The sequence below is a fragment of the Anolis sagrei genome, chromosome 4 (assembly GCF_037176765.1).
Source record: "Anolis sagrei isolate rAnoSag1 chromosome 4, rAnoSag1.mat, whole genome shotgun sequence".
In the NCBI taxonomy this organism is placed as follows: Eukaryota; Metazoa; Chordata; class Lepidosauria; order Squamata; family Dactyloidae; genus Anolis; species Anolis sagrei.
This window is the reverse complement of record NC_090024.1, coordinates 246,927,837-247,063,384: the sequence shown is the minus strand read 5'-3', so window position 1 is coordinate 247,063,384 and position 135,548 is coordinate 246,927,837. Positions and strand designations below refer to the sequence as shown.

Here is a 135,548-nt window from a genome sequence, read left to right as displayed (position 1 = left end):
CTCTTGAATTGCTCTGCCCAGAATTGGACCCAAGGTTATTCCAGATGAGGTCTGACCAAGGCAGAAGAGAGGGGCACCATGGCTTCCTGTGATCTGGACACTCTCCTTCTTTTGAAGCAGCCCAAAATCACTTTGGCTTTTTCAGTTGCTGCATCACATGTTGGGCTCATGCTTAATTTGTGGCCCACATATCCCTTCCCTGTGTCACTCCGTTGTGGAGCCAGGCACACCCCCCCCCCCCCCATCCTGTATCTCTGCATCTCATTTCTTCTGCAGATGGGCGAATGAAGGGTTGGGAAACGAAGGGCTGAAGCAACCAGAGCCATTTGGCAGCCTGGCTTCTGGCTTCCTTGTTCTCTTGCTGGCCCGCTGACTACGTTCTTCACAAGTGGTTGCATCAAATATCGGCAGAGCAATGATTCTGGCCGCAGATTGATTAGAGAGCACACGTGTGCGCCTTTGTGTGCTAACAGCTCTGAGGAAATCTTCAACCACTGAGTGATTTGAGTTTTACTTGCAACACGGTTCCCAGAAGGAGCCCCGAGTTTTAAGACGTGGCCACAGGGTTGGCGTGTGGCGTGTGGCCTGTCCTTCAGAGAGGTCCAGCTCTTCGGCAAAGCAGAAAGGGAAAGGCCAAGACAACGCCCAGTGCAATGGCCCTTCCTGGTGCCAAAGACTGACACACCTCACGGTTATGGCATGAGGTTTTCCCCATAATATTTTATTAAGAATAGGGGGTAGGGGGTGAGGGTAGGGGGGTTACAGAGTTCTGCATCTAACAAGCACTTTATTTTATGGTTCATATTTATTTATTTATTTATTTATTTACTATTCTTGTATCTCAAGCCCGAGGGCGACTCACAGCGGTTTCCAGAAAGCAAACAACAACGACAGTAAAAACAGCAGTAATCAATATATCATAACAGTTAAACTACACAATTCCATTTCTAACAGTAAACAAACATCAATACACAGTTATCACAAAAAACCCACCCCGGATCGCCTCATCATCCAAACGTGATCCAAAATTCGTCGTCCATTGTTCCTTTCCTATGTTCAATTTACCAGAGATTGCACTGAATTACTCAAACGCCTGCACAAACATCCAGGTCTTCAACTTTCTACGGAATGTCATGAGAGATGGTGCCAGCCTAACATCTACAGGAAGGGCGCTCCACAGCCGAGGAGCCACCACCGAGAAGGCCCTATCTCTCGTCCCCGCCAACCGTGCTTGAGAGGCCGGCGGGACCGAGAGCAGGGCCTCCCCGGAAGATCTCAAAGTTCGGGTGGGTTCATAGGCCGAGATGCGGTCAGATAGGTATCTTGGGCCGGAACCGTTTAGGGCTTTATAGGCCAGTACCAACACCTTGAATTGGGCCCGGTAGCAAATCGGCAGCCAGTGGAGCTGGTGCAACAGGGGGGTTGTGTGCTCCCTGCGATCCGCTCCCGTTAGAATCATGGCTGCCGCGCGTTGGACTAGTTGCAGCTTCCGGGCCGTCTTCAGGGGCAGCCCCACGTAGAGAGCGTTGCAGTAGTCTAGGCGGGATGTGACAAGAGCGTGTACCACCATGGCCAAGTCAAACTTCCCAAGATACGGGTGCAGCTGGCGCACGAGCCTGAGCTGTGCAAATGCTCCCCTGGTCACCGCCGAGACCTGGGGCTCCAGGCTCAGCGACGAATCCAGGGTCACACCCAAGCTGCGAACCTGTGTCTTCAGAGGGAGTGCGACCCCATCCAACACAGGCTGTAAGCAGTCAGTGTGGTTCATGCAGTTCAAGAGAGAGACTGAGAAGCTGGAATAAGTCCAGAGAAGAGCAACTAAAATGATCAAAGTCTGGAGACCATGAATCCCTATGAGGATTGTATGAAAGAGCTGGGAGATTTCACTGGAACGTGAGGCAGAATGTCCTGACCATAAGAAGAGCTGTTCAGCAGTGGAACTCTCTGCTCCAGAGTCTGGTGGAAGCACCTGTTGGGTGGGCGGGCTTATTAACAAAAGACCCTCCTCATAAATGCACAGCAGAGTAACTTATAAGCATCAGCTTGACCCAGCAACACATAGCCCAAAGTGATAAACACAACAAAAACAGACCTCACAACCTCTAACGATGCTTGCCATAGATGCAGGCAAAATGTCAGGAGAGAATGCTTCTAGAACATGGCCATACAGCCTGAAAAACCTACAACAACAAAGACCAACATCTAATACCCCAGAAGATAGGAGCAGGATTCAAAATGATCTTAACATCTTAGAGAGATGATTGGTCAAAACTAGCAAAATGAAGTTCAACAGGGACACATGCAAGAGACTCCACTTAGGCAGAAAAAAGGAAAGGCAAAGAGACAGAATGGGGGATGACGATGCCTGGCTCCTCAGCAGTCAGTGTGGAAAATATCTTGGGAGTCCTCATGAGCAGGAAGGGGAACATGAGCCAGGAATATGATGCGGCGGCAAAAAAAGCCAATGGGATGTTGGCCTGCATCAAGAGGAGCCTAGTGTCTAGATCTAGGGAAGTCCTGCTCCACATGCTCTATTCCGCCTTGGTTAGACCACATTACCTGGAATATTGTGTCCAATTCTGGGCGCCACAATTTAAGAGAGATATTGACAAGCTGGAATGTGTCCAGAGGAGGGCGACTAAAATGATCAAGGGTCTGGAGAACAAGCCCTATGAGGAGTGGCTTAAAGAGCTGGGCAAGTTTAGCCTGCAGAAGAGAAGGCTGAGAGGAGACAGGATGAGGGTCATGTATAAATTCTACATGGGGCTGCCAATGGGTTAAACCCGACACAAGGGTTTAACCCATTGTGCCACCGTGGCTCCCAGAGTATTGGCTTTCCCAGTTTGGTCCTGCCTGAAAATGTGATGATCCTGCCTTCTAACCCTTCATCTAAGCCAGTGTTTCTCAACCTTCCTAATGCCGAGACCCCTTAATACAGTTCCTCATTTTGTGGTGACCCCCAACCTTAAAATTATTTTCGTTCCTACTTCATAAATGTAATTTTGCTACTGTTATGAATCGTAATGTAAATGTCCGATATGCAGGATGTATTTTCATTTACTGGACCAAATTTGGTACATATACCCTATATGCCCAAATTTGAATATTGGTGGAGTTGGGGAGGAAATTATTTTGTCATTTGGAAGTTGTCGTTGCTGGGACTTATAGTTCACCTACAATAAAAGAGCATTCTGAAGTCCACCAATGATGGAATTGAACCAAGCTTGGCACACAGAACTCCCATGGCCAACAGAAAACACTGGAAGGGTTTGGTGGGCATTGACCTTGAGTTTTGGAGTTGTAGTTCACCTACATCCAGAGAGCACTGTGGACTCAAACAATAGATTTGGACTAAACTCTACAAGAATGTTCAATATTCCCAAATGTAAACACTGGTGGAGTTTGGGGAAAATAGATCTTGACATTTGGGAGCTATAGTTACTGGGATTTATAGTTCATCTAAATCAAAGAGCATTCTGAACCCCACCAACAATAGAATTGGGCCAGACTTCCCACACAGAATCCCCATGACCAACAGAAAATATTGTGTTTTCTGATGGTCTTTGGTGACCCCTCTGACACCCCATTGTGACCCCCCTCCCCGGGGTCCTGACCCCAGGTTGAGAAACACTGATCTAAGTCATTAATAGAATCATAGAATCATAGAATCATAGAATCAAAGAGTTGGAAGAGACCTCAAGGGCCATCCAGTCCAACCCCCTGCCAAGAAGCAGGAATATTGCATTCAAATCACCCCTGACAAATGGCCATCCAGCCTCTGCTTAAAAGCTTCCAAAGAAGGAGCCTCCACCACACTCCGGGGCAGAGAGTTCCACTGCTGAACGGCTCTCACAGTCAGGAAGTTCTTCCTAATGTTCAGATGGAATCTCCTCTCTTGTAGTTTGAGATACTGAGCATGACCTGGCCCAGGACGGAACCCTGCTGATGGCACTACACTCGCCCCTTCTTTCCAGGATGAAGAGGAGGAAGCATTGTGGAGAATCACCCTCTGGGTTTGTTCACTTAACCAATGACAGATCCACCTCACCGTAGTTTTGCCTAGCCCACATTTGCCTAGTTTCCTTGGCAGAAGGTCATGGGGACCTTGACAAAGGCTTTACTAATGGTTGAGAGAAGGGGACACGATTACTGATATGGGAAAGTTGGAGTAAAGCTTATTTTCTGCTGTTCCAAAGACCAGGACCCAATGGGTTCAAACTGCAGGGGAAAGGATTTCTGTGTACAAACCCACACAATCTCTTCGATCATCTGGAGAGGTCCTGCTCGCACTCCCACCTCCCTTGCAGGCACGATTGGTGGCGATGAGGGAGAGGGCCTTCCTGGTGGTGGCCCCCCAACTCTGGAACTCACTTCCCAAGGACATCAGGCATGCCCCAACATTGGCAGTCTTTAGGAGGAGCCTGAAAACGTGGCTGTTCCAGTGTGCCTTCCTGGAATAAGGAAAACATTCCCAGCAATATGCCCTCAGAATGCACTTTAATCTATTGGATTGGGTTGGACTGCGCTCCCCTCACTTCTTTGAAAACCCTGCTACCAGATGTATCCTACCTTATTCATGTCCAGTTTTTTTTTAATCTTTTTTAAAAATTTAAATTCTTACATTTGGCCCGGCAATAGGTTTTTACATCCTTGTGTGTTATTGTTTATATGTGATTTATATTGATTTTATTGCATTGTATTGTTTTTGTTTATTGCTTTCCTGTTTTTGACACGTTGTTGGGCTCGGCCTCATGTAAGCCGCTCTGAGTCCCTTGTGCTTTTTGATTGTTTGTTTGTTTGTTTGTTTTTTTGTCGTGTCTGGGCAACCAGTCAATTGTATTACATTTCTAACAGAACAAAACAAACAAACAGACAAAACACAAATTGGCAAAATTTCCCTTGACCAGTATCTGGCCCCTTGGAGTGCCTCTGCTGTTGCCGCAAAAAGGTCCTCCATTGCGCATGTGGCTGGGCTCAGGCTGCATTGCAGCAGGTGGTCAGTGGTTTGCTCCTCTCCACACTCGCATGTTGAGGATTCCACTTTGTGGCCCCGTTTCTTGAGGTTGGCTCTGCATCTCGTGGTGCCTGAGCGCAGTCTGTTCAGCACCTTCCAAGTCGCCCAGTCCTCTGTGTGCCCAGGGGGGAGTCTCTCATTTGGTATCAGCCATTGATTGAGGTGCTGGGTTTGAGCCTGCCACTTTTGGACTCTCGCTTGCTGAGGTGTTCCAGCGAGTGTCTCTGTAGATATTAGAAAATTATTTCTTGATTTAAGTCATTGATGTGCTGGCTGATACCCAAACAGGGGATGAGCTGGAGATGTCTCTGCCTTGGTCCTTTCACTATTGGCTGCTACTTCCCGGCGGATGTCAGGTGGTGCTATACCGGCTAAGCAGTGTAATTTCTCCAGTGGTGGAGGGCGCAGACACCCCGTGATAATGCGGCATGTCTCATTCAGAGCCACATCCACTGTTTTAGCGTGGTGAGATGTGTTCCACACTGGGCATGCATACTCAGCAGCAGAATAGCACAGCGCAAGGGCAGATGTCTTAACTGTATCTGATTGTGCTCCCCAGGTTGTGCCAGTCAGCTTTCGTATGATATTATTTCTATCACCCACTTTTTGCTTGATATTCAGGCAATGCTTCTTGTAGGTCAGAGCACAGTCCAGAGTGACTCCCTGGTATTTGGATGCACTGCAATGTTCCAGTAGGATTCCTTCCCAGGTCACCCTCAGAGGTCAGGATGCTTATCTGTTCTTGAGATGAAAAGCACATGTCTGTGTTTTAGATGGATTAGGGATCAGCTGGTTTTCCCTGAAATAGGCAGGAAGGGCACCTGGAGCTTTGGAAGGCTTCTGTTCTACCATCTCAAAGCTCCCTGCTTGAGCAGTAATGGCACGATCATCAGCATAGATGAAACTCTCTGTCCCTTCCGGCAGTGGCTGGTCATTTGTCTAGATCTTGAACATGGATGGAGCAAGCACGCTCCCCTGAGGCAGGCCGTTCTTCTGTTTCCGTGGGGTATAAATAAAGTATTCCACAGGGTATAAATAAAGTATTATTATTATTATTATTATTATTATTATTATTATTAAGGATTCTATCTAAACAGCTCACGTGCCACATGTCAGGCCCGTGGCCACTTCTTAAAACTCATGCGTTCCTTCTGTGAGCTGCGTTGCATCTAAACCCGAAATCGTTGGTGGTTGAAGATTTCCTCAGAGCGGTTAACACACAAAGGTACACACGTGTGCCCTCTAATCAATCTGTGGCCAGAACCCCCATCCCATGCAACCACCTTGTGCGCTGGACAGGACGATTGTCCGGCCATCACCTCAGCCGGCAAGCCAACAGGCAAGCCAGCGGTCAGGTTGCCAAACGGCCTGCTTACTTCAGCCTCCCTTTCCCAACTCTCTGACCAGTTGGGCCTATCCTGCTGGACGCCCCAGCCCTGCCTTTGCAAAGAAGACATGCAGAAAAAAATTCAGAATAATTTTAAAATTTGGGTTATTTTAACATATAAAACTAAACCACAACAACTAACAGTGTAAAACAATCATCCTACTAACTACAGCCCCATACTAATAAGGGTATCTTATTATTAGTCTATGCTATGCAGGTGACACACAACTCTACTAATATTTTCCACCTAATTCCAAGGAAGACCCCGAGCCTGGCCACTGTGGTGGGCTCGATGAGGGTCAACCACCTGAAGCTTAATCCTGACAAGGCAGGTCCTCCAGGTCAGTCTAAGATGGCAACATGTGCGTGGTGGGGTTACACTCCCACTGAGGACACAGGTCCCCTAAAGTAAGTCAATAAGTCAATTCCTCCCAAATCCTTCCAAATTTTCTGTTGGTCATGGTGGCCCTGTGTGGGGAGTGTGGCCTAATTCTATCCTCAGTGGGCTTCAAGGGGCTCGGGACCCCAGGGGGTGGGGGTCGCAAGGGGGGCTTTCAGTGGAGTTGCCAAAGACCATCAGAAAACACACATTCCTGATGGCCTTAGGAACCCCTTTGGCAGCAACTACAACTTCCAAATGACAAAATCAAACCTTCCAACACCACCAGTATTGAAATTTGGACATATCAGGTATTTGTGCCAAATCTGGTCCACATCCATAGTTGTTTGGGTTCAAAGTGCTTTCCAGAGGTAAGTGAACTCCATCTCCCCTAAATCACTATCAATTCCTCTCAAATCCTTCCAGGATTTTCTGTTGGTCATAGGGGTCCTATGAGGGGAGTGTGGCCCAATTCTATCCTTGGTGGGCTTCAAGGGGCTCTTTGATTGTGGTTGAACTATAAAACCCAGCAACTACAACTCCCAAATGTCAAGGTCTATTTTCCCCAAACTCCACCAGTGTTCACATTTGGGCATATTGAGTATTGATGCCCGGTTTAGTTCAGATCCATCATTGTTTGAGTCCACAGTGCTCTCTGGATGTAGGTGAACTACAACTCCGAAACTCAAGGTCAGTGCCCACCAAACCCTTCCAGTATTTTCTGTTGGTCATGGGGGTTCTGTGTGCCAAGTTTGGTTCAATTCCATTGTTGGTGGAGTCTGGAATGCTCTTTGATTATAGGTTAACTATAAATCCCAGCAACTACAACCCCCAAATGACAAAATCAACTCCACCAGTATTCAGATTTGGGCGTATGGGATATTTGTGCTAAGTTTGGTCCAGTGAATGGAAATCCATCCTGCATATCAGATATTTACATGATGATTCATAACAGGAGCAAAATGACAGCTATGAAGTAGCAATGAAAATAATGTTCTGGTTGGGGGTCACCACAACATGAGGAATGGGATTAAGGGGTCGCGACATTAGGAAGCTTGAGAACCACTGCTCTAAGTGATCTCTCCAGCATCCTCAACAAGTGGTTATTTTAGCTTTAACAATCCCTTCTAGCATCTTATGTATCTGAGTCCAGTCTTAAAAGTTCATAAAAGTTTATTAAAGTTCTGAAAAAGTCGTGGAATCCATGGGGACAGGTTGGGACAGATGCCCCAGAGTCCATTGAGTCATTGGGAAGCAGTTGCCAGCGCTGGAGTTTGAGGTCCATGTTGGAAAATGGAGAAAACTATAGATCCCATCTCATCAAGGACCAGGATGGCCCGTTGGCTTCCTGGAGGTCCCAAGGAATGGTCGCAGCAGATTTCCCAGGTCATCAGGCTCTCCAGGCATCAACGAGATGATGGCAGCGATGTTGTGGCAGCGGGGAGCCAGCTGGGCTCCATGTCGGGTTTTGGGGGCAAAAAGGGTTATTCCTAGGGCGGAGAGATTAGCGGAGCAAAAGTGAGATAGCCATTAGTCTTGAAATTATTCTAGGAGAAGAATGGCACCAATTTTGGGGTGATCCGTTGACCCATGGATACGGGGACCCGATGGGTATCCGTATCCACAGTTCAGAGGAACGCAGCTTCGGCCTCACTGGGATGCTGGAATTGCATCCTGGGCGGGCCGGCAGCCATCTGCAGCCCGGGAGGGAGAAACTTCATGCAAAGAATGATTGGAAGTAAAGGACACAAAGTAACATTATAGAGATGCAAAAGTTACAATTAATTGGATACTTTATTGGGTGGATTTGTTACAATGTTAGGAACGGGAAAGAAAGTAAATCAGAAGGAAAGTCTTGCAGTTGAAGCTGCTGCTGTGGCCACATTCCATGGAAACTGGCCCAAGCAGGCAAAGGTGAACTCTGGAACTCCCTGCTGCAGGTCAGATCAGCTTCAAGGCAGGGGCCCCTGGCTGGCTCGCCATTAGCACCACATAGGATACAACATCCTGGCATTTTTCTCCCATTTCCAGCATTTGCCAGAATTCCTTCACACATTGGAATGTGTCCAGAGGAGGGCAACTAAAATGATCCAGGGTCTAGAGAACAAGCCCTATGAGGAGCGGCTTAAGGAGCTGGGCATGTTTAGCCTGAAGAAGAGAAGGATGAGAGGAGATATGATAGCCATGTATAAATATGTGAGAGGAAGCCACAGGGAGGAGGAGGGAGCAAGCTTGTTTTCTGCTTCCTTGCAGACGAGGACGCAGAACAATGGCTTCAAGCTACAAGAACATGAGGAAGAACTTACTGACTGTGAGAGCCGTTCAGAAGTGGAACTCTCTGCCCTGGAGTGTGGTGGAGGCTCATTCTTTGGAAACTTTTAAACAGAGGCTGGATGGCCATCTGTCAGGGGTGATTTGAATGCAATATTCCTGCTTCTTGGCAGAATGGGGTTGGACTGGATGATGGCCCACCAGGTCTCTTCCAACTCTTTGATTCTATGATTGGGTTGTTGCAGGTTTTTTCAGGTTGTGTGGCCATGTTCTAGAAGCATCCTCTCCTTCACACATCGTAGGAAGTCTCTCTGTGGCCAGAGACCATCGATACGTGGTCTTGTGCAATGAGACCATCGATACGTGGTCTTGTGCAATGAGACACACCACCAGCCACATCATCCCCACTGGGAGCCTTGGGGGCTGGCTTTGGGCTGGGAGTGGGAAGGAGGGGGTGGACACTCCGCCCCTTTGGGACCCCATAAATGAGCCCTCCGCAGCCCTGAGGAGCACCTTCGCCCATCGCAGCCGCCGCCACAGATTCACTCTCTGCATAGGATTGGAGGACTCTTGGAGGAGCAGCAACATCATGACCGGTGAGTACCTGCCTGACTGCATGCAGTTGGTGGGACCAGTTGGCTTATTTTGACTATTTTTGTGGCCAAAACCCATCCATTCTTGGAGTGCAACACCCTGAAAGAAAGCAATGGGTAGATGGGAGTTCAAAGCGCATGAAACCCATACTACACTAAATCAAAGGGATGGAACTAGGTGAAAGCCAGGTGTCAGTCACAGTATCTGTCCTGTATGTAGACCAGTTGGAGAAAAGGAGCCCCCTTTCCACAAAGTTGTGTCTGTGGGTCAGTGGGAGGTAGCCCCTTGCCCAGCTCTGCCATGGCTAGACCAGATACCATAGTACCTGAGCTGTCCAGGGCTTGCAAAGCCAGCTCCCAGCCCCTCAGACTTGGTCAAGGAAGGACTGGCCAGTGGGCAGGGATCCTAATATTGGGTGTTCGAAGCGCATGAAACCTATACTAGACTAAAACAAAGGGATGGAACTAGGTGAAAGCCAGATGTCAGTCACAGTATCTGTCCTGTATTTATTTATTTATTATTTATTTATTATTTGCACTTGTTAACCGCCACTCTCAGCCCGAGGGCGACTCGTGGCGGTGTACAGAACATAGAAAAGACAACAATTTACAATAAATCAGGACCATAACACAACATCTAAAAATCCGCTTCGTCTAGTTTGGGGTCATAATCAGTCTCATAGTCATAGTCCATTCCGGTGGTCATTCCAAAAAGCATAGCACTTAGTTGAAGGCCTTTTCGAAGAGCCAAGTTTTCAGGCCCTTGCGGAAGGCCATGAGGGAAGGCGCCTGTCTGATTTCAGCCGGGAGGGAGTTCCATAGCCGGGGGGCCACCACCGAGAAGGCCCGCTCTCTCGTCCCCGCCAGGCGTGCCTGTGAGGCAGGCGGGATCGAGAGAAGGGCCTCCCCAGATGATCTCAAGGTCCTCGTGGGCTCGTAGGCCGAGACGCGGTTCGCAAGGTATTTTATGTAGACCAGTTGGAGAAAAGGAGCCCCCTTTCCACAAAGTGGGGTCTGTGGGTCAGCGGGAGGCATCCTCTCTTCTAGCACTGCCATGGCCAAACCAGATCCCATAGTACCTGAGCTGTCCAGAGCTTGCAAAGCTAGCTCCCAGCCCCTCAGACTTGGTCAAGGAAGGACTGGCAAGTGGGCAGAGGTCCTAGTGTTGGGCTTCTGGTGCCTGATGGTGGCTTCACAGCTCCATTTTGCCACCTGCCAGGCTTCCAATAGCCTTAAGGGCAAGATCCCATCTCATGCAGCAGGAAGGTCATAGCGTTCTCCACCCGCCCCCCATGGCTGTGGTCAGACAGGGGAGGGGGAAATGTCCACCAGGGTCCGGTTTCAGTGGAGAAGGCAGCAGCCACCACACCACCAGCAACTGCACATAAATAGGCCAGCAATGGTGTTGTGGGGGTGTGGGTGCACATCAGCCCAATGAAGCCAGATGCCACCCAAATGGCTGACTGACTGGCCCTTCACAATCGCCCTCCAGTAGTAGTAGTAACAATAATAATAATAATTGAAGAGAAACAACTAGGAAAGCTGACACAACACAAGGATTTAAAGATCAAACTGCAAAGACTGGCACAAGCCAGTCAAGGGGGTCCCAGTGGTGATCGGCACACTGGGTGCAGTGCCTCAAGACCTTGGCCTGCACTTAAAAACAATCGGTACTCACAAAATTACCATCTGTCAGCTGCAAAAGGCCACCTTACTTGGTTTTGCATGCATTATTTGCCGATACATCACACAGTCCTAGGCACTTGGAAAGTGTCCGATGTGTGATCCAATACAACAGCCAGCAGAATGATCTTGTTTCCTTTGGACTAAACTTGTGTTTCAAATAATAATAATAATAATAATAATAATAATAATAATCTATATAAATAAAAATGTAGTGTTCAATGTATTGTCAAAAGCTTTCATGGCTGGAATCACTGGGTTGTTGTAGGTTTTTTCGGGCTATATGGCCATGGTCTAGAAGAATTCTCTCCTGATGTTTCGCCTGCATCTGTGGCAAGCATCCTCAGAGGTAGTGAGGATGCTTGCCATAGATGCAGGCGAAACGTCAGGAGAGAATGCCTCTAGACCATGGCCATATAGCCCGAAAAAACCTACAACAACCCAATGTAATGTTTGTTTGTGGGATTAACAGAACTCAAAAACCACTGGATGAATTGACACCAAATTTGGACACAAGACACCTCTCAGGCCAACGAGTGACCATCACTCAAAAAAATTGATTTTGTCATTTGGGAGTTGTAGTTGTTGGGATTTATAGTTCACCTATATTCTGAACCCCACCAACGATGGAATTGAACCAAACTTGGCACACAGTTCTCCCATGACCAACAGAAAATACTGGAAGGGTTTGGTGGGCAGTGTCCTTTGGTTTTGGAGTTGTAGTTCACCTACATCCAGAGAGCACTGTGGACTCAAACAATGAGGGATCTGGACCAAACTCTACAGGAATACACAATATGTCCAAATATGAACACTGGTGGAGTTTGGGGAAAATAGAATCTTGACATTTGGGAGTTGTAGTTGCTGGGATTTGTAGTTCACCTACAATCAAAGAGCATTCAGAACCCCACCAACGATAGAATTGGGCCAAATCTCCCACACAGAACCCCCATGACCACCAGAGTGGGCCACAGCAATGCATGGCAGGGGATGGCTAGTAATAATAATAATAATAATAATGATTATTATAATAATAACAACAACTACAATAATATCCGCCCTATCTCCCCAAAGGGACTCAGGGCAGATTCCAATCTCAAACAAAAGGCAAACATTCAATGCCTGAACATAACAACTAATAGACACATCATAAGAAAAATTTAATTCCACAGCATATGAAAACAAATTATAACTAAGCAAATTAGAAAAAGATTTAAACGCAACCTATTATATGAGATATAAAACAAACATGAGACATAAAAACAGAAATGTCAATTTCCCAGAGACAACACAGAGTTCCTCGAGGACATATACATTGATCATTACTCAAGATGTCAACTGAGCTAGCCGGGCAGAAAGACCCGAGTATGGATTGCAGATGTCACTCAGAGGTATCATTCCAGTGTCATTATCTATTCCTCCTCCTCCTTGTAGGCTAGTGAGAAGAAGTATGTTTTCAGCTGTTCCTTAAAGGAGGAGGGAAGGGCCATGTTTAGTTCCTTGGGGAAGGGGTTCCAGAGGTGGGGGGCAACCACAAAGAAGGCCCCTTCTCTCGTTCCCACCATAGGCTAGTGATCAGAAGTGTACCTTCAGTTGTTCCTTAAAGGCGAGGAGGGAAGGGGTCATCTTTAGTTCCTTGGGGAGGGGGTTCCAGAGGTGGGGGGCGACCACAAAGAAGGCCCCTTCTCTCGTTCCCACCAGCCGCACTTGAGATGGGGCAGGACCCAGAGCAGTAAGAGTCCAGTAGGTCAGTGGCCGCTTTGGAGAAAGGAATGCCCAATGGAGGAGGGTCAGCCTTCATTATGCAGACCGGTCTGAAAGCCCAGTGCAGCCTCCCATGGCCTATGTCCACTCCTGAGGGCACTTCACCCCTCTCCTTCTCTGGCACCATTGCTGGTCAAGAGGCTGCGGTGGGACTCCTTGGGGCCTCCCTCTCTTCAGAAGTGGGTCAGTGGCTGCTTTGGAGAAAGGAATGTCCAATGGAGGAGGGTCAGCCTTCATTATGCAGACCGGTCTGAGAGCCTAGTGTGGCCTCCCCTGGCCTGTGTCCACTCCTGAGGGTGCTTCACCCCTCTCCTTCTCTGGCACCATTGCTGGTCAAAAAGCTGGTCAAGAGGTCTCCCTCTCTTCAGTGCTGCCTGCCCTTGGAGGAAGCAAGCCAGAAAGCCACAGGTTCCTCTTGAGTGGCCGCCTATTTCCTAGAAAGAAGGAGAGGAGGAGAAAAGGCAGGGCCACTCCCCATCACGTTCCCCGTAATGGCAGCAGTGTGTGTGTCTCACACTCGCGTGCCACCTGCATTGGAGCCCCCTTTTCCCTCCTTTGTGGAATGCGTGAAGTGGGCCTTCCAGGAGAGATCAGCTGAGGAGGAGCCTTGGATCTGAGCTCTGAGCAGAGAGGAGATGGAAGCTCCTGGGGAACCCCTTGAGGCAGGAAGAGCCCCCCCTTGGCTCACCATCTTCTCCCTTCCAGTGTCCAAGTGAGGAAAAGGAGAAAGCAGGACACTCCGTACACACTCAGGCCTGTAGCGAGGGGGTGGTTTTAGGGGTTCAACCCCCTCCCCCGAAATGTTTCAGATTTTTTTTTTTTTAAAAAAAACCTGGTTTACTCATGAATTTTAACTGGTTAACCAAATCCCCATGTTGCTAAGTCTATGAGATGCAAAAAATTAACAGTCCCTCCAGAACTGTAAGCACTATCTCAAGCAAATATTGACAATTTATTCACACTGTCATTACTTGCAGCAAGAGCCGATGTAGTGAAGCAACCAAGTTGTGTGTGTGTGTGTTGAATGCTCTCATTAAGGAGGCCAGACTTGGTGGAGGTGGTTGACAGGGGTGGAGCTGCAGGCTATGGAAGGTTGCTCTGTCCCCTGCTGTGCTCCTTGCTTCAGCGTGAGCTAGGAGGCAGGTTTAAACCCCCCTCCCGAAATTTTCAACCCTCCCCAAAATTTTCAACCCCTCCCCCCCGAAATTTTCAACCCCCCCCCCCCCGAATTTTTTTTCTGGCTACGGCCCTGACTCACTCATTCACTCACTCACTCCTCCAGAACCAGCTTCCCAATCCAAGAAGCAGTCCAGGAGGTCGCAAATCACCCACAGATAATGGGCTAGATAGGGCGGGGGGGGGGGGTCATTCGGCCTTTTGGGAAGCTAGACACACCAGACCCAAAGCTGAAATTTTAGTGGATTTGAAATAATGAGCTCTCAAGGACAAGGAGTGGTGGAAGCATTGTCCTACATGGCCCAGGTTCGACCCAGGACTACGCTTCTACCTACATGTCGAGAGTCTCCTTCTTTGAAGGCCTTCAAACAGAGGCAGGATGGCCATCTCTCAGGAAGACTTGGGTTGTCCCTTCCTCTCGGCAGAAGGGGGTTGGACAGGGTGGCCTTTGAGATGTTTCCCTCTCGCTCTCTCTCTCAGCCAAGATTGATTGGAAGCTGGCAGAGAATGGCATTGCCCACCACACTGACCAGTACAGCGGGAACGAGCTGGTGGTGCGTCGGGGGCAGCCCTTTGCCTTCTCCCTGACCTTCGATGGAGCCCCTCAAGAGGCACGCAGCCTGACCTTCACAGTGGACACCGGTAAGTCCCACCCCACTCCTATACTTCTCCTCCTCCAGGTCCTTTCTTCACTTCTCCTTCTTTGCTGAACTTCTCGGTGGTCCTCTGGGGAGCCAAGGTCAGAAGTCCCCATACAATGAAAGTGATAAAGAAAGTGGGGGGATCTTGTCTCTTCAGTGACCGCCCGGAATTCCTCCTTCTACACAGCCAGTCTCCTTCTACACAGTAAGTTGGCGCAGTGGGTTAAAGCGCTGAGCTGCTGAGCTTCTTGACCAAAAGGTCGCAGGTTCGATTCCGGGGAGCGGTGTGAGCGTCCGTTGTCAGCACTAGCTTCTGCCAACCTAGCAGTTCGAAAACATGCAAATGTGAGTAGATCAATAGGTACCGCTCCGGCGGGAAGGTAACGGCGCTCCATGCAGTCATGCTGGCCACTTGACCTTGGAGGTGTCTACGGACAACGCTGACTCTTCAGCTTAGAAATGGAGATGAGCACCACACCCCTGAGTCAGACATGACTGGACTTAATGTCAGAGGACAACCTTTACCTTTACCTATACAGTCAGTCATTAAAAAGGGCAGGAGCCCTCCATCTCCCTGTTGTGGTTCAGTCTGTGATTGTGCCAGTACCTGAGGTCTAACAGGAGTCTGGTTCTGTACCTGGTGTGGCTGGGAATTTGGGAATTACAGGTCAGCAATGGATTTGCAATCAGAGTTTTCTAGGCCTGAGCCAGGCTTCCCAAGAGTACCAAAGTCATTCTCTGATCAGAACGTGGTAATTGCAGATGAGTCTCCCCCTGGTTCTTCCCCTGTTTCTCCGGAGATAGATGGAAGGAGGACAATTTGTCAACAAAGGCAAGGAAGTGAAGGGAGGCGCTGCTCCCAGTGCCTGTTGATGAGAAGAGGCCCCGCAGAAAGTTCTCAGGGAAAACGCCACAGTTTCTTAGGTTTAAAGGAGGTCTGATTCTGTGTATTGTCGAAGGCTTTAATGGCTGGAATCACTAGGTTCTTGGGTTTTTTTTCGGGCTATAGGGCCATGTTCTAGAGGCATTTCTCCTGACGTTTCGCCTGCATCTATGGCAAGCATCCTCAGAGGTAGCCTGGGAAAATCTCTTGTTGAGAGGTGTTCAGATGTGCCTGGTTGTTTCCTCTCTGCTGTTTTGCTGATGTTTTGCAGAGAGGAAACAACCAGGCACATCTGAACACCTCTCAACAAGAGATTTTCCCATGCTCAGCCAGGCCTTCAAATGCTAATGAAGGTGGTCAGTTGAAACATTCACACCTAGCTCCAGCAGAGAAGAGCTCTTTGCCCCACCCCAGCCATTCCACAGATATATAAACCCATTGTCCTAATTCCAACAGACCTCACTACCTCTGAGGATGCTTGCCATAGATGCAGGCGAAACGTCAGGAGAGAATGCCTCTAGAACATGGCCCTATAGCCCGAAAAAACCCACAAGAACTTAGGTCTGATTCTGTTTTTAATCTCAGAGGAGTCAACATTTCATGCTTCAAGTGTCCTCTCTCAAGTTTCCTCTTGTGTTTGGTACTTATGGATTTGAGCCTCAAGTTTCCCATGTGTTTTTATTCATGGGCTCATGTTTCAAGCATCAAGATTGTTTCCTGGTCTCCTGTACGTTTGGAATTATGTCTTAGTTGCTGAGTTCTCTTGATCTCCTGCGTTTCTGTATTTAGATTATGACTCCAGTTTGAAGATTTTGTATGTATTCTTGGACTTATGTATTCTTGCTTTCAAGTTTCTTCAAGTGCGTTGTTTCTTAAGGACTATAGTTCACATTGACTCTTTGATCTTGGAGCATAGTGTCTAGATCTAAGGAAGTCATGCTCCCCATGCTCTATTCTGCTTTGGTTAGACCACATCTGGAATATTGTGTCCAATTCTGGGCACCACAATTCAAGAGAGATATTGACTCTAAGCTGGAATGTGTCCAGAGGAGGGCGACTAAAATGATCAAGGGTCTGGAGAACAAGCCCTATGAGGAGTGGCTTAAGGAGCTGGACATGTTTAGCCTGAAGAAGAGAAGGCTGAGAGGAGATATGATAGCCATGTATAAATATGTGAGAGGAAGCCACAGGGAGGAGGAGGGAGCAAGCTTGTTTTCTGCTTCCTTGGAGACTAGGACGCAATGGAACAATGGCTTCAAACTACAAGAGAGGAGATTCCATCTGAACATTAGGAAGAACTTCCTGACTGGGAGAGCCATTCAGCAGTGGAACTCTCTGCCCCGGAGTGTGATGGAGGCTCCTTCTTTGGAAGCTTTGAAACAGAGGCTGGATGGCCATCTGTCAGGGGTGATTTGAATGCAACATTCCTGCTTCTTGGCAGAATGGGGTTGGACTGGATGGCCCATGAGGTCTCTTCCAACTCTTTGATTCTATGATTCTATGATCTTTTACCATTTTTTGCTGAAGCTTTACATTTTCTCTTCAATAAACTGCTTTGCTTATGACTGAGTTCTGGAGTGTCAAGATTGGTTTTAAAGTGCCTTTCCAGCCCTGGTGTGCGACACCCCCATCCCCAGTATCCATGCTTGCAACCTCCTTCTCTCTGCCCGCAGGGTCGACGGATGCTCTTCAGAGCAGAACGCGAGTGGCTTTCGGTGTCTCGAGGGCCCTGGGCGGTAACTCCTGGGCTGCGGCCCAGACCTTCCCTACTCCTGGCACCATGACCTTCTTCATCACCAGCCCATCGAACGCGGCTATCGGGCGCTACCAACTATACGTCCGGACCAGCTCTGGGAGCAGCAGCGCCTCCTCTGTATACCTGGGCACCTTCGTGCTCCTCTTCAACCCCTGGCTCCAAGGTACGGACCGCCTCCTGGTCTATTTTCATTTATTTATTACTGGTGCTTTTACTCCGCCCTTCTCAACCCCCGGAGGGGGACTCAGGGCGGCTTACAAAAAAGGCAGAATTCGATGCCTATACATAATAATACATAGTATACAAAAATATAAAAGAACGATATACAAAATGTAATTAAAACGATTATCACAATAAAACATCAGCAACTGGTACCTAAGACATTGTATAACATCATATAAAAACATCATATAAAAGTCATTCTTATAATCAGCGTTTCGTTTCCAGAGTTCCACATAACCAATCCGTTAGTCATTTCCTAGCCATCAATGGAGTTCTTCTTTATTTACCCGCTTGTCCAAATGCCTGGTCCCAGATCCATGTTTTTAGTTTTTTCCTGAAAGAAAGGAGCGTAGTTGCAGATCTGATTTCCCCGGGGAGAGAATTCCATAGGCGGGGGGCCACCACCGAGAAGGCCCTGCTCCCCGTCCCCGCCAATCTCACCTGTGATAGAGGCGGGGTCGAGAGCAGGACCTCCCCAGAAGATCTTAGGCTCTGGGGTGGGACGTAGAGGGAGATCCGTTCGGACAGATACACTGGGCCGGAACCGTATAGGATTTTATAGGTCAAAACCAGCACCTTGAATTGTGCTCGGAACTGGATTGGCAGCCAGTGGAGCTGGCATAACAGGGGGGTGGTATGCTCCCTGTATGACGCCCCAGTGAGCAATCTGGCTGCCTCTCGCTGGACTAGTTGGAGTTTCCGAGCAGTCTTCAAAGGCAACCCCACGTAGAGTGCATTGCAGTAATCTAATCGGGATGTAACAAGAGCGTGGACCACCGTGGCCAAATCCGACTTCCCAAGGTCTAGTGGCCCAGAGAGAGGAAGGCGCATTCTTGTTTATGTGTTTCCATTATTCTGTAACCTGCCTCAAGCCACAAGGAGAGGCAGGTAAGAAATAATTACTGAGTTGGCCACGGTGGTCCACACTCTGGTTACATCCCGAATAGACTACTGCAACGCACTCTACGTGGGGTTGCCTCTAGTACAACGCTCGGCACCCAGGTTACTCACGGGAGTGGTACACAACTCCCTTGTTACACCAGCTCCATTGGCTGCTGATTAGCTTCCAAACACAATTCAAAGTGCTGGTTTTGACCTATAAAGCCCTAAACGGCTCTGGCCCAGCTTACCTGTCCGAACGTGTCTATGAACCATCAAGGATCTTAAGATCATCTGGGGAGGCCCTGCTCTCAGTCCCACCACCATCGCAGTCGCATTTGGTGGGGTCAAGAGACAGGGCCCTGTCCGTGGTGGCCCCCCAGCTGTGGAACTCCCTCGCTAAGGAGGTTAGATCTGCCCCCTTCCTCCTTACTTTTAGCAAGAAGCTTAAATCCTGGCTGTGGGAGCAAGCGTTCATAGAATAGACAGATTTTATTGGTGAAGTAGAGATTTTATGGACCGTAATTTGGTCTGATTTGGAGAATGTTTTAAACCCGGTTTTATTTTATTTATTTGTTGTGGCAGGGCAACCAGTCAACAATATTACATTTCTAACAGAACAAAACAAACAAACAGACAAAATACAAAATTTGTGAGTTTGGTAGCTGATTAAATGTCCTTTGAGCAGTCTCTGGCCACTTGGAGTGCCCCTGGTGTTGCCGCAAGAAGGTCCTCCATGGCGCATGTGGAAGGGCTCAGGGTGCATTGCAGCAGGTGGTCTCTGGTGTGCTCTTCTCCACACTCGCATGTTGTGGATTCCACTTTGTCGCCCCATTTCTGAAGGTTGGCTCTGCATCTTGTGGTGCCCGAGTGCAGTCTGTTCAGCGCCTTCCAAGTCGCCCCGTCTTCTGTGTGCCCAGGGGGGAGTCTCTCATTTGGTATCAGCCATTGGTTGGGGCTCTGGGTTTAAGCCTGCCACTTTTGGACTCTCGCTTGTTGAGGTGTTCCAGCGAGTGTCTCTGTAGATCTTAGAAAACTATTTCTTGATTTGCCGTTGACGTGCTGGCTGATACCCAAACAAGGGATTAGACGGAGATATCACTGTCTTGGTCCTTTCACTATTGGCTGCCACTTCCCGGCGGATGTCAGGTGGTGCAATACCGGCTAAACAGTGTCATTTCTCCAGTGGTGTAGGGCGCAGACACCCTGTGATAATGCGTCATGTCTCATTAAGAGCCACATCTACTGTTTTAGCGTGGTGAGATGTGTTCCACACTGGGCATGCGTACTCAGCAGCAGAGTACCATAACACAAGGGCAGATGTCTTCACTATGTCTGGTTGTGATCCCCAGGTTGTGCCAGTCAGCTTTCGTATATTGTTTCTAGCACCCATTTTTTGCTTGATATTCAGGCAGTGCTTCTTGTAGGTCAGAGTACGGTCCAGAGTGACTCCCAAGTATGTGGGTATGCTGCAATGCTCCAGTGGGATTCCTTCCTTCCCAGGTGTTCCTCAGAGTTCAGGATGCTTGTCTGTTCTTAAGGTGAAAGGCACATGCCTGTGTTTTAGATGGATTAGGGATCAGCTGGTTTTCCCTGAAATAGGCAGTTAGAGCACCTAGAGCTTCGGAGAGCTTCTACCATCTCAAAGCTCCCTGCTTGAGCAGTAATGGCACGATCACCAGCAGGGTGGGGTACAAATATAGGAAATGAATAAATAAATAAATCTGCAGAGGAACCTGAAAGTTGGGGTCCAGGGAGAGGCAGCAGTGCAATGTGAATGATGCCACCTGGATGAAGGGCCGGGGGAGGTCTGGGAGTCTGGGAAACTCATAGGTTTTCGAGGCCTCCCATGTCAAGAAGTCAGAGTCTGACCCCATCTCTCTGCCCCAGGCTGAGGAATGAGCAAGCACACACTTGCCTGCAGCCCTGAGGCACTAGAGGCACAGTAGCCCACTTTGCCCCCATTGAATGTTCACGCCCGAAGCAGGGTCTCACTGAGCCTTTGAAGGGGAGGGGGCTGCAGGGGGGAGGGGGCCTCTTCCCTTCCAGCATCAGCTCCTACCTTTGCCCCCCTTTCCCCCCGCAGGAGATGAGGTCTACATGCCAGACAACATAGACCTTGAGGAGTACGTCCTTTCCGAGTCCGGGGCGGTCTTCATGGGCAGCTACTACAGCATCTCCCGGATGGGATGGAACTTTGGCCAGGTAGGCCCAAGGAGAAGAGGGACTAGGGCACAAGGGAGCTGTGGATTCACTGGTCCCTTGGCAGCCAGAGCAGGACATCTTTGCAGACTGTGTTCCCTTGAAGTGCCTGGCTTGACTCTGAAGGAGCTGGGGGTGGTGACGGCCAACATGGAGCTCTGGCGTGGGCTGGTCCATGAGGTCACGAAAAGTCGGAAACAACTGAATGAATAAACAACAACCTGACACCTTCCTTTCCTGCAGTTTCAGGACGGCATCCTGGACATCTGCCTGTCCATCCTGGACCATAGCTTGGAATACCGCAATGACCCGGTTACCGACCTGCGCCACCGCAATGACCCCAAATACGTCGGGCGGGTGCTCAGCGCCATGGTAAGGCTCACTTCCATCTCAGTCACTGCTTTCCACTCATGGAGTCAAGACTTTCATGGGCATGGGGAGCCAATCTCCCTCCACCTGCCCAGGATGGCTTGGGGTCTGGATGAGTGGAGCTGAGAATCCAACTGCTTGTCCCTTCGAAAGGTGATCTTTGGGGGTGGAACTTGGTGCATGGGGAACCTTTCAGATGGGGCAGATGCAGGGATTGGCTTCTCTCAGCTGAGCACCCCCCTCTTGGCAGCCTCCCTCCCTCCTTCCTTCCATCCATCCATCCCATTGGCTGCGGATTAGCTTGATTGGGGTGTTGGACGGGGTTACACTCCCCCTGAAGTCACAGGTCTGCAGTTTGGGAGTCCTCTTGGATTCATCGCTTACGCTTGAGGCTCAGGCGTCGGCGGTGTCCGGGAGGGCTTTTGCAAAATTGAGACTCGTGCGCCAACTGCGACTGTACCTCACAAAGGCTGATCTGGCCGGGGTGGTCCATGCCTTGGTCACCTCTAGATTGGACTACTGTAATGTGCTCTACGTTTGGCTGCCCTTGAAAACAGCTCGGAAATTTCAGCTAGTCCAGCGGGCGACGGCCAGGATGTTAACTGGATGTTAACTGCCAATTCTGGGCACCACAATTCAAGAGAGATATTGACAAGCTGGAATGTGTCCAGAGGAGGGCGACTAAAATGATCAAGGGTCTGGAGAACAAGCCCTATGAGGAGCGGCTTAGGGAACTGGGCATGTTTAGCCTGAAGAAGAGAAGGCTGAGAGGAGATATGATAGCCATGTATAAATATGTGAGAGGAAGCCACAGGGAGGAGGAGGGAGCAAGCTTGTTTTCTGCTTCATAGAATCATAAAATCAAAGAGTTGGAAGAGACCTCCTGGGCCATCCAGTCCAACCCCATTCTGCCAAGAAGCAGGAATATTGCATTCAAATCACCCCTGACAGATGGCCATCCAGCCTCTGCTTAAAAGCTTCCAAAGAAGGAGCCTCCACCACACTCTGGGGCAGAGAGTTCCACTGCTGAACGGCTCTCACAGTCAGGAAGTTCTTCCTCGTGTTCAGATGGAATCTCCTCTCTTGTAGTTTGAAGCCATTGTCCCGTCTCCAAGGAAGCAGAAAACAAGCTTGCTCCCTCCTCCCTGTGAATTCCTCTCATATATACATGTCTATCATATCCCCTCTCAGCCTTCTCTTCTTCCGGCTAAACATGCCCAGTTCCCTAAGCCGCTCCTCATAGGGCTTGTTCTCCAGACCCTTGATCATTTTAGTCGCCCTCCTCTGGACACATTCCAGCTTAGAGTCAATATCTCTCTTGAATTGTGGTGCCCAGAATTGGACACAATATTCCAGGTGTGGTCTAACCAAAGCAGAATAGAGCATGGGGAGCATGACTTCCTTAGATCTAGACGCTATGCTCCTATTGATGCAGGCCAAAATCCCATATATATCACTCAGCACACTCGGCACTTTTTAATCTGTACCCATTACATTTGCCAGGCCTAGTTTTTATTGCGTCACGGTGTGTTGTTTTATTGTTTACTGTTATTGCTTTAATGTTTTTGATTTGCTTTGGTTTATATGTAATTGTTATATTGTTGTTTTGTTGTGGTCTTGGCCTTTGTAAGCCGCATCGAGTCCTACGGGAGATGCTAGCATTAACAAATAAAGTTAATAATAAAATAATAATAATTGATTCCCAGATCAACAGCAATGACGACAAGGGCGTGTTGATGGGAAACTGGAGCGGCAATTACTCTGGTGGACAGAGCCCTAGCAGCTGGACAGGAAGTGCCAAGATCCTGCAAAAATGGAAGTCCTCTGGATTTCAGCCAGTCCGCTATGGGCAGTGCTGGGTCTTCGCAGGAGTACTGACCACAGGTACGGTTTCAAGGGTGGTTGAAGGGGAAGAAGGGTCAGCCAGGGTCAGTGCTTCCCGTCCTCTCCAACCACTTTAACCCCTTCCTCCCTTCCTTCCAGTGCTCCGGTGCCTCGGTTTCCCCGCCCGCATGATCACCAACTTCAACTCAGCCCATGACACCAACGAAAACTTGAGGGTGGACATGTTCTACAGCCCAGATGGGAAATTTCTGGAAACGACTAATGACAGCGTCTGGTAGGAGGAGACCCCCCTCTTCCCCTTTCCTCCCTAAGAGTCTGTCATAAATGCTTTTCACACTTGTAGTTCACCTACATCCGGAGAGCACTGTGGACTCAATGATAGATCTGAATACTTAAAACGCCCAAATGTAAACACTAGTGGAGTTTGGGGAAAAGAGACCTTGACATTTGGGAGTTATAGTTGCTGAGATTTATAGTTTGCCTACAATCAAAGAGCATTCTGAACCCCAAACTCCATTCTGAAAGTAATTTCTTGCTGATGTTGTTCTAGTTGTTGTAAATGAGTGAGAGGTGTTTTCCAGTTAAAACCCGCTGAGTCCCATCAGTTCTGGGCAGATGTTGACTTTTCTTCTTAACTGAGAGTGGTTTTCCTTCTTAACCTAAGGAATCATTGTAAACACTTCTTAACTTTAAGGAGTCATTCCCTCTGGTAATGTAAACATGTTGTTTTCCACCAAGAGTTCAACAGTTAATCATTTGTTTCCGATCATCAGTGTCGGCAGTTCAGCAACTTTTAATGACAGTCCATCAGTTCACCTCCTTCTTGTAGTTTTCCAGGCCTCGTTTCTTAGGATAGCATCTCTAGCCTCTCTAGGTCCCAACCATACTCCTTCCATACAATTCCATTCAAACCATACATCGTAATTTCACACAAGTATGTCTGTGTGGCTTCCCACTTCTGGCCACTCTCTGCATAGAGGCTCCTTCCTGAACTTCCTTTTCCTCGCAGGAACTTCCACGTGTGGAATGAGGCCTGGTTCACTCGGTCTGACCTGGGCGCCAAGTACAACGGCTGGCAGATTTTGGATGCGACTCCACAAGAACTAAGCTATGGTATAAGAGCTCACAGGGCATTGGCTGGGGAGGGGTTGGGTTTTACTTCATCATAGAACGCTGGAGCTTTGGCCCTGATCTTGTGTACCTCCTCATCCCTTCCTCTCCCTACCTCTCCACTCTGCCCCCCCCCCCCCGCTTTATTGCAGGCATCTACCAGTGTGGCCCGGCTTCCCAGGTGGCCATCAAGGAGGGAGATGTGGACCTGGGCTACGACGGCCCCTTCATCTTCTCTGAGGTCAATGCTGACGAAGTTTCCTGGACCTTGGATAAAGCCAACCAGACGGTGAAGAAGGCTGCCTCGGACATCAAGACCGTGGGCAAGTTCATAAGCACCAAGGCTGTGGGCAGCTTTGCTCGCCATGATGTCACCGATGATTACAAGTACCCAGAAGGTGAGAGGAGCCAATGAGCAGAAAGGTATAAAGGAAGGGCGTGGACAACCTACTCAGCAGGTGGAAACATTGGGCTTGGGCCATGGCCAGAAGGTGCCTTCCACTGGACCAGCTGGGTGCACCCAGATCTCTTTGGAAGGGGGCCTTCCAGGTTATGGTGTGCATGGGAGGCCATCTGGAGAGAAGGACAGAAGGTGGGACTGAGGGAGGGGTGGAGATTGAGAGAGAAGGAAGACCTTGAGTAGACGTTACAAGAAATGTCTTGAGAATAAGAGTCATTTGGCAATGGGATCTTTGCCGAGAGAGTAGTGGGGGACACCTTCAAAAGGAGAAGGGAAGACACTGTTGCTGGAGATGTTCTGGCTGCAGGTCCTGCTTCTTCTTCTTTTCCTTTCTAAGCTATTTTCCCAATGGAGGGGTGAGCATCGTGACTGTCATTTCCACAGGGCTTTGTTTTGGGCATACTCAGGTCTCAGATTGGCAGCACGCATGTCTTTCTTAATGGTGTCCATCCATCTTTTCTTTGGCCTTTGTTGTCTACTAGGCATGGGCAATCCATGGTTCTAAATGGTTCTAAAGTACTTACAAAACTAGGGGGCACTGGTGCTTTGCTTCAAAAGTGTTTCTAAAGTTCTGGTGGTGAAAATTTCAGAACTCAAACAAAATGTTGTTATAAATAGCAGTTCCTAATTGGTTTTATCATTAAAATCGCCAAAAATGAAGTAATCATGAAATTTTGAAAGTTTTCTTAGATTTCTGAAATTTTCACCACCAGAACTTTCACAACACTGTAGAAGCAAAGCACCAGCTTTAGAAACACTTTAGAAGCAAAGAACCAGCACCCCCTAGTTTTGTAAGTACTTTAGAACCATGGATTGCCCATGTCTATTGTCTACATGGTCGCCATCCTGCAATCTCCAAATGGAGTCCTTTTTGTGCTCCTGATGTTGCTTCTCTTCTATGACGTGGTTGCCCCACCATAGTCTTGCTTTCTGCATTTTCTTGCTGGTCGCTTTTATTCCGAGACAGATGTCATGATTTGGCACAAGGTCAAGAAGGGTCAAGCCAAGTGTCCATCTCAGCCTTTTCATTTCCAGTGTGTTAAGGGCTTGTGTATGTTTCCTTGTTGCTGGCCAGCACTCTGTCCCATTGAGGGAGGGCTACTGGGTGAACAACTGCAATGCAAATCTTAGCCTTGAATTGTTCAGGCATTTTTTGAGTCACATACAATGCCAGTGCTTTGCCGCCATTTTAACCAGGCTGCATTTATTCATGGGTGTACATCTGGCATTGTGTTGCTATCTATGGGGACCAGTGACCCTAGGTTTTTAAACTGGGTGGCCTTCATTAGTGCCTTTCCATTGACTTGAATAGTTCTTCCAGTTTGAAGGACACATTCCAAGTACTCTGTTTTGGGTCTGTTCAAGGTGAAGTCCATTTTCACTGATTCTCTCACTCCATGTCTGCAGCTGTGGCCAAGTGCTATGTCATCTGCATATAGGAATGTCCAGGGATGCATAGTCTGCAAGACTTGAATAGTTCTTCCGGTTTGAAGGACACATTCCAAGTACTCTGTTTTGGGTCTGTTCAAGGTGAAGTCCATTTCCACTGAGTCTCTCACTCCGTGTCTGCAGCTGTGGCCAAGTGCTATGTCATCTGCATATAGGAATGTCCAGGGATGCATAGTCTGCAAGACTTGAATAGTTCTTCCAGTTTGAAGGATACATTCCAAGTACTCTGTTTTGGGTCTGTTCAAGCTGAAGTCCATTTTCACTGGGTCTCTCACTCCATGCCTGCAGCTGTGGACGAGTGCAATGTCATCTGCATATAGGAATGTCCAGGGATGCATAGTCTGCAAGACTTGAATAGTTCTTCCAGTTTGAAGGATACATTCCAAGTACTCTGTTTTGGGTCAGTTCAAGTTGAAGTCCATTTTCACTGAGTCTCTCACTCCGTGTCTGCAGCTGTGGCCAAGTGCTATGTCATCGGCATATAGGAATGTCCTGGGATGCATAGTCTGCAAGTCTGCCGTAGTAGCGTCCATGAGAGTGCTGATCCCTGATGCACACCAACAGTGATGTTGTAGCGGGGTGAAATCCCTGCAGGGCAGCTGACACTACTTGCTCTATTATTGTTGCTTTATCCATGTTGCAAAGCCTTCTGGTGTTCCTTGTGACCGTAGCGCTCTCCAGATCAGGTCATGGGGAACACGAACAAATGCTTTTCCAAATGCAAGGTGCAGTGTTTTCCTATTTTCTGGATGTTTTTCCATGAGTAACCGGACAGCATAGATTGCATCTATTGCACCAAACCATACTGACTTGACTGGAGGTCCTGCATTGAGTAGAATGGGGCTGGGGGCTCCTTCCAATTCCTCTTTGAGGCTTCGCTGTGCCCTGCCCACTCCCCTGACTCAAGTATAGAAACGGATGTCCCATGGCCCTCCTCTGCACCATTTGGGTGGTGGTCCTGATGTGCACTGACCCCTGGCTCTCCCCCTTTCAGGCACCAACGAGGAACGGGAGACCTTCCACAAGGCCCGGGCCAAGCTGAACCTGGAACCAACGGCCAGTCCTGCCATGGCCAGACCCACGTTGATTAGTTTGGCCATGATCCGTCCTGCAATGGACAGTACTGCCATGGAGAGTCCTGCCATAGCCAGGCCCGCCACAGCCAGGCCTGCCATGGCCAGGCCTGTCCTGACCATGCCTGCCCTGTTTCCGGATGCTCCCCAGCCGAGAGTGACCGGGAAGTTCGAGGTCAAGAGCCACCTCGAGGTTGGCCAGGATGTGGAGCTGGTCCTGCAACTGACCAACCTTGTCCCTGAGGCCAGTACCCTGACGGTCAACATGAATGCCTGGACCATCATCTACACCGGGAAGGCCATCCATGAGGTCTGGAAGGACTCCCTCGCCCTGACATTGGGCCCAAAAGAAGGTAAACACCTATTCGTCCATTTCTTTTCTTTTTTGCACCCCCAGGCATTGATTGCTTGTCCTGCCAGAATCGTGACCCAATGCCAAAACCCGATCTGGGAACTGAGGGGTCTCAACCTTCCTAATGCCGCGACCCCTTGATACAGTTCCTCCTGTTGTGGTGACCCCCAACCAGAACATTATTTTCATTGCCACTTCAGAACTGTAATTATGCCACTCTTATGAATCATCATGTAAATATCTGATAGGCAGGATGTATTTTCATTCATTGAACCCAATTTGGCACAAATACCCGATAGGCCAACATTTGAATACTGGTGTGTTTGGGGGGGTTGGGGAGAATTGATTTTGTCATTTGGGAGTTGTTGTTTCTGGGATTTATAGTTCGCCTACAATCAAAGAGCATTCTGAACTCCACCAGTGATGGAATTGAACCATACTTGGCACACAGAACTCCCATGACCAAGAGAAAATACTGAGAGAGTTTGGTGGGCATTGACCTTGACTTTGGGAGTTGTAGTTCACCTACATTCAGAGTGCACTGTGGACTCAAACAATGATGGATCTGGACCAAACTTGGCACGAATACTCAATATGCCCAAATGTGAACATTGGTGGAGTTTGGGGAAAAATAGAGCTTGATGTTTGGGAGTTGTAGTGGATGGGATTTATAGTTCACCTACAATCAAAGAGCATTCTGAACCTCACCGAGATAATTGGGCCAAACCTCCCACACAGAACCCCCATGACCACCAGGGGACCACCACTACAGGACGGCTAGTGTGTGTGTATATATATATATATATATATATATATATATATATATGGAGACCCTGGTGGCACAGTGAGTTAAACCGCTGAGCTGCTGAACTTGTGGTCCAAAAGTTCGCCAGTTCAAATCCGGGGATGGGGTGAGCTCCTGCTGTTAGCCCCAGCTTCTACCAACCTAGCAGTTCAAAAACATGCTAATGTGGGTAGAGGAATAGGTATCGCTCCAGCCAGAAGATAACAGTGCTCCATGCAGTCAATGCGACCACATGACCTTGGTCAGCGAGTGTGACTGGGCCTGACCACCTGTTCTGTCCTTCCCCCTGTCCCTTGCAGAGAAAGCCTTTCCCATCAAGATCTCCTACGCGGCATACCAACAGCACCTGACGACGGACAATATGATCCGGGTGACAGCCTTGTGCCAGGTCCAGAAGGGATCCGACACAGTGGTGTTGCGCAACATCTCCCTGGAGAACCCCACCGTCACCTTGAAGGCAAGCTGAGAAATCCCCTGGAGACCACTCATCCTGAACCTGGGGGTTGTATGGTCACCTGTCCCATCCAGGGAGGTCCACAAGGGCCCCTGCCCCACTGTGCTTCCTCGGGGACCACGGTTTGGGGGTGGCTGTGGGGCGGGACGGATGAACGGTGGTGGTCCTGCTTAACCTAAGGCTTTTTCCCTTCTGCTGTTGCTTCGCACTCAGGTTCCGAGCCACGCAAAGGTGGGCGAAGCGCTGAAGGTCGAGATGGTCTTCACCAACCCACTGGAAAAAGAGATCTCCTCTTGTGTGCTCGTGGCTGAGGGGAACGACCTGCTGGAGGACGAGATCAGGAAGGAGTGAGTGGCCAGGGAGGGGAGGGGGGCATGACGTGGTGCCCAAATGGCACATACTTGGAAAGAGACAGACTGCCACGCAGGCTCTGCTTAAGACCTCTCGAGAAGGAGACTCTCTACTCAACTGTCGAACCATCCTTACTAAGCATGGGCAATCCATGGATCTAAAGGGTTCTAAAGTACTTACATAACTAGGGGGTGCTGGTGCTTTGCTTCTAAAGTGTTTCTAAAGCTGATGCTTTGCTTCTAAAGTGTTGCAAAAATTCTGGTGGTGAAAATTTCAGAAATCTAAGAAAACTTTCAAAATTTCATTATTACTTCGTTATTGGCGGTTTTTAAGACAGAAACAATTAGGAACTGCTATTTATAACAACATTTTGCATGTTTTGTTTGAGTTCTGGAATTTTCACCACCAGAATCATAGAATCAAAGAGTTGGAAGAGACCTCATGGGCCATCCAGTCCAACCCCATTCTGCCAAGAAGCAGGAACATTGCATTCAAAGCACCCCTGACAGATGGCCATCCAGCCTCTGATTAAAAGCTTCCAAAGAAGGAGCCTCCACCACACTCCGGGGCAGAGAGTTCCACTGCTGAATGGCTCTCACAGTCAGGAAGTTCTCCCTCATGTTCAGGTGGAATCTCCTCTCTTGTAGTTTGAAGCCATTGCTCCTTTGCGTCCTAGTCTCCAAGGAAGCAGAAAACAAGCTTGCTCCCTCCTCCTCCCTGTGGCTTCCTCTCACATATTTATACATGGCTCTAATCATATCTCCTCTCATCCTTCTCTTCTTCAGGCTAAACATGCCCAGCTCCTTAAGCCACTCCTCATAGGGCTTGTTCTCCAGACCCTTCATCATTTTAGTCACCCTCCTCTGGATACATTCCAGCTTGTCAATATCTCTCTTGAATTGTGGTGCCCAGAATTGGACACTATATTCCAGGTGTGGAACTTTAGAAACACTTTAGAAGCAAAGCACCAGCGCCCCCTAGTTTTGTAAGTACCATGTGTTGCCCATGCCCAATCCTCACCATCAGGAAGGTTGTCCTAATGTTTAGGTGAAATCTTCCTTTCCTGCAATGTGACTCCATTGCCCAATTATAGTCTAGTCATGCGTAGTTCACGTTTTGCCAGTCCACACACTGTCTTGCTAGAGAAAAGATCTGCCATGCAGACGATCAGTACAGAACAGAAAGTTTACTCTTTAAAATGCAGAGCTACATATATACGGTTGTGTGAACAGTTGCATTGACTCACACAATGTCCTTCTGAGGGAGATTCAAATGGTCTTTAGGTGTCCGTGTGGAAGACCTTCTTTCAGTAGCTCATGAAGCAAGAACTGTTTTTCCCTCTCTGAGTTACTGCACTGCTAAAGCCTAAACATGTAACTGTTGCCAAAACTCCCAGGCTCAGCTAGCCTCTTGGGCATGGCTCAACCAATCAGGTTTATTTATTTATTTACTGTATTTGTATACCGCCAATTGGCGATTGAAGGCGGTCTCCAACCAATCAGTATACATAAAACATAATAGATAAAAAACATGAAACAGTATAAGACATCCAAAAGTAATAAAAGCAACCTCATCAGCATCTCATTATTCTCAAGCCTTGTCCAGTTCCATTGTCAGGTCGTTCGATTTCCTATATTAGCTACTCTGTATTTGTAAACGCTTACTCGAATAGCCACGTTTTAACTTGCCTCCGAAACGTCAAGAGGGAGGGAGCAGATCTGATCTGCCTAGGGAAGGGCGTTCCATAGCCGAGGAGCCACCACTGAGAAGGCCCTGTCTGTCGTCCCCGCCAAACGTGCTTGTGATGAAGGCAGGACCGAGAGCAGGGCCTCCCCAGATGATCTTAAAGTCCTCAGTGATTCGTAAGGGGAGATACGTTCGGACAGGTAAGTTGGGCCAGAACCGTTTATGCTTTGCCTTTTCAGTTAATACACTCACCAACTGTTTTTTACCTGCCTTAACACTTTCCCCAGGCATTGGTCCTCAAGGGCTCAGCAGTGTCTCTCCCGCAGTAGTCTTCCTCCGCTAACCCCACTCCTTTGCCTCCCTCAGGGTCCCACCAGTGAAGGGCAAAGAGACTGTCTGTGTCTCCTTCGAGGTCACCCCCAAGAAGAAGGGCACCAAGCAGCTGATGACCCTCTTCTCCTGTGACAAATTCAAGGATGTCAAGGCCTTCGAGCTCATCAAGGTGGTCCACTGATCCTGGATGCCAGAGAGACCCCTCCCCAAAGAGAGGCTCCCCCAAAAGGGGTGGAGGAGATCCCAATGCAAGAGATTGGGTGGCTGGGGGGGGGGGGAGTATGCTTTCCAGGCATCCCCAATGTCTGTATGGCCTTGCATTAATAAAGGTTTTCCTGCTGCAAGTTGTGTGGACTCTAGTTTTCTTGTCTCTCTTGAACAAAATCACCCACCTCCATTTTGTGGGTGTCTTAGTATTCGTAAAGCCCTTCCTTGGCTGCCTGCCTGGGTATCCCTGTGTGGGCCCCTCCTGCAATGGGGTGCTGCAGAGCTGGGGTGGGCAGAAGGGAGCTGTCCAAATGGGCTCAAGGGACCCAAGTGTAGTGATTTCAGCTAGGACTGCGGTTAGAGGGTGTGTGCCCGGTGAGCTTCCACTAATCCCGATCGGCCAGAACATAGAGCAAAGCATTCCGAGTTGGAAGGCAAACTACAGAGGTTGATTTGGCCAAAAGGGATGCAAGTACCAAGTCGCCACTTGGAAATGCAGAAGCACACCTTTACAGTAAAACACAAGGCATTTTATACATTTTGACAGCTATTCCGACATCCTATGCCTTGTTTATTTTTTTATTTGTTTACTGTATTTGTATGCCGCCTTTCTCAGCCTGTCGGCGACTCAAAGCATCAGTACACATAATATCATAATACAAATTAAAACATTAAAAGCAATATAAAATCACAACAGAAGCAATAATAACATCTCGTTGTTAAAAAACATTGTCCAATTCCATCGTCTAGTCATTCGGTTTCCTATGTTGGTTATTCTGCATTTGTAAACGCTTGCTCAAATAACCATGTTTTAATTTTTCGCTGAAACGTTAAGAGGGAGCGGGCCGATCTGATATCCCTAGGGAGGGCGTTCCATAGCTGAGGGGCCACCACCGAGAAGGCTCAGTCTCTCGTCCCCGCCAACCCCACTTGTGATCAAGAGCAGGGCTTCCCCGGACGATCTTAAGGTTCTAGATGTTTCATAAGGGGAGATGTGTTCTGACAGGTAAATTGGGCCAGAACCATTTGCCTTCCCTTAGAATCATAGAATCCTAGAGTTGGAAGGGACCTCCTGGGCTATCCAGTCCAACCCCATTCTGCCAAGAAGCAGGAATATTACATTCAAAGCACCCCTGACAGATGGCCATCCAGCCTCTGTTTAAAAGCTTCCAAAGAAGGAGCCTCCACCACACTCCAGGGCAGAGAGTTCCACTGCTGAATGGCTCTCACAGTCAGGAAGTTCTTCCTCATGTTCAGATGGAATCTCCTCTCTTGTAGTTTGAAACCATTGTTCCATTGCGTCCTAGTCTCCAGGGAAGCAGAAAACAAGCTCACTCCCTCCTCCCTGTGGCATCCTCTCACATATTTATACATGGCTATCATATCCCCTCTCAGCCTTCTCTTCTTCAGGCTAAACATGCCCAGCTCCTTAAGCCGCTCCTCATAGGGCTTGTCCTCCAGACCCTTGATCATTTTAGTCGCCCTCCTCTGGACACATTCCAGCTTGTCAACATCTCCCTTCAATTGTGGTGCCCGAAATTGGACACAGTGTGATTCCAAGTGTGGTCTAACGAAGGCAGAATAGAGCATGGGGAGCATGACTTCCCCAGATCTAGACACTATGCTCCTCTTGATGCAGGCCAAAATCCCATAGGCTTTTTTTGCCGCCACATCACATTCCTGGCTCATGTTCTCCTTCCTGTCCACGAGGACTCCAAGATCTTTTTCACACGTACTGCTCTCGAGCCAGGCCTCATCGTCCCCCATTCTGTATCTTTGCATTTCGTTTTTCAAACGATTGGCTGAGAACCATACCAGCTAGGATCCATCTCAGACAAACGGGGTGGGGTGTCCCTGTCACAGTGAGAAGAACACCTGATCATTTGAGTGTTTAAATATCCAGTCCATTGTAGAGACGTTCACGTGGAGGGCGTGAAACAGAAGAGAACGATGACATGGGTATGCAGATGATTCCATGATTGATGCAAGTATCCAGTCCTTAGAAGATGCAAGACATGGAAAACCAAAGGTGGTAATGCTGGATATCCAGAGGTTTGGCTGTCCTTTCAAAAGGGCTAATTTATGCATCTTTGTCTTAGCCTTCTCTTCCATGGGAACGATAAGCCTCTGGACATATCTGGTCAAGTAAACAGTATACACAACATGTTGTCGAAGGCTTTCATAGCTGGAATCACTGGGCTGCCCGGAAAACTCACACCAACCCAGTATAAATAATTAGGCATGGCCAATCCATGGTTTTAAAGTACTTACAAAATTAGGGGGCGCTGGTGTTTTGCTTCTCAAGTGTTTCTAAAGTTCTGGTGGTGAAAATTTCAGAACTCAAACAAGACTTTCAAAATTTTGTTATAAATAGCACTTCCTAATTGGTTCTGTCATAAAAATCGCCAATAACGAAGTAATAATGAAATTTTGAAAGTTTTCTTAGATTTCTGAAATTTTCATCACCAGAACTTTCACAACACTTTAGAAGCAAAGCACCAGCTTTAGAAACACTTTAGAAGCAAAGCACCAGTACCCTCTACGTGGGGTTGCCTTTGAAGACGGCCCGGAAGCTCCAATTAGTCCAACGGGCGGCAGCCATGGTATTAACAGGAGCAGGGCGCAGGGAGCATACAACTCCTCTGCTGTACCAGCTCCACTGGCTACCGATTAGCTACCGAGCCCAATTCAAAGTGCTGGTTTTGACCTTTAAAGCCCTAAACGGTTCTGGCCCTACATACCTATCCGAACGTATCTCGGCCTATCAGCCCACCAGGACCCTAAGATCTTCAGGAGAAGCCCTTCTCTCCATCCCACCTGCTTCACAAGTGCGGCTTGCGGGAACGAGAGATAGGGCCTTTTCTGTGGTGGCCCCCCGGCTTTGGAATGCCCTCCCTACTGAAATAAGATCAGCCACCTCGCTAATGGCATTTCGGAAAAAACTAAAAACTTGGACGTTCGAGCAAGTTTTCAACTAATTCTGATGTGATGATGTTTTGATCATGGACTAGCAATCAAGGATAACGAATTGGATTACGACTTTAACTATGAGATGTTCCGGTCTGTATTGGTGGCCCAATACTATGTATGTATATGTATGTATTTTTATATTCTATTTTTATTTTTAAAGTGAATATTGTATTTTTAAATATGTTGTAAACTGCAATGATTCGCCGCACAGGCTGAGATATTAGCGGTATACAAGTGTACCAAATAAATAAAAATAAATAAATAATAAATAAATAGTAACCATGGATTGCCCATGCCTATAAATAATCCTGGTGATAAAGGGATTATCTGCTCTTCACATGTATATACAAAAGAGATGATGCTATCAAGTCTGGGAGATCTCTGGAGGGATGTTTCTTAATGTCTCCGTGATATCCATTCTACTGGAGGTCACTGGGGGAAATGATGCCTTCACAGTTCATTTGATTTTAACTTTATATACTTCGGAATTAATATAACACACAATCCAAGTTATATTTATTTATCGTGTCAGGAGCAAACCAAACAGTTGCATTGCATTTTTAACAAACAAACACAAACAAAACACAAAGTTTGCAAGCTTTGTAGTTGATTAAATGTCCTTTGACCAGTAGCTGGCCCCTTGGAGTGCCTCTGGTGTTACTATAAGGTCCTCCATTGTGGTCTGTGGTTTGCTCTTCTCCACACTCACATGTCGTGGATTCCACTTTGTATTCCCATTTCTTAAGATTGGCTCTGCATCTCGTGGTGCCAGAGCGCAGTCTGTTCAGCGCCTTCCAAGTCGCCCAGTCCTCTGTGTGCCCAGGGGGAGTCTCTCATCTGGTATCAGCCATGGATTGAGGTTCTGGGTTTGAGCCTGCCACTTTTGGACTCTTGCTTGCTGAGGTGTTCCAGCGGGTGTCTCTGTAGATCTTAGAAAACTATTTCTTGATTTAAATCGTTGACGTGCTGGCTGATACCCAAACTAGAGATGAGCTAGAGATGTCACTGCCAAGTTATACATAAACATTCAATACATTCATTAAAGGGTTCGGTTCAGTTCCCTCACTTATTGCAGGTGTTACGTTCCAAGACGACCCGCGAAAATTGAAAAGCCACAAAATAAGGACACTATATATATATATATAGAGAGAGAGAGAGAGAGAGAGAGAGAGAGTGTTCTGAGGGTGAGGCAGAATCAAGGGGAAATTTAAAGGCATCATGCACCTTTTGTTTTGCTAGCTATCTCCGCTTTCCTTTGCAATCTCTCTTGATTGGCTGCCTCTCTCCCGAGGGGGACGGGGAGACCCTCTTCCACACTCCATCGTTGCCAGGAGGCGGGATCAGAATGCCGCTCTGGGCTACGGCAACCATTCATAAACTGGGAAGCCACTGGGAAGCAAAAACCCGCGAAACAGCGAGTCTGCGAAAAGCAAACCACAAAGTAGCAAGGGAACACTGTACTTATTTGTTTATTTAGTTCATGCATTTCTACCCTGCCGTTCTCCCCACTAAGGGGGATTCACACAAGCATCATTTATTTATTTATCATGTCAGGGGCAACCAGACCATTGTATTACATTTCTAACAGAACAAAACAAACAAACAGATTAAAAAAACCACAAAGTTTACAAGCTTGTTATTGTATTCAATGTCCTTTGACCAGTATCTGGCCCCTTGGAGTGCCTCTGGTGTTGCCACAAGAAGGTCCTCCATGGTGCATCATGTGGCAGGGCTCAGGTTGCATTGCAGCAGGTGGTCAGTGGTTTGCTCCTCTCCGCACTCGCATGTCGTGGATTCCACTTTGTGGCCCCATTTCTGAAGGTTGGCTCTGCATCTCGTGGTGCCAGAGCACAGTCTGTTCAGCACCTTCCAAGTCGCCCAGTCTTCCGTGTGCCCAGGGGGGAGTCTCTCATTGGGTATCAGCCATGGATTGAGGTTCTGGGTTTGAGCCTGCCACTTTTGGACTCTCGCTTGCTGAGGTGTTCCAGTGAGTGTCTCTGTAGATCTTAGAAAACTATTTCTTGATTTAAGTCGTTGATGTGCTGGCTGATACTCAAACAAGGGATGAGCTGGAGATGTCTCTGCCTTGGTCCTTTCACTATTGGCTGCTACTTCCCGGCGGATGTCAGGTGGTGCAATTTCTCCAGTGGTGTGGGGCGCAGACACCCCGTGATAATGCGGCATGTCTCATTAAGAGCCACATCCACTGTTTTAGTGTGGTGAGATGTGTTCCACAGTGGGCATGCATACTTAGCAGCAGAGTAGCACAACTCAAGAGCAGATGCCTTCACTGTGTCTGGTTGTGATCCCCAGGTTGTGCCAGTCAGGATGCAATGCAGTTGTTCTTGCAATCCTGCGGATGTCTTGCCATCCTGCGAGGAGGCTTCTCTCATGTCCCCCAAATATATAATTATAATATCATATTATCAGTAGTATTACATTACATTACAGTATATTATAAATATTTGTATATACAATATATTATACTGCATTATATTGATCATAATAATAAAACTAATACATTATATTATAACGGTTCTGGCCCCGCTTACCTCTCCGAACGCATCTCCGCCTATGAACCGACTAGAACATTAAGATCGTCTGGGGAGGCCCTGCTCTCGATCCCGCCTGCGTCACAGGTGCGCTTGGCGGGGACGAGAGACAGGGCCTTCTCAGTGGTGGCCCCTCGGCTATGGAATGCCTTGCCAGCAGACATCAGACAGGCACCTTCGTTGCTGGCGTTTCGGAGAATGGTCAAGACCTGGCTTTACGAACAAGCGTTTGGCTAAGCAATGCAACTAACTAAGGAAGACGGTAACTGAACATAGGAACGGCACAATGGCTATGAGAATGGATCTGACTTTAACGGAGGCGTTATATATGTTGTTTGTTGATTTGTCTGTCTGATGTTAATTGTTGTGGAGCGACGTTGTCGTCCCGGTTGTTGTATTGCTGTATTTTAATTACACTGTAAACCGCATTGAGTCGCCTGTCAAGGGCTGAAATATGCGGTATAAAAGTGAAGCAAATAAATAAATAAATAAATAAAATATTACATTCATCATAATTAAAAAAACTAATCATAACAATGCCCATAACTGTAATAACAATATTAGTATTAATAGTAACAGGAATAACAACCTCTGAGGATGCTTGCCATAGGTACAGGCGAAACGTCAGGAGAGAATGCTTCTGGAACATGGCTACACAGCTCGGAAAACACACAGCAACCCAAGAATAACAATGTTCAATATATTGGGGAGAAGGAGGCCCCATGGAGGGTGAGAGAAGGCCTGTTTTCCCGCCTGAAAGGAGCTGCTTCCTGAAGCAGGCGATACTCCAACACGCCCTCCGTTTCCGTTGCTGGGAATTGTAGTCCTCCTGGACTAGTAGCGGAGGTACTTGGATGGCAGAGAGCGCGGCGTGGAACTCGCTTTCCCAGCGTGCTTTGCGGGGAGGGAGGAAAAATTGCTGAGAGCTCGTGTGCGCATGCGTCTATGCTAGCCTCGTTTCCCGCCTAGGAGAAGCAGGCGGAACGAAGCGAGGAGGGAAAAATTGCTGGAGCTCATGTGCGCATGCGTCCAGGCTAGCCTCATTTCCCGCCTAGAAAGCGAAAGGAAAGCGAAAGGAAGCGAAGCCGCTACTGTTACTGGGAGTTGTAGTCCTACTAGCGGGCGGAGGCGACGCGCTTGGATGAGAGAGAGCGCAACAAAGGACTCATCCCCCAGCGTGCTTCGCGGGGGAAAAAAAATGGCTAAGGGAGTCTGAGTACGCATGCGCGCTCATTTCCCGCCTAGGAGAAGCAGGTGCTGAGGGGAGACTGAAGGAAGCGAGGCCGCTCCCCTTGCTGGGAGTTGTAGTCCTATTAGCGGGCGGAGGCGACGCGCTTGGATGAGAGAGAGCGCAAGGAAGAACTCATCCCCCAGCGTGCTTCGCGTGGGAAAAATTGCTAAAGGAGTCTGAGTGCGCATGCGTGCTCGCATTTTGGCCTAGTTTCCCGCCTAGAAGCAGGCGGGCGTGCTGAGGGGAAGGAGTAAAGAAGGAAGGCCTCTCTCTCTGTGTCTCCAGCCGGCCATGGCGCCTCCCTCGTCGCCCTCCTCGTCCTCCTCTCCGTCCTCCACGTCGCCCTTCTCTTCCCCGTCAGCGCCCCCGAGGAGCCGCAACCTCCGCCAGGCTTTGCGGCCTACTCCATCCCCGGCCTCGATTGGGCCTCCAGGCGGCCTGGCTTCCTCCTCCGACGGGGAGGACGACTCCGGGAGCGACTTCGAGGCCACGCTGCGCCTCAGGCCCAAGAAGAGGGCGCCCCGCTCCACCGCCAACGCCGCCCCGGTAAAAAGCAAGGCCCAAGGGATATTTATTTGTATCGTCGAAGGCTTAGATGTGCCTGGTTAACACCTCTCAACAAAAGATTCCCCCAGGCTCAGCCAGGCCTTCTATTGCTAACGAAAGTGGTCAGTTGAAACATTCACACCTAGCTCCAGCAGACAAGAGTCCTTTGTCCCACCCTGGTCATCATTCCACAGATATATAAACCCTTTTTCCTACTACCAACAGACCTCACGACCTCTGAGGATGCTTCCCATAGATGCAGGCGAAACGTCAGGAGAAAATGCCTCTAGAACATGGCCATATAGCCTGAAAAAACCTACAACAATCCATTCCCACCTAGCTCCAGCAGACAAGAGTCCTTTGTCCCACCCTGGTCATTATTCCACAGATATATAAACCCTTTTTCCAAGTTCCAACAGACCTCACGACCTCTGAGGATGCTTGCCATAGATGCAAGTGAAACGTCAGGAGAAAATGCCTCTAGAACATGGCCATATAGCCTGAAAAAAACCCCACAAGAACTTAGGATATTTATTTATTTATCGTGTTTATCTCTCAACAAAAAAATTATTTATCTCTCAACAAAATTTTCCCCCAGGCTCAGCCAGGCCTTCTATTGCTAATGAAGGTGGTCAGTTAAAACATTCCCACCTAGCTCCAGCAGACAAGAGTCCTTTGCCCCACCCTGGTCATTCCACATATATATAAACCCTTTTTCCAAGTTCCAACAGACCTCACTACCTCTGAGGATGCTTGCCATAGATGCAGGCGAAACGTCAGGAGAAAATGCCTCTAGAACATGGCCATATAGCCCGAAAAAACCCCCACAAGAACCTAGGATATTTATTTATTTATCGTGTCAGGGGCAACCAGACAATTAGAATCCAAGAGTTGGAAGAGACCTGGGCCATAATCCAGTCCAACCCCATTCTGCCAAGAAGCAGGAATATTGCATTCAAATCACCCCTGACAGATGGCCATCCAGCCTCTGTTTAAAAGCCTCCAAAGAAGGAGCCTCCACCATACTCCCTCCTGGGCAGAGAGTTCCACTGCTGAACGGCTCTCACAGTCAGGAAGTCCTTCCTCATGTTCAGATGGAATCTCCTCTCTTGTAGTTTGAAGCCATTGTTCCATTGCGTCCTAGTCTCCAAGGAAGCAGAAAGGAAGCTTGCTCCCTCCTCCTCCTCCCTGTGGCTTCCTCTCACATATTTAGACATGGCCCTCATCATGTCTCCTCTCATCCTTCTCTTCTTCAGGCTAAACATGCCCAGCTCCTTAAGCCGCTTCTCATAGGGCTTGTTCTCCAGACCCTTCATCATTTTAGTTGCCCTCCTCTGGACACATTCCAGCTTGTCAACATCTCTCTTGAATTGTGGTGCCCAGAATTGGACGCAATATTCCAGGTGTGGTCTAACCAAAGCAGAATAGAGGGGTAGCATGACTTCCTTAGATCTAGACACTAGGCTCCTCTTGATGCAGGCCAAAATCCCATTGGCTTTTTTTGCCGCCACATCACATTGTTGGCTCATGTTTAACTTGTTCTCCACGAGGACTCCAAGATATCTATAAATGATTGTAAACATGTAATTGTCGTATTATAATGTGCCTCAGTATAGATAACAGTTTAAGTAACTCTCATAGTACATACAGGACACACTTTAATAGTGCAACAAACACAATATATAAGATTTACAAAATAATTACATAGGTCAAATAGACCAATTTCGGTATGCCCATAAAGTTTTCAACAAATATTCACAAGGTGTTCCACAAACTTGGGAATATAGTTCACTTTGAATACAGTTTGTGTTGTGTTCAGCAAACTTGGGAATACACCATAGTGTTCCAAACTTAGGAATACACACACACTTGGGAATAAAGTTCACGTTAAATACATCAAACTTGGAAACAATTCGCATTGTGTTCAGCAAACTTAGGAATACACAACAAGGTTCCCCGGGTGTTTTGTGTTTTTGTTTCCACAGTAGATTCTTCATCAGGTTTCTTGGGGGTTGTTTCATTCAATCAAATGTAATAGTCACTTCTGTGGTTTTTTACAAACTAAAAGAGGACAATGGAGTGTATATATCTCTGGAATGTCCAGAGTGGGAGAAAGAACTCTTTGTCTGTTGGAGATAGGTGTAAATGTTCCAATTGGCCATCTTGATTAGCATGTAATGGCCTCGCAGCTTCAAGATCTGTCTTCTTACTCCCTGGGGAAATCTTTTGTTGGGTAGTGTTAGCTGGCCCTGATTGATTCTTGTCTGGAATACCCCTGTTTTGAGTGTTCTTCATTTACTTGTCGTGATTTTAGAGTTTTTAAATACTAGAGCCCCTGTGACGCAGTGGATTAAACCGCTGAGCTTCTGATCAAAAGGTCGCAGGTTAGAATCCGGGGAGCGGTGTGATCTCCCACTGATACCCCCTACTTCTGCCAACCTAGCAGTTTGAAAACATGCAAATGTGAGTAGATTAATAGGTACCGCCTTGGTGGGAAGGTAGTGACACTTCATGCAGTCATGCTGGCCACATGACTTTGAAGGTGTCTATGGACAACGCTGGCTCTTCAGCTTAGAAAATGAGCACCACCCCCCAGAGTCGGACACAACTAGACTTAATGTCAGGGGAAAACCTTTATGTTTACCTAATACTGGCAGCCAGATTTTGTTCATTTTCATGGATTTTCCCTTTCTGTTGGAATTCTCCACATGCTGTTGGATTTCAGTGGCTTCTCTGTGTAGTTGTGACATGGTAGTTGTGGTCCAGCATTTCTGTGTTCTCCAATAATATGCTTCGTACTTTGCCTGGAAACTCATGGGCATCTAATGAAGTGACTAGTATTGGGGGAGGGAAATATGCTCATTCCTGGATGTTCCTCTGACCAGTATGACTGCCATTTTTTAATATTTTTTTATTTGTTTTAAGTAAACATACATTTCAAAGTGTTTGTTGCATACAGTGCAATACTTTCTATCAATGTTCCATAATCATTTATCTGATAATATATTTCCATTAAGGGGTCACAGTCTACTATCTAAATCTATATAAATAAAAATGTAATGTACGTTTGTGGGATTAACAGAACTCAAAAACCACTGGGGGAATTGACACCAAATTTGGACCCAAGACACCTAACAACCCAATGTATGTTCTTCACTCATAAAAACACTGAAAAACACAGCAGAAGGGACTTAAAAAGTCCCAAAAAGCTAAATGATGAAAACCTAAATGACAATACAGAAAAAAGAGAATGAAGAGGGAGGGAAGGGGAGAAAGAAAGGAAAGAAAGAGGGAGGGAAAGAAAGAAGGAAAGGGAGAAGGAAGGAAGGAAAGAGGTAGAGAAGGAAGAAAGGACAGAAAGGGAGGGAAAGAAAAAGGGGGCAGGAAGGAAAGTTAGAGAAGGAAGGAGAGAAGGAAAAAATGAAGGAAAGAGGGAGCAAAGGAAGGGGGGAAGATGTAGAGAAAGAGGGAGAAAAGGAAAGAGAGACAGCAGGAGAGAAAGAAAAAGGGAGAAGGAAGGAAAGAGATAGAGAAGGAAGGAAAAAGAAGGAAATTTAGGAAAGGGAGTGAAGGAAGGAGAGAAAGAGGGAAGGTTGGTCACAGCAATGCTTGGCGGTTACAGCTAGTAATACACATAAAAATATCATAGATTCTTACTTTACATCCGCTTCTTCCTTGTCTACAATCTTATAGGATCCTCTATATACGTTTTCAGTTTAATTTTACATTAAGGTGTTGAATCATTGGTTGCCATTCATTAACAAAGTTATCTAATAGTTCTCCTCGTAATAATACAGTTATTTTGTCCATTATCAGCATATCTATAATATATTTTTCCCATTCTTCTAAAGGAGGTATCTCTAGGGTTTTCCAATATGTAGCATATACTATTCGAGCTGCCACTGTTGTATAAAACAAAAAATTTCCAAATTTTCTTTCTAATTCTTCCTCGGGCATAATCAAAAGGTACATTTGAGGTGTCATTTTGAAATTTGTGTTTAACATTTTTTCAAGATATACATGGATCTGTTTCCAGTATTTTTTTACTTTGCTGCAAGTCCACCATGTGTGGTAGAATGTACCCTTTTCTTTCCCACTCAATGTACGGCATCACATATCAGGATTCCATCCTGAGGTGACCAGTGCCCCACCATCTTTAGGTTCTCTGATTCTAGGAAGGAGCAGGCACAGTTGGTGCATCAGTATAAGGCAAGGGGAAATATGTAGGGGAGGGGACCCCAGGAGTGAGAAACTAATCTCCCTCCACCCCTCAGGCGGCAAAGAGACCCCGGAGAAGAAGGACTGCCCCAGAGGAGGAGGATAAGGGTTCTCGGAAGCACCCCAAAGGAGGAGCAAGAGGAGAAGAAGAGGCAACAGGAGGGAGCCTCTTCCAGGCGGTATCCTCAGGGAAGAGTGCTGCAGAGGTGAGCAGGTGCAGACAGAATGGGGGTCCTGTGGGGCCTTTCCCTTCTGGAGGCTTTAGGGTGAAGAAGGGCCCTTGGCAGAGATCCGTGGAGCTCAAGGGGTCCTACTACTTGTCCACATGAAGGGGTCACTTTAGTGCGCCTTTACTGTTGCTTTGGTTCTCTGTTTTGGAGGGAAGAAGCAGAGTACAAATAACGACAGCAACAACCCTTTGTGAAGGGCACCGGGATTGTGGCGCAGCTGGCTGAGTGTTAGCTGCATTAAGATCATTCCGACCAAAAGGTCATGAGTTCGAAGCCAGCCCGGGTTGGTGTGGGTTTCCAACCAGTTGTGTAGCCTGTTGTCGACCTTTGCAACCCAAAAGACAGTTGCATCTGTCAAGTAGGAAAATAAGGTACCACCTTAAAGTGTGGGGAGGCTAAATTAACTAATTTATGAGGCCATAAAAAAAGACTCCAGCAAAAGCATGCGGGGAATGCAGAAGTACTTCATCAGTGTCGCAGATGGATGATGAAAGTGACAGCTCCCCTGGCGGCCAGAAAAAGTTAAATAGTCTCTGTTTATGTCTGTATATGTTGTATACAGGAGGCTGGGGAATGGCCAAATGGGGTCAGGTGGGGGCCAGAGCCCTTGCCTTGCTCCTTTCTGGCGAGTCATATCTGCACCTCGCTCACCCCTTCCGTCCCTTCTTTCCCAGTCTGTGGTGGATGACTGGTTGGATGGCTACAAGCAAGACAAGGAGGCTGGGTTCCTGGAGCTGGTCAACTTCTTGGTGCAGTCATGTGGCTGCAAAGGTGGGTTTCTGGAGGAGCGTGGGTGCATGTCCCCTCGACCACCGCAGGCTGCCTAGCTATGGGTTTGCAGCCTCCAAAGGGTTTGCATGGTGGGTTGTGTTTCTCTCAAGATGCCTCTGACACTGGGAAGAGCTTCCCGACATCAAAGGGCTGTTCAGATACATTGGAATTGGCCGCTGCCTGGGAGTCCATTGAAGTTTCCTTCTCTGGAGGCATTTAAGGGGGGGCATTGGTTTAGAGCAGATTGTGTGGGTTGGAGTGGATGGCCTTTGGGGTCCCTTCCACCTTTGTGGTTCTGTGGACTGGCATTTGCCCTTCCCTCCCTCCCTCATTGTCAGGTACGGTGACTTTGGAGATGCTCAGAGGCCTTCAGAATTCGGAGATCATCCAGCGGCTGACGGAATCCTTTGATGAGGTAAGAGGTTTGATGTAGAGTCCGGCGAGATCCCATCAGGGCAACTTAGCTGTGTTTCTGAGGAGAGACGCAGAGGTACTCGCTGGACTCCTTATCTGGACCTTCTCCTTCCTTGGCAGGAGTCGGCTGAGTACCCGCTGTCCCTGAACAGCCCTGCCTGGCGGCGCTTCCGGGTGGGCTTCTGTGAGCTGATCGCAGTCCTGGTGCGCCGGGCCCAGCATGGCGTGATCTACGACGAGTACCTGATGGACAGCCTTGTGGCCCTGCTGACTGGCATGTCTGATTCACAAGTGCGCGCTTTCCGCCACACCAGCACCTTGGCAGGTGAGGAAGCGGGTGGGTAGTTGGATGAGGGAAGGGGATGGGACTCTCCTGGAAGAGATGTGCAAGGGCACCTTGACCTTTCCTCCAGCCATGAAGCTAATGACAGCCCTGGTGCACGTGGCCCTGAGCGTCAGCGTGCAGAAAGACAACCGTCAGCGGCAGTACGAGGCTGAGCGGGCCAAGGGACTCAACCGCAGGGCCACAGAGAAAATGGAAGAGCTGCTGGAGCAGCGCAGAGAGGTGAGTTCGCCTCGTTCTGCACCTGGGGGAGGAAATTACACAGAACATTAGGGAGAGAGACATCATCCCATGTTGAATCAGAATCACAGAAGGGAAACCCCCATGATTTCATGGGCAAAAGATTTAGGGAGAAGCATAGATTTTGACATCTGGGAAAACCTGTGGAACAATGGATTTAAATTTACAGTGGCAGCTTCAATTAGAGATAACGTATACAAAATGTTCTACAGATGCTACATAACTCCAGACCTCCTAGCCAAAATGGACAACTCACAAACAGGTTCCTGTTGGAGGTGCAAAAGAAAGAAAGGGACTTTCTTTCACGTATGGTGGTTGTGCGAACTGGTGCAGATCTATTGGAAAAGAATAATAAAGGAAACAAAATGATTTACAACAAAGTAAAAAAAGAACCCAGGGATGTGCCTATTAGGGATATTCAGAGATAGCTTAGAACAGCCAGAGAGAGAAATTTGTTTGTACAGCTTTGCGGCTGCACGCATTACAATTGCCAAAGATTGGAAAGGGGAGAAAACATTAAGCATCAAAGATTGGAAGGATAAACTGTGGGATTATGCACAGATGGCTAAGATTTCTAGCAATTTGAAATATGAAAATAATGAAATATTTGAAAGAAACTGGAAGCTGGCCTTAGCATACTTGACGGGAGAGCTAAAGAAATAAAAACAAGAGGAATTTATTGTATTAGTATAGAGGGTTAAATAAGTTGCGCATAAATCCTGCATGGATTAGTGACGGAAGTCAAGGTGGTGGGTAGCACTGGGGTGGGTGGAGGGGTAACTGCTTGGAGGGCTGTTTGTGTATGGGCGTCTGTTTGTGTAGGTGTATATTTTTGCAACATATATGGTTGGTGTATTATTTCTTTGAAATAAAAATTATAATAAAAAAAAACAGAAGGGAAACCCAAGGGCCATCCAGTCCAACCCCATTCTTCCAGGAAGGAAAAACACAATCAAAGCACCTCTGACAGATGGCTATCCAGCCTCTGTTTATAAGCTCTGAGGCAGAGTGTTCCACTCTTCTTCTGCTCATGAAGTTCTTCCTAATGTTCAGATGGAATATTCTTTACAGACTTTGAACCCGTGGATCGATTGATTCCCAGTCTCTAGGGCAAAAAGAAAGGAAGCCTGCACCCTCTTCTGTATGACATCCTTTCAGATAATTAAACATGCCTCTCATGTCTCCTCTTAGAATCATAGAATCATAGAATCAAAGAGTTGGAAGAGACCTCATGGGCCATCCAGTCCAACCCCATTCTGCCAAGAAGCAGGAATATTGCATTCAAATCATCCCTGACAGATGGCCATCCATCTGCTTAAAAGCTTCCAAAGAAGGAGCTTCCACCACACTCCGGGGCAGAGAGTTCCACTGCTGAACGGCTCTCACAGTCAGGAAGTTCTTCCTAATGTTCAGATGGAATCTCCTCTCTTGTAGTTTGAAGCCATTGTTCCATTGCGTCCTAGTCTCCAAGGAAGCAGAAAACAAGCTTGCTCCCTCCTCCTCCCTGTGGCTTCCTCTCACATATTTATACATGGCTATCATATCTCCTCTCATAGCCATGTATAAATACAGCCTCCTGTTCTGTAGGATAAACAGTCTCCCGGGGCAGTTTGCTCTGCTTCCAGGAATCCCTTGTCCTGTTTCTTTGTGGCACCTTGTGTTTTGGGGCTTCTTTCTCCAGGGACTTTACCCAACTACCTAAGGGATGGTGGGCGGATCCCTTGCCCCTGTCTATCTCTGGGACGTGCTTCTGTTGGTGTGCTAGTAGCACGAGGGGCATAACCTGCAACCATACCTCGTGAAGTTGGATCTGGCCAGGATGGTCCATGCCTTAGTCACCTCCAGATTGGATTACTGCAATGCACTCTATGTGGGGCTGCCCTTGAAGACGGCCCAGAAATTTCAGTTGGTCCAACGGGCGGCAGCCAGGTTACTAACTGGAGCGACTTACAGGGAGTGGTCTACCCCCTGTTTAAGGAGCACCATTGGCTGTCATTCATTTTCCAGTCCCATTTCAAAGCCCTGAACAGTTTGGGACCCGCCTACCTGCGTGACTGCATTTCTGTGTACGAACCCACATGATCTCTTCGATCATCTGGAGAGGCCCTGCTCTCACTCCCGCCCCCTTCGCAGGCGCGATTGGTGGGGACGAGGGAGAGGGCCTTCTCTATGGGCCTTCTCACTCCCTAAAGATATCAGGCAAGCACCCACTTTGGCATTCCTTAGGAGGAGCTTGAAAACGTGGCTGTTCCAGTGTTCCTTCCCTGAATGAAGGAAATAATGCCCGATCTGACCCATTTCCTTCTATACGTCCTCTGAAGCACTTTATCTATCCGTTGGATTGATCCCCCATATCACTCTTTAAAACCCCCATGCCTAGACATACCCTACTCTGTACACGCCCAGGGTTTTTAAATTTTAATCTAATTCTGGCCCTGCCATAATGTTTTTAAATATTTTGTGTGTTATTGCAATTCTATTATTTGTATTGTTTTATCATTATCACATTATCGCATTATCACATTATCACGGGGTGCCTGCGCCCTACACCACTGGAGAAATTACACTGTTTAGCCAGTATTGCACCACCTGACATCCGCTGGGAAGTTGCAGCCAATAGTGAAAGGACCAAGGCAGAGGCATCTCCAGCTCATCCCCTGTTTGGGTATCAGCCAGCACGTCAACGACTTAAATCTAGAAATAGTTTTCTAAGATCTACAGAGACACTCACTGGAACACCTCAGCAAGCGAGAGTCCAAAAGTGGCAGGCTTAAACCCAGAACCTCAACCAATGGCTGATACCAAATGAGAGACTCCCCCCGGGCACACAGAAAACTGGGCGACTTGGAAGGCATCCAGTCCAGACTGCGCTCTGGCACTACGAGATGCAGAGCCAACCTCAAGAAATGGGGCCACAAAGTGGAATCCACGACATGTGAGTGTGGAGAGGAGCAAACCACTGACCACCTGCTGCAATGCACCCTGAGCCCTGCCACATGCACAATAGAGGACCTTCTTGCAGCAACACCAGAGGCACTCCAAGGGGACAGATACTGGTCAAAGGACATTTAATCCACTACCAAGCTTGCAAACTTTGTGTTTTGTCTGTTTGTTTGTTTCTGTTTAAAATGTAATACAAATGTCTGGTTGCTGATGACACGATAAATAAATAAATAAATATTGTTGTATTTGCTTGCTTGCTTGTGGTTGTATTGTTGCGTTGTATTTGATGGGATTGGCCTCATGTAAACCGCCCCGAATCCCTTTGGGGAGATGGTGGTGGGGTTTAAATAACGTTTTTTAAAATTATTATTATTATTATTACCTCTTTCCCATCATGTTTTCCCAGTTCCAACAAAAACAGGAAGAGCTTGAGAGCTTGATGAACGCCATCTTCAAGGGAGTCTTTGTCCATCGCTACCGGTGAGCAGGCCGAGGGCAAAGTGCGGGTAGAGAAGGGGGCAAAGCCATAACCTCCCCCACCACTTTTTTTTAGCATTCTTACTATTGTTAGTAGCATAAATGCAAAGAAAGAAAATGGGATTAGAAAATCTGTGCTTATACCTCAATGTAAGTTAACCATGTATCTTAGAAGGCATTTATTTGAAGTAGAAACCTTTTAGCCACCCTAGTTGGCTGTAAAACTCCATATGGCAGTGACATTATGTAATACTGTTCGTGTATTTACCTATAGTAAAGTACTTCTAACCAAGAAGGAGCGACCACTGAGTATCCCTATCTAGTGCATATATTACCGTATATACTCGAGTATAAGCTGACCTGAATATAAGCTGAGGCACCTAATTTTACCACAAAAACTGGGAAAATGTATTGACTCGAGTGTAAGTCGAGGGTGGGAAATGTAGCAGCTACTGGTAGATTTCAAAGTAAAAATAGATACCAATAAAATTACATTAATTGAGGCATCAGTAGCTTGAATGTTTTTGAATATTTACATAAAACTGTAATTTAAGGTAAGACTGCCCAACTCTGATTCAGCCATTATTCTAACATTCAGAGTAAATGTGCTTACGTATCCTTCCAATAATAATAGAGTAAAATAATAAATGTAATAAAAATAATAATGAGTAAAATAATGTAAAAGTAATAATAATAAAGTAACATGATAAATATAATAATAATAATAGGGTAAAATAATAAATGCAATAAAAGTAACAATAACAGAGACATTATTAATGTATCCCAATAATAATAATAATAATAATAATAATAATAATAATAATAGAGTAAAATAATAATGAGTAAAATAATGTAAATGTAATAATAATAAAGTAACATAATAAATATAATAATAATAATAAGGTAAAATAATAAATGCAATAAAAGTAATAATAACAGAGACATTATTAATGTATCCCAATAATAATAATAATAATAATAATAATAGAGTAAAATAATAAATGTAATAAAAATAATAATGAGTAAAATAATGTAAATGTAATAATAATAAAGTAACATAATAAATATAATAATAATAATAAGGTAAAATAATAAATGCAATAAAAGTAAGAATAACAGAGACATTATTAATGTATCCCAATAATAATAATAATAATAATAATAATAATAGAGTAAAATAATAATGAGTAAAATAATGTAAATGTAATAATAATAAAGTAACATAATAAATATAATAATAATAATAAGGTAAAATAATAAATGCAATAAAAGTAATAATAACAGAGACATTATTAATGTATCCCAATAATAATAATAATAATAATAATAATAATAATAATAATAGAGTAAAATAATAAATGAAATAAAAATAATAATGAATAAAATAATGTAAATGTAATAATAATAAAGTAACATAATAAATATAATAATAATAATAGGGTAAAATAATAAATGCAATAAAAGTAACAATAACAGAGACATTATTAATGTATCCCAATAATAATAATAATAATAATAATAATAATAATAGAGTAAAATAATAAATGTAATAAAAATAATAAGTAAAATAATGTAAATGTAATAATAATAAAGTAACAATAAATATAATAATAATAGGGTAAAATACTAAATGCAATAAAAATAATAATAGCAGAGTAAAATAATAAATAACTTTGACTCAAGTATAAGCCGAGGGTGGGAAATGCAGCAGCTCCTGGTAAATTTCAAAGTAAAAAATAGATAGCAGTAAAATTACATTAATTGAGGCGTCAGTAGGTTGAATGTTTTTGAATATTTACATAAAACTATAATTTAAGGCAAGACTGCCCAACTCTGATTCAACCATTATAACATTATTCAGTGTAAATGTGCTTATGTATCTTTCCAATAGTAATAAAATAATAAATGTAATAAAAATAATAATGAGTAAAATAATGTAAAAGTAATAATAATAAAGTAACATAATAAATATAATAATAGGGTAAAATAATAAATGCAATAAAAGTAATAATAACAGGCGCATTATTAATGTATCCCAATAATAATAATAATAATAATAATGTATAATAAATGTAATAAAATAATAATGAGTAAAATAATGTAAATGTAATAATAAAGTAACATAATAAATACAATAATAATAGGGTAAAATAATAAATGCAATAAAAGTAATAATAACAGAGACATTATTCGTGTATCCCAATAATAATAATAATAATAATAATAATAATAGAGTAAAATAATAAATGTAATAAAAATAATAATGAGTAAAATAATGTAAATGTAATAATAATAAAGTAACATGATAAATATAATAATAATAATAGGGTAAAATAATACATGCAATAAAAGTAATAATAAAAGACATTATTCATGTATCCCAATAATAATAATAATAATAATAATAATAATAGAGTAAAATAATAAATGTAATAAAAATAATAATGAGTAAAATAATGTAAATGTAATAATAATAAAGTAACAATAAATATAATAATAATAGGGTAAAATAATAAATGCAATAAAAGTAATAACAGAGATATTATTCATGTATCCCAATAATAATAATAATAATAATAATAATAATAATAATAATAGAGTAAAATAATAAATGGAATAAAAATGAGTAAAATAATGTAAATGTAATAATAATAAAGTAACATAATAAATATAATAATAATAGGGTAAAATAATAACTGCAATAAAATTAATAATAACAGAGTAAAATAATAAATAACTTTGACTCAAGTATAAGCCGAAGGTGGGAAATGCAGCAGCTACTGGTAAATTTCAAAGTAAAAATAGATACCAATAAAATAGGGTAAAATAATAAATGCAATAAAAGTAATAACAGAGATATTATTCATGTATCCCAATAATAATAATAATAATAATAATAATAATAATAGAGTAAAATAATAAATGGAATAAAAATGAGTAAAATAATGTAAATGTAATAATAATAAAGTAACATAATAAATATAATAATAATAGGGTAAAATAATAACTGCAATAAAATTAATAATAACAGAGTAAAATAATAAATAACTTTGACTCAAGTATAAGCTGAAGGTGGGAAATGCAGCAGCTACTGGTAAATTTCAAAGTAAAAATAGATACCAATAAAATTACATTAGTTGAGGTATCAGTAGGTTCAATGTTTTTGAATATTTACATAAAACTATAAGGTAAGACTGCTCAACTCTGATTCAACCATTATTCTAACTTTCAGTGTAAATGTGCTTATGTATCCTTCCAATAATAATAGTAAAATAATAAATGTTATAAAAAGAATGAGTAAAATAATTTAATATAATAATAACAATAGACTAAAATAATAAATGTAATAATAATAATAACAGAGTAAAATAGTAAATGTAATAATAATAAAGTAAAATAATATATGCAATAAAAGTAATAATAACAGAGTAAAATAATAAATAACTTTTGACTCAAGTATAAGCCGAGGGTGGGAAATGCAGCCGCTACTGGTAAATTTCAAAGTAAAAATAGATACCAATAAAATTACATTAGTTGAGGTATCAGTAGGTTCAGTGTTTTTGAATATTTACATAAAACTATAATTTAAGGTAAGCCTGCCCAACTCTGATTCAATATAATAAATGTAATAAAAATAATGAGTAAAATAACTTAATGTAACAACAATAATAAAGTAAAATAATAAATGTAATAATAATAATAATAATAATAATGAGTAAAATACTGTAAATGTAATAACAATAGACTAAAATAATAAATGTAACAATAATAAAAAAGTAAAATAATAAATGTAATAAGAATAATAATGAGTAAAATAATTTAATGTAATAGTAACAATAGACTAAAATAATAAATGTAATAATAATAAAAAAGGAAAATAATAAATGTAATGATAATAATACAGTAAAATAATAAATGTAATAATAATAATAACAGAGTCAAATAATAAATAACTTTGACGAGTATAAGCTGAGGGGGGCTTATTCATCCTTAAAAAAAAGGCTGAAAAATTCGGCTTATACTCAAGTATATACGGTACATCAGCCCACTCTGCGTTGAAGTATCCGGGGCTTCCTATGATTAGGTGTTGCTCAATACACATGAAATAACAGGGTTCTTTCAGCAGAAGAAAGCATCTTTTTAGATCTAGGATATTTTAGACAGCAAGTTTAGGGCAGTGTGCCATTGGTTGGCTTCCAAAAGATCCTCCAACTCTGTATCCCACTCAGTTCTGCCCTCACCAGCATCGTATCCAGTGTTTCAGACATAAAAGTTATAAGCTATACTTCTTGGGTGTTGTACTTAAGTGTGAGAAAGGAAAATCTGGCCCATGTTGAGATGCCTGAGGGGAACTGGTATGCTTGGCCTAATCCCTCCTTGTTATTTGCTGGCGAAGCGACCTGGTCCCTGAAATCCGTGCCATTTGCATTGAGGAGATGGGCCAGTGGATGCAGCACTACAGCACCTCCTTCCTGACGGATGGCTACCTCAAGTACATTGGCTGGACGCTGCATGACAAGGTGGGGAGCAGGTGGGAGAGGGGGGTGGCGGCAGTGGGGTCGTTCCACATCACAGAGGCTCTGCTCACAGATGAGAAGCAGCTCAGGGCCCCCAGGATAGGCTGGGGCTTCTTGTGTTCAACCCCCCTGGATGGACAAGACTCTGGCCCCTTCAAGCCTAGTGTGGATGACTTACTCTGAGGCGATGTTGGGGCTCTTTCTCTCTTGCCAAATGGGCAAGAGGGGATGATTTTGGGGGGGGGGGGCAAAACAGACAGGCCACAACAGCTGGACTTCCCTCTGTGCAGCAGGATATGCTTCTGATTCCTTGGAGCATGCTCCCTGACATTTTGCTGGTCATGTTTGTGGTTTTGCTACCAAGTAACCCCAGGGCCATTTTGGAAAGAGGGATTAGGATGCAAAATGGGAAATTAGGAAATTTGGGCTCCTGAGCTGCAGGCCTGATCTGCGAAGTGAAGTAAACTGATAGGGGAGTGAGGCCCTTTTGATTCTAGCCCCTGTGAAACTCCTCTTTCAGAGCAGTTACAGAACAGGTCCCAGTCCTGAGCTATGAGCAAGTTGGCTGGGGCTCTTTCCCATCTTTGGCCTTGCTCATCCCTTCAGAAGGTGCTCTGGGAACGAGCAGCGACTGTCTGCAGGTCTCTCCTTTCCCAGGCTCTCCCTATTATTCCTTGCAGCAAGGGGAGGTCCGCCTCAAGTGCCTGCTGGCTCTGCAAGGGCTCTACCGCAGCCAGGAGACAGCGGCCGGGATGGAGCTCTTCACCAGTCGCTTCAAGGTGAGAGGCATTGGATGAGCACTGGGCTTCTCGTGCATTTTGCTCAGAATAAATGTGGTGAGGGGCTTGTGAAGTGACTTCGTGGAGGTAGGCCACCCTATTCCTATTGCCACAGCCTTTTGTGGCATCCTCCTGCTCACAAGGGTTTCCTGGTCCATCCAGAGGGCCATACTGGTCTGGCTATTGCCCAAAGGTAAAGATAAAAGGTTTCCCCTGATATGAATGACTTAAAGCATAGGTTTTTTAAATTACAAGGACATCAGACAAACCCCAACATTGGCAGTCTTTAGGAAGAGCCTGAAGAACTGGCTGTTCCAGTGTGCCTTCCCAGAATAGGAAACTCATAGCATCATGTCCCAATTGCACCTTGTTAGAGATTTAGGATTGTCTGCACATTGCACCTACCTCCAAAAACCTCTACGTTTCACCTGTCATGTCCAGCACTTTTTAAATTTGTCCATTACATTTGGCTCTGCCTTGGGTTTTAAATGCGTCATGGTGTCATTGTTTTTAGTGTTTTATTGTTTGCTTGATGTTTTATTATTTGCTTTATGAGTTTTACTGTTGTATTCTTATGCTGTTGTTTTGTTGGTGGCCTTGGTATAAATAATAATAATAATAATAATAATAATAATAATAATAATAATAATAATGATTTCCAGTGTGAGAGGGTATATCAGATTACAGAAAAACATTTAGACAAAGAATGGCATTAGACATACAGATTCCATGCATCTACATTAGATTCACAATTGCATGGCTAACAAACAAAGGAGAATTACATTTTCAATCACCATTCACACACATGTACATACATTAATCGTCATGCATCCAAATATTACCATATCATTTTCTCCCTCCTTGGAGAAGCACCTCTTAGGCCAGGCCCTGCTCTGCAGCCTGCCAACGCATAGTTCCAAAATTTCCATAACACCAAAACTTCAAAACGCCAAGATGCCAAAACTTCTTTCCCTAAGAACAATGACAAGGACCAGATCTCTGTTTTCCATACAGCAGAACCTGACTCCCTGCACAAAATCTAAGACTCCAAAAGCACACTTCTTCCTCTTCCCTTGAGAAAGAAGCCCCAAAGTGTCCAGAATCATGCTTTCCCAGAGCATATCTGCCACTCTCCGAATACACCATCTCTCTCCTTCCCATGGAGCAGAGCATGGCGGGTGGAACAGACTCCTCAGGTCTGCCATCTGAGCATTATTAGAGTCTTTTATAGGAATATTCTGTTGATGTCATCCCAAAGTTGTAAATTAATGATAGACGTCTACCATCCTGGCTCCATCTCAGTTTCCTGGTCAGATGTTGGCTCTTCTTGATTGGTGTTGACAAACACAAGGCTTGTATTGATTTCCTTCTTAATGTAAGGAGTGTTGCAAACATTTCCTTAACTTGAAAGAACCATTGTCACAGTTCTTATCAGAGTTTACTTTTCCGTTCTTATTAGCAACTTTTAATTACAGTCCAGCAAGCAGGAAGTTATTGCAGGCCTTAATATTTTCCTGGTGTTTCCAAAATTATTAACTCCATCCATACACCCTTCCATTCATGCCATATATCATATTAAATTCACATTTATCACATCTGCATATTGAATTTCTTGTGACAACATTAAATCTAGTTGAGTCTGATTCTGTGGGGTGGGGCCGATCTCCATTTCTAAGCCGAAGAACCAGCGTTGTCCGTAGACACCTCGAAGGTCATGTGGCCACCCTGACTGCATGGGGTGCTGTTACCTTCCTGAAGAAGCAGTACCTATTGATCTACTCACATTTGCATGTTTTTGAACTGCTAGGTTGGCAGAATCTGGGGCTAATAGTGGGAGCTCACCCCACTCCCTGGATTCAAACTGCCAACCTTTCGGTCAGCAAGTTCAGCATCTCAGTGGTTTAACCCGCTGTACTACCAGGGGTTGCCGAAAGCCTAGTCAAAAGAAATCCAGGAGGGAATGCTGTGTGGGAGATGGAGGCAGGGAGCTTGCCAACCTGATCTTGTGGGGAGAAGGGCGGGGTAGAAATGTAATAAATAAATACATAAATCTTGGGACCAAAGGCAAAAGGAAAGCCATAAAGCTTTGTGGGGCCTGTCAGGATGTGGCCTGGCCTCATAAAGAGCCCTTCAGCCTCAGGATGTGGGACCCGGGAGACCATTAACGGACAGGCAGAGTCATGTAGAAAGAGGCCTTTTCCCTTTTGTGTTACACCTTTTTCTGGTGTCAAAACTTGGCCACGCTTGGGTGGGAGCTCAGATGCACACACGCAGAGCCAGCCTGCTCTTCTGGTCCCTCTGCTGTTTCCTCCTCAGGAGCGGATGGTGTCCATGGTGCTGGACAAGGAGCTCCAGGTGGCAGTGGAGGCGGTCAGGCTGCTCACCCTCATCCTCCAGTGAGTGGGGCCCTGGGACAATGCTGCTGGGGAGGGGGGGGGGTCTTCTGTGAATAGAAATGACCTTCTCCTGCGCCCTCTCCTTTGGCGCCATCTGCACTGCCTGTCAGCAGAGACCCTCTGACAGTGGCGTCTCCTCCACTTGAACCTGGGGACAGAGAGAGGGAGATTTTGTGCCTGTTGCCCCTGCCTTTTGCCCCTGAGGCCTGGTCTCTCTGCACAGGAACATGGAGGATGTGCTGACCGACTCAGACTGCGAAAGTGTCTTCCCGCTAGTCTACGCTTCTGGCCGCCCCTTGGCCGCTGCCGCAGGGGAATTCTTATACAGGAAGTGAGTGCTGCCCCAACTCCAGGGTCTGGCCTTTTCTGTCCCCAGCCTTTCCTTTCCCTGCTGACTCTCTGATGGGAATGCTTTGTGCTTCAGGCTGCTGGCACCTGCAGCGCATGCCAGCGGAGAGGCCGAGGGACGCACTGAGGACTCCCGCACCTTCCTTCAGTCGCTACTCCACTTTTTCATCGAAAGTGAGGTGAGCCAGGCATCCTGGTGGAGTTTGCTGAGTGGTGGTGACAGCCTTCGGGAGAGAGAGCCCCAGACTGCTGCTGAGTGGCCTTCACTGTGGCCCCTGTGCGGTTGGGGGAGGGCTGGGGAGCATGTCAGCCCTGGCCTCCCTCCCTCCCTTCATATGAGGAGCGGCTGAATGAGTTTGGAGTGGGAAAATGTGTTCAACTTTAATATTGTATATAAAGGAGCAAAAAAAAAAAAGAGGTGGTGGGATGCATTTTGAGAGTTGAGTATCCTTTGTTGCGCAGCAAGCGGATCTCAGCCACGTCCCATGCACAAGACACACAGACAAGAGTAGAAATGGACAGAAAAATCTTTACTCTTAATAGCAGAGATGAAACACAAACTTGCAATGTTGCATACAAAAAACAAACTTCAAGAAACTGACATAGTATTTGTAAGTAACTCGAAATAAGGCATCTTCATCTTAAATCCAACGAGAGAGCAAAACATAAACCTTGAGTAAACAACGATTCCGCCATAGCCTCCTTTAGAGCAGTGTAACAGCTTCTCTCCAACCTGCTCCTCAGAGCAGAGCCTTTGAGCATAGATCTCCTCAGAGGAAAAGCTCTCCAGAACTGTATTCTAAAAATCCAGACAGTTATACCCTATCGGGTGAGGTCCAAGACTGCTGGTTGACCTACATTACCAGCTGCACATAACAATTACCATCATAAGTTTTTTCTTCAACACACACACACAAACACTTGGTACTGCTACACCTTACTGTAACATCCTAGAATCCTAGAGTTGGAAGAGACCTTGTGGGTCATCATCCAGTCCATCCCCATTCTGCCAAGAAGCAGGACAATCACATTCAAATTACCCCTGACAGATGGCCATCCAGCACTGTTTAAAAGCCCCCAATGAAGGAGCCTCTACCACACTCCAGGGCAGAGAGTTCCACTGCTGAACAGATCTCACAGTCAGGGAGTTCTTTCTAATGTTCAGGTGGAATCTCCTTTCTTGTAGTAGAGCTGGAAGGGACCACAAGGGCTGTGCATCAAACCCCATTCTGTCAGGCAGAAACACACAATCCAAGCACATCATGGCTCTCAGGCTATACACTGGAGAGACAGGAGCATATCCCAGGGGTGTGAGCTCTTTTGCAGGGGGGAACAGCAAGACTGGATCCATTCAGCAACAAGACCTTCCCTCAGCAGAATTTTGCAGAAGCAGCATTGTTCACAGTCTTCCCTGCCTCCCTGGCTATTGTTTGGCATATTTGTTTGTGTCTTCCTACCTGGCATAAGGGGGTTGGACTGCATCGTTTTGGGGGTACCTTCGAACTCTAGGATTCTATGACTGAACTCAAAAGCAAGCAAGCAGACTGTATCAGGTGACCATGTACCCCAGGGTATTTGTGATTGCTCTTTCCTTGCAACCCATTCAGAAGTTTTAAGTTACTTTCAGAAGGGAGCCTGCCGTTTCCTCTGGGCCCCCACAGCCTGAGCAAAGGTGATCTTTGTGGCTCTCCCTTCTGGTGGTTGGCCACCCATTGGGGCCCTCCCTGGCAGCTCTCCCTCCTTTGCCTCCTCAGTTCCACGATCACGCAGCCTATTTGGTGGACAGCCTGTGGGACTGCGCAGCTCCGCTCCTGAAGGACTGGCCAGTGCTGACCGGGCTCCTGCTGGAGGAGCCCCCCCTGGAAGGTGAGCTAGGAGCCGGGAGGGGGCTTTGGCAGGGATTGCCGCTCTGGATATGATGCTCTTGCTCTGCTGAAACATCCTGGTCCTCCTCCTGGAGCTCAGCTGGGATAAAGACCAAGGAGAGGGACAGCATCAGGAGAGGAAGAACCCCAGTGGAGGACCACTCAAGACCACCCAGCCCTCCTTCATATGTGTTTGTCTGTGGGGGAAGGATGAAGTCTTGAAGTCAATACGGACTTTAGGAGGGTCTCCCCAGTAAGCGAAACCCCTAGGACCGCACCAAAGAGGGTCCATCACCTTGGCGAGCCGTCAGAGAAGCCTGATTCCAGCAATTTTATTGATATTAATAATTGAAATGAGACTCTTGCCAAGGCGAAGAAGTGGCACCGAGGTTTATTAGCGATTCAGCTGAAGCGGATGCAATTGCAGTGATCATTCACATGCAAGCATAAAGAAATACATTTGATACAGCCATTTATATAGTTTTCAAAGTTGCAGAGTTCAAACTTCCCACCCCAGCCTCCCTGCCGCCCTCCACTGTGATTGGACAATGGGCGAACAGCTGGGAGGTGGCCCTCCCGCCCCCAGCACCTCCGGACCAATCAGGAAGCTCCAGTGGTCCCCAGGGTCCAATGGGGAGGCTTCTGCCATCTAGCGGCGATAGCAAATCAGAAAAGAGGGAGGCGGGATGAAAGGACACAAAGGAATCTATGAATGAATGTGGAAAAAATAATGCCATGTGGCCGGCGAGACAAAGGGGAAATCTCAAGCCAGCCTGATCTATTGTGCTTTGAGTGGAATGGATCAACATGTGTAGACTGGAGTGATTGTTTCTTGGTGGAGATAGCTGAGTTAATCAGAGCAAAGGCAAAAGGTCTTTCGAAGACCTTTTGTCCTTCAGGAGGAAATATGATTAAGATTTTTGCCAAAGGGGCAAGCTGAGGGCTGGGCAATTCCTCCAAGGGCCACCAGCTGCCCAGGCTATTGTTCATGCAAAGGGAAGTTGTGGATAAAAAATATCCTGGAATGTTTGGGGCTTTGTAGTCCCTTTGGTGGAGTTTCTTCATGTATATAGGGGAAACAAAGGTCAGGAGAAAAGGGGAAAGGTTTCTGCCACACAAAGAAATCAGAAAACACATTTCATATATCTAAAGTTCATAAAAGGCAAGATTTCATAAGGTTTGTCCATGTGCGGGGAAAGAGTGTCCATAGGGGATGGCTAAAACGCAAGGGTGTTGCACAAAGGTCCTGGCAGGAGTTCTTGAGTGGCCCAAATGGACCTGGTGTCTCTGGAAACAAGCTTTGCTCCCCGTCCTTGGAGAACTACAGCTCCCGAGAGAGGCAGAGACCCCAAGGTCTAGCTATTCCCGAAGTTTCATGGGGTCCTCATTGTTGTTAAGGCCTTGGCAAATTGACCAAGACTTAACCCCTATTGTGCAGTCTGGTACCTTTGTCCTTTGCAGAACTATAAGTCACCATCCCTTGTTAAGGGGTGGGGGGCATGCTCGACGTCAGTCTTTATAGGGGGCCTCACACACCTTCCCAGCCCCCCGCCCCCGCCCCGGTTTGCCCACAATGTGCCAAGGGGTGTTGGTCCAGGTTTGTAGCTGACTCTTCCTTTCTCCCCAGGACTGGGCGACAGGCAGGAGGGTGCTCTCATCATGATCTTAGTGGCCAGTATGCGCCAGGCCACAGAGGGGCAGCCGCCTGTCGGCCGGGCCTCTGGGAAGAAGGTATTTAGCAGGGTGGCAGGGAAGGGAAAAGGAGAGAGTCCAGGTGGATGAGTCATCTCCTAGCCATGTACTCTGGGGGTCTCCTTCCCTCCTCTGTTCTCCTGCTCTGCCAGGTCGTCTCTGCCCGGGAGCGCAAGGTGCAGGCGGAGGACCGCCGGAGGCTCACCCAGCACCTCATCCCGCTGCTGCCTCAACTGATCGCCAAGGTGAGACGGGACCCATGTATGGCGCTCCACGCACAACCCCTTCCCTTTCGAAGGAGCTTTCATTCTGTGCCTCTGAGCACTCTGTTCACAGGTGGCCACTGGCGCAGGAAGCGTAGGGGTCACTTTCCCCTGGGAGGGGACAGATTTCCCCCTTGAGGGTTTAACGTCTCCCTGTTTTCTTGGCAGTTCTCTGCTGACGCTGAGAAGGTGGTCTCCCTGCTGGAGGCTCCTGGCTACTTTGACCTGGCCCTTTACAGCACGGGGCGCCTGGAGAAAGTAAGCAAGGAGATTAAGATCTATTGTCGAAGGCCAGGCCATCAAATGCTAATCAAAATTGTATGTGTTTTTATGGTTGGAAACCGGTCTGAGTCCCTCAAAAGAGGTGAGAAGGTCGGTATATAAAACTTTGAAATAAATAATAATAAATAATAAATAAAATGGTAAGGTGAAACATTCCCACCTGGCTCCAACAGACAAGAGTTCTTTGTCCCGCCCTGGTCATTCCACAGAGGCTCCTTCTTTGGAAGCTTTTAAACAGGCTGGATGGCCATCTGTCAGGGGTGATTTGAATGCAACATTCCTGCTTCTTGGCAGAATGGGGTTGGACTGGATGGCCCATAAGGTCTCTTGGATTCTATATATAAACCATTTTCCTAGTTCCAACCTCCGAGGATGCTTGCCATAGATGCAGGCGAAACATCAGGAGAGAATGCCTCTAGAACATGGCCACATAGCCTGAAAAAACTAAAACAACCCAGAGATTAAGATCTGCCAGGAAGGCCCTGCTCTTGCTCCCGCCCCCTTCGCAGGCACAGTTGGCAGGGATGAGAGACAGGGCCTTCTCAGTGGTGGCCCTTCGGCTATAGAATTCCCTCCTGAGTGAAATTAGGTCAGCACTCTCCCTCCTGACCTTTAGAAGGCTAAAAATGTGGATGCTTGACCAAGCATTCAATGAGTAATCTAGCAGTGCAATAAGAAAAGATGAAATTGGGACTGCCATGGACCATGATATTGGATTGCGTGGTTTTAAATAATTGGATTTAAGGTTTTATTATGTTTTAATGATCGTTTCAATACTTACTTATTTTATTATGTATGTTTTTGATGTCTAACTGTTGCATATATTTGTAAGCTGCCTTAGGGCTGAGAAAGACAGTATTAATACAGTAAATAAGTAAATGGTTTAGCTGTTTGGTTAAGTCTGTCCAGCCCTGATTTTCTGGTTGGATCCCCAGCACTTTATTCCCAGTCCCGACCCCACAGTTTGTGTTTGCACAAGCCCTTGTCTTGCGCTATTAGTCCCAAATCTGCACTTGCCCACTTCTCTTGGCTACTGGTTGGTTGACGTTTGGTTTGGTTCATGTTTTATGATATCTTATATTTTATTTATTTATTTACGACATTTATATGCCGCCCTTCTCACCCCAAAGGGGACTCAGAGCGGCTTACAAGATATATATACATACTATATATTATATTATTGGCATAGTACAATATCAGTATTAAATATTACTATTTTGTATTTTTTTTTGTCGTGTCTGGAGTGACTGCAAGTCACTTCTGGTGTGAGAGAATTAGCTGTCTACAAAGACGTTGCCCAGGGCACACCTGGATGATTTGATGTTTTTATCATCCTTGTGGGAGGCTTCTCTCATGTCCCCGTATGAGGAGCTGGAGCTGATAGAGGGAGCTCATCCGCCTCTCCCCGGATTTGAACCTGCGACCTGTCAGTCTTCAGTCCTGCCGGCACAGGGGTTTAATCCACTATTTTGTGCTATACCATTATATTGTAATATTATTAGTAATATTACATGTAATATAAATATATAATTATAATATCATATTATTACTATATTATAATATATTATTATATACATACAATATATTAAAATATTAGCATAGTACAATATCAGTATTATATATTATTATATTGTATTACGGAGCCCCCGGTGGCGCAGTGGGTTAAAGCACTGAGCCGCTGAGCTTGTTGATCGAAAGGTCGCAGGTTCGATTCCGGGGAGCGGCGTGAGCTTCCGCTGTCAGCCCTAGCTTCTGCCAACCTAGCAGTTCGAAAACATGCAAATGTGAGTAGATCAATAGATACCGCTCTGGCGGGAAGGTAACGGCGCTCCATGCAGTCATGCCGGCCACATGACCTTGGAGGTGTCTACGGACAACGCTGGCTCTTCGGCTTAGAAATGGAGAGGAGCACCACACCCCAGAGTCAGACATGACTGGACTTAATGTCAGGGGATTACTTTTACCTTTACTATATTGTATTACACCATTACAGTGTAATATTATTAGTAATATTACATGTAATATAAAATATATAATTATAATATTGTATTATTATTATTAGTAGTAGTATTATATTGTATTACATTATAATATTATAAATATTATATGTATATACAATATATTATATTACATTATATTATATTATATTATATTATATTAGTAAAGCACAGGAGACAAGATGGAACTGTCTTCACCTGTAATAATAATAAATAATAAATAATAATAGCCCCCTCTCCATTCACCTTGGCCAGAGCAGCAGCACTGTGTCACCGGGGGCTCCGGATATAAAAATAAAGTTATTATTATTATTCTTAAATAAATAAATAAGGGCCTTCCTGCCACTGCCCAAGTCCCACAGAGGGGCTGCAGTTTGGGCCTGAAGGGCACCTGGTGTGAGTTCTGGGCCCCACTTGGTCTTGAGCTCCCTTCTCTCCCAGAGGGGAGGGCAGAAAGGCATTAGGGCCCTATAGTTTCCCTCGCAGCCCTCCCTCTTAACACTTCAGTCCCATGTCTCCTCCCTCTCTCTCTCTCTGTGCCCCCCAAGTACCTAGAGCTGCTCCTGGTGCAGTTGCGGGAGGTGGTGGAGAAGCACTCAGATCCAGAGGTGCTGGGAGCCGCCTCCCGCGCTCTTCACCTGCTCTGCCGCCCGGAGCTGCCCTTCTTCAGCCGCGCAGACTTTGCCCGCAGCCGCCTGGTGGACCACCTGGCAGACAAGTTCCAGCACAAAGCCAAAGAGCTGCTCCAGGTACCAAGGCTTGGGTGAGGAATGGGGTGGGAGGAAGTGTGGGCCCACCATGCAAGAGGGACAGAATGAAAAGAATGCACACAAGACACCTAACAACCCAATGTATGTCCTTCACTAAAAAAAAAATGGATTTTGTCATTTGGGAGTTGTAGTTGCTGGGATTTATAGTTCATCTACACTCACAGAGGATTCTGAACCCCACCAACGATGGAATTGAACCAAACTTGCCACGCAGTTCTCCCATGACCCACAGAAAAACTGGAAGGGTTTGGTGGGCAGTGAGTGTCCTTTGGTTTTGGAGTTGTAGTTCACCTACATCCAGAGATCACTGTGGGCTCAAACAATGATGGATCTGGACCAAACTCTACACGAATATTCAGTATGCCCAAATGTGAACACTGGTGGAGTTTGTGGAAAATAGACCTTGACCGTTGGGAGTTGTAGTTGCTGGGATTTATAGTTCACCTACAATCAAATAGCATTTTGAATCTCACCAACGATAGAATTGGGCCAAACTTCCCACACAGAACCCCCATGACAACATGTTTTCTGATGATCTTTGGCAACCCCTCTGACAACCCCTCACGACCCCCTCAGGGGTCCTGACTCCCAGGTTGAGAAATGCTGATATAGACATTCATACAGGTGGGGAATATAGGGTCAAAAATGGTTGAGGGGGAGCCACATGTGTTTATGATAGGTTGGCTACTCTCCAAAAGCGCATCAAAAAAGCCAGGCTTTGAAATCCCTCTTGAAAGTTTCTAATCTCACCGGGCAATGAGTTCCAGAGTCGGGGGGCCACAGAGGAGAAGGCTCTCTCCCTTGTGCTTACAAGACGAACCTGCGATAATGGCAAGGGCGAAAGGAGAGCCTCCCCCGAGGTCTAAGAGCTCGGGCAGGTTATGAAGTAGCAGTGAAAATAATATTATGGTTGGGGGGGGGGGGCAGAACAACATGAGGAACTGTATTAAGGGGATGTGTTATCAGGAAAGTTGATAAATGCTGCTTTATTCTTAAAGGTGGGAAGAAGAGGAGGAGGAGGGTGACAGGTGTGGTTTGGGTGGGGGTCTCCTTGCAAGGAGGAGCAAGGAGTGATCCCCTCCTCTCCTTCCTTGTCTCAGACTTCCTTCTTGGAAGAAGAGGATGCTTACAGCATGGCTGCCACTCTGAAGCGCATTGCCATCCTCTACAGGTGAGTTAATGAGGCGCCGGTGCCACTCTGTTCCACTTGGGAGCCCACCTGCCTTTGTTTTTGGAGGGGTGTTCAGAAGAGGTTGTGGAGGAGATTGGATTGGCCTTGTCATATTTATGGCTTCTGAATGGTGGGTTAAAGGGAGGAGCCACATCTGTCGTTGGGCCATCAGATAATAAATAAATTGTATTATTTTATTGTCGAAGGCTTTCATGGCCGGAATCACTGGGTTGTTATAGGTTTTTTGGGCTATATGGCCATGTTTTAGAGGCATTTCTCCTGACGTTTCGCCTGCATCTATGGCAAGCATCCTCAGAGGTAGTGAGGTCTGTTGGAACTAGGAAAAAGGGTTTATATATCTGAGGAATGACCAGGGTGGGACAAAGGACTCTTGTCTGCTGGAGCTAGGTGTGAATGTTTCAAATGCTAATTAAGGTGGTCAGTTGAAACATTCACACCTAGCTCCAGCAGTGGAACTCTCTCTACAGTTATATGTTATTGATTTAGATATGTGAGATACATATATATTAGGTTTGGGCGTTTTCATTCGTTAATTTCGTAATTCGTTATTAATTCGCATTTAAATTAGCTTACGATCCAACATTGAGCCATGCAGGAATAGTGTGAGGAGTAAATTAGATTCGAAACAATTTTTTCAATTTATTTCGTAATTATTTCGTAATTATTTTCGCATGTCTGGTGCAAGTTTTATAGTTGTTGTTTGTTTTATCACACCAACAGTCAACAACAGAGGGAGAGGGAAGCTTCAGAAGTCCCCCCTGTCCCATTTGGAGGGTTTATTAGCATATTGCGCAATCGCGTCCGCCATTAATGAATCGATTTGTAATTATACAAAATTTCGTATATTTCGAAATTTTTAAAAGGAAAATTTTGGAATTATTAATAAAAACAAAATGCAAGGGCCCCCTAAAAACAAAACGAGTTTAGAACCAAATTTTTCCGTGGTATATTATATGTGTGTGTGTGTGTGTGTGTGTGTGAGGGGCATTGAATTTGCCATTTATTATGCTTAGTTTTAAAATAATTTTAAGCAGAGACTGGATGGCCATCTGTTGGGAGTGTTTTGAATGTCATTTTCCTGCTTCTTGGCATAGAATCCTAGAGTTGGAAGAGACCTCCTGGGCCATCCAGTCCAACCCCATTCTGCCAAGAAGCAGGAGTATTGCATTCAAAGCACCCCTGACAGATGGCCATCCAGCCTCTGTTTAAAAGCTTCTAAAGAAGGAGCCTCCACCACACTCCGGGGCAGAGAGTTCCACTGCTGAACGGCTCTCACAGTCAGGAAGTTCTTCCTCATGTTCAGATGGAATCTCCTCTCTTGTAGTTTGAAGCCATTGTTCCATTGCGTCCTAGTCTCCAAGGAAGCAGAAAACAAGCTCCCTCCCTCCTCCTCCCTGTGGCTTCCTCTCGCATATTTATACATGGCTATCATATCTCCTCTCAGCCTTCTCTTCTTCAGGCTAAACATGCCCAGCTCCTTAAGCCGCTCCTCATAGGGCTTGTTCTCCAGACCCTTGATCATTTGAGTCGCCCTCTTCCTCTGGACACATTCCAGATTGTCAATATCTCTCTTGAGTTGTGAAGTTGGACTGGATGGCCCACCAGGTCTCTTCCAACTCTAGAATTCTCTGATTCTCTTGTTGTTGTTATTATTTTGCTGTCTTGCCCACAGTGCTCACGATCTGACTCCGTGGGGTTTCTTTGATCCCTGCATGCGCCTCCTCCACCATGCAGTGGACACAAGAGAGGTCCCCCAGGAGGTAGAGTGACGAAGGGTGAAGGGTCTTCACTCACTTGGGCACTGATGGAGGGAGGGGGAGATGCAGGCACTCCATCTGCACCCCACTTTCACCCCGTCCACACCCCATTGTTGGGCTTCCCCAGAGAGAAAAGGTGAAGTGGACTGTCCCCTGCCTGCCTCCTTCCTTCTCTCCTCGCAGGTGGTGACCTCGGCCTTGACCTGCTCCCACTTCTCCCTGCTCTGGGAACTGGCCCATCTCTCAGGTTCGGCCGCTGAGCTTCCTCCCAGCCAGGTGAATGAGCGTGGCTGTGCCAGGTGTCCCTTTTGTCATATCGCTCCCCCCCCCGACTTTGCTGACACCCCTTTCTGCTCCCCCTTCCCTCCCAAGGAGCAGTTGCTGAACCTCAAAGAGAAAGTGGAGTCCTTCTGCTCTCTTTGCCAGAATTGCCTCATGGATGTGGATTCCAAGGTCCAGGAGCAGGTGAGTGACAGGCAGGGCCAAGACTTGCCCCATGCTGGAGAGGGAGGAGGGAGGATGGCTACTGGGCCTCTGCTGGCCTTGCCCACAAAAGCAGGGAGGCTCCAAACATCACCGTTTTGCTTCTTGCACTTCTGCCGTGATAGAAGCCTTCAGTGTCTTAAGTCACATAATAATAATAATAATAATAATAATAATAATAATAATAATAATAATAAAGATCAGGCAGCAGTTTAACCTGCTGCACCATCAGAATGCCCAATCACATAATAGTAATAATTATAATTATTAATAATAATAATAATAATAATAAAGATCAGGCGACAGATAGGGAGAGCATCATAATAAGGGTTGATTATTAGACAGCTAGAGAGAGAAAGAGATATTGGTCACATAATTAAAAGTAAAGGTTTCCTCTGACACTAAGTCTAGATGTGTCTGATTTGGGTGTGTGTGTGCGCTCAGTTTCTAAGCCAAAGAGCCAGCATTGTCCATAGACACCTCCAAGTTCATGTGGCCAGCATGACTGCATGGAGCGCTACTCCCTTCCTGCCAAGGTGGTACCTACTGATCTACTCGAATGTGCATGTTTTTGAATTGCTAGGTTGGCAGAAGCTGCGACTAAAAGCAGGAGCTCCCCCTGCTCCCCCGGGTTCAAACAACCAGCCTTTTGGTTCGCAAGTTCAGAAGCTCAGCGGTTTAACCCGTTGCGCCACCAGAGGGCCCAATCACATAATAGCCATTAATAATAATAATAATAATAATAATAATAATATAGATCAGGCAGCGGTTTAACCCGCTGCGCCATCAGAGGGCCCAATCACATAATAGTCATAATAATAATAATAATAATGATTAATAATAATAAAGATCAGGCAGCAGTTTAACCCGCTGCGCCACCAGAGGGCCCAATCACATAATAGTCATAATAATAATAAATAATAAAGATCAGGCAGCAGTTTAACCCGCTGCGCCATCAGAGGGCCCAATCACATAATAGTCATAATAATTAATAAAGATCAGGCAGCAGTTTAACCCGCTGCGCCATCAGAGGGCCCAATCACATAATAGTCATAATAATAATAAATAATAAAGATCAGGCAGTGGTTTAACCCGCTGCGCCACCAGAGGGTCCAATCACATAATAGTCATAATAATAATAAATAATAAAGATCAGGCAGCGGTTTAACCCGCTGTGCCACCAGAGGGCCCAATCACATAATAGTCATAATAATAATAAATAATAAAGATCAGGCAGTGGTTTAACCCGCTGCGCCACCAGAGGGCCCAATCACATAATAGTCATAATAATAATAATAAATAAAGATCAGGCAGCGGTTTAACCCACTGCACCATCAAAGAGCCCAATCACATAATATTAATAATAATAATACTAATAAAGATCAGGCAGCGGTTTAACCTGCTGCACCATCAGAGGGCCCAATCACATAATAGCCATAATGATACTAATAAAGATCAGGCAGCGGTTTAACCCGCTGCACCATCAGAGGGCCCAATCACATAATAGTCATAATAATAATAAAGATCAGGCAGCAGTTTAACCCGCTGCGCCACCAGAGGGCCCAATCCATAGTAGTAGTAGTAATAATAATAATAATAATAATAATAATAATATAATAATAATAAAGATCAAACTGCAAGACTCTGGCACAAGCCAGTCAAGGGGGTGCAGTGCCTCAAGGCCTTGGTCTACACTTAAAAACAATCGGCGCAGACCAAATCCCCACCTGTCAGCTGCAGAAGGCCACCCTACTCAGATCCGCATGTATTATTTGCTCATACATCAGAGAGCCCTAGACACTTGGGAAGTCTCCAATGTGGGATTGAATACAAAAGCCAGCGTCGTGATCTTGTTTGCTGTGTACTAATCTTGTCTGTCAAATTATTATTATTATTTATTGGTGGCCACTGCTGTCCCTGGCTTCCTTGTCTCCCTCCCAGGCGTTTGTGCTCCTCAGCGACCTCCTCCTCATCTTCAGCCCACAGTCGACCCAAAGAGGAGGAGGAGGAGGAAGCAATGAGGGCCTGGCGTCTCTGACCTATCAAGCGGACCCGGCTCTGCACTCTCAGATGTCGGGGTTCCTGGTAGACCACGTCTTCAACCACTGCCAGGATCAAGGTCAGGGAGGGGTAGCCCTGCTTTTTTTTTGGGGGGGGGGGGGTGTGGAGCCTGGGATGAGCGGGGATGGACACGACCACACTCTCTTCCCCCCTCTTTCCACTTTTGGGCTTCAGACAGCATTGTGGGCGAAGAGGAGGACAGCGAGGCGCTCCACATTGAGCGCCTGCACCAGCGCCGCAACCTCCTGGCTGGGTTCTGCAAGCTGGTCATCTATGGGGTGCTGGAGCTGAGCGCTGCCTCGGATGTCTTCAAGTACTACGCCAAGGTGTGTGTGAGCAGGAGGGAGGGATGCCCATCTGGGCCAATCCTGGAGCCTGCCATGGGCGGTATGTCTCTATGTGGGGGCTGTTCCCTGTCTGAGGCCCCTCCAGTGCCTCCTGGCTTGCTTTCTTGCCTGCAAAGGGTCCTCTGGAAGGGGTCAGCTCCTCTACTGGCCACAAAGAACACAGCCGATGGGAACTGGGGTCTGCATCCCACCCATAATGCCCCTTCCCAGCTTTTCCCAAGAAGTTTCCAGTGTTGTTGTTCTTCCCGGTCACTTCTAGAGAATCCTAACCTCCCCCTCTCCCTGCTTGTCTTCTTCTCTTTCTGCCCTTTGCTTTCTGTGGAAGAGAAAAAAAGAATCCTTCAGTTCCAGAGGCCTGGTGGACAGGTGGACAGATCTTTCTATAGCCCACTGTCCGAGAGGCCTGCTTCCCCAACCTCCCCTCTTCGATAGATCCGTAAATGCTAGATATGTGGAAGGGTTCGACTGTTTGACCAGAGACAAACTAACCCGTTTGGAAAGTTTTGGCCATCCTTTTTAGCAGAAGACTAGCTGTCCACGTTGCTGTGGTCAGCCTTCCCTCCCTCTTTCTCTCCTCCTTTCTTTCTCTCCTTCCCTTTTTTCTTTCCTTCTCTCTTTCCATCCTCTCCCTTTCTTTCCCTTCCTCTTCCTCTTCTTTCTTTCTCTCCTTCCTTCTCTTCCTCTTACCTTCCTTCCTTCCCCTCCCTTTCTTTCCCTTCCTCTTTCTCTCCTCCTTTCTATCACTCCTTCCCTTTTTTTTCTTTCCTTCTCTTCCTCCTCCCTTTCTTCCTTCCCCTCCCTTTCTTTCCCTTCCTCTTTCTCTCCTTTCTTCCTTCCTTCCCTTTTTTCTTTCCTTCTCTCCTTCTCTTCCTCTTCCCTTCCTTCCTTCCCCTCCCTTTCTTTCCCTTCCTCTTTCTCTCCTTTCTTCCTTCCTTCCCTTTTTTCTTTCCTTCTCTCCTTCTCTTCCTCTTCCCTTCCTTCCTTACCCTCCCTTTCTTTCCCTTCCTCTTTCTCTCCTTTCTTCCTTCCTTCCCTTTTTTCTTTCCTTCTCTCCTTCTCTTCCTCTTCCCTTCCTTCCTTACCCTCCCTTTCTTTCCCTTCCTCTTTCTCTCCTAATTTCTTTCTCTCCTTCCCTTTTTTCTTTCCTTCTCTCCTTCTTTCTCTTCCCTTCCTTCCTTCCCCTCCCTTTCTTTCCCTTCCTCTTTCTCTCCTCCTTTCTATCACTCCTTCCCTTTTTTTCTTTCCTTCTCTTCCTCCTCCCTTCCTTCCTTCCCCTCCCTTTCTTTCCCTTCCTCTTTCTCTCCTAATTTCTTTCTCTCCTTCCCTTTTTTCTTTCCTTCTCTCCTTCCTTCTCTTCCCTTCCTTCCTTCCCCTCCCTTTCTTTCCCTTCCTCTTTCTCTCCTAATTTCTTTCTCTCCTTCCCTTTTTTCTTCTCTCCTTCCTTCTCTTCCCTTCCTTCCTTCCCCTCCCTTTCTTTCCCTTCCTCTTTCTCTCCTCCTTTCTATCTCTCCTTCCCTTTTTTCTTTCCTTCTCTTCCTCCTCCCTTCCCCTCCCTTTCTTTCCCTTCCTCTTTCTCTCCTTTCTTCCTTCCTTCCCTTTTTTCTTTCCTTCTCTCCTTCTCTTCCTTTTCCCTTCCTTCCTTCCCCTCCCTTTCTTTCCCTTCCTCTTTCTCTCCTCCTTTCTTTTTCTCCTTCCCTTTTTTCTTTCCTTCTCTCCTTCCTTCCTTCTCTTCCTCTCTCCTTCCTTCCTTCCTTCCTTCCTTCCCCTGCTTTTCTTTTCCTTCCTCTTTCTCCCTTTTCTTCCTTCTCTAACTATTCTTGGACTGCAACTCCCAGCAGTCCTCCTGATCAATCTACCTACTTGTCTATCTCAATCTAATCTATCTATCTGGAGGATTGCTGGGAGTTGCAGTCCAGGAACAGGAAATTGGAAATATGCCGGGATTGGGATGCTCTCAAATAAATCCAAGGAGAAGAAAGTTTGCATCTTGGAAGCAGTGCATTTGGATCATCTTCCTCTCCTAAAAGGCCTGGTCTAGGGGATGCTGGGAGCTATAGTTCCAACAGACTTCACTACCTCTGAGGATGCTTGCCATAGATGCAGGCGAAACGTCAGGAGAGAATGCCTCTAGAACCGTGATGGTGAACCTATGACATGCGTGTCAGCACTGACACACATGGCTATTTTTGATGACATGCGGCCACATGTGGCCGCATACAGAGAGGTACACCTTATAAGAGCCAATCTAATTCCATCCTTAAATTTGTAAAAGGCTCTACAAATTTAACATCTGCACATTTGAGCATTGTTCACTCTATAACTCCGCATGGAATATACATTTTTCTTATTTAAACTATAAATATTGCAAAATTACGATTATTTTTTCTCAAAGTTGACACCCCACCCAAGGCAAATTCTGACACACCGAGCTCAAAAGGTTGCCCATCACTGCTCTAGAACATGGCCATATAGCCCAAAAAACCTACAACAACCCAAACACGCAATACTTCGTAAGATTTACGCATTAAAACATACATCCATAAAATGTGTATCAAATTACACACACAGTTTAAAATCCACCATTAAAACTGTCTGCGTAGGCAAACAGCCCTCCAGGTTCCATAGTGTTCAGGTCACAAGAGCCCCGCAAAACTCACTTATTTCCAGGCTTAGAGAGGCACCCCTTTTGTCAGTCTGGGCCTGTTGCCATTAAAGTCTTCTCACACTGAGGGCTCTCTCAGGCTGCCATCTTTCTCACACTGAGGCCCTCCTCCCACAGAGACCACTCCCAGGCTGAGTGCAACTAAGCTACAGGTACACCTGCTTATATAGAACTGCAGCTTTTGCTGAATCATTGCATCCATTTAACCCTTTCTGTGCTTGACTCACATTTTTGCAACTAGTCAATCTATATCTATATCTATATCTATATATATAATAAAGAAGAGTGTTTGTATCGGACAGAGGAATTGTGGAGGGCGGAGGGCGGACGGCGGATGTGCCAGCGTTCTGATTGGCCAGCCAGAAAGTTCCAACATTCCGATTGGCTGGGCAGCGGTGCTATTTGCATATGGTCTCTGATTGGCCAGCTTCAAGAGGAGCCCCTGGTGGAGAAAAGAGTTCATGACAGAAACGGAGTCATGAGAAGGAAATTTGCATATGGTCTCTGATTGGCCAGCCTCAAATCCAACATTCCGAGATGAGAAAGAGAGGAAAGGAAAGGCCGGGGGCTGGGTCAGAACACTACCAATACAGACCGAAATAGGCACACAGAGCCCCCATCACCCACTCTACATCCTACTGCAGTTTGGAGGACTATGAACCATGGATGATGGGACTTGCAGTACCACCACTCACATTCTGAGACCGCTGTTAACCTTATCCAATGACTGATCAGGACCAAATTTCACACAGAGACCTCTCATGACCCACTTTACGTCCTGGTGTGGTTTGGCCGAGATGGACCGTGGATTATGGGACTTGCAGTACCACTGCTCAATTCTTCAGACCACTGCAACCCTCATCCAATTACCGATAAATACCAAACTTGGCACACTGAGTCTCCATGACGCACTCTACATCCAGGTGCAGTTTGAGGGAGGATGCACCATGGATGATGGAACTTGCATTACCTGCACTCCCTTCCTAAGACCATTACAACTGCCAACGATGATGGATCAGGACCACAATTTACACAGAGAGCCTGCATAACTCACTCTACATCCTGGTGCGGTTTGGAAGAATTTGACAATGGATGATGGGACTTGCAGTCACTTCACTCACTTCCTGAGACCACTGAGACCCTCGCCAATGACTCATCAAGACTAAACTTGGCACATGGAGCTTCAATGACCCACTCTACATCCTGGAGCAGTTTGGAGGATGACAGACCATGGATGATGGGACCTCAAGTACCTCCACTATCCAAGACTACTGCAAAACTCATCTAATGACCAATCAAGACCAAAGTTGGCACACAGAGCCCCCATGACCCACTCTACATCCTGCTGCAGTTTTGGAGAAGGGTGGACCATGGATGATGGAACTTCCAGTACCTTCACTCACATTCTGAGACCTCTGCAAACCTCATCCAATGACGGATCAACACCAAACTTGGCACATAGACCTCTCATGACCCACTTTACGTCCTGGTGTTATTTGGAAAACTTTGGAGATGGATGATGGGACTTGCAGTACCGTTGCTCACCTCCTGAGACCACTGAGACCCTCGCCAATGACTAATCAAGACTAAACTTGCCACATGGAGCTCCAATGACCCACTCTACATCCTGGTGCAGTTTGGAGGAGGACAGACCATGGATGATGGGACTTCAAGTACCTCCACTCCCTTCCAAAATTGCTGCAACCCCCTTCTAATGACCAATCAAGACCACACTTGGCACACAGAGTCCCCATGATCCACTCTACATCCTGCTGCAATTTGAAAGGGGATGGACTTTGGATGATGGGACTTGCAATACCTTCACTCACTTACTGACACCACTGCCACCCTCATCTAATGACTGATAAAGTCCAAACTTGGCACACAAAGCCCCCATGACCCACTCTATATCCTGCTGCTGTTTGTAGGAGGATGGCCCATGGATGATGGGACTTCAAGTACCTTCACTCACTTCCTGAAAATAATGCTGCCATTATCCAAAGACCAATAAAGACCAAACTTGGCATACAGAACCGCCATTACCCACTTTCTCTAATAACCCGGGCAACGCCGGGTCCCCAAGCTAGTTTTAAATATTTCTTGACAGCTCCAGGCTGCCTCTGCTGCCTTGCCTGCTTCTGTGGAGACCCCAAACCAGGCTGAACTGGGGGGACTGGCTGGCATTTGGGAGGAGGGCTCCCTTGCCCCATTGCTAAGAGATCCCGTGCCCCTTTCCCCCCTCCTCTGAGACCCTAGGCCAGTGATGGGCAACCTTTTGAGCGTGGTGTGTCAAAATTGGCCAAAAAACTGAGCATAATTCAGGTGGTGTGTCACTTCAAGAAAAAAAACCATAATTTCGCAATATTTAGTTTAAATTAACAAAAAATATATAATTGTAATTCCCACTTTCTCTCTTATCATGTTGTTCTACCTCTCTTTATGTAAATAATACCCTTTTTGGAGTGTTTAATAAAAATATAATTTTAAAAACCCAACAAAATATTATTTATTTTTAATTTAATTTAAATGTATTTCTAGCATTTAATATGCTATTTAATGTATTTCTAATAATAATAATAATGCAATAACAATAAAGTAACATTGCAAAATAATATTTTGTTATTTAATTTACCATTTCATTTAAGGCATGTATATATCTATATATATATAGGCATATATTTAAAAATATTTAAAATGCATTAAATTAAATGTCAAATTAAAATTCAATTTACCATTTCATGTAAGGCATTCTGAAATATTTGAGTAATCTAGCAAAGTATTATTTATCATTTAATTTAATTTAAATACGTAACTCCTTAATATTTAGGGAACAATGCAAAATAATATTCGTTTCCTTAATAATTAAATAAACCAATATTATTTTGCAATGTTACCTAAATATTAATAATAATTAAATATTTTTAAATTTGACATTTAACTGAATGCATTTTAATATTTGAATAATATAGCAAAGTAATAATATTTATCATTCAGTTTAAATATGAAACTCCTTAATATTTAGGTAACATTGCAAAATAATAATTTCTTTCCTATTTCTTTTTTATTTTTTTTATTTTTTTATTATTTTTTATTTTTTTAAATGGCATAAAATAAATAAACAAATAATATCCGGCAGGCGCGTGTCAGTAGAAATGGCTACGCGTGTCAGTAGTGACACGCGTGTCATAGGTTCGCCATCACGGCCCTAGGCATCAGAGCCCCATGTGGCTTCAGGCTGCAAAGGAGGAGGAGGTTAGACCATACCTGGAATATTGTGTCCAATTCTGGGCCCCACAATTGAAGAGAGATATTGACAAGCTGGAATGTGTCCAGAGGAGAGCGACTAAAATGATCAAGGGTCTGGAGAACAAGCCCTATGAGGAGCGGCTTAAGGAGCTGGGCATGTTTAGCCTGAAGAAGAGAAGGCTGAGAGGAGACATGATGATAGCCATGTATAAATATGTGAGAGGAAGCCACAGGGAGGAGGAGGGAGCAAGCTTGTTTTCTGCTTCCCTGGAGACTAGGACGCAAGGGAACAATGGCTTCAAACTACAAGAGAGGAGATTCCATCTGAACATGAGGAAGAACTTCCTGACTGTGACAGCCGTTCAGCAGTGGAACTCTCTGCCCCGGAGTGTGGTGGAGGCTCCTTCTTTGGAAGCTTTGAAACAGAGGCTGGATGGCCATCTGTTGGGGGTGATTTGAATGCGATGTTCCTGCTTCTTGGCAGAATGGGGTTGGACTGGATGACCCATGAGGTCTCTTCCAACTCTGATTCTATGATTCTATGAAGTGGCGGCAGCCTCCAAGATAGGCGCGGACCTCTGCCTGATTCTCGGCTCTTTTGCTGTTCCAGTACTACAATGACTACGGGGACATCATCAAGGAGACGCTGAACCGGGCCCGCCAGATCGACCGGACAGAGTGGGCCCAGACCCTGCTCCTCAGCCTGCAGCAGGTATTTGGGACGGAATCGGCATGGGGCGAGGGAGGGGTGCCTGGCTGGCGGCCAGTGAGGAACCCACTTTCTCCTCTTCTCTCAGCTGCTGACCGAGCTGCTTCTGGAACAAGGGCCCGCAGGCATGGAGTCGGAGGCCTTCCAGGAGATCCGGGAATTGGCGCGGCGCTTCTCCCTGCTCTTTGGGCTGCACCAGCTCCAGAACCGCTCGGCCCTTGTGGCTCTGCACAAGTGAGGAAGCCATTACAATCTATATGTATATATATTTACCGTATATTCCGACATATAAGACGACTGGGCGTATAAGACGACCCAAACTTTTCCAGTTAAAATATAGAGTTTGGGATATACTCGCTGTATAAGACTATCCCTCTTCCAACGCACACCAAATAAAAATTTAAGAGCACCACATTTGATTTCAATATGGTAATTTTCCTATTACTTTACTTCCTTCTGTGCCTCTCAGATCTCGCACCTGCACCACTTCACTGCAGTCTTCAGGAGCAAGATCTGAGAGGCAGAGGAGAAGGTGCAGTAATAGGATACACGGGCAGGCCAGACAGGTAAAAGAGGTGTGTTTTTCTGGGCTCAGAGCCACTCTTTTTTCCATACTCCGCCCTTCACTTATATCTCCCCTTCACCCCACCATCATAGAATCATAGAATCAAAGAGTTGGAAGAGACCTCATGGGCCATCCAGTCCAACCCCATTCTGCCAAGAAGCAGGAATATTGCATTCAAATCACCCCTGAGAAATGGCCATCCAGCCTCTGCTTAAAAGCTTCCAAAGAAGGAGCCTCCACCACACTCTGGGGCAGAGAGTTCCACTGCTGAACGGCTCTCACAGTCAGGAAGTTCTTCCTCATGTTCAGATGGAATCTCCTCTCTTGTAGTTTGAAGCCATTGTTCCATTGCGTCCTAGTCTCCAGGGAAGCAGAAAACAAGCTTGCTCCCTCCTCCTCCCTGTGGCTTCCTCTCACATATTTATACATGGCTATCATATCTCCTCTCAGCCTTCTCTTCTTCAGGCTAAACATGCCCAGTTCCCTAAGCCGCTCCTCATAGGGCTTGTTCTTCAGACCCTTGATCTGCTCCCTCCTCCCTGTGGCTTCTTCTCACATATTTATACATGGCTATCATATCTCCTCTCAGCCTTCTCTTCTTCAGGCTAAACATGCCCAGTTCCCTAAGCCGCTCCTCATAGGGCTTGTTCTCAGGACTGCACTACATCCACGAATCCTGATGAATTGATTTTCTTCTATCATATTTGTACACCGTCGCCCTTAATGCTTTCATACAGTCGGCACTGCCAATTTTGAGTTCCCCCCACAATATGCAGCATCCACAGATTCTCCAATCCGGATTGGAAGTTTCAGCACCCACTCTATAAGACGACTCCTGGCGTATAAGACTACCCCTGCATATAAGACGACCCCTGACTTTTGAGAAGATTTTCGTGGGTTAAAAAGTAGTCTTATATGCCAGAATATACAGTAAATGCTCTGTGCATAATGAATACCTTAAAAACAAAAGAACCAATGAACAAAATCACACTAAATTTGGCAACAAAATGTCTCACAACACAAGGAGTGACCATCGCCCAAAAAATTATGATTTTGTCATTTGGGAGTTGTAGTTGCTGGGATTTATAGTTCATCTACAATCAAAGAGCATTCTGAACTCTATCAATGATGGAATTGAACCAAACTTGGCATACAGAACTCCCATGACCAACAGAAAACACTGGAAGGGTTTGGTGGGCATTGACCTTGAGTTTGGGAGTTGTAGTTCACCTACATCCAGAGAGCACTGGACAATGATGGATCTGGACCAAACTTGGCACAAACACTCAATACGCCCAAATATGAACACAGATGGAGTTTGGGGGAAATAGACCTTGACATTTGGGAGTTGTAGTCACTGGCATTCACAGTTCACCTACAATCAAAGAGCATTCTGAACCCCACAAATGACAGAATCGGGGCAAACTTCCCACACAGAACCCCCATGACCAACAGAAAATACTTAAGACCATCCAGTCCAACTCCCTTCACCAGGGCAAGAAAACGTAATCAAAGCCCTCCTGACAAAGAGCCATCCAGCCAGAGATATAGATAGATATGATTCACACACACACAGATATAGTATCATAGATTTGAAAGGGACCCCTAAAGAAGGACAGTGATATCTTGCATGTTCCAGAGTAGGCAAACTAGACACTGTCCACATCAACACTGACAAACAGGAAGAAATACTCAGTTCTTTTGGGTTTTTTCGGGCTGTATGGCCATGTTCTAGAGGCATTTCTCCTGACGTTTCGCCTGCATCTATGGCAAGCATCCTCAGAGGTGACCTCTGAGAATGCTTGCCATAGATGCAGGCGAAACGTCAGGAGAAATGCCTCTAGAACATGGCCATACAGCCCGAAAAAACCCAAAAGAACTGAGTGATTCCAGCCATGAAAGCCTTCGACAATACAAGGAAGAAATACTGTTTACCCACAAGCAGAAAGACATTAAATGTATTAGAAACCAACACTTTCTCATTACTTTATTTGCCAGATCAACAGACTGGGCCACAGCAACGCGTGGCAGGGGACAGCTAGTTTGTATATAAGTTAAACATATTCATGATTCCTTGTGAAGTCAGGATGACTTAGACAAGTTTCCGTGGCTGATAAAACTATCAGAGAATTCATAATCTGATACAACTATTTAAAAAATCCCAAACAGCAGGAATGAATTAACGCAATAGTTGATTTGTTAATATTTATATAACTTGGGGTAGCAAATATAAAACTATGTGGGTTGGTTTTGTTGCTGTTTTGTTGGAGAGTGAGGTATATTGAAAAAATCATTGTGAATAAAGAGGAGAGATCTTGTTTTATACAGTTTGTGATTTATATTGCTAAACAAGGGATAAAAAGCTTTCCTGGTTTTAAAAACATGCTTCTCTTTGCCTGTCTGCTCTTCAAATCAGACAAGCTCCAGAGTTGCTCAGATAACTAGAGTTCCTCATACACAGACGTGACGCTAAGACAAAAATACGTAACCGAAGAGTTTGCTTTCCCTAATTCTTCCAGCTTAGTATACTCAGGAATTGAAGTTTTGGGTTGTTGTGGTTTTTTTCAGGCTATATTGCCATGGTCTAGAGGCATTCTCTCCTGACGTTTCTCCTGCATCTATGGCAGCATCCTCAGAGGTAGTGAGGTCTGTTGGAACTAGGAAAATGGGTTTATATATCTGTGGAATGACAAGGGTGAGACAAAGGACTCTTTTCTGCTGGAGCTAGGTGTGAATGTTTCAACTGACCACCGTGATTAGCATTTGATGGCCTGGCAGTGCCTAGAGCAAACTTTTGTTGAGAGGTGATTAAATGTCCTTGTTTGTTTCCTCTCTGTTTTTGTGCTGTTCTAATTTTAGAGTTTTTTAATACTGGCAGCCAGATTTTGTTCATTTTCATGGTTTCCTCCTTTCTGTTGAAATTGTCCACATGCTTCTTCTGGATTTCAATGGCTTCTCTGCGTAGTCTGACATGGTGGTTGTTGGAGTGGTCCAGCATTTCTGTGTTCTCAAATCATAGGCTGTGTCCAGGTTGGTTCCTCGGTGCTCTGCTATGGCTGACTTCTCTGGCTGAATCAGTCTGCAGTGCCTTTCATGTTCCTTGATGCGTGTCTGGGCGCTGTGTTTAGTGGTCCCTCTGTAGACTTGTCCACAGCTGCATGGTATACAATGGTAGACTCCTGCAGAGGTGAGAGGATCCCTCTTGTCCTTTGCTGAACGGAGCATTTGTTGGATTTTCTTGGTGGGTCTGTAGATTGTTTGTATGTTGTGTTTCCTCATCAGCTTCCCTTTGCGGTCAGTGGTTCCCTTGATGTATGGCAAGAACACTTTTTCTCTGGGTGGAAGGAGAGAATGCTTCTAGACCATGGCCATATAGCCCGAAAAAACCTACAACAACCCAGTGATTCTGGCCATGAAAGCCTTCGACAACATGTTCTAGAGGCATTCTCTCTTGACTTTCCGCCTGCATCTATGGCAAGCATCCTCAGAGGTAGTGACGTCTGTTGGAACAAGGAAAAAGGGGTTTATATATCTGTGGAATGACCAGGGTGGGACAAAGAGCTCCTGCCTGTTGGAGCTAAGTGTGAATGTTTCAACTGACCACCTTGATTGGCATTTGATGGCCTGGCAGTGCCTGGGGCAATCTTTTGTTGAGAGGTGATTAGATGTCCTTGTTTGTTTCCTCTCTGTTGTTTTGCTGTTGTAATTTTAGAGTGTTTAAAATACTGGTAGCCAGATTTTGTTCCTCTGGGTGGATCTTTGTCTTTACTCTCGTGGCTTGTTCTTGGTCAGACTACACAGAAAAGCCATTGAAATCCACAAGAAGCAGGTGGACGATTTCAACAGAAAGGAGGAAACCATGAAAATGAACAAAATCTGGCTACTAGTATTTTAAAAAACTCTAAAATTACAACAGCACAACAACAGAGAGGAAACAATCAGGGACATCTAATCACCTCTCAACAAAAGATTGCCCCAGGCACTAACAAGCCACACCAAAAAACTGCCAGGCCATCAAATGCTCATCAAGGTGGTCAATTGAAACATTCACACCTAGCTCCAACAGACAAGAGTCCTTTGTCCCACCCTGGTCATTCCACAGATATATAAACCCTTTTCCCTAGTTTCCAACAGACCTCACTACCTCTGAGGATGCTTGCCATAGATGCAGGCGAAACGTCAGGAAAGAATGCCTCTAGAACAGGGCCATATAGCTCAAAAAAACCTACAACAACGCAGTGATTTCGGCCTTTGACAATAAATGGAAGTTTTGTCTCTTTTGCAGTAAGTCTACACATTTGTGTGGGGTGGAAGCGAGGGGTGGGTGGTCAGCTGCTGAGAGTTGAGACACCTTTCCTGCTGCTGCTGCCACTCCACCTCCATCTCCTCTTTCTCCTTCCTTCTCAGGGCAGGGATCAAGTTTGCCTTCCAGGAGGCGGCTTCCCCGAGCGCCCAGCTGGGCCTGGTCCACCTGCCCTTCCTGGAGCTGCTGAGCGAGTTCTCCCCACGACTGATGCATCCCGACAAGGCCCTCCTGTGAGTGCCCTTCAAGTGAGACCTATTTTGGGGGGCAGCGGTCAAGCTTTCCTCATTTCCTTTCCATGACAGTTAATGCCTGGATGTCCCCCACCATGCCCCCTCCCTCTCCCTTGCAGCTTGTCCTACCTGAAGAGGTTCTGCCCGGCTGCTCAGCCTGAGGAGCCCCACTGGACCTCCTTCCTGGTCTACCAGCGTTCCCTGAGCCCCCAGGCAGAGGAGCGGCCCAAGTCAGCCGCCAAGAGGAGCCGCCTGGACGGTGGGTGGAGGGATGTGTGCCCCCCCCCCCCATGGAGTTGCCCCTGTGGCTTGGGAGGGAGTGGTGCGCAGGGTCTTCTGGTGGGTAACCATCTCCCTTGCCACTCTTTGCCAGGGTCTTCCTCCTCTGAGCTGCAGGCTATTGATGCCAGCCTCCCCTCCAGCAGAATCAGCAGCCGCATGCAGACCCCACTGCTGACCTCCACGGCCCTCAGGGTCAAGGGCCAGGCAAAGGGGGGCCTCCAGCCGAAGGGGCAGGTGGACTCCGAGGGCTCCGAGTCAGACTTTGTGCTCAGGTGAGGGGCCCTGCCTGGCTTGGGGGGGGTGGGGGGAGGGAAGCGCTCGCTTTCCTTTGATCACACACAGAGGAGGCCAGGCTGACTGCTTTGCTTGTGATCTTTCCTTCAGCAGCAGCCACACTCCGCTGCCCTCCCAGGGGAGGCCCCCACGCAGACACCACCTGCAGCCACAGCTGCCCATGAAGAGGGACCACAGTGGGCTCCTTCTGGGCCGGAGACCAGACCGGTAAGAACTGCAGCATACCTTTACATTTTAGGTCTGCTCGTATGTTTTCCACAAACGCCCCATCTCTTTTTCACCCATGTTCCAGCATTACTTTCCATTTTAGGTTCTTGTGGGTTTTTTCGGGCTATAGGGCCATGTTCTAGAGGCATTTCTCCTGATGTTTCGCCTGCATCTATGGCAAGCATCCTCAGAGGTGGTGAGGTCTGTTGGAATTAGGACAATGGGTTTATATATCTGTGGAAAGGCTGGGGTGGGGCAAGGAGCTCTTCCCTGCTGCAGCTAGGTGTGAATGTTTCAACTGATCACCTTCATTAGCATTTGAAGGCCTGTCTGAGTCTGGGAAAATCTCTTGCTGGGAAGTGTTAATCTGTGCCTGGTTGTTTCCTCTCTGTTGTTTTGCTGTTGTAATTTTAGAGTTTTTTAATACTGGTAGCCAGATTTTGTTCATTTTCATGGTCTCTTCCTTGAAATCCACAAGCAAATAACATCACAATAAAATAATAGACCAATCAAGTAAAATAAACAGTACAAAATAACATAATGGAAAATAAAATACAGTGGGCGGGCCAATTGCACGAAATAAAATGATAAAAACCCTGAATGAGATGGCAATGAAAAGGTATTGTGGGGGAGTCATATTATTATATATCATTATTGTTATTTATATTATTATTATTACTATTTTGTTATAACTACTAATCCCACTGGGGTGACATATAAGTGGGGAGGTTGGCCCCAATACTGGTTAGCCCTTCTCCTTCTGTATTGATGGGTCAATAACCCTCATGCACTTGAACAAGTAGGCAATTAGAGACAAAATCTTTGAGATGGATGCAGCTGACAATAGGTGGGCTAGTAAACACCACTGGTATCCTCGACTAAAGAGTGACCAATATTGCCAACAATATCTGCAAATAAGTGCACCTACAACAACCCAGTGATTCCGGCCATGAAAGCCTTCGACAATTAAGTGTAATTATTGCTGAACTTGCTGACTGAAAGGTCAGTGGTCCAAATTTGGGGAGCAGGGTGAGTTTCCGCTATTAGCCCCAGCTCCTGAGAACCTAGCAGTTCAAAAACATGCAAATGTGAGTAGATCAATAATAGGGAAGATAACGGGGCTCTATGCAGTCATGCCGGTCACATGACCTTGGAGGCGTCTATGGACAACGCTGGCTCTTCGGATGTGAAATGGAGATGAGCACCAACCCTCAGAGTCAGACACAACTATAGACTTAATGTCAGGGGAAACTTTTACCTTTTTTATTGTATTTTAATCCACTTTACCACATTGTTCCTAATGAATTTTGTATTGTGCATTGAAAACTTGACTAAGTGTGGGATTCTTAGCTGCCTCGAGTCCCCAAGGGAGAAAAGTGGGGTATAAATAAAGCTAATAATAATACTGCTGGGGAGATGGAGGCAGAGACAACCCCCCTTCCCCATTTATGCCCCACAGGCAGCAGCTGATGGAAGCTGAAGAGGTCCTGATCGAGAGCCTGGAAAGCAGCGAGTTCGAGGAGGAAAAAGATGACGGCTTTGCCTCTGGACAGGTGAGGGGGGGGGGTGCTCAATGGTTGTGGATATGGGGGACATATGGACCCAGGCGGCCCTTTTCCTGCAGCTCCTCTGTTAGGACTTCCTCTCCAGGAGGAGTTTTGGATCATCAGGGAGCTCTTGCTTTTGGGTGTGTGGGGAGAGGTGTATGCTTTTCTCTTGCTTTTCCCCTTCCTTTGGCAATCCTTGCCTGATCACACCAGGATTTCCCCCCAAAAAGGAGTGCCCAGAGAGTGTGGGCTTTGTGCCAGTGACAGGGATGATAGGCTCCCCCCCCCCCCTATAGGCTAGCTGTACAGTGTTCTCTTGCTATTTGCGGCTCGCTTTTAGCGGATTTGCTGTTTCGCAGGTTTTTGAAAATATTAATATAAAATATTTACGTCCAGTGAAGGCCAGAGACCCCGGAAGTGCGGTGGGGAAGTCCTGCCTCCCTGGCCTGCTGCTGCCTGCAAAACTCTGGAGGCTTTGCAGGGGTCCGTGGAGGCCAGGGAGGCAGGCAGGCGCCTTTGGCACTGAGATTGTGGCGCAGCTGGCTGAGTGTCAGCTGCATTAAGATCACTCTGACCAAAGGTCATGAGTTCGAAGCCAGCCCAGGTTGGAGTGGGCTTCCAACCAATTGTGTAGCGTGTTGTCGACCTTTGCAACCCAAAAGACAGTTGCATCTGTCAAGTAGGAAAATTAGGTACCACCTTATGTGGGGAGGCTAAATTAACTAATTTATGAGGCCATAAAAAAGACTCCAGTGGGAAGCATGCGGGGAATGCGGAAGTACTTCATCAGTGTCGCAGATGGACGATGAAAGCGACAGTTCCCCTGGCGGCCAGAAAAAGTTAAATAGCCTCTGTGTATGTCTGTATACGTTGTATGTCAAATTGGCATTGAATGTTTGCCATATATGTGTACACTATAATCCGCCCTGAGTCCCCACCGGGGTGAGAAGGGCGGAATATAAATACTATAAATAAATAAATATATTTGGGATAGGCCGGGAGGTGGGTAAGGAAGCGCGGGTAAGAAAATAATATATAAAATAATGTATAAATATTAAAATTAACCCTATTTCATGGATTTTCCCTTATTGTGGGGGGGGGGGGGGGTCCTGGAATGCTTTCTTGTTTTTATTGATGTGTTGTTGGGCTTGGCCTCATGTAAGCCGCTCCGAGTCCCTTGGGGAGATGGTGGCGGGGTATAAATAAAGTATTATTATTATTATTATTATTAGGTCTTCCTGGTCAGTCGCAAGGCCGAACAGGGCATAGGGTTACAGCCTGTGTTGGATGGGGTCATACTCCCCCTGAAGACGCAGGTTCGCAGCTTGGGTGTGATCCTGGACTCAGCGCTGAGCCTGGAACCCCAGGTTTCAGCGGTGACCAGGGGAGCATTCGCACAGTTAAAACTGGTGCGCCAGCTGCGCCTGTACCTTGGGAAGTCTGACTTGGCCACAGTAGTCCACGCTCTGGTCACATCCCATATAGACTACTGCAACGCTCTCTACGTGGGGTTGCCTTTGAAGACTGCTTGGAAGCTTCAAATGGTCCAACGATCAGCAGCCAGGATGTTAACAGGAGCGGCACCCAGGGAGCATACAACTCCTCTGTTGCGCCAGCTCCACTGGCTGCCAATTTGCTACTGGGCACAATTCAAAATGCTGGCTTTAGCCTTTAAAGCCCTTAACGGTTCTGGCCCGACTTACCTGTCCGAACGCATCTCCTCCTATGAACCAGTTAGGACACTAAGATCGTCTGGGGAGGCCCTGCTCTCGATCCCGCCAGCTTCACAAGCACGCCTGGCGGGGAAGAGAGACAGGGCCTTCTCAGTGGTGGCCCCTCGGCTGTGGAACGCCCTTCCTACGGACATTAGATCGGCCCCCTCCCTACTGGCATTCCGGAGGAGAGTGAAGACCTGGCTGTTCGAACAGGCATTCAACTAGGCAGTGCAATTGAATTGATTATTGGAACACGGAAAATGGATATGGAGACTGGATTCTGATTTTATTAGTGAGACGTGATGGATTGTTAAATTGATGTATTGATGTTTGATGTTTACTCACTTGCATATGTTAATGATTTTCTACTGTGTATATTGGAATTTGTTGTTAACCGCTCTGAGTCGCCTAAGGGCTGAGAAGAGCGGTATACAAGCGAAGTAAATAAATAAATATTATTACCCCCCCCCCCCCCCCGGACTAAGTGAGGGAACACTGTACACAGGAAGCCTGTGTTAGCAGATTTCTTGCTAAGGCTGGGAAAGGGCATTGCCTCCATTGAGGTCTCTCTCTCTTCTTTGCAGAACGACTGAGGCTGTGCCCCCCCCACCTCTACCTCCACCTGCCCCCACCGGTCAGTGCCTTGTGCCTCAGGGCCAGTTTGTGGGGCTGAAGTTGAGCGCCGATTGCTCTTTCTCCCCGGCCCCTTCCCTCAGAAGGAAGGTTGGAGGGGGCCACCATGGGACTGTTTCCGTTGCACTTATTTGCAGAGTTCTGGGCTGTCTTCCTGGCTCTGCTTGTTGACTCTCGTTGGGATAAAGTTGTTTTGTGCCAAGCACCTGCGGGCTTGTCCTTCTCTGTCCCGGTGGCTGCTATGACCCCGCGTTGAGGCGTATGGCGTAGGCATCGCTGTGGGTCACGTAGCGCACCCAGCGGTGGGGGAGGCTGCTCTGCGGCCCCACGAAGCGCAGGAAGCGGATCTGCAGCCCCGAGCAGGCAAAGGCCGGCACCTCGAAGGACAGGTTGGCCGGGCCCAGCTCCCGCAGGCCTCCGCGGCTCAGGCCGGGCACTTCCAGCTGCGGAAAGGAGGCAGGAAGGCCGTTAGAGAACAAGAGGCATCTCTAACTGACCTCGACCAGCCTCCCTTGTCCCACACTCACCTTAAAGAGGGCAGAGAGCTGGGAGCCCCCCTGGATGCGGGGCACGACCCACTCGACGGACTTGGTGCTGGTCTGCAGGGCGGCCGTCTGCTCAGGGCTGCTCAGTTCCTGGGAGAGGCTGGGTGGGAGGGAGGAGCAGCGGTCAAGGTCATCCCCCTTCCCCAATGGGGTGACCCCTCCTCGGCCTGAAAGGCAGAGACCGGACGCTGCCCAGAGTGGTGCCAGGATTACCTCAGCACTGCTTTGGGGACCGGGAGGTGGACACGGACGTTGACGGCGTGGCTGAGAGAGAGAGAGAGAAAGGGAGATGAGGGTCTCTCTGTATTTTGGGGTGCTCACATGTTGGGCAAGTGGGCTTATTAGCAAATACCCTCCTCATAAATGTACATCAGCAACTTAGCAGGAGCAGTGTGACCCAAACCAGAAGCCCAGAGTAATCGAAAAGAACAAAAACACACAGACCAATGTTGTTATCCTTTCCATAGGAGGCTTTTCTTTGTAGCCAAATAATATAGTAAAAGATGTAAACAAATACACAATAGCTTTACACACAGCAGCCTTTACACTGGAGCTTTCTGACATGAGGCTTCTCTCACACAGAGGTTTACCTCACACTCCTCAGGACAACACTAGCTTTGGCCTACTGATTCTTAACAGGCTTCGGCCTACTTGCTCTCCTCAGAACGACACTAGCTTTGGCCTGTTACTCTCCTTGGAACAACACTAGCTTTGGCCCACTGACTCTTAACAGGCTTCAGCCTACACACACTCTTCAGTACGACACTAGCTTTAGCCTGTTACTCTCCTCAGGGTGACACTAGCTTTGGCCCACTGACTCCAACAGGCTTCGGCCTACTCACTCTCCTCAGAACGATACTAGCTTTGGCCCACTAACTCTTAACAGGCTTCTGCCTACTTGCTCTCCTCAGAACGACACTAGCTTTGGCCTGTTACTCTCTTCAGAATGACACTAGCTTTGGCCCACTGACTCTTAGCAGGCATTGGCCTACTCACTCTCCTCGGAACTACACTAGCTTTGGCCCACTAACTCTTTAACAGGCTTTGGCCTACTCACTCTCCTCGGAACTACACTAGCTTTGGCCCACTGACTCTTAACAGGCTTCGGCCTACTCCCTCTCCTCAGAACGATACTAGCTTTGGCCCACTAACTCTTAACAGGCTTCTGCCTACCCGCTCTCCTCAGAAGGACACTAGCTTTGGCCCACTGACTTTTAACAGGCTTTGGCCTACTCCCTCTCCTCAGGACGACACTAGCTTTGGCCCACTGACTTTTAACAGGCTTTGGCCTACTCCCTCTCCTCAGGACGACACTAGCTTTGGCCCACTGACTCTTAACAGGCTTCAGCCTACTCACTCTCCTCAGGACGACACTAGCTTTGGCCCACTGATTCTTAACAGACTTCAGGCTACTCACTCTCCTCAGAACAACACTAGCTTTGGCCCACTAACTCTTAACAGGCTTCTGCCTACTCGCTCTCTTCAGGACGACACTAGCTTTGTATCACTGACTCTTAACAAGCTTTGGTCTACTCACTCTCTTCAGAACGACACTATCTTTGGCCCACTCACTCTTAAGAGGCTTTGGCCTACTCGCTCTCCTCAGAACGACACTAGCTTTGGCCTGTTACTCTCCTCGGAACAACACTAGCTTTGGCCCACTCACTCTTAACAGGCTTCAGCCTACTCGCTCTCCTCAGAATGACACTAGCTTTGGCCTGTTACTGTCCTCAGAAGGACACTAGCTTTGGCTCACTGACTCTTAATAGGCTTCTGCCTACACACACTCTTCAGAACGACACTAACTTTGGCCTACTAACTCTTAACAGGCTTTGGCCTACTTGCTCTCCTCAGAACAACACTAGCTTTGGCCTGTTACTCTCCTTGGAACGACACTAGCTTTGGCCCACTAACTCTTAACAGGCTTCGGCCTACTCGTTCTCTTCAGAACGACCCTAGCTTTGGCTCACTGATTCTTAACAGGCTTCGGCCTACTCACTCTCTTCAGAACAACACTAGCTTTGGCCCACTGACTCTTTAACAGGCTTTGGCCTACTCACTCTCCTCAAAACGACACTAGCTTTGGCCCACTAACTCTTAACAGTCTTCCGCCTACTTACTTTCAGTGCTTGACTCGCTTTTATAATTAAAAAAACCCAGTTAATTATTAATGTTAATCTCTGACACACATATCTGCCCTCTCTGAAGGTGGCTTACCTCTTAGGTGGCAGGTCACAGCGGAGCTTGAGGTAGACTTGCACCCTACAGAAGGAGGAAAGCACGGGCAGAAGTGAGGGCACACCTGGCCTTTCCCACCTGCCCTGCAGCAATGGCAGCCAAGCGCCCCCACAATGCCTATTGAGGCCACAAAACCCCTCCAAAGAGCTGAGGGAGGGGGCAATTTGGACCCAGCGCCCTCCCCTCTCCCCAAACAAAAGCCCACTCACCGGCCACTGGGAAGGTCGTGGTGGACGGTGGGGAAGAGGTGGAAGGGCAGGGCGGTGGGGCAGTGGTCGGCCAGCTGGTACTGCATCAGGGTCAGCTGCTCAAAAAGAGGGGTGGGGGGATCAGGATCCTCAATTGGACACCCACCCACCCTCTTGTGGTCCCCTCTTCCTCCCCACATGCCTTTACCTCCCCTTGGCTGGGGGTCACCCTCAGGACGCGGCTGCGCTCAAACTCATCCAGCCTCACGGAGCTGTGGAAGGAGCACTCGTCCACTCGGACCGCCGTGCCATAGCCTGGGAAGAAGAGAAGGGGGGCAGTTTTTTTGGGGGGGGGAGCCCAAGGGGAGGGGATGTTCAAGGGAAGGGGCTGGCACTCACCACGGAGCTCCATTTTGCCCACGCAGAACTCCTCCGAGAGGCCCACCCGCATCTCTGCAAGGGAAGCCATGGAGCTCGTCACAAACGCTTTGCCTCCTTGCGTTGGAAGGGGCTCTTGGGTCAGTTTGTCAATGTCAATTTTGAAGCTGTCAATCATGGGGTAAAGTAGGGCCCCCTACCTCTCAGGGGCACGTGGTGGTGGGGAGGGGCAGAATTCCTCAAAGAAGAGCATGCCCTGCCTGCATAGGAGGAGCAGGAGAAGTGAAAGGAGATTCCATCTGAACATGAGGAAGAACTTCCTGACTGTGAGAGCTGTTCAGCAGTGGAACTCTCTGCCCCGGAGTGTGGTGGAGGCTCCTTCTTTGGGGGCTTTGAAACAGAGGCTGGATGACCATCTGTCGGGGGTGATTTGAAAGCAATATTCCTGCTTCTTGGCAGAATGGGGTTGGACTGGATGATGGCCCATGAGGTCTCTTCCAACTCTAGGATTCTAGGATTCTATGACTGTGAGAGCTGTTCAGCAGTGGAACTCTCTGCCCCAGAGTGTGATGGAGGCTTCTTCTTTGGGGGCTTTTAAACAAAGGCTGGATGGCCATCTGTCAGGGGTGCTTTGAATGCAATTTTCTTGCTTCTTGGCAGAATGGGGGTGGACTGGATGACCCATGAGGTCTCTTCCAATTTTTTGATTCTAAGTGGAAGCAAATTCTTGATCCCGAACCTGGGAATCAAGGGCTAGGCCTGCTTCCTGAAATTGGTCCATTCTTGTTAGAAATATTAAATATCAATAAGGTATTTTTAATTACAAAAATGTGAGTCAAGTACTGAAAGGGTTACATGGATGCAATGACTCAGAAAAAGCTGCAGTTCCATATAAGGTGTGCCTGTAGCTTAATAGCTCTCAGTCTGAGAGAGCCCTCAGTGGGAGAAAGCCTCAGTGGGAGAAGCCTCAGTGGGAGAAGCTTCGGTGAGAGAAGCCCCAGGTTGAAGGCCATCGTGTGTGAAGGCTGCTGTGTGTGAAGCTCCAGTATGAAGGTTGAACTTTGTGTTACGGAAACCTTGTTGTAAACAGTGCAACTACCTCTGAGGATGCTTGCCATAGATGCAGGCGAAACGTCAGGAGAGAATGCCTCTAGACCATGGCCATATAGCCCGAAAAAACCTACAACAACCCAGTGCAACCATATTTTGCTATCAAGAAAAGCCTCCTAAGGAAGATATAAAATTGGTTGTGTAGATATAGAATTGGAAGATATAAAATGGATGACACTTTCACCATTTGGAGCCATGGAGAAGAAGAACTCAACAGGTTCCTGGACCATCTCAACAGCAAACATCCAATTCACCATGGAAAAAGAAAATGAAGACTGCCTTTTCTAGATGTCCTAGTCATCCGCAAACCAGATCCACAATTGGGTCACACCGTCTACAGAAAATCCACACAGATAGATATCTACATAAAAACTCCAACCATCACCCAAGTAAAAAAAGAAGCCCCATTCAAGCCTTGGCAGACCGTGCAAAAAGAATCTGCGAAGCCCACCTCCTCCAAGATGAACGGAACCCCCTCAACTGGGCTCTCCAGGCCAAGGGAGACTCCACCTCAGACATCAGAAGAGCTGCAAGACCACCGAGAAGAAGCCACGAGAGACAAGACCAAGACCCACCCAGAGGGAAAGGGTTCCTGCCAGACATCAAGGGAACCACTGACCGCAAAAGGAAGCTGATGAGGAAACACAACATACAAACTATCTCCAGACCCACCAAGAAAATCCAACCAATGCTACTTTCAGCAAAGGACGAGGGATCCTCTCACTTCTGCGGGAGTCTACCGTGTACCATGCAGCTGTGGACAAGAAGTCTACAGAGGGACCACCAAACGCAGCAGCATTGCCCAGACACGCATCAAGGAACATGAAAAGCACTGCAGACTCCTTCAACCAGAGAAGTCAGCCATAGCAGAGCACCTGAGGAACCAACCTGGACATAGCATTTTATTGGAGAACACAGAAATGCTGGACCACTCTCACAACCACCATGTCAGGCTACACAGAGAAACCATTGAAATCCACAAGAAGCATGTGGACAATTTCAACAGAAAGGAGGAAACCATGAAAATGAACAAAATCTGGCTACCAGTATTAAAAAACTCAAAAATTACAACAGCACAACAACAGAGAGGAAACAAACAAGGACATCTAATCACCTCTCAACATAAGATTGCCCCAGGCACTGCCAGGCCATCAAATGCTAATCAAGGTGGTCAGTTGAAACATTCACACCTAGCTCCAGCAGACAAGAGTCCTTTCTCCCACCCTGGACATTATTCCACAGATATATAAACCCTTTTTCCTAGTCCCAACAGACCTCACTAGAATCATAGAATCAAAGAGTTGGAAGAGACCTCATGGGCCATCCAGTCCAACCCCATTCTGCCAAGAAGCAGGAATATTGCATTCAAATCACCCCTGACAGATGGCCATCCAGCCTCTGCTTAAAAGCTTCCAAAGAAGGAGCCTCCACCACACTCCGGGGCAGAGAGTTCCACTGCTGAACGGCTCTCACAGTCAGGAAGTTCTTCCTCATGTTCAGATGGAATCTCCTCTCTTGTAGTCTGAAGCCATTGTTCCGCGTCCTAGTCTCCAGGGAAGCAGAAAACAAGCTTGCTCCCTCCTCCCTGTGGCTTCCTCTCACATATTTATACCTCTGAGGATGCTTGCCATAGATGCAGGCGAAATGTCAGGAGAGAATGCCTCTATACACCATGGCCATATAGCCCGAAAAAACCTACAACAACCCAGACTCAGCAAAAAGCTGCAGTTCCATATAAAGTGTGCCTGTAGCTTAATAGCTATCAGTCTGAGAGAGCCCTCAGTGGGAGAAAGGCCTCAGTGGGAGAAGCTTCAGTGAGAGAAGCCCATCGTGTGTGAAGCTCCAGTGTGAAGGTTGAACTTTGTGTTGTGGAAACCTTGTTGTAAACAGTGCAACAATATTGTTTTGCTATCAAGGAAAGCCTCCTAAGGAAGATATAAAATTGGTCTCTGCTTTTGTTCTTTTCATCACTTTGATGCTGGGTCACGCTACTGCGAAGAAGTACATTTATAGGAAGGGTCTTTAGTTAATAAGCCCACTCGCCCAACAATACTTGCATGATTTACTCACCGGAACAATTTGGGAAGAAACTCTTGAGCCGGATCTCTCCTTGGATGTCGACTTTCATGGGTGTTCCCTGGGGAGGGAAGGAGGGGTGGCCAGAAGGCTCAGTTCCACCCAACCAATTCAATGGAGGCTAGGGCCCTATCTCCCCAAATAAACTGCCCCCCCTAACAAACTCACATTGGCTGCAATGATCACCGTGAGGCGCTCCACCAGGTCCAGGAAGACCTCTGGCCGGGAACCCTGGGACAGAGAAAGACACCAGTTGGACCAATGGTTCTGGATGAACCCAGATTGAGGAATATGAGGTGTGTCTTCTGACCTGTTCCCCGCGCAGGGAGAGGGCTGGCCGGGCCGCGGCAGAGCTGGGGGCCACCTTGCTCTGCTGAGTGTCCGCTCCAAACTTCAAACACAAAAAAAGGACCACGGTTAGAAACAGGCCCAAGCTGCGAGGGTTGCAAAACACCCCCTTCCTGGAACAAGGCTGTCAATGGGTCTGTTTTGTTTTCCCAGAGGAAGGAAGCACTGCTCCAAATAGAGGGAAGGTCTAACCCAGTGGTTCTCAACCTGGAGGTCGGGACCCCCGGGGGGGGGGGGGGCGTGAGAGGGCGTCAGGGGAGTCACCAAAGACCATCAGAAAACACAGTATTTTCTATTGGTCATGGGGGTTTTGTGTGGAAAATTTGGCCCAATTCTACCGTTGGTGGGATTCAGAATGCTCCTTGATTGTAGGTGAACTATAAATTCAAACAACTACAACTCCCAAATGTCAAGCTCTATTTTCCCCCAACTCCAGCAATGTTCACATTTGGTTATATTGAGTATTCATGCCAAGTTTGGTCCAGATCCATCCTTGTTTGAGTCCACAGTGTTCTCTGGATGTAGGTGAACTACAACTCTCGTACTCAAGGTCAATGCCCACCAAACCCTGTTGGTCATGGGAGTTCTGTGTGCCAAGGTTGGTTCAATTCCATGGTTGGTGGAGTTCAGAATGCTCTTTGATTGTAGGTGAACTATAAATCCCAACAACTACAACTCCCAAATGTCAAGTTCTATTTCTCCTAAATTCCACCAGCGTTCACATTTGGGCATATTGAGTATTGAGTCCACAGTGCTTACTGGATATAGGTAAACTACAACTCCAAAAATCAAGATCAATGCCCACCAAACCCTTCCAGTATTTTGTGTTGGTCATGGGAGTTCTGCGTGCCAAGTTTGGTTCAATTCCATTGTCGGTGGAGTTCAGAATGCTCTTTGTAGGTGAACTATAAATCCCAGCAACTATAACTCAGAAATGATAAAATCAAGCCCCCCCCCCCCCCAAGTCAAATTTGGGCATAGCAGATAGTTGTGCCAGATTTGGTCTATTGAATGGAAATACATCTTGTATATCAGATATTTACATTACAATTTGTAACAGTAGCAAAATTAAAGTTATGAAGTAGCAACAAAAATAATTTTAGGGTTGAGGGTCACCACAACATGAGGAACTGTATTAAGGGGTCCTAGCATTAGGAAGGTTGAGAGCCACGGGGAAATCAAGTCATCCAGTACTTTGCTATAGTGTCCCCAGTGAATGGGTCTGGATGCGCCAGAAAAAAGGAGCCATTCTCCTGTGTGCTGTTTCCCCAGAGCCGGCAGCTTTCACCTGGAGTCCCAAGAAGCCATCCCTATGCCATTTTTTGCAAGGGGTCAGGTGCACATCGAGTGAGACACCATTTAAAGTCTCACCATTTAAAGCTGAGCCATGTCCAGCTTATGTAGTCTACTGAAATACCTAGATTTCTCCAACAGGTATGCACTGCAGGAGGGCGACAAATGACCAAGGGTCTGAAGAACAAGCCCTATGAGGAGTGGTTGAAAGAGCTGGGCATGCTTAGCCTGCAGAAGAGAAGGCTGAAAGGAGACAGGACGATGGCCATATGTAATGATGTGACGGGAAGCCATAGGGAGGAGGGAGCAGGCTTCCTTTCAGCTGCCCTGGAGACTAAGACACCCCAAAAAGGTGAGCATTAGATTTGAGTCAATACGGGTAGTTTCCCCCCTTTTGCGGGGCTCTTGTGAGCTGAATGCTATGGAACCTGGAGGGCTGTTTGCCTACGCAGACAGTTTTAATGGTGGATTTTAAACTCAACATAGTGAATCACAGCACTCTCTGGACCATCCTCCAAAAAATCAGGTGCCCTAACAAGCTTGTGACTATCCTGCGGCTCCTCCACGATGACATGATGGCAACAGTCCTGGACAGCAATGGCTCCCAAAGTGACCCATTTAAGGTGGAATCGGGTGTCAAACAGGGATGTGTTGTTATTGCCCCAACTTTATTCTCCATCTTCATCGCTATGATACTTCGCCTTGTTGATGGGAAGCTTCCTACCAGAGTGGAAATCATCTATTGGACAGGTGGCAAGCTATTCAACTTCAGCAGACTGAAGGCCAAAACCAAGGTCTGTTATAGAACTCCAGTATGCTGATGACAACGTCATCTGTGCACATTCAGAAGAAGACCCACAAACCACTCTAAACATCTTTGCTGAAGCATACGAGAAGCTCGGCCTCTCATTGAACATCAAGAAAACCAAAGTGCTCTTCCAGCAGTCACTGGCCAATCCCTCTCCAATGCCAGTGATACAGCTTAATGGTGGAACATTAGAGGATGTTGACCATTTCCACTCCCTTGCCAGCCACTTCTCCACCAAAGTCAACACTGACACTGAAATACGACACTGCCTGAGCTCTCTGGGAGTGTTTGAGGACCGGGACATCCGTAGGGAGACCAAGGTGCTTGTTTATAAAGCTATTCCCCTCCCAACCCTGCTCAACGCCTGCGAAACGTGGACTGTCTACAGACGTCACATGCAACTCCTGGAATGATTCCAGCAGCGATGCCTCCGGAAAATCCTGCAAATATTTTGGGAAGGCAAGCGGACAAATATTTTGGGAAGACAAGCTGGAAGAAGCAAAGACGACCAGCTCTGAAGCGATGGTCCTCCGCCATCAACTCTGCTGGACCAGCCACATTGTCAGGATGGCCAACCACTGCCTCCCAAAGCAGTTGCTCTACTCCGAACTCAAGAACAGAAAACAATGTTGGAGGACAGGAAAAGAGATTTAAAGATGGGCTCAAAGCCAACTTTAAAAACTCTGGCATAGACACTGAGAACTGGGAAGCCCTGTCCCTTGAGCGCTCCAGCTGGAGGTCAGTTGTGACCAGCAGTGCTGCAGAATTTGAAGAGGAACGAATGGAGGGTGGAAGAGAGAAACATGCCAAGAGGAAGGCACGTCAAGCCAACCCTGACCGGGGCCACCTTCCACCTGGAAACCGATGCCCTCACTGTGGGAGAAGATGCAGGTCAAGAATAGGGCTCGACGGTCATCTACAGACCCACTGCCAGGACACTGATCTTGGAGGACCATCATCCTCGTACAACGAGGGATTGCCTAAGTAAGTAAGTAAAACTCCACTGTGTGCCCTGTTTTTGTTTTGTGTATTTTGATGCACATTTTATGGATGTATGTTTTAATATGTGCATCTTACGAAGTATTCTAAAATGATTACGTGTTTGTTTATGTTTTACTGATGCGGTAACCCATCTCAAGCCATTAGGCGAGGCGGGCAAGAAATAAAAATGACTCTCTCTCGTTTCCGTTGGCTGCAGGTTCCCTCGAGTCCTGTCCTGCAGCCAGAGAACAAGCCAAGGAAGCCTGCAATGGGCTCTCTCTCCCACCCGCACCCCTCCACCAGTAGGCACCACGGGCTCACCAGCCCCACGGAGCTGAGGTCCAGGAGGCTGAAGCGCGGGCCCAGGACCGGCTCCACTTGCAGGAAGTTCCGCAGCACCTCGGGGGCCGTGCTCTGGACGTAGCCGTAGTCCTGGAAGGAAGGGAAGGAGCCAGTGAAAGAGTGTGTGTGTGTGTGGGGGGGGGGGGTTCCACCTGCCACTTTAGTGAGGCCCCGGCCCTTTGATCTAGGTCCTGTCTTGAGGCAGGTCACTACATCTGCCTGCCACCTCAGAAGAAGGAGGAGGAAATCCTGCTGCTACTCTCCCCCCATCCAAGCCAGCTAAGGGGAGAAAGGGGACTGAGGAAGAGACTTTAAAAACACCTGTCTCCTGGTTGTTGCTTACTACATCTGCCTGCCACCTCAGGAGGAGAAGGAGGAAGTCCTCCTGCTACTCTCCCCCTCCCAAGCCAGCTAAGAGGAGGAAGGGGGCTGAGGAAGAGTCTTTAAAAATGCCTGTCTCCTGACTCTTGCTTACTACATCTGCCTGCCACCTCAGGAGGAGAAGGAGGAAGTCCTGCTGCTACTCTCCCCCTCCCAAGACAGCTAAGAGGAGGAAGGGGGTTGAGGAAGAGTCTTTAAAAAGCCTGTCTCCTGACTCTTGCTTACTACATCTGCCTGCCACCTCAGGAGGAGAAGGAGGAAGTCCTGCTGCTACTCTCCCCCTCCCAAGACAGCTAAGAGGAGGAAGGGAACTGAGGAAGAGACTTTAAAAACACCTGTCTCCTGGCTGTTGCTTACTACATCTGCCTGCCACCTCAGGAGGAGAAGGAGGAAGTCCTGCTGCTACTCTCCCCCTCCCAAGACAGCTAACAGGAAGGGGACTGAGGAAGATACTTTAAAAACACCTGTCTCCTGTCTGTTGCTTACTACATCTGCCTGCCACCTCAGAAGGAGAAGGAGGAAATCCTACTGCTATTCTCCCCCTCCCAAGCCAGCTAAGAGGAGAAAAGGAACTGAGGAAGAGACTTTAAAAACACCTGTCTCCTGGCTGTTGCTTAATACATCTGCCTGCCACCTCAGAAGGAGAAGGAGGAAATCCTACTGCTATTCTCCCCCTCCCAAGCCAGCTAAGAGGAGAAAAGGAACTGAGGAAGAGACTTTAAAAACACCTGTCTCCTGGCTGTTGCTTAATACATCTGCCTGCCACCTCAGGAGGAGAAGGAGAAAATCCTGCTGCTTCTTGTCCCCCCCCCACCCCTCAAGCCAGCTAAGAGGAGGAAGGGGACTGGGGAAGAGACTTTAAAAACACCTGTCTCCTGGCTGTTGCTTACTACATCTGCCTGCCACCTCAGGAGGAGAAGGAGGAAGTCCTGCTGCTACTCTCCCCCTCCCAAGACAGCTAACAGGAAGGGGACTGAGGAAGAGACTTTAAAAACACCTGTCTCCTGTCTGTTGCTTACTACATCTGCCTGCCACCTCAGGAGGAGAAGGAGGAAGTCCTGCTGCTACTCTCCCCCTCCCAAGACAGCTAAGAGGAGGAAGGGGACTGAGGAAGAGACTTTAAAAACACCTGTCTCCTGACTCTTGCTTACTACATCTGCCTGCCACCTCAGGAGGAGAAGGAGGAAGTCCTGCTGCTACTCTCCCCCTCCCAAGACAGCTAAGAGGAGGAAGGGAACTGAGGAAGAGACTTTAAAAACACCTGTCTCCTGGCTGTTGCTTACTACATCTGCCTGCCACCTCAGGAGGAGAAGGAGGAAGTCCTGCTGCTACTCTCCCCCTCCCAAGACAGCTAACAGGAAGGGGACTGAGGAAGAGACTTTAAAAACACCTGTCTCCTGTCTGTTGCTTACTACATCTGCCTGCCACCTCAGAAGGAGAAGGAGGAAATCCTACTGCTATTCTCCCCCTCCCAAGCCAGCTAAGAGGAGAAAAGGAACTGAGGAAGAGACTTTAAAAACACCTGTCTCCTGGCTGTTGCTTAATACATCTGCCTGCCACCTCAGAAGGAGAAGGAGGAAATCCTACTGCTATTCTCCCCCTCCCAAGCCAGCTAAGAGGAGAAAAGGAACTGAGGAAGAGACTTTAAAAACACCTGTCTCCTGGCTGTTGCTTAATACATCTGCCTGCCACCTCAGGAGGAGAAGGAGAAAATCCTGCTGCTTCTTGTCCCCCCCCCCCACCCCTCAAGCCAGCTAAGAGGAGGAAGGGGACTGGGGAAGAGACTTTAAAAACACCTGTCTCCTGGCTGTTGCTTACTACATCTGCCTGCCACCTCAGGAGGAGAAGGAGGAAGTCCTGCTGCTTCTCCCCCTCCCAAGACAGCTAACAGGAGGAAGGGGACTGAGGAAGATACTTTAAAAACACCTGTCTCCTGTCTGTTGCTTACTACATCTACCTGCCACCTCAGGAGGAGAAGGAGGAAATCCTGCTGCTACTCTCCTCCTCCCAAGCCAGCTAAGAGGAGGAAGGGGACTGAGGAAGATACTTTAAAAACATCTGTCTCCTGGCTGTTGCTTACTACATCTGCCAGCCACCTCAGAAGGAGAAGGAGAAAATCCTGCTGCTTCTTGTCCCCCCCCCCCCACCCCTCAAGCCAGCTAAGAGGAGGAAGGGGACTGGGGAAGAGACTTTAAAAACACCTGTCTCCTGACTCTTGCTTACTACATCTGCCTGCCACCTCAGGAGGAGAAGGAGAAAATCCTGCTGCTTCTTGTCCCCCCCACCCCACCCCTCAAGCCAGCTAAGAGGAGGAAGGGGACTGGGGAAGAGACTTTAAAAACACCTGTCTCCTGGCTGTTGCTTACTACATCTGCCAGCCACCTCAGAAGGAGAAGGAGGAAATCCTACTGCTATTCTCCCCCTCCCAAGCCAGCTAAGAGGAGAAAAGGAACTGAGGAAGAGACTTTAAAAACACCTGTCTCCTGGCTGTTGCTTAATACATCTGCCTGCCACCTCAGAAGGAGAAGGAGGAAATCCTACTGCTATTCTCCCCCTCCCAAGCCAGCTAAGAGGAGAAAAGGAACTGAGGAAGAGACTTTAAAAACACCTGTCTCCTGGCTGTTGCTTAATACATCTGCCTGCCACCTCAGGAGGAGAAGGAGAAAATCCTGCTGCTTCTTGTCCCCCCCCCCCCCCACCCCTCAAGCCAGCTAAGAGGAGGAAGGGGACTGGGGAAGAGACTTTAAAAACACCTGTCTCCTGGCTGTTGCTTACTACATCTGCCTGCCACCTCAGGAGGAGAAGGAGGAAGTCCTGCTGCTTCTCCCCCTCCCAAGACAGCTAACAGGAGGAAGGGGACTGAGGAAGATACTTTAAAAACACCTGTCTCCTGTCTGTTGCTTACTACATCTACCTGCCACCTCAGGAGGAGAAGGAGGAAATCCTGCTGCTACTCTCCTCCTCCCAAGCCAGCTAAGAGGAGGAAGGGGACTGAGGAAGATACTTTAAAAACATCTGTCTCCTGGCTGTTGCTTACTACATCTGCCAGCCACCTCAGAAGGAGAAGGAGAAAATCCTGCTGCTTCTTGTCCCCCCCCCCCCACCCCTCAAGCCAGCTAAGAGGAGGAAGGGGACTGGGGAAGAGACTTTAAAAACACCTGTCTCCTGACTCTTGCTTACTACATCTGCCTGCCACCTCAGGAGGAGAAGGAGAAAATCCTGCTGCTTCTTGTCCCCCCCACCCCACCCCTCAAGCCAGCTAAGAGGAGGAAGGGGACTGGGGAAGAGACTTTAAAAACACCTGTCTCCTGGCTGTTGCTTACTACATCTGCCAGCCACCTCAGAAGGAGAAGGAGAAAATCCTGCTGCTTCTTGTCCCCCCCCCCCCCACCCCTCAAGCCAGCTAAGAGGAGGAAGGGGACTGGGGAAGAGACTTTAAAAACACCTGTCTCCTGGCTGTTGCTTACTACATCTGCCTGCCACCTCAGGAGGAGAAGGAGGAAGTCCTGCTGCTTCTCCCCCTCCCAAGACAGCTAACAGGAGGAAGGGGACTGAGGAAGATACTTTAAAAACACCTGTCTCCTGTCTGTTGCTTACTACATCTACCTGCCACCTCAGGAGGAGAAGGAGGAAATCCTGCTGCTACTCTCCTCCTCCCAAGCCAGCTAAGAGGAGGAAGGGGACTGAGGAAGATACTTTAAAAACATCTGTCTCCTGGCTGTTGCTTACTACATCTGCCAGCCACCTCAGAAGGAGAAGGAGAAAATCCTGCTGCTTCTTGTCCCCCCCCCCCCCCACCCCTCAAGCCAGCTAAGAGGAGGAAGGGGACTGGGGAAGAGACTTTAAAAACACCTGTCTCCTGACTCTTGCTTACTACATCTGCCTGCCACCTCAGGAGGAGAAGGAGAAAATCCTGCTGCTTCTCCCCCCCCCCCCGCCCCAAGCCAGCTAAGAGGAGGAAGGGGACTGAGGAAGATACTTTAAAACATCTGTCTCCTGGCTGTAGCTTACAACATCTGCCTGCCACCTCAGGAGGAGGAAGGCGGTATACAAATACAGTAAATAAATAAAATTTTCACCATGACGTACCAGTAGCTCATCCAAGAGTTCGTAGAGGAGGGCGAAGTTGAGGGCCACGCTCCTCTCGTCCAGGGCCCCGCAGGAGTCCCGAAGCAGCGCCGCCAATCTAGACAAAAGGGGTGGAGTTAGGGACAATGGGCGGGGCCTCACTCTCCCAGGAGGCACAGTTTGGCAATGGATCTAATAGCCTGGGAAAGCTGTGGGGCCTCCTCTGGACGTCTTCCTTAACAGCCTGAACATTCTCTCCCTTAAGTTGGAAAATTGAGCATGGTCATGCTGAGAAACTGCAAGTCGCTTCTGGTGTGAGAGAACTGGCTGTCTGCAAGGACGTTGCCCAGGGGACATTGCCCAGATGTTTTGATGTTTGACCATCCTTGTGGAAGGCTTCTCTCATGTCCCCGCATGAGGAGCTGGAGCTGACAGAGGGAGCTCATCCACACTCTCCCTGGATTCGAACCTGCGACCTGTCGGTCTTCAGTCCTGCCGGCACAGGGGTTCAACCCACTGTGCCACCAGGGTGTTGCTATTCGCTACCTTGATCAACACTGAATAGCCATGCAGCTTCAAGGTCTGGTTGCTTCCTGCCCAAGGCAATCCTATATCTAGCTAGCTATCTATGTATGTATGTATGTATCTATCTATCTGTGGAATGATGTCCAGGGTGGGAAAAAGAAAGAAAGAACTCTCGTCTGTTGGAGGCGAGTGTGAATGTTGCTATAGATCACCTTGATTAGCACAGAATAGCCTTGCAGCTTCAAGGTCTGGCTGCTTCCTGCACAGGAAATCCTATCTATCTATGGAATGATGTCCAGGGTGAGATAAAGAAAGAACTCTAGTCTGTTGGATGCAAGTGTGAATGTTGCTATTGGCCACCTTGGTTAGCACTGAATAGCCTTACACCTTCAAGGCCTGGCTGCTTCCTGCCCGAGGCAATCCTATATATATGTGTGTGTGTGTGGAATGTTGTCAAAGGTGGGAGAAAGAGAGAACTCTATAATCTGTTGGAGGCAAGTGTGAATGTTGCTACTGGCCACCTTGATTAACATTGAGTAGCCTTGCAGCCTCAAGGTCTGGCTGCTTCCTGTCCAGGGGAATCCTATATATATATATATATATATATATATATATATATATATATATCTATATATCTGTGGAATGTTGTCAAGGATGGGAGAAAGAGAGAACTCTATAATCTGTTGGAGCCAAGTGTGAATGTTGCTATTGGCTAGCTTGATTAGCATTGAGTAGCCTTGCACCTTCAAAGCCTGGCTGCTTCCTTCCTGGGGGAATCCTTTGTTGTGGGGTGTGAGCTGGCCTTGATGTAGGATTTAGCCAGGCATGGGCCAACTTAGGACCTCCTTCCAAGTGTTAGGAAGGTAGGAATTGGAGTCCACAACACCTGGAGAGAGGGAGGGCCCAAGTTGTCCCATGCATAGGGGCGTGGCCTAGCTGTGCAGTGGGCGTGGCCTAGCTCCAAGCCCCGCCCCCGACTGACCTGTTGAGGAACTCCAGTGCTGCAAAAGGTGAAGCTTTGGAAGGGATGGTGGCCACGAAGTAGAGCCCCCCATGACGCACATGCGCGAAGTGGAGCCCCGGGGGATGCGCCTCCTGCAGGAGAAAGGGAGGGTGTGACGTCAGAGGGTGAGTGACGTCCGGTGCTTCCCCCTTGGCCTTGACCCCCTTCTCACCATGAAGACCGGGGCCTGGTCAGGAGGCAGCGCCGTCACCTTCCGGAAGAAGTCCTCCACGAGGCCGGGGTGGCCCTCCCCACGGACTGTGCGCAGAGGGTCAAGGAGGGCAACGGGACCAGGGCCCTCCCCCACTGTCCCTCCCCTTCAGAAGAAGACGTACAAGCCACTCTAAACACCTTCGCAGAAGCATACGAGAAGCTCGCCCTCTCACTGAACATTGAGAAAACCAAGGTGCTTTTCCAGCAGGCACCAGCCAATCCCTCTCCAATGCCAGTGATACAGCTTAATGGTGTAACATTAGGAAATGTGGACCATTTCCGCTCCCTTGGCAGCCACCTCTCCACCAAAGTCAACATCGACGCCAAAATACAACACCGCCTGAGCTCTGCAAGTGCAGCATTTTCCCGAATGAAGCAGAGAGTGTTTGAGGACCGGGACATCCATAGGGAGACCAAGGGGCTTGCCTATAAAGCTACTGTCCTCCCAACCCTGCTCTATGCCTGCGAAATGTGGACTGTCTACAGATGTCAACATTGAGACTGAAATGCAACACCGTCTGAGCTTTGCAAGTGCAGCATTTTCCCGAATGAAGCAGAGAGTGTTTGAGGACCGGGACATCCGTAGGGATACCAAGGTGCTTGTTTATAAAGCTATTGTCCTTCCAATCCTGCTCTATGCCTGCGAAATGTGGACTGTCTACAGATGTCAACATTGAGACTGAAATGCAACACCGTCTGAGCTTTGCAAGTGCAGCATTTTCCCGAATGAAGCAGAGAGTGTTTGAGGACCGGGACATCCGTAGGGATACCAAGGTGCTTGTCTGTAAAGCCATTGTCCTCCCAACCCTGCTATACGCCTGCGAAATGTGGACTGTCTACAGATGTCAACATTGAGACTGAAATGCAACACCGTCTGAGCTTTGCAAGTGCAGCATTTTCCCAAATGAAGCAGAGAGTGTTTGAGAACTGGGACATCCGTAGGGAGACCAAGGGGCTTGTCTATAAAGCTACTGTCCTCCCAACCCTGCTCTATGCCTGCGAGACGTGGACTGTCTACAGATGTCAACATTGAGACTGAAATGCAACACCGTCTGAACTTTGCAAGTGCAGCATTTTTCCGAATGAAGCAGAGAGTGTTCGAGGACCGGGACATCCGTAGGGATACCAAGGTGCTTGTCTATAAAGCTATTCCCCTCCCAACCCTGCTCTATGCCTGCGAAACGTGGACTGTCTACAGACGTCACATGCAACTCCTGGAACGATTCAATCAGCGCTGCCTCCGGAAAATCCTGCAAATCTCTTGGGAAGACAAGCGGACAAACGTCAGCGTGCTGGAAGAAGCAAAGACCACCAGCATTGAAGTGATGCTTCTCCGCCACCAACTCCGCTGGACTGGCCACATTGCCCGGATGCCCGACCACCGTCTCCCAAAGCAGTTGCTCTACTCTGAACTCAAGAATGGAAAACGGAATGCTGGTGGACAGGAAAAGAGATTTAAAGATGGGCTTAAAGCCAACCTTAAAAACTCTGGCATGGACACTGAGAACTGGGAAGCCCTGGCCCTTGAGCGCTCCAGCTGGAGGTCAGCTGTGACCAGCAGTGCTGCAGAATTTGAGGAGACACGAGTGGAGGGTGAAAGAGAGAAACGTGCCAGGAGGAAGGCGCGTCAAGCCAACCCCGACCGGGACCGCCTTCCACCTGGAAACTGATGCCTTCACTGTGGGAGAAGATGTGGGTCAAGAAGAGGGCTCCACAGCCACCTACAAACCCACAAAAATAGTCATCAAGGAAGACCATCTTACTCGTCCAACGAGGGATCGCCTAAGTAAGTAAGTAAGTAAGTCTCTCCCCTTCTGCCCTTCAGGAAGGATACAGTCCTTGTAGAGGAGCCGGTCCCCTTGCGAGGAGAGCACGAACACCTCCGAGATCATCCTCGGCCCTCCAGGAAACACTCTGCACACGCCCCGGAGCACTCTCTTTAGCCTTACTTCCTGGAAGAAGCAAAATACTAGGGAGGGGGCGTGGCCTGTGGGAGGTCACGCCCCTCCCGCCTGGGATTGGCTCACAGGCGCTGCGTCACCTAGAGGCGTGGCCTGCACAAGGAAGAGTCTCCACCCTTCAGTGATAAAGGGAGAAGGGATTGGTTGAGGAATGTAGCGTCACGTAGAGGCGTGGCCTACACAAGGAAGAGTTTCCGCCCTTCTCTGCAAAGACGAGCAGGGATTGGTTGCGAGGTGTCGCGTCACGTAAAGGCGTGGCCTACACAAGGAAGAGTTTCCGCCCTTCTCTGCAAATGTGACCGGTGATTGGTTGCGAGGTGTCGCGTCACGTAGAGGCGTGGTTTGTATAACGGCAAGTCCCCGCCCCCGCCTGCAAAGGCGAGCGGTGATTGGTTGCGAGGTGCTGCGTCACGTAGAGGCGTGGTTTGTATAACGGCAAGTCCCCGCCCCCGCCTGCAAAGGCGAGCGGTGATTGGTTGCGTGGTGCTGCGTCACGTAGAGGCGTGGCCTACACAAGGAAGAGTTTTCTCCCTTCGCTGCAAAGACGAGCGGTGATTGGTTGCGAGGTGCTGCGTCACGTAGAGGCGTGGCCTACACAAGGAAGAGTTTCCGCCCTTCTCTGCAAATGTGAGCGGTGATTGGTTGCAAGGTGTTGCGTCACGTAGAGGCGTGGTTTGTATAACAGCAAGTCCCCGCCCCTGCCTGCAAAGGCGAGCAGGGATTGGCTGTGGCGTGCTGCGTCACTTAAAGGCGTGGCCTAGAGAATGAAGAGTCCCTGCCCTTCTCTACAAACGCGAGCAAGGATTGGCTGCGGAGTTGTGCGTCACTTGAAGGCGTGGCCTAGAGAACGACGAGTCCCCGCCCTTCTCTTCAAACGCGAGCAGGGATTGGCTGCGGGGCGTAAAGGCGTGGCCTGCATAAAGAAATTTCCCCGCCCTTCCCTTCAAAGACGAACTGGGATTGGTTGAGGGTTTTACGTCACGGAGAGGCGTGGCCTGCATACGGATAAGTCTCCGCCTCTCTTTGCATAGCCGAGCAGGGATTGGCTGCGGGGCGTTGCTTCACGTAGAGGCGTGGCCTGTATAAGAGCAAGTCTCCGCCTCTTTCTGCATAGCCAAGCAAGGATTGGCTGCGGGGCGTTGCTTCACATAGAGGCGTGGCCTATTGAATCGAGTCCCCGCCCTCTACTTCCAAAGCCGAGCAGGGATTGGTTCCGAGGTGTTGCGTCACGTATGTGGGAGCTGTGGAAGAGTCTCCTCCCTTTCGCGCAATCCCGAGCAGGGATTGGCTGTGGGATGGAACCGCGCGGACCAATCGGATTATGTCAATCTTGACTAGCGCGGGAAAAAGCCAGAGCGAGATGGAGGCGTGGCTAACAAGGAAGGAGGGCGGGGATTGACAGAAAGGAGGGCGGGGATTGGCTGAGTCGTGTGGAGCCGGCCAATCGGAGCAGCGCCGCCTTTTCCCGCGCGCGGGAAAAAGCAGTCAGAAGAAGAGAAGGCAGGATGGCGTCGGGAAAAGGCGAGAAGCTGGGCCTACGCGGGGACTACGACGCCGAGATGGGTGAGGGCAGCGAGGAAGCGGCGGGGAGGAGATGGAAAGGCCTCTCTCTCCCTTTGCCTGACGCTTCTTTTCCTGTTTTCCTATCAGACAAGGCGGCGTCCTTCCTGGAGGGATTCTTCTCCAGCTCTTCCTCTTCTCTCCCTTCGGACCAGGCCGGGAAACACTTCCCCTACCGGGAGCAGCTGGTGAGTCCGTGCCCGAGGCGGCGGGGAGAGTTCCCCGGAGGCTCCCACCCCTTGCTAACCTTCTCCCTTCCTGGGCAGACCCTTCTGGCGCACCGCGAGGCTTCCACGCTGCGGGTGGACCTGGACGACGTGGCCGAGGAGGACCCGGCCTTGGCGGAGGCCGCCTGCGAGAACGCCCCCCGCTACCAGCGCCTCTTCGCCGACGCCGCCGCCCGGCTCCTGCCCGCCTACAAGCAGAGAGAGGTCAGCACTCCTTACAACCAAGGGGGTGCTGGGAAATGTAGTCTTTTTGCCATTCTCTCCTAGGCCGGGAATAGACCCCCAAAAAACCAAAAACCGGCCTGGAACTACATTTCCCAGAATTCTTAGGGGGGGAGGACACTAAAGTTCTCCCTTGTCTCCTGTGCTATGCTGATAATATAATATGACATTCTGTATTATAATACAGGGTTAGTCAAAATGAATAGGCCAATAAGCCATTCAATTGAATGGCTTATTGGCCTATGCAGTTTGACTAACCCTGTATAATATATTGTATATAAATATATGATATTCTAATATATGTTGTGTGTATATATATATATATATATATATATATATATATATATAATATGATATTCTGATATATTATATATTGTATATACGTGTGGTATTTAGAAATATATATTATATGAACATATAATGTGATATCTGCAGGGTTAGTCAAAATGAATAGGCCAATAAGAGAATTAATTGTACCCGAATTGGCCTATTCATTTTGACTAACCCTGTATATTGCATAGATACGTAATATGGTATTCTGTAATATATATTATTGCATATGCATATATGATATTCTGAAATATAATATAATATTTTGCATACACATAATATGATATTCTGTAATATATTGCATATACATATAACGTGATATTCTGAAATATAATTTTTCCATTGACACAATATGATATTCTATAATATATTGCATAGATATGTAGTATGGCATTATAATAATATATTGCATAGACACATAATGGGATATTCTGTAATATAATAATTGCAAAGACACATAATATGATATTCACTAATATAATATTTTGCATCGAAACATAATATGATATTCTGTAATATAATATATTTTGCATAGACACATAATATGATACTCTATAATTTAATATATTGTCTATACATATAATATGATATTCCAGCAGAGAGAGGTCAGGATGCACAGCGGGGAGGATGCCGGGAAATGTAGTCCTTTGCCATTCCCTCTTAGGCCGGGAATAGCAAAATAAAAAACGCAGCCTGGAACTACATTTCCCAGAATTCTGATGGAGGAGGATGCCAGAGATAGGAAAATATAGAAGGCTAATAATATTGTGTTTCCGCTCTGCCTAGATTGTGCACAAGGATGCGCTGGACGTCTACCTGGAGCACCGGCTGCTGCTGGAAGGGCGCCGAGGAGGAGGCGGGGAAAGGGGGGCTGCGCAGTCCCGCCCCCCACAGAACAACTTCCCCGCAGAGCTCATGCGCAGATTGTGAGTCCCGCCCACAAAAGGGGAGGGGTCAGGGGGGAAGGGGTGGGGAAGCCATAAACAATATAAAACTATAAGAACAGACAACAAATAGTCAGCCATCACCAATTTAAATCATTATCCAGGGGCACTTGATCAGTTCTAAATAAGTCAACACGTCAGTAAGTCAGCCTATTCTCCAAAGGCCTGATCCCATAGCCAGGATTTTACTTGTTTCCGGAAGGTCAAGAGGGATTCAGCAGATCTAATTTCACTCGGGAGGGAGTTCCACAGACGGGGGGCCACCACAGAGAAGGCCCTGTCATTTGTCCCCGCCAGACGCGATTGCGACAATGAGGGGACAATGAGCAGGGTCTCCTCAGATAATCTTAGGGCCCTAGATATACATATTTATGTATACGTTTTTGTGCATTGGCATATCTTTGTCCCTAACAGTTCAAAAACTAGGTATATCAGTTTTAACAGCTGCAAAACATAATTGTCTTGCATGAATGCCATTTCCCAAAAGATTATGATTTCTAACAAGGTCGTGCCTTTGCAAAGATCATAACTTCTCCAAAACCTCCAACTCCAGCCTCCCCGTTTTGCCCCTCTCACGCTCCTCCTGTGCCCCCAACAGCGAGCTCTATTTCAAGGCTCCTTCCGGGATGAAGCCCCGAGTGATCCGTGAGGTGAAGGCCGACTGCATCGGGAAGCTGGTGACCGTCCGGGGCATCGTGACCCGCGCCTCAGAGGTCAAGCCCCGGATGGTGGTGGCCACCTACTCCTGCGACCGCTGCGGGGCGGAGACCTACCAGCCGGTGAGTTTTGGGCAGCCTGGCAAAAGGGGATTGAGGGCAGGGAGTGACTCAGCTGGAACCACAGAGTGCCTCCGATGAGGATGATGTGACTCAGGTTCACAGCCTGGTTCAAAATGTCCCTGTTATAGACAGTGAAGAAGTGCACTTTCCCACAGCAAGGCATGAGAGTGCTGATACTGAAAATAGCCAGGTGCAGATTGACTCAGAGAAGGAGGACAGTTCTCAGTCTGATAATGAGCAAGCAGGGAAACAGGCGGACACTAACGAACAGACTGACCTTGATGAAATGGGAACCTTAGATCGGGTTGACTGTTTGGAATTCAGAGTTCGAAGGAGTGTGAGAATAGCTAACAGGAAGGAGGCCAGAGGAATTCGAAGGAGTGAGAAAATAGCTAACAGGAAGGAGGCCGGAGGAGTTCGAAGGAGTGTGAGAATAGCTAACAAGAAGGAGGCCGGAGGAGTTCGAAGGAGTGTGAGAATAGCTAACAGGAAGGAGGCCAGAGGAATTCAAAGGAGTGAGAAAATAGCTAACAGGAAGGAGGCCAGAGGAGTTCAAAGGAGTGTGAGAATAGCTAACACGAAGGAGGCCAGAGAAACATGTTTTGCAAAGGGTATTAAGCAGTGTGTTTGGGACCCGGGCCTGTAGCCAGGATTTCGTTTCGGGGGGGCTGAGTCTGAGTGAAAGAGGGTCTAGCCTAGCAAACCTTTTGTGTCATTACCCCAATACCCCCATCATGCATATGGGATATATTGAGTATGGTGATCAGATCATGATATGAATAAACATAACAGTTTAAATAATGTACCAGGAAGGCCTTCTCGCGGAACACCATGAGAATTTCGGGGGGGGGGGGGCTGGAGCCCCCCGAGCGCCCCCCCCCCCCCCCGGCTACATGCCTGTTGGGACCAAATCTTTGCCAAAGCAAATTTGCGTTTTACCAAGAAGCTTGCCTTTGTATTGTCGAAGGCTTTCATGGCTGGAATCACTAGGTTCTTTCTGGCTATAGGGCCATGTTCTAGAGGCATTTCTCCTGACGTTTCACCTGCATATATACCTCTGAGGATGCTTGCCATAGATGCAGGCGAAACGTCAGGAGAGAATGCCTCTAGAACATGGCCCTATAGCCAGAAAAAAAAAACCCACAAGAATCAAGCTTGCCTTTGGTTGTGTGGATTATCTTGCAGTCCTTGTGTTCATGTTTTCAGGACTTGGTCATGTTTTCTTGAATTTTAGTTTTGCTGGTGCCTTTTTTGGATTCATCTTCAAAGTGCTTTTTTATATTGATCTTTTTATATTTTATATTTATAATTATTTTATATATTTTTTAATATTGCTTTTTTATATTGATCCAGCCGGTGAGTTTTGGGTGGCTTGGCAAAAGGGGTCTGGGCGCAGGGTCCTGATTCTTTTTGGGGGGCCAGATCTACTCTGTCTCTTTCCGTGCCTGATTTTTCTCCCTCCCCAGATCCTGGCCCCCACCTTCACGCCCCTCCTGATGTGCCCCAGCCGCGAGTGCCAGACCAACCGGGCCGGGGGGCGCCTCTACCTCCAGAGCCGCGGATCCAAGTTCGTCAAGTACCAGGAGCTCCGCATCCAGGAGCTGGTGAGGAAATGGGGGGGTGTCCAGGAGCTTGGGGGGGGGGGTCTTCCTCAACGGCAGAATGCGGTTGGCCTGAATAACCCTTTGATCTTATTGCCATCTTTCTCCATTTACCATCTGAGCAAGCAATGTGGTGCTGCAACTAAAATAGCCAATAATTTATTTATTGGGTGGTTGTAGGATTTTTCGGGCTATATGGCCATGTTCTAGAGGCATTCTCTCCTGACATTTTGCCTGCATCTATGGCAAGCATCCTCAGAGGTAGTGAGGTCTGTTGGAAGTAGGAAAAAGAGTTTATATATCTGTGGAATGATGACTATGGTGGGACAAAGGACTCTTGTCTGCTGGAGCTAGGGGTGAATGTTTCAACAGACCACCATAATTAGCATTTGATGGCTTGGCAGTGCCTGGGGGAATCTTTCGTTGAGAGGTGATTAGATGTGCCTGATTGTTTACTCTCTATTTATTTACTATATTTATATTTATAATTATTATTTATATTTACTATATTTATAATTTATCTATTTAACCAAAACAGCCCATAAATAATTTATTTATTTACTATATTTATTTATATATTGACAACATTTATATGCCACCCTTCTCACCCCGAAGGGGACTCAGAGCGACTTACAAGTAAAAAGTAAATACAATATATTATTATTATCATAGCACAATATTAATATTATTATATATTACATTGTACTATAATATTATACTGTAATATTATTAATATTAATAAAATATTAATATAATAATAGTAATATTTTATAGTAAACGTAATATTCATATTACATTTAATATAAAATGCATAATAATAATAACAATAATAATAATAATAATAATATATTATTATTATTATTATTATTATTATTATTATTGTTTCCTGTCCCTCTCAGCCTGCAGGCGACTCGGGACGGTTTACAGTTGGCACTGAGACCATAAAATACAAATTTAATATAATTATTTATTTATTTATTTATTTACAGTTCTTATATTCCGCCCTTCTCACCCCGCAGGGGACTCAGGGCGGATTACAGTCAACACATATATGGCAAACATTCAATGCCAGATTGACAAACAACATTTAACACACAAATACACCGAGGCTATTTAACTTTTTTCTGGCCGCCAGGGGAGCTGCTGCTTTTCATCGTCCATCAACGACACCGATGAAGTTCTTCCGCATTCCACATTCCCCGGAGTCTTCTTTCTTTATGGCCTCATAAATTAGTTAAATTTAGCCTCCCACACAAGGTGGTACCTTATTTTCCTACTTGACAGATGCAACTGTCTTTCGAGTTGCAAAGGTCGACAACGGGCTACACAATGGCTGGACACCCACTCCAACCTGGGCTGGCTTCGAACTCATGACCTTTTGGTCAGAGTGATCTTAATGCAGCTGACACTCAGCCAGCTGCGCCACAATCCCGGTATAATAAAACAATTGAATAATAAAACCATAACGAAATTAATACAATCAATAAAAACATGTATCATTAGGGTTTCCTCATTAGGAACATTGTCCAGTCACACCATTCCATTTTCCTCTTATCTGTTTCCTTGTGTTTGCAAATCCCTGCTCAAAGAGCCAAGTTTTAACTCCTCTGAAATATTTTGGGCTGCATTATAAGGAGTGTAGAGTCTAGATGAGGCCTGGGCTAACTTGGGCCCTTCCTCCATATGTTTTGGACTGCAACTCCCATAATTCCTAACAGCCGGTAGGAAGCTGAAGGGAAAGCCCTTCTTTGGCAGGACCTTCTCTTCCAACTGCCCCTCCTGCCCTCTGACCCTGCGCCCCCTCCTCTCCTTTTCTCGCCCACAGAGTGACCAGGTCCCGGTGGGCAACCTTCCCCGCTCCCTGACGGTCAGTGCGCAGGGGGAGAACACGCGCCTGGTGCAGCCCGGGGACCACGTCAGCATCACCGGCGTCTTCCTGCCCGTGCGGCAGACCGGCTTCCGGCAGATCATGCAGGTGAGGGGGCGGGGGGGGGGGGTTGAGTGGGGAAGTGGGCCTGTTATTATTATTATTATTATTATGTTTATTTATACCCTGCTTTTTCTTTCCACAAGGAGATTCAAAGTGGCTTACTGTATATACTCGAGTATAAGCCGAGTTTTTCAGACCTTTTTTTAAGGCTGAAAGAGCCCCTCTGCTTATACTCGAGTCAAGATTATTTATTATTTTACTCTGTTGTCATTATTATTATTACATTTATTATTTTACACTATTTATTATTATGATTGCATTTGCAATGTTTTACTCTATTTTTGAAATTTATTATTTTACTTTACTATTATTGTATTTATTATTTCACTCTGTTATCACTGTTATTCCATTTCCATTATTTTACTTTATTCTATTTATTATTATTTTTATTACATTTATTGTTTTACTGTATTTATTATCGTTATTATTACATTTCCATTATTTTACTCTATTATTATTTTTATTACATTTCCATTATTTTACTCTATTTATTATCATTATGTTTATTATCTTATTCTATTTAGTATCGTTATTACATTTCCATTATTTTACTCTATTTGTCATTACACTTATTATTTTACTGTATTTATTATCGTTATTATTACATTTCCATTATTTTACTCTATTTATTATTGTTTTTATTACATTTCCATTATTTTACTATATTTATTATTATGTTTATTATTTTACTCTATTATCGTTTTATTACATTTTTATTATTTTACTCTATTACTATTTTTATTACATTTCATTATTTTACTCTATTTATTATTACGTTTATTATCTTAATCTATTTGTTATTGTTATTACATTTCCTTGATTTTACTCTATTGTTTTCATTACATTTCCATTATTTTACTATATTTATTATCATTATGTTTACTATTTTACTCTATTTATTATCATTATAATTACATTTCTATTATTTTACTCTTTTTATCATTACATTTATTATTTTACTGTATTTATTATCGTTATTATTACATTTCCATTATTTTACTATATTTATTATCATTATGTTTACTATTTTACTCTATTTATTATCATTATAATTACATTTCTATTATTTTACTCTGTTATCATTGTTATTACATTTCTATTATTTTACTGTATTTATTATCATTATTATTACATTTCCATTATTTTACTCAATTATTATTTTTATTACATTTCCATTATTTTACTCTATTAGCATTCTGTTTATTATTTTACTCTATTTAGTATCGTTTTTATTACATTTCCATTATTTTACTATTATTATTTTTATTACATTTCCATTATTTTACTCTATTTCTTAACATTACATTTATTATTTTACTCTATTATCGTTTTTATTCCATTTCCATTATTTTCCTCTATTTATTATCATTACGTTTATTATCTTAATCTATTTATTATCGTTATTATTACATTTCATTATTTTACTCTATTTATTATCATTATTACATTTCCATTATTTTACTGTTATTATTTTATTACATTTCCATTATTTTGCACTATTATTTTCATTACATTTCCATTATTTTACTCTTATTTATTAGCATTACGTTTACTATTTTACTCTATTTATTATAGTTATAATTACATTTCCATTATTTTACTCTGTTATCATTATTATTACATTTCCCTTATTTTACTCTATTTATTATCGTTATTATTACAATTTCATTATTTTACTCTATTATTTTTATTAAATTTCCATTTATTTATTATCATTATGTTTATTAGTTTACTCTATTATTGTTTTTATTACATTTCCATTATTTTACTCTATTTATTATTGTTATTATTACATTTACATTATTTTACTCTATTATTATTTTGATTACATTTCCATTATTCTACTCTTATTTATTATCATTACGTTTACTATTTTACTCTATTTATTATCGTTTCTATTACATTTCCATTATTTTACTCTTTTTATTATTGTTATTATTACATTTCCATTATTTTACTCTACTATTATTTTTATTACATTTCCATTATTTTACTCTTATTTATTATCATTACGTTTATTATTTTACTCTATTATCATTATTATTACATTTCCATTATTTTAATCTATTTATTATCATTACATCTGTTATTTTACTCTATTATTATTACATTTCCATTATCTTTCTTTATGATTATGGGAAGGATACGTAAGCACATTTGCATTTGAAGAAGGTTAGAATAATGATTCAATCAGAGTTGGAGTCTTAGTAGTAAGTAAGTAAGTAGTAAGTAAGGAGTCTTATCTTAAATTGCAATCTTATGTAAATATTCAAAAATATTTAATCTACTGATGCTTCAATTAAGGTAATTTTATTGTAATTTTATTGGTGTCTATTAGGCTTGGGCAATCCATGGTTCTAAATGGTTCTAAAGTACTTACAAAACTAAAGTTCTGGTGGTGAAAATTTCAGAACTCTCACAAAACTGTCAAAATTTAATTATTATTTCATTATTGGTGATTTTTATGACAGAACCAATTAGGAACTGCCATTTATTATGAAATTTTGAGAATTTTGTTAGAATCCTGAAATTTTCACCACCAGAACTTTAGTTTTGTAAGTACTTTAGAACCATGGATTGCCCAAGCCTAGTGTCTATTCTTGTTTGGAAATTGACCAGCAGCTGCTGCATTTCCCACCCTCGGCTTAGACTCGAGACGATATGTTTTTCCATTTTGTGTGTGTGTGCTAAAATAAGGTGCCTTGGCTTATATTTGGCTTGTGCTTGAGTATATAGGGTGCATTAAAACCATTTCAATGCAGTTTAAAACCTAGAAATAGACAAATATGAAAACAGAGATCAATGTCATTGGCGTTGTGCTGCAGGGCTTGCTCTCGGACACCTACCTGGAGGCGCACCACATTGGCTGCCTGAGCAAGAGCGAGGAGGAGGAGCTGGGCGAAGGGGAGCTCTCCGAGGAGGAGCTGCGCCAGATCACCGGTGAGGAACACCCCCCAGGAAGGCCCTGCTCTCTTTGGGGGTGGCTCTCTGTGCACCAAGGAGGACACCGAGGGAGAAAGCAGCGGTCGGCGTGTGATTCAGCCTTGACCCCCCCCCCCCCCTCCTGCCTTGGTCTGGAATTGTTTTGAGGAATGTGGGATGATAATCTATATAAATAAAAATGTAATGTTTGTTTGTGGGATTAACAGAACTCAAAAACCACTGGATGGATTGACAAGAAATTTGGACACAACACATCTAACAGTCCAATGAGTGTCCATCACCCATAAACACACACACACACAAACCCCCAGCGGAAGAGACTTAAAAACTCAAAAAATACACCATATATACATACACTCATATACTGTCACAAGGGCGATTGGTTGGGACAAGGGAGAGGGCTTTCTTGGTGGTGGCCCCCTGGCTTTGGAACTCCCCCCCAGGGAGATTAGACAGGCCCCACACTATCTCCTTTCATAGGGACTTGAAGACATGGCTCTTCACTCAAGACTTTGAGAATATTTGGCACATGCACGCATTCATTCACACACGTATATATATGCACAAATACACACATATATACATATCATAGAATCAAAGAGTTGGAAGAGACCTCCTGGGCCATCCAGTCCAACCCCATTCTGCCAAGAAGCAGGAATATTGCATTCAAATCACCCCAGACAGATGGCCATCCAGACTCTGCTTAAAAGCCTCCAAAGAAGGAGCCTCCACCACACTCCGGGGCAGAGAGTTCCACTGCTGAACGGCTCTCACAGTCAGGAAGTTCTTCCTCATGTTCAGATGGAATCTCCTTTCTCGTAGTTTGAAGCCATGGCTCCATTGCGTCCTAGACTCCAGCGAAGCAGAAAACAAGCTTGCTCCCTCCTCCGTATGACTTCCTCTATATGCACAAACACACAGATACACACATACATATATACATATACACTTACATACATACATACATGTATATATGTCTACAAATGCATATAGACAAGCACACAAATACACAATATACATGTACACATATAAACACACAAATATACACACGCACATATATATACACACATATATGCAAACACATATATATTCAAATATATACATACATATACACAGTATGCATGTACACATATAAACACACAGGTATATACACACACATATATGCAAACACACATATATATTCAAATATATACACAAAAATATAAACATACACACATATATAACCACATATTTATATGTCAAGACCCAGACAGACCAGCAAGCAAAACGGCAGTGAAGGAGTTAAACAAAGGTCTTTAATGTCTATTAGCACAACAAAAAGAGGCTCTTAAGGTCAGAGCTATAAACACAAAAGGCTTGCGGTCAGCAAGAATGTAAACAAACCAAGTCCCAGTCAGTCCTCGCTGGCAAAAGGAAAGCAAGTCTAAACGCAGGCAAAACAGCTTCAATTCAGCAGTAAAAACTCAGTTCATTTCAAAGCCAAACAAAACAGCAAACAGCAATCCGCATGAAGAGCGGTCCAACGAAGTCACCAGGGGATTAGCAGAGGCGTAGTCAGGCAGTCCGAGGGTCAAGGCAAGGAAGACTCACAAGTCCAGGTCCGGCAAGATTGTTCACACGATCAGGAGTCCACGAAGCTGCAAACAAGAGCTCAGGGCAGAAGTTAAACACAAGGCACACGGTAACGCGACACTTTGAACTCTGCGATTAGTTTGTTCCCAAACTGCTCCTTAAATCTCATCTGAGTCGCTGGAGTTACTTTCAGGTGCGTCTGCCTCCACAGGTGAATCCCGACTTCGCCATTGCTGCCAGTCAGTGCTTCGGGCTGCATCCTGCAAAGTATTATCTGGAACCCAAGTGTCATTAAAACCCTGGAATTCATCGCTAGATGTGGGAGCATTAACCACATCTAATACTTCCTGAACTTTAGTCCAATCCAGCTCTTCCTCTTCGCTGTCAAACTCCTCACAATCAGCTACATCTCTAACAGATCCCACATCACTATCCGAGCTGCTTGCTACTCGCTTTACACCGCGGTAATCTTCCAGCTCCATTTCCTCGCGAGTAAAACCCTCAAAATCCTCCTCATCCGTAGTCTCTAAGAACAAGTCTCTAATACGTTTCAGCTGTTGCTGAGCTTCCTCATCTTCTAAACCACGTTTCCTTCTACTACTAGTAGTAGGTACAGGAGACAGACGCTGACTCTCAACATTTATATATGCAAACACACATATACACACAGATAAATATATATATACACACATACATACACACAAAACGCATATACCCAGACTGGGCCACAGCAACATGTGGCAGGGGACAGCTAGTAATAATAATAATATGGAGCTGGCCTTCTTCTGCCCTTGTTATCCCACCTTGGAGGCACCTTGGGCCCCACTTTGGATTGGAATTGAGTGACCAGTGGTGCTGTGTTTTCCTTACTGCTGCAGAGGAGGACTTCTACGACAAGCTGGCGGCCTCCATCGCCCCCGAGATCTACGGCCACGAAGACGTCAAGAAGGCGCTGCTGCTGCTTCTGGTGGGCGGCGTGGACCAGAACCCGCGCGGCATGAAGATCCGGGGTGAGCGCAGGGCACGGAGGGCAGAAATTTATTTATCGTGTCAGGGGCAACCAGACAATTGTATTACATTTCTAACAGAACAAAACAAACAAAACACAAAGTTTGCAAACTTGCTAGTTGATTACATGTCCTTTGACCAGTCTCTGGCCCCTTGGAGTGCTTCTGGTGTTGCTGCAAGAAGGTTCTCCATGGTGCATGTGGCAGGGCTCAGGGTCCATTGCAGCAGGTGGTCAGTGGTTTGCTCTTCTCCACACTTGCATGTCAAGGATTCCACATTGTGGCCCTATTTCTGCATCGCGTGGTGCCAGAGCGCAGTGTGTTCAGCGCCTTCCAAGTTGCCCAGTCTTCTGTAGCCCAGGGGGGAGTCTCTCATTTGGTATCAGCCATTGGTTGAGGTTCTGGGTTTGAGCCTGCCACTTTTGGACTCTCGCTTGCTGAGGTGTTCCAGCGAGTATCTCTATAGATCTTAGAAAACTATGTCTTGATTTAAGTTGTTGACGTGCTGGCTGATACCCAAACGGGATGAGCTGGAGATGTCTCTGCCTTGATCCCTTCACTATTGGCTGCTACTTCCCAGCAGATGTTGAGTGGTGCAATACCAGCTAAACAGTGTAATTTCTCCAGTGGTGTAGGGCGCAGACGCCCCGTGATAATGCGGCATGTCTCATTAAGAGCCACATCCACTGTTTTAGTGTGGTGAGATGTGTTCCACACTGGGCATGCGTACTCAGCAGCAGAGTAGCCAAGCGCAAGGGCAGATGTCTTCACTGTGTCTGGTTCTGATCCCCAGGTTGTGCCAGTCAGCTTTCGTATGATATTGTGTTTGGGGGGGGGGGGGTCACTACATCTTGGGCTGAGGAATGACAACACCCTCTTTCCCCTACTTCCACCCTCTCTCCGTGTCCAGGGAACATCAACATCTGCCTCATGGGGGACCCTGGCGTGGCCAAGTCCCAGCTGCTCTCCTACATCACCCGCCTGGCGCCACGCAGTGAGTACCTCCTCAGAGAGTTGTAGCGTTGGTTGGAAGAGGCCACAAGTGCCATCCATCCAGTACAACAGTGTGTAACGCTGTCATGAATAATTTTTAGTAACTTTAAAGCGTAGAATATTTTATGTATTGTCGAAGGCTTTCATGGCTGGAATCACTAGGTTCTTGTGGGTTTTTTCGGGCTGTATGGCCATGGTCTAGAGGCATTTCTCCTGACGTTTCGCCTGCATCTATGGCAAGCATCCTCAGAGGTTGTGAGGTCTGTTTGGAAATAGGAAAATGGGTTTATATATCTGTGTAATGACTGGGTTGGGGCAAAGAGCTCTTTTCTGCTGAAGCTAGGTGTGAATGTTTCAGCTGATTACCTTCATTAGCATTTGAAGGCCTGCCTGAGCCTGGGAAAATCTCTTGCTGGGCGGTGTTAATCTGTGCCTGGTTGTTTCCTCTCTGTTGTTTTGCTGTTTTGGAAGAGACCATGAAAATGTTGGATGCTTGCCATAGATGCAGGTGAAACGTCAGGAGAGAATGCTTCTAGAACATGGCCATAGAGCCCGAAAAAACCAACAAGAACCTAGTAGAATATTTTTATTGCAATTTCCAGTATGAGAGGGTAGATCAGAACTTTTACACAAAGAATGACATTGGACACGCAGACATACAGATTCTATGGAACTACACTGGAATTAGATAACAAACAAACAACGGAGAAATACATTTTCAGTCACCATCCACACACATTTATTTATTTACCACATTTATATACCGCCCCTCTCGGCCCAGAGGTGACTCGGAGTGGTTTGCAATTGGCAACAATCTGATGCCTCGACAATTATAACAAGTAAAACAATAATAAAATACTGTTTAAAACATTAGCATGCAATATAAGAATATAAAAATATATATACAAAGCCTTATAGACAGTATCGTGAGCGTCTCCATGTCAAGTCATTATTCAGTTGCGTCGTCAAGCAGTTCCACGATATCGTAAAACTATGCCGAATTTGGGAAGGCCTGCTCAGAAAGCCAGGTTTTCACCTTTCTTCGAAAAGTCAGGAGGGAGGGGGCAGATCTTATATCTCTAGGCAGGGTGTTCCACAATTGAGGGGCCACCACTGAGAAGGCCCTGTCTCTCGTCCCCGCCAAACGTATCAGCAAGGAAGGTAGGACCGAGAGGAAGGATGGTAAAACATCAAAAGTTCCGGACGTCCCCTGGGCAACGTCCTTGCAGATGGCCAATTCTCTCACACCAGAAGTGACTTGCAGTTTCTCAAGTCGCTCCTGTGGTCACTTGGTATCCAGTTCGTTAGGTGATGTGATAGAACCAATTAGGAACCCAGGAGAAAAAAATTGTGTTACAATTACATTGTGCAATTAAAGCCTCTCAAACTCAGCCATGGTAGGGGATGATGGGAGTTGGAGCCTTCCTGGTGGGACCCTCTCTGAGTCTGGGAGGGGTGGAAGTAATGCGTTGACCCTTGCCCCCTTTGCAATGGAGTAGGGCTTGGAAACCCTGATAGAGAGCAAGAGTAGGGTCTCCTCGCCTAGTCGGTTGCTTGATTGGCGGCCACCGGTCCCTCCCTTCTCCTTCAGGCCAGTACACGACGGGGCGTGGCTCCTCCGGGGTGGGCCTGACGGCGGCGGTGCTGCGGGACCCTCTGACGGGGGAGCTGACCCTGGAGGGCGGGGCGCTGGTGCTGGCCGACCGCGGCGTCTGCTGCATCGACGAGTTCGACAAGATGCTGGACTCGGACCGGACGGCCATCCACGAGGTGATGGAGCAGCAGACCCTCTCCATCGCCAAGGCCGGCATCCTGACCACCCTCAATGCCCGCTGCGCCATCCTGGCGGCCGCCAACCCGGCCTTCGGGCGCTACAACCCCCAGCGCAGCCTGGAGCAGAACATCCGCCTCCCGGCCGCCCTGCTCTCACGCTTCGACCTCCTCTGGCTCATCCAGGACCGCCCCGACCGCGACAACGACCTCCGGTGAGAGCGTGGGGGGGCAATGGGGAGGAAGGTGGTCCCGCGGAGGACGAGGAGGAGGAGGAAGGTCCTCTTGCTGGATCTCTGCCTAAAGGACCCTTCCCTCCTTCCTTTGGTGTTCTCTCTCCCTCAGCCTGGCCCAGCACATCACCTACGTCCACCAGCACAGCCGGCAGCCGCCCTCCCAGCTCCAGCCGCTGGACATGGGCCTCATGAGGTGAGGAGGGGGGGGCATGAAGGGCAGAGTGGGTGAGGAAGGGGTCCAGCTAATTCTCTAGCCCGTTTGCTAGAAATATTCAATATTAACGGGGTATTTTTGATTACGAAAGTGTGAGTCAAGCACTGAAAGAGCGAGTAGGCCGAAGCCTGTTGGAGTCAGTGGGTCAAAGCTAGTATCCTGAGGAGAGTGAGTAGGCCGAAGCCTCATGTGAGAAAGGTCCCGTGTGAAGGCTGCTGTGTGTAAAGCTACTATATATGGGTCAAAGCTAGTGTCGTCCTGAGAAGTGTGAGATAAACCTCTGTGTGAGAGAAGCCTCATGTGCGAAAGCTCCAGTGTGAAGGCTGCTGCGTGTAAAGCTACTATGTATGGGCCAAAGCTAGTGCCGTCCTGAGGAGTGTGAGATAAACCTCTGTGTGAGAGAAGCCTCATGTGCAAAAGCTCCAGTGTGAAGGCTGCTGCGTGTAAAGCTACTATGTATGGGCCAAAGCTAGTGCCGTCCTGAGGAGTGTGAGATAAACCTCTGTGTGAGAGAAGCCTCATGTGCGAAAGCTCCAGTGTGAAGGCTGCTGCGTGTAAAGCTACTATGTATGGGCCAAAGCTAGTGCCGTCCTGAGGAGTGTGAGATAAACCTCTGTGTGAGAGAAGCCTCATGTGAGAAAGCTCCAGTGTGAAGGCTGCTGCGTGTAAAGCTACTATGTATGGGTCAAAGCTAGTGCCATCCTGAGGAGTGTGAGATACACCTCTGTGTGAGAGAAGCCTCATGTGAGAAAGCTTCAGTGTAAAGGCTGCTGCGTGTAAAGCTACTATGTATGGGCCAAAGGTAGTGTCGTCCTGAGGACTGTGAGAGAAGCCTCATGTGCGAAAGCTCCAGTGTGAAGGCTGCTGCGTGTAAAGCTACTATGTATGGGCCAAAGCTAGTGTCGTCCTGAGGAGTGTGAGATAAACCTCTGTGTGAGAGAAGCCTCATGTGAGAAAGCTTCAGTGTAAAGGCTGCTGCGTGTAAAGCTACTATGTATGGGCCAAAGCTAGTGTCGTCCTGAGGAGTGTGAGATAAACCTCTGTGTGAGAGAAGCCTCATGTGCGAAAGCTCCAGTGTGAAGGCTGCTGTGTGTAAAGCTACTATGTATGGGCCAAAGCTAAAGTCGTCCTGAGGAGAATGAGTAGGCCAAGGCCTGTTAGTTAGTGAGCCAAAGCTAATGTCGTCCTGAGGAGTGCGAGATAAACCTCTGTGAGAGAAAGCTTCAGTGTGAAGGCTGCTGCGTGTAAAGCTACTATGTATGGGCCAAAGCTAGTGTCATCCTGAGGAGAGTGAATAGGACAAAGCCTGTTAGAGTTAGTGAGCCAAAGCTAGTGTCGTCCTGAGGAGTGTGAGATAAACCTCTGTGTGAGAGAAGCCTCATATGAGAAAGCTTCAGTGTAAAGGCTGCTGCGTGTAAAGCTACTATGTATGGGCCAAAGCTAGTGTTATCCTGAGGAGAGTGAATAGGCCAAAGCCTGTTAAGAGTTAGTGAGCCAAAGATAGTGTTGTCCTGAGGAGTGTGAGATAAACCTCTGTGAGAGAAGCCTCATGTGCGAAAGCTCCAGTGTGAAGGCTGCTGCGTGTAAAGCTACTATGTATGGGCCAAAGCTAGTGTCGTCCTGAGGAGAATGAGTAGGCCAAGCCCTGTTAGTTAGTGAGCCAAAGCTAATGTCGTCCTGAGGAGTGTGAGATAAACCTCTGTGAGAGAAACCTTGTGTGAGAAAGCTTCAGTGTGAAGGCTGCTGCGTGTAAAGCTACTATGTATTTGTTTATTTGTGTTATGTGTTGTAAATAGTCCAACCATATTATTTTGCTATAACGTAAATGGAAGAGATAATATTGGTCTGTGGTTTTTGTTTTTGTTCTTTTGATCACTTTGGGCTTCTGGTGCCATGTTATGCTGCTGCTGATTAATTACTCTGCTGTGCAATTGTGTTGATTACTCTGCTGTGCAATTGTGTTGACCTGTTTGCCTCCCCGGCAGGCGCTACATTGCGACTTGCAAGCGGAAGCAGCCAACGGTGCCGGAGTCCCTGGCCGACTACATCACGGCCGCCTACGTGGAGATGCGCAAGGAGGCCTGGGCCAACAAGGACACCGCCTACACCTCGGCCCGGACCCTGCTAGGCATCCTGCGCTTGGCCACTGCCCTGGTGAGCAAGACTACGGCCTTCGGGTTGTGTTGGGCCACCCTCTTGCATTTCTATCTCATCCTGAATTTTATCATTACATGTACATGTGATCCACTCATTATCAACGTGTTCGATTTTTCTCTGTATTATTTTGCATTTTTTTCTTTTATTATTTTTTTGCTTTATTTATCTTTTTGCAATGTTTATTTCATGTGTTTTTTTTGTGTTATGTTGTTGTTATGTTATTGTAATTGCACTGCCAGGCTTGGCCTCACGTAAGCCGCCCCGAGCCCCCTTTGGGGAGATGGTGGTGGGGTATAAATAAAGAACACATGCACGCACAAATATATACATATACACATTTACACATATATATATATACATATACACATGCCATACATATACACATACATACACACATGTATACACACAAATATGCATATAGGCAAGCACGCACATGTATACAATATGCATGTACACATATAAATACACAAATATATACACACATATATGTATGTGCAAACACACATATATACACAAATATACACACATAAACACAAATACACAAATATATACACTCACATGTATATGCGCAAATGCACATGTATACACATATATATATATACACAAATATACACACACATAAGCACACAAATATACACACACATATATATATGCGCAAATGCACACAAATACACAAATATATACTCACACACATATATGTGCAAACACAAATATACACACATATATATGCGCAAACACACATATACACAAATATACACACACATAAACAAATACACAAATATACACACACACATATATATGCGCAAATGCACATATATACAGAAATATACACACACATAAACACAAATACACACACATATATATGTGCAAACACACAGATATACACACACTACACAAATACACACACACATATATATGCGCAAATGCACATATATACAAATATACACACACATAAACATAAATACACAAATATACACACACATATATATGCGTATATACACAAATATAAACATACATATACACAAATATACACACATACATATATATACGCAAACACATATACACAAATATACACACATAAACACAAATACACAAATATATGCACACACACATATATATGCGCAAATGCACATATATACACAAATATATACACACACATAAACACATATATACATGTACAAAACACATATACTGGGTCACAGCAACGTGTGGCAGGGGGCGGCTAGTTCAATATACATTTGCACAGAGGCTTTCCAGGGTTGACTGTCAGGTTTCCCAGAGCCTTCGTCCAAGAACTCTGAATCCTGTTCACTAATTAAGCCACGTATGAAGCTATTCCTGCCTTTGGGGGAAAGGGCTTGAGCTGATCTCAGGAAGGCCGTGGCAACCGTTGTGCCCAGAAGTGCATCCAAGAGAGACGCTGTCAGTATATGTTGAAGTATGTAATGTGTTTTAAATGTAATTTCATGCAGTAGAAATATGGATGCCATAAGATTGTATTGCTGCGATGTATGTTTATGTTAGAGGCTGTGAGAAAGTAACTCTGAGATACTCTCTGCGGAGTTGTGAGAAAATTAGGGAGTATCTGGTATCTGCCAAGCAGCTGCAGAATTGTTTACGCTTCTACTTCCTTTGTCCTGTGTACTGTGTACTTCATGTCTGTTCGCTTACTGTAATGGATGTTGAGGCGAGGGAGAGAGACTATTTCCTTATTAAAAACCTCTTTGCTGCCTTATACTGATTCAGTTTCTTCTTCTATATTGGCTGGGACTTTCTGTGTGCTGTTAAACCTTGGTGCTTTATATCACAGGCAATGAGACACTCTTGTGTATTACGAAGTAACACAGTTTATTTATAACTTCTGGCTCCAACACTTGTGGTTACATTTGTGTTTTGTTGTAATCCTGAGGCTTACAGTCAGTATCATTTACTTGGTTTACTTTTCTGAATAAACTTTCAATGTTTCACATTCACAAACATGTTACTTGCTTTCCACACTCTTGGCTGAATTATATTCTGACTAAGGTAACACTGGCCTTCTTTATGTTCCTTAAAACTCGAGCTCTATTTAACTAACTGCTTCTCTATATCAGAAGTTACTAACACATCTTCTTAACTGCTTATTTCTCACAGACACTGAAAACTATCCTTTTCACACACAGATTCCTAACTGTCATTTTCAAACTCTCTCACTCTAACCGCCTCTTTCAAAACCTTGGCTCCACCCCTTTGGAATGTACAGCTCTGCTCTCCCCAACTGTAATTTTGGCCTCGCAGCCTTTTCAAATCCTGGGCCTACGCTAATCTGCATATGACTAGTCGGCTTCACCTATACAAATGAATCCTATCTCTGCTGTTGCTACCCTCTCTGTGCCTATTCTTCCCTATCTGCCATATGTAAACATAGAGCTATACACCAAAACTTTAACATAGAGTAGCAGTTTCGCTACAGATGTGTTTTGGAACTGCTCTAAGTAAATGGAACCTGCTTTGTAACCAGACGTCTCCAGAGTCCATGTTTTCTTCTAAGCCTGTGCAAGACTTCCGCTAATGCTAATAGGCACTTCCTTTCTTGCTCACGACCGCCCTTCTCTCTCCCCTCCAAGGCCCGGCTGAGGCGCGTGGACGCCGTGGAGAAGGAGGACGTGAACGAGGCCATGCGCCTGATGGAGATGTCCAAGGACTCCCTTTTGGCCGACAAGGGACAGCAGAGCAGGTGAGTGGAGCAAGGAGATTCGTCCTCAGGCTCTTTTCTCCCCCCAAACCCCATACATCCCTGTCCATGGTGCTGACCACAATCCTTCTCGCAGGACCCAGCGCCCTGCAGAGCTGATCTTTGCGGCCATCCGAGAAATGACCGCATCCGGAGGTGCCCGCTCCCTCTCCCTGGCCGAAGCGGAGCAGCGCTGCCTGTCCAAGGGCTTCACTCCCGCCCAGTTCCAGGACGCGCTGGACGAGTACGAGGAGCTCAACGTCTGGCAGGTGAACCAGAAGAAGACCCGCCTCACCTTTGTCTGAGTGGCGCCTCCCTTCGGGGAGGGGAGGGCTTCCCTCACTTTCGAGCGCTTCCTTCCCCCCCCCCCCCCTTCTCCTTTTATATCATCTAGTTCATTCCTTAGCCTTCAATAAAGTTTTCTATATCTCAGCCATAGGTTGTGTTTATTGTCTACCTGTGAGTTATATTAATTGTATTGGGTTGTTGTAGGTTTTTTCGGGCTGTATGGCCATGGTCTAGAGGCATTCTCTCCTGACATTTCGACTGCATCTGTGGCAAGCATCCTCAGAGGTAGTGAGGTCTGTTGGAACTAGGAAAAGGGGTTTATATATCTGTGGAATGACCAGGGTGGGACAAAGGACTCTTGTCTGCTGGAGCTAGGTGTGAATGTTTCAACTGACCACCTTGATTAGCATACAATGGCCTGACAGTGCCTGGAGCAAACTTTTGTTGAGAGGTGATTAGATGTCCTTGTTTGTTTCCTCTCTGTTGTTTTGCTGTTGTAATTTTTGAGTTAATACTGGCAGCCAGATTTTGTTCATTTTCATGGTTCCCTCCTTTCTGTTGAAATTGTCCATATGTTTGTGGATTTCCATGGCTTCTCTGTGTAGCCTGACATGGTGGTTGTGAGAACTGGAGGGGGGCGGCTGCAGATTTAGTGAGCCCCTCTGCATATCTGCACTTTTGCATACTGGTTTTGCAAACTGGGCAAAGCACGGCCTTTCTGAAGAAAGGTGCTGACAGGCCATCATAGAATCAAAGAGTTGGAAGAGACCTCATGGGCCATCCAGTCCAACCCCATTTTGCCAAGAAGCAGGAATAGTGCATTGAAATCACCCCTGACAGATGGCCATCCAGCCTCTGCTTAAAAGCTTCCAAAGAAGGAGCCTCCACCACACTCCGGGGCAGAGAGTTCCACTGCTGAACGGCTCTCACAGTCAGGAAGTTCTTCCTAATGTTCAGACGGAATCTCCTCTCTTGTAGTTTGAAGCCATTGTTCCGTGTCAAATGCTAATCAAGGTGACCAGTTGAAACATTCACACCTGGCTCCAACAGACAAGAGTTCTTTGTCCCACCCTGGTCATTCCACAGATATATAAACCCATTGTCCTAATTCAAATAGACCTCACAACCTCTGAGGATGCTTGCCATAGATGCAGGCGAAACGTCAGGAGAGAATGCCTCTAGACCATGGGGCCATACAGCCCGAAAAAACCTACAACAACCCAGTTCAATCTTGTTTTCTGCACTGTGCTTATAATATATTGTATATACATATAATATTGATATTATAATGTAATACAATATAATACTAATAATCATATAATTATATATTTTATATTAAATGCAATGTTAGTAATATTACTGTATAATCTTATAGTACAGGGTTAGTCAAAATGAATAGGCCAATAAGAAAATTAATTATACTCGAATTGGCCTATTCATTTTGACTAACCCTGTACAACGTAATATATAATATTAATATTGTGCTATGGCGATAATATATTGTATTTACTTTTTACTTGTAAGCTGCTCTGTGTCCCTTTCAGGGTGAGAAAGGCTGCATATAAATGTAGTAAATTAATAATAAATAAATAAATAAATACTGCAGACAAATACAGCACAAACCTAGTGGCCAAGGGGCAGAGGAGGGGGAAAACACCTTCCTTCCTTCATTTATTTATTTACAGCTTCTCACCCCGCAGGGGACTCAGGGCGGATTACAGTGTACACATATATGGCAAACTTTCAATGCCAATTTTTGACATACAAACATATACAGACATACACAGAGGCTATTTAACTTTTTCTGGCCGCCAGGAGAGCTGTCGCTTTCATCGTCCATCTGCGACGCTGATGAAGCACTTCCGCATTCCCCGCATGCTTCCCCGCTGGAGTGCTTTGCTGGAGTCTTTTTTATGGCCTTGTAAATTAGTTAATTTAGCCTCCCCACACTTTAAAGTGGGACCTAATTTTCCTTCTTGACAGATGCAACTGTCTTTCGGGTTGCAAAGGTCGACAACAGGCTACACAATTGGTTGGAAACCCACTACAACCCGGGCTGGTTTCGAACTCATAACCTTTTGGTCAGAGTGATCTTAATGCAGCTGACACTCAGCCAGCTGCGCCACAGTCCCGATGCTTGGCAGAGCCCTTTCCCCCTAAGCCTGCAGAATTTCATGTTTGGAATGCGACTAGCACTGGAAGGAACTTCTGGGCCACAGAGCCCATCCTACTTCTACTCCATGCAAGATCAGAGAAACTGCCCAGAGAAGAAGACCCCCCCCCTTCTGCCCCCCACCCAAACCTTTCTGGGCAATAGGTCTCATTATCCAGCAACTCCTTGCAAAGAACTCAGGTGCAAATGTATCCCCCGCTTCCCCCAAAATCCAGTGCTTGGTTGTGGTCTTTCCGGATCTCGCCACCTCCTCCTTGGCCACAGAAGAGAGCCTGAGATCAGTGGACAGCATAAATGGCTTTATTAGGGGAGAGGGGAGGGAGGGTGCTTGGGGGGCCTCAGAAGAAAAGCCCCCGCATCCTGCGCCCGATGCCCTGCCGGTCGTAGAGGATGTTGAACTTGTTCACAAACTGGTTCATGGTGTTGCAGGTTTTGGTGATGGTGCCCAGGTAGGTCATCAGGCCCACGTCGTTGCATTGCTGAAAGAGAGAAGCAACGTAAAGAAAGATGAGCAAGGAAGGGGTTAGGGTTAGGGTCTCCATCACCCTTCAGACCTCAGGCCAGAAGACAGGCCTGCAAGGGATTACTACAGAGGACAGCTCCCCAAAATACACAAGACACAAGTGCCCGGCCTCATCTCTTGACTGCTGGAAGTTCTTCCTTGTCCAATGTGCTCTTTCTGTCTTGTCCACAGTCATCGATTCTCACAGGACGTGGTCACTTCCCCACTATTTATTTATTTATTATTTACAGTAATTATATTCCGCCCTTCTCCTCACCCCGCAGGGGACTCAGGGTGGATTACAATGTACACATATATGGCAAACATTCAATGCCAAAGACACACAACAAATATAGACAGACAGTCAGAGGCTATTTAATTTTTTCTGGCCGCCAGGGGAGCTGTCACTTTCATCGTCCATCTGCGACACTGACGAAGTGTGGCAGTCGTTAGGGGAAAAATAAAATAATAATCATAATTTAAAGATCCTTACCTGACGGCTCAAGAAAGATTTTGCAAAGTAAGGGAAAAAGCCGACAAATGGCATGGATCGATAGAGAGGTCAACATGACTGATCAAAGTTACATGTTTACACAGGCCGAATTTTTATTTTAGCTAAATGTTGACCACCAAAGAACTGGCAGCACACAGAAATCAATATATATCGATCCAAGACTTGGAACACCTAAGGTCATATAGTGAGAGAGCGCCATCTCCTGACTATTTGATGTAAATAGTAGGTAATTTCAGAAACGTTTCATTTAAAAGCAAATTCCTGGGGAACTAAGTTATTAATTACGGCAGAATTGATGAGGAGATTGCCTTGATCAACTTTTATGTTAAAAACATATATAAAGTTATGATTTATTTAAGAGATCTAAGGGAATTGAAAGACTAATTGAACGTGTCATCTGGGGATAACAGGTAGAAGGTTGAATAGTTATATAAGTGAGCAGATGTTTGGGGACATGATGGTCTTGCCAGAAAGATGTCCTTGGCAACTATATATGAAAATTCCTGTTAATGATTGTATTGTGTAAATGTCAGAGTTGTTCTACGCATGTGCAAAACTAGCAATTTCATGCTACAAAAGCTGGACTAAATGTGACATCAGGTGTGTATCAGCTCTTGGTTTTGCTGATCACCCTTACTCCGGAGTATGAATAAACGCCTGGAACCCTGCCAAGCTGTTTCTCAATCTTCTTCCTTCTCCATAGGTACTCAATGAAACCTAGTAACGTATACGTCCTGCTACAGAAGTACTTCCGCATTCCCCGCATGCTTTGCTGGAGTCTTTTTTTATGGCCATGTAAATTAGTTAATTTAGCCTCCCCACACTTTAAGATGGTACCTAATTTTCCTACTTGACAGATGCAACTGTCTTTTGGGTTGCAAAGGTCAACAGCAAGCTACACAATTACAGAAGCTCACTCCGATCTAGGCTGGCTTCAAACTCATGACCTTTTGGTCAGAAGTGATCTTAATGCAGCTGACACTCAGCTAGCTGTGCCACAGTCCCGGTGCTAAAATACCACTAAAATAGCAATTAAGACGTGTTCCCCGCCCCCTTAATGACCAGTTTATGTCATTTATTGTTTGCGTTTTCGGTTTTATTTTATTGTAATTTGCTTGTTTGGGCTCAGCCTCATGTAAGCCGCTCCGAGTCCCCATTGGGGAGATGGTGGCAGGGTATAAATAAAGATTATTATTATTATTATTATTATTATTATTATTTTCCAAGACGAATTTCCTGTCTCCACAGTGACTGGGGGTGCAACTATCAGCCTCCCCCTACAAAGGACCCCCTGCCCCACCCCACCCCACTCCTGTGCACCCTTCTGGTTGCTTGTCACTCACATCGTAGAAATCTGTCTTGAACTTGTCCGTGCTCAGCACCGGTAGGCAGTGGCAGAGCGCATAGGCCTCGCGCAGGATCTCATGGTTGAAGGGCACCTCTCCTGTGTGAGAGAAGGGGAGAAACGGGGGGAGAAGGTTAAGAAGGTGTTGCCTCCCCCCACCAAGGAGCCTTACTGTCCCTAGTGGTCCCTCCCTCCCTCTTCTCACCTGCTTCCGAGGCTTTGACGTACTCCAAGATGAGCTTGACGCGGCTGTGCAGCATCTTGATGGCGCTGTGCTGGGCAATGAGGTGCTCGGCCACTGCAAGGGGAGCAGAAGCAGCTCAGGGCACAGCTCGCCCAACAGAGCCTGATAACCGCCCCAAAGTCTCCAAGGAGCAGCCGCAGCAGAGGCCCAGGCACCAGGTTGAGGGAGACCCAGCAACCCCTCCTGTCAGGTTTTACAATGTATTGTAATGTAATATAGCTGAGTCATGCACTAATAGGCTTCTATTGGAAATGCTGAGTCATGCATTAACTATATATAGAACTTCATTTAGGGAATGTGTTCTGGCCTAGTCCAGGAAGTAATGCTACCCCCTCTTTTCTGCTTTGGTTAGACCACACCTGTAATATTGTGTCCAGTTCTGGGCACCACAAGTCAAGAGAGATATTGACAAGCTGGAATGTGTCCAGAGGAGGGCGACTAAAATGATCAAGGGTCTGGAGAACAAGCCCTACGAGGAGCGGCTTAAGGAGCTGGGCATTTTTAGCCTGAAGAAGAGAAGGCTGAGAGGAGACATGATAGCCATATAAAAATATGTGAGTGGAAGCCACAGGGAGGAGGAGGAAGCAAGCTTCCTTTCTGCTTCCCTGGAGACTAGGACGCAAGGGAACAATGGCTTCAAACTACAAGAGAGGAGATTCCATCTGAACATGAGGAAGAACTTCCTGACTGTGAGAGCCGTTCAGCAGTGGAACTCTCTGCCCCGGAGTGTGGTGGAGGCTCCTTCTTTGGAAGCTTTGAAACAGAGGCTGGATGGCCATCTGTCAGGGGTGCTTTGAATGCAATATTCCTGCTTCTTGGCAGAATGGGGTTGGACTGGATGGCCCAGGAGGTCTCTTCCAACTCTTGGATTCTATGATTCTAGGTGATTGTGAATGATGCAATCCTGGGTCTGGGTTAAGTCAATGAGTTGGGAACCAATCAGTGATTGCTATGTGTAATTGTATAGAATTGTATATAAGGAAGTCATGTACAGTGTATATCTCTCCTTGTGCTGTGATGCTGTTCGTCGAAGGCTCTGTGTAATTGATTAAAAGAACCTATCTGCTAAGACAAGATATAACTGTGTGCTGTGGTAAGTTTGTAGTGTCATCTAGATTGGAGGGGGAAACAATAGTAAAACTGACAATGGCCGGGCATGTGCTCAAGTGTCTGTAAAAGAGTTCCAGAGTGACTACAGGCTGATAATACTGTGCAGGAAGAAGCTACTGGAAAACACTGAAGTTGTGCAACTGATCTGCTGCTGAATTGTGAAATTAGTCTCAACACCCCTTCCTTCCTACCTTCCATCCATCAGCCCCCAGACAAATGACCAGCCACTGCCAGAAGGGATGGAGAGATTCATCTATGCTGATGATCGCGCCATTGCCACTCAAGCAGGGAGCTTTGAGATGGGAGAACAGAAGCTCTCCGAAGCTCTAGGTGCCCTTAAGGTCTATTACAGGGAAAACCAGCGGATCCCTAATCCATCTGAAACACAGACATGTGCCTTTCACCTTAAGAACAGACAAGCATCCTGAGCTCTGAGGATGATTACCTGGGAAGGAATCCCACTGGAGCATTGCAGCGCACCCAAATACCTAGGAGGAGTCACTCTGGACCGTGCTCTGAACTACAAGAAGCACTGCCTGAACTTCAAGCAAAAAGTGGGCGCTAGAAACAATATCATACGGAAACTGACTGGCACAACCTGGGGATCACAACCAGACACAGTGAAGACATCTGCCCTTGTGCTGTGCTACTCTGCTGCTGAGTAAGCATGCCCAGAGTGGAACACATCTCACCACGCTAAAACAGTGGATGTGGCTCTTCATGAGACATGCCGCATTATCACGGGGTGTCTGCGTCCTACACCACTGGAGAAATGACGCTGTTTAGCCGGTATCGCACCACCTGACATCCGCCGGGAAGTAGCAGCCAATAGTGAAAGGACCAAGGCAAGACATCTCCAGCTCATCCCGTTTGGGTATCAGCCAGCACGTCAATGACTTAAATCTAGAAATAGTTTTCTAAGATCTACAGAGACACTCGCTGGAACACCTCAGCAAGCGAGAGTCCAAAAGTGGCAGGCTCAAACCCAGAACCTCAACTCACCGCTGAGACCAGACTCCCTCCGAACTCAAGAACGGAAAATGGAATGTTGGAGGACAGGAAAATAGATTTAAAGATGGGCTCAAAGCCAATCTTAAAAACTCTGGCATAGATACTGAGAACTGGGAAGCCCTTGACCGCTCCAGCTGGAGGTCAGATGTGACCAGCAGTGCTGTAGAATTTGAAGAGGCACAAATAGAGGGCAAAAGAGAGAAACATGCCAAGAGGAAGGCACGTCAAGCCAACCCTGACTGGGATCGTCTTCCACCTGGAATCCAATGCCCTCACTGGGGGAAACGATGCAGATCAAGAATAGGGCTCCACAGTCACCTACGGACCCACCAGAACACCAACCTTGGAGGACCATGATCCTCGGACTACGAGGGATTGCCTAAGTAAGTAAGTAAATGATGAAACAGTTTTCTAAGAGTTACAGAGACATTTGCTGGAACACCTCAGCAAGCGAGAGTCCAAAAGTGGCAGGCTCAAACCCAGAACCTCAATCAACGGCTAATACCAAATGAGCCGTTGGGCACACGGAAAACTGGGCGACTTGGAAGGCACTGAACAGACTGTGCTCTGGCACCACGAGATGCAGAGCCAACCTCAAGAAATGGGGCCACAAAGTGGAATCCACGACGCAGTTAAACCACAGACTACGTACTGCAATGCAACCTGAGCCCTGCCATATGCACAATGGAGGACCTTCTTGTAGCAACACCAGAGACACTCCAAGTGGCCAGATACTGGTCAAAGGACATTTAGTATCATACCAAGTTTGAAAACTTTGTGTGTATGTTTTTCTTGAAATACAATACAACTGTTTAATTTGCTCCTGATACGATAAATAAATAAATAAACATCCCTCCTCCCCCGGCCTTGGCCTGCGCTCACCCGTGGAGTTTTCTCCGCTGCCGGTGGCCGTCATCCGCGCCACGTGGTCCACCCCGATGCGCTCCGCCTCCTCCGTGGCCAAGGTGTACGTCAGCTCCGCAAAGAGCATGGTGGCCTGGAGGGAAACGGGACGGAGGAGAGGTTAGGGGTCAGCGGTTCTAAACACTCATAACACTCCTGCTCTTGAGGAAGTGAATCTTACTAGTTCTGGTTGGGGAAGCAGGTATCCCAAAGCACCGTTGTCGTGGTCTTTTGCTCTTTTTTATGGCCTCGTAAATTAGTGAAATTAGCCTCCCCACAAATAGGTGGTACCTAATTTTCCTACTTGACAGGTGCAACTGTCTTTCAGGTTGCAAAGTTCGACAACAAGCTACAGAATTGGTCGGAAGCTCACTCCGACCCGGGCTGGCTTTGAACTCATGACCTTATGGTCAGAAGTGATCTTAATGCAGCTGACACTCAGCCAGCTGCGCCACAATCCCACTATACCATTATATTGCAATATTATTTATTTATTTATTTAAAACATTTATATCCCGCCCCTCTCACCCCGAAGGGGACTCAGAGCGGAGCACAGCATATACACAGCAAACATTCAATGCCTGGGTACAATACATAAACATATATCGAAATATTAAAATACACCAATTAAAATAACACCATTTAAAACCGTCCTAGCCATTCGCATCAATTCCAATTGGCCTTGTCATCTTTCCCATTGCCGCTTTATTGCCCTGTCCCGAAAGCTTGGTCCCACAGCCAAGTGTTGACCATCCTTCTAAAGGACAGGAGGGAGGGGGGCGGCCTGATCTCACCAGGAAGGGAGTTCCTTGGCTGGGGAGCCCTCACCGAGAAGGCCCTGTCTCTCATCCCCTCCAATCGTTCCTGTGACAATGGCGGGACGGAAAGCAGGGCCTCCCCGGAGGATCTTAATCTCCGCGATGGTTCATAGGGGGAGATACGTTTGGACAGGTAATTTGGGGCGGGGCCGTTTAGGGCTTTATAGGCCAAAACCAGCACTTTGAATTGTGCCCGGTAGCAAACTGGCAACCAGTGGAGCTGGCGTAACATGGGAATTGTATTCTCCCGGTATGCCACCCCAGTTATTAACCTGGTTGCCTTTCGTTGGACTATTTGAAGCTTCTGAGCAGTCTTCAAAGGCAACCCCATGTAGAGTGCATTGCAGTAGTCTATCCTAGATGTAACGAGAGCGTGGACCACCGTGGCCAAATCTGACTTCCCATTATTAGTAGTATTATATTGTATTACATGATAATATTATAAATATTATATGTATATACAATATATTATATTATATTATTATATTATTAGCATAGCATGGGAGGCAACCTGGGGTTGTCCCCTGGCCCCCCAATCTTCACTCTGGCGTAGAGTGGCAGTTGGTGCTGGAGAGAGGGGTCTCCAGCTGATGACATATGCAGGAGAGAAGATGGTGCTGTCCCCTGGCCCACCCCCCTTCATTCTAGCAGTAGTTTGGAAAGCTCTGCTCTACAACAAGCATGGGCCAACTCTGGCCCTCCAGGTGTTTTGGACTTCAACTCACAATTCCTAACAGCCTTCTGGTACTGAGACAACCCATTAGGGAGGGGACGCAATCGATATTGCCGTCTGCGCAAGCACGGCACTATTTAAGCCAACCCTCCTTGCAGCTTTGCACAGAGAGCGAAGCCCCCTCCTCTCTTTCCAATGTGCCAGCAATTGTGGTGAAGGGAGGCAAAGGGAAGGCGGGACAACCATGGAGGGGGCCAAGGAGATTACCTCTCCGTTGATGATGTCGATCACGGACTCAAAGACGCTGACGGGGAGCTGAGGGAGAAAAGAAAGAGAGAAGGTGATGCAGTGTCTCCCTGGGAGCCTTTCGTGGTGCTCCCAAATAATAATAATAATAAAAATAAAATAAAAATAAAAATAAAAAATAAAATAAAATAATAAAATGGGTTGTTGTAGGTTTTTTCGGGCTATATGGCCATGGTCTAGAGGCATTCTCTCCTGACGTTTCGCCTGCATCTATGGCAAGCATCCTCAGAGGTAGTGAGGTCTATTTGAATTAGGAAAATGGGTATATATATCTGTGGAATGACCAGGGTGCGGCACTGCAGACTTCTTCAACCAGAGAAGTCAGCCATAGCAGAGCACCTGATGAACCAACCTGGACACAGGGTATTATTTGAGAACACAGTCATGCTGGACCATTCTCACAACCACCATGTCAGGCTACGCAAAGAAGCCATTGAAATACACAAGAAGCATGTGGACAATTTCAACGGAAAGGAGGAAACCATGAAAATGAACAAAATCTAGCTACCAGTATTTAAAAA

General features: G+C 46.5%; 5 protein-coding genes across 6 annotated transcripts in view; 3 read left to right on the top strand and 2 right to left on the bottom strand.

Annotated features, from left to right (window-relative positions):
• The first annotated feature begins 14,646 nt into the window (after window positions 1-14,646).
• On the top strand, window positions 14,647-31,378 carry LOC132772624 (protein-glutamine gamma-glutamyltransferase E-like). Its single transcript, XM_067468316.1, is given in 14 exon segments — window positions 14,647-14,733; window positions 14,735-14,909; window positions 17,465-17,710; window positions 20,735-20,853; window positions 21,094-21,222; window positions 22,926-23,103; window positions 23,203-23,338; window positions 24,074-24,177; window positions 24,327-24,572; window positions 27,078-27,165; window positions 27,220-27,509; window positions 28,613-28,770; window positions 28,981-29,114; window positions 31,171-31,378. Coding segments are annotated over 14 exon segments (2,238 nt in total). The 3' UTR covers window positions 31,319-31,378.
• Window positions 31,379-38,388: 7,010 nt separating this feature from the next.
• On the top strand, window positions 38,389-85,384 carry STAG3 (STAG3 cohesin complex component). Its single transcript, XM_067467134.1, has 31 exons — window positions 38,389-38,643; window positions 42,918-43,067; window positions 43,766-43,862; window positions 44,201-44,277; window positions 44,397-44,601; window positions 44,690-44,841; window positions 48,209-48,282; window positions 52,676-52,799; window positions 53,477-53,575; window positions 55,892-55,971; window positions 56,195-56,302; window positions 56,396-56,498; window positions 58,074-58,185; window positions 59,812-59,915; window positions 60,029-60,121; window positions 60,308-60,397; window positions 62,967-63,167; window positions 64,289-64,359; window positions 66,053-66,140; window positions 66,321-66,413; window positions 66,510-66,602; window positions 68,562-68,739; window positions 68,856-69,007; window positions 75,547-75,648; window positions 75,734-75,879; window positions 80,618-80,746; window positions 80,866-81,005; window positions 81,120-81,300; window positions 81,416-81,529; window positions 82,989-83,082; window positions 85,376-85,384. The coding sequence occupies exons 1-31, from the start codon at window positions 38,389-38,391 to the stop codon at window positions 85,382-85,384; spliced, it is 3,714 nt and encodes a 1,237-aa protein (XP_067323235.1).
• Window positions 85,270-103,907, bottom strand: AP4M1 (adaptor related protein complex 4 subunit mu 1). 2 transcript variants are annotated; one of them, XM_067468315.1, is made up of 15 exons: window positions 103,756-103,906; window positions 101,881-101,966; window positions 101,688-101,800; window positions 100,202-100,298; window positions 95,711-95,821; window positions 92,270-92,350; window positions 92,128-92,190; window positions 91,954-92,020; window positions 88,795-88,848; window positions 88,604-88,710; window positions 88,417-88,511; window positions 88,187-88,231; window positions 86,183-86,233; window positions 85,952-86,069; window positions 85,270-85,867 (listed from the first exon to the last, which is right to left on the bottom strand). In XM_067468315.1, the coding sequence occupies exons 1-15, from the start codon at window positions 103,811-103,813 to the stop codon at window positions 85,664-85,666; spliced, it is 1,350 nt and encodes a 449-aa protein (XP_067324416.1). In that variant the 5' UTR covers window positions 103,814-103,906; the 3' UTR covers window positions 85,270-85,663. The 2 variants fall into 2 exon arrangements, with proteins under 2 accessions (XP_067324416.1, XP_067324415.1); XM_067468314.1 differs by having other exon boundaries at window positions 88,604-88,848; window positions 103,756-103,907.
• Window positions 103,908-105,288: 1,381 nt separating this feature from the next.
• Window positions 105,289-125,572, top strand: MCM7 (minichromosome maintenance complex component 7). Its single transcript, XM_060771751.2, has 15 exons — window positions 105,289-105,445; window positions 105,533-105,630; window positions 105,709-105,873; window positions 107,008-107,147; window positions 107,764-107,944; window positions 109,411-109,548; window positions 111,371-111,520; window positions 114,361-114,475; window positions 116,929-117,060; window positions 117,968-118,051; window positions 119,642-120,035; window positions 120,166-120,249; window positions 122,256-122,424; window positions 125,034-125,143; window positions 125,238-125,572. Exons 1-15 carry the CDS (start codon window positions 105,388-105,390, stop codon window positions 125,443-125,445), a joined length of 2,226 nt encoding a protein of 741 aa, XP_060627734.2. The 5' UTR covers window positions 105,289-105,387; the 3' UTR covers window positions 125,446-125,572.
• Window positions 125,573-127,885: 2,313 nt separating this feature from the next.
• The window catches only part of COPS6 (COP9 signalosome subunit 6), a 13,115-nt gene continuing 5,452 nt past the window's right edge, over window positions 127,886-135,548 (bottom strand). The window contains exons 6-10 of the mRNA XM_060771750.2: window positions 134,989-135,036; window positions 133,210-133,324; window positions 130,168-130,260; window positions 129,961-130,061; window positions 127,886-128,080 (exon numbers count right to left, since the gene is read on the bottom strand). Of these exons, the coding sequence (XP_060627733.2) occupies window positions 127,940-128,080; window positions 129,961-130,061; window positions 130,168-130,260; window positions 133,210-133,324; window positions 134,989-135,036 (498 nt within the window). The 3' untranslated portion in view covers window positions 127,886-127,939. The remainder of the gene's footprint in view (window positions 128,081-129,960; window positions 130,062-130,167; window positions 130,261-133,209; window positions 133,325-134,988; window positions 135,037-135,548) is intronic.

Coding starts and splice junctions, on each gene's coding strand:
- STAG3 (XM_067467134.1), top strand. CDS start 38,389: ATGGCGCCTCCCTCGTCGCCCTCCTCGTCCTCCTCTCCGTCCTCCACG. Junction 56,303..56,395: donor GGGGAATTCTTATACAGGAA/GTGAGTGCTGCC, acceptor TTTGTGCTTCAG/GCTGCTGGCACCTGCAGCGC. Junction 75,649..75,733: donor TGCTCCTCAGCCTGCAGCAG/GTATTTGGGACG, acceptor CTCTTCTCTCAG/CTGCTGACCGAGCTGCTTCT.
- AP4M1 (XM_067468314.1), bottom strand. CDS start 103,813: ATGATCTCGGAGGTGTTCGTGCTCTCCTCGCAAGGGGACCGGCTCCTC. Junction 100,299..101,687: donor GCACTGGAGTTCCTCAACAG/GTCAGTCGGGGG, acceptor CCTTTTGTCTAG/ATTGGCGGCGCTGCTTCGGG. Junction 88,849..91,953: donor TTTCTTCCCAAATTGTTCCG/GTGAGTAAATCA, acceptor CTTCCCTTGCAG/AGATGCGGGTGGGCCTCTCG.
- MCM7 (XM_060771751.2), top strand. CDS start 105,388: ATGGCGTCGGGAAAAGGCGAGAAGCTGGGCCTACGCGGGGACTACGAC. Junction 105,631..105,708: donor TCCCCTACCGGGAGCAGCTG/GTGAGTCCGTGC, acceptor CTTCCTGGGCAG/ACCCTTCTGGCGCACCGCGA. Junction 120,250..122,255: donor CTGGACATGGGCCTCATGAG/GTGAGGAGGGGG, acceptor CCTCCCCGGCAG/GCGCTACATTGCGACTTGCA.